Source organism: Excalfactoria chinensis, chromosome 14, assembly GCF_039878825.1.
Source record: "Excalfactoria chinensis isolate bCotChi1 chromosome 14, bCotChi1.hap2, whole genome shotgun sequence".
NCBI classification, from domain to species: Eukaryota; Metazoa; Chordata; class Aves; order Galliformes; family Phasianidae; genus Excalfactoria; species Excalfactoria chinensis.
Window position 1 is genome coordinate 6,930,484 of NC_092838.1, and position 131,079 is coordinate 7,061,562.

A 131,079-nucleotide genomic window follows, 5' to 3' on the forward strand; every position below is an offset into this window, starting at 1 on the left:
GGTGGAGTTGCTCTTTATGTGAGAGAGCAGCTAGAATGTATTGAACTCCACCTGGGGGAGAGTGATGTAGCAGTCGAGAGCTTGTGGGTGAGAATCAAGGGCCAGGCTGGTAAGGGGGACACTGTAGTGGGTGTGTACTACAGGCCTCCTGATCAGGAAGAGGAGGTTGATGAGGCCTTCCGTAGCCAACTGGAAGTAGCATCACGCTCCCGGGCGTTGGTACTTTTGGGGGATTTCAATTATCCAGATATTTGCTGGACGACCAATATGGCCAAGCATGCGCGGTCCAGACAATTCTTGCAGTGTATTGAAGATAACTTTCTAATGCAGATGGTCGAGGTACCGACGCGGGGCGGGGTGCTGCTGGACCTTATTCTCACCAACAAGGAAGGACTCGTTAAGGAAGTAAAAGTCGGGGGTAACTTGGGTTGTAGCGACCACGAGATGGTGGAGTTCGAGATCCTGAGCGGAGGAAGCAAAACAAAAAGTAGGATTGCTACCCTGGACTTCAGGAGAGCCAACTTTGATCTCCTCCGGGACTTACTTGGGGCCATCCCGTGGGCCAGGGTGCTAGAAGGCAAGGGGGCCTGTGAGAGCTGGCTAGCATTCAAACGGCTCCTCTTCCAGGTTCAGGATCGGTGCGTCCCTGTAACTAAGAAGTCAGGAAAAGGTGCCAGGAGACCTGCGTGGATGAGTAAGGAACTCATGTGCAAGCTCCGCAGAAAGAAGAAAGTACACGATATGTGGAAAAAGGGTCTGGCCACTTGGGAACAATATAAGAATGTAGTCAGGGACTGCCGAGATGCGACCAGGAAGGCTAAAGCCCACCTGGAGCTGAATCTAGCTAAGGAGATAAAGGATAATAAAAAAGGGTTTTTTAAGTACATTAACAGCAAAAGGAAGGCTAGGGAGAATGTGGGCCCCATACTAAGTGAGGGGGGTGTTCTGGTAACGGGGGATGCTGAGAAGGCGGAAATACTGAACGCCTTCTTTGCCTCTGTCTTTAGTGAAAGGGCTCTCCCCCAGGAATCCCAGTCCCCGGTGGTTGATGAGAGAATCTGGGGAATGGGAGATTTCCCTTTAGTCAGGGAAGAGGTGGTCCGTGAGTGCTTAGGAAACATTAATGTCCATAAATCCATGGGACCTGATGGGGTGCACCCGCGGGTGCTGAGAGAGCTGGCGGAGGTTATTGCTAAGCCGCTCTCTGTAATTTTTCAAAGGTCTTGGAGAACTGGGGAGGTGCCTGAAGACTGGAGGATGGCCAATGTCACCCCAGTCTTCAAAAAGGGCAAGAAGGATGACCCGGGTAATTATAGGCCAGTCAGCCTCACCTCTGTCCCAGGGAAGGTGATGGAACAGCTTGTGCTGGATGCCATCTCCAGACAACTGGGAGAAAAGGAGGTTATCAGGAGTACTCAGCATGGGTTCACCAAGGGGAGGTCGTGCTCGACCAACCTGGTGGCCTTTTATGAAGATGTCACTAGCTGGGTGGACGGGGGGAGAGCGGTAGATGTAGTCTACCTTGATTTCAGTAAGGCTTTTGATACAGTCCCCCATGACATCCTTATAACAAAGCTGAGGAAGTATGGGATAGATGAGTGGACGGTGAAGTGGATCGAGAATTGGCTGACTGGCAGAGTGCAGAGGGTTGTCATTGGCGGTGCGGTGTCTGGCTGGAGGCCTGTGACTAGTGGTGTCCCCCAGGGGTCTGTGCTGGGTCCAGTCTTGTTCAACATCTTCATCAACGACCTTGATGAGGGGATAGTGGCCACCCTCAGCAAGTTTGCTGATGACACGAAGCTGGGAGGATTGGCTGACACGCCTGAAGGCTGTGCAGCCATTCAGAGAGACCTGGACAGACTGGAGAGCTGGGCAGTAAGAAACCGGATGAGGTTTAACATAAGCAAGTGTAGAGTCTTGCATCTCGGTAGAAATAATTGCATACACCAGTACAGGTTGGGGGAAGACCTGCTGGAGAGGAGCTCTGCTGAGAGGGACCTGGGCGTCCTGGTGGACGACAGGTTGGCCATGAGCCAGCAGTGTGCCCTTGTAGCCAAAAAGGCCAATGGCATTCTGGGGTGCATTAAAAAGAGCGTAGCCAGCAGGTCAAGGGAGGTGATCCTCCCCCTCTTCTCTGCCCTGGTGAGGCCTCATCTGGAATACTGTGTCCAGTTCTGGGCTCCCCAGTACAAAAAAGACAGGGATCTCTTGGAAAGAGTCCAGCGGAGGGCCACAAAGATGGTGAAGGGCCTGGACCATCTCCCCTACGAGGAGAGACTTAGGGAACTGGGTCTGTTTAGCCTTGAGAAAAGAAGGCTGAGAGGGGACTTGATCCAGGTTTATAAATACCTGAGGTGTGGGAGCTATAGTGGCGAGGCTGGTCTCTTTTCAGTAGTGCGTGGGGACAGGACTAGGGGCAATGGGCTGAAACTCCAGCATAGGAAGTTCCGCACGAATGTGCGCAAGAACTTCTTTACAGTGAGGGTGACGGAGCACTGGAATAGGCTGCCCAGGGAGGTGGTGGAGTCTCCTTCTCTGGAGATATTCAAGACTCGCCTGGACGCCTACCTGTGCGACGTGGTGTAGGGAGCCTGCTTTGGCAGGGGGGTTGGACTCGATGATCTCTAGAGGTCCCTTCCAACCCCTATAATTCTGTGATTCTGTGATTCTGTGATTCTGCTTCCAACCTGGCGCCACAGTCAGGCCTGGACAAGGCAGACAGGATTTCTGGAAGTTGGTTGGGAACTGTGAGATTACCACTTCATGCCTGGGAGTAATGGGCCAGGGCAGGAAGAGCTGCAGCAGAGAAATCCTTCTGTAAGAATTAAGTTGCTTCTTCTGGTTATTATTACACCTTAATCGCTGCTAGACCCAGGACAACAAAGAAATAGACTCCTAAAATGGAAAAAACACAGAATAGAGAAATTTCCTGCAGAGAGGACAGAACTTACTTTGCTGACATGACTGCAGTGCTCACATTAGTGGTTACACAATTGGGATATGCTTGGCATGGCCGAGAGTTGTAAAATTCTCTGCTTGAGTTTATTGACTTTCTTTCTTTTCAGTAAGATGGATGGGAGTCTGCAGAATTTCTGTCTGTGTGATGCATGCAGTGAAGCTGCCTTGTGGACCATCATACTGTTCCAGAAGCAACAAGGCTGGACCATTTGCCCTTAGGGGCATTTTTGAAAGTTAGTTATAAGCATCCATAGCCAAGTGATCAATGTCAGCAGTAAGCAGTGAGGTGCTGGAAGGAGATGAATGATAGAGCTGTGTTGCAAGCCAGGGATGTTTCTGCTGTAAGAAAGAGTATGTGGTTGAATGACCGAATAACTGTCTAATTACAAACTTTGGCATGGTCAGAGGAGTGAATAACTAAGTTGTCCTTAGAACTCCTTGTTTTAAATATAAAAGTTTAAAAGGTGATTGAGCATGCTTTAAATAGGCCAAAAATACCTGTTCTTTTACAAAGACTGCTGAGTCAAGGCTGCAGACTAGTTGAGTGCAATGAAAGTATTTTACAGGTGGCTTCCTATGGCTCCAGTGAAGGATCCTGCCATACAAGGGAAAGTCGCTGCAAATGTATCAGGTACCACAAATTAAAAGAACATCAAAGGTACAAATATATAGAATCCCATTGCCTGCTGCCTCTCAGAAGAGGGCCTTTGTGTCCTCATATCAAGGAGGAGTCAGGTGGGTGCTGCCAGGACTCGTGCCCACATTGATGGGGGTTCTGCCAGGGGCTCTTGAGTCATCTAATTAGCTGGGTAGGTAATTAATGTTGGTCCCAGAGTGGAGTAAGGCACTTCCTGGGAACATACTTGCAGCTGGAGCATCTAATGGCCATAGCATAGATAGCTATTATGATAGAGATTTTGTGTTAAGAAAAATGGAAGCAGGCGGTTTCTTTCTGAGCAAGAGCAGAGAGTGGTGACAGTAAAGCCAGATTCTCCTGAACTGAGTAGGGAAAATATAAACTGAAGAGAACTGAAAAAATTACCCACCTATTTGTTATATTTGTCTCAGACAGCTGAAAGAGCTTCTCTTGTTTAGGAGATTTGACTGAGTGAGAAACACTGAAAGCATTTAGAATTATAGACCAGGATCATTAAAGTTGGAAAAGACCTCTAAGATCATCATGTCCATGTGTCAAATCATCCCTACCGTACCCAGTGATCTATGTCTCTCAGTGCCACAGCTCCACGTACAACTAAAAGAGAATATGACAGTAATATGTAAAAAGCAAAGCTGCAAAAGTTGAAAGCTAAAGTACAGATTAGTAATACATTAATTATTGAAATCAGTATTGTATCAAAATGGAAATTCAGACTGAAATTGTGCAGATATCAAAGCACTGTCAGTGTAGAAAGAGACTTCAGAACCCTAACGTTTCTATGGTGCCATCTGTGTGGGTTCAGCTCACCCTGCAGCTGGTTTACTGGGTGCTGCCACCTGCAGGCTGTGTTGGTCCAGAGCTCTCTGATTCGCTGAGTGACGGAACAAATGTACGCATTGTCGTGTCACTTTCAGAAGCCTCAGGTTTAAATATGTTCTTATGTGCTGTGCTGAAATACCACCTTAGTGATTTTACAGAATAATTCGTGAGGACTAAATTTAAAAATAAAAGAAAAAAGCCAGAGGTATCTACTTAGATCTTTTACCAACAATTCCATCATTAATATAAGGATAGAAAGTAGTGGTCAGTCACAAAGTCCTTAATCTAGTATCTCTTCTTATTGCATGCTACGTGATGACTGCCATTTGAAAGCTATGAATCCTTTCCATCACTGAATTCAAAACAGGCCATTCAAAGCTCTGTGTAGGGGTTTTGTTGTTTTGTTCTTCTTTAGCTCAAGTTGAGGCACCTTTAAAGTTATTTTTGGATTGGATCCCAGAGCCCTCTCACATTGGGGTGACCCTATTCTTCAGCCTTGTGGAGCAGCTTGGGGTATCAAGTCCTTACTAATTAAAATGATCCTGGCTACTTTACATGCAGTGCTTTCCTTGATGGAAACAAGAGACACGATAGCTCACCTTAGAGGAAATTACTCCTCTGCCTGAAACAGTTTCCCAAAGCCACTGTCCAGTAATGTCCAAGTATTCCTCAGGCTGCATCTAGAGCTGTGCCAAGAATGACTTGCAGGGAGTTAAAGGTCTGCAAAAGCAGTACAGGAGATCAGAGAGTGAATTATCCCGAAATGAGCTGTAAGTAGGATGGTTGTTAAGGTGCTTATTGTACTGTAGAACTTTCTTAATGTTCTCCTGTCAGGCTGGGAAAACACATCCTTATACTGGTGTGTGACTGAATTTAAAAGTCATTTGTGCTTGGTGGAGTAGTTTAAAGCAATTTCCTGCTATTTCTAGTTTCAGTCCTGCTTAACTGCTGAAATCCTCCCCTTTGTAATGCAGTCCTTATTCTGCAAGCACTGTGACATGAAAAAACAGGCACATACTCTGGAGAGGTTGCTAAATGTGATCACCGTGGTCAAGTGAAGTGATATGGAAAGAAATTCTACCTGTGCATAGCTTATAGCTGCCTGGGTGTTGTTCACTTAAATACAAGAAATTGTTCTGATTGACTGAGAAAGCTGTTCAACCTTCCTTTTGTTTGGTGACAATGAAGTAATTGAAAGCTACCACCCAAGGCCAAGAATTCAGGCATCCTTAAAAGTCAACCAGGCCAGGTAGTCCAATAAGCCCTGAGACTGGGGATGATGCTGGCTGGCTGTGTGTGTGAATGTGTGTGTATAAATGTGTAGAAACTGAAAGAGAAGGCAAGAAGTAAACTAAAGAAGAGTCATTGTGCTCTTAGCTGTGTTCTTCTGTAGAAGGTCCTCTAAGATGTTAGCCCCAGCAGATGGAGATATCGCCTGCATTGCAGAACCAAAACTAATTGGATTGTATGAGTGTTGGTAAGAGGCAGCATTAGAGAGAGAAAGGCATCTTTGTGCCACTGAGAGATGAACGGAGTATTTCAGTTCTGCAGTTAAGCCAAAGTTTTGCAGCCTCTGAAGTGCTAAAATGTCATTTTCTGTTATGTTTGGATGAAAAAAGAAGATACAGAGAACAGCTGTGACAGGAGTCAGCTGGAGTGAGTTGTGCTGTGCAGTTAGTTAGGATTTGTTTGAGATGAAACAGAGCCCTGAGATGGGCTCCTTGGCTTTGAGTCACTGCTGAGCAGCCCAGTCCCACTGCCACCACCTGTCTGCGGTCCTTTTGTGATTCAGGCAGGAAGGAAATGCCTGCGTCCTGGCCCCAGTGTGTATACAGACAGCTCCTATTTTACTTGGGAACTAGGTACTAAATCATCAATATATTTTTCCATAGATATATATCAATAATCTCTCTAATTTGCATCTGTGTGCAATTAAGGGTTGTTAGCAGAAGTGGCAAAATCTGTTCCTACCAGAAGAGGTCTGTTATTTGTCTGTATTCCATCAAAGGTGACATGCTGCTGACATGAGGAGTCTTTGCTGTGCATTCTTTGTACAAGGATTTCATTGCTGTCCATGATGTCCTGTTGTTGCTTTTCAGATATTTCTGACTAGCAGTAAGATAGGCCAGTGCATTGAGAACCTCAGAAATACTACTCTTTTTCATCTTTTTTCTCCTCCGTGTCAGCTGATTGATGCTTTCCCATCTGCCATTGCAGCCTGTCTCTGGATTGTTGCGGCACCATTCATCAGCAGAATTGACAAAGCCCAAATGGCATGAGTGACAACAGAGAAAGACCTAGATGTTACTTCATCAACACTTCTGCATGGGGTAATCAGCCACGCTCTGCTCAGTCTCATCAGCTCACTGTTTCGCTCTAAACAAATGGTGTTCCTGCACTGGGGCGCTGCATGGGGCTTTGTCTCAGGGTAAAGCAGTGTGTGGAGGGCAGGAAGAGAGAAACTGAGCAGTAGCTCTGTGCATTCAACCAACCTACTGCAAGATTTCCCTTTTTATTGTTTAGAAATGAATTTCTTGGTATTTCAGTAATTCTGTCATGTAGGTGATCACACAGGTGATCAGGAGATCTGTGGCTGGAGAGTTCAGATTTGGATTCCCTGAAGCCAGGGAATGTTGTCATTGGCCTTTCACATGTATTCCTGACAAAGTCACACACTGTGATTATAAAAAACAGTTCCAATACAGAAGAAAATAAGAAAACACAAAGATTGTTTTCTGCATTGTTGGGAACCTGTATGGCAACTGTTGAGTCCCAGCCTGAAGCACTGATTGAGCACCTTGGGAAAGGACCCAGCCAGCCCTGGGAGCACAGGTGAAGGCAACTCACCTGAGTGACCAGGAGGGGTGGAGCCTGGCTGCACCTCTCTTAGACATCATTTAAGGGCTGGGTGCTGCTGGGGAAGGACCTCTGGTTGGAGATCTCTCCCTTGAGGAGTTTCCCTGTGAGCCTCCATCTTCAGAGATGGGCGAGCCCTTTTCCATTTCTTTTGTAATGCCTTTCCATCCCACTAGTTCCTTTGTTGTTACACTTCCTGTATCACCATTCTACCTCAGTGATCTTTCTGATTGCTACAGAACCCCATACCACTATCCTGTGCTCCTTCTGAGCTAGCTAGCTGCAGCAGTAGTGGTACAGATCTTCTGGCTTAAGTTTGCAACAGAGTTTAAACATTTTTGGAGGTTTTTTTGAGTACTGATGTTTTACTGTCATTTTGAGCTTGTGGCACCTAATACTGTCTGCCACTTTAAAAGGATGGCTTGTGTCCAGAACGCAGTATACACAAAGAGAAAGCTAAAAGCAAAAGGCAATTTCTGATGATGGTTGTACAATAGATAATGTGTTTAGCCTTAATTGTTTTTACTGTAAATGGAGCCCTTGAGGGAAAGCTAACATGAGTGGTTTCTCAGTGAAGTGTGGAGCCACGGGATAGGTATGGGTTTTTTAAAAAATTCACGCTCTGCTAGTGAGGTTTTCAATCTTCCAGGAGGCAGGAACATGGTGTGCAGTAGTGGCAGGGTGAATGTTCAGCTGTTATGGGGATGTTGACTACAGAAAGAAGACATCCTTATCTCGCCTTTTCTTTGTCAGCTGCCATGATGTTACAAACACTCCTTTTTTAATCCTCCTGCTGCTTCTGCTCCTTCTCCCACCATGGGAGAAGCCAGGACAGAGGCTAGTGAAATCCTGAGGGCTCAAGCTGCCTTTGTAAGCAGAAGCTGAACTTTTAAAGAAGCGCTTTTCTTGAGCAGTTCTCTCCTGAAATAGATATAGGCAGGAAGTAGTGAAATGGATAGAAAAAGATTGGCGGCAAGGTAGCTGAGTATTTCCTGTTTGCTTTATCTGTTTGAAACAAAAGGGTTGGAAAGTATTTCCTTTTGTTGATGATGGAGTTTGTAGTCATTGTTGGGAAATGTAGTTATGTTTAATGTCATCACAAGCGCTTTTCTGTTTAATCAGAGCTGAGAATAACTAACCAGCCCACCCTGCTGCGAAATATTGCATTGGTATTGCACTGGTGCTACAGTAGCTTCTGCAGAAACAAGGTCACACAGAGAATAACAGAGTAAATTCTGGCCCTAGCTGGCACTAATTCAAGAAACAGATTAGTTTCCTGGAAAAGCTCTAGTACCTTCACTGTTCTAGATCCTTTCTCCAGTAACGACTGTGGGGCACTCTCAATACATATTCATCTAATAGATTTGGAACAGGCTGAAAATTTTGCATCTCAATTGCCCTTTTATTTAATGTAACATTTACTCATGTACCTTCCTTCCTTCCTCTCCCCCCCAGTACTTCTGAGCATTTGCTTTATATGGGATCTTCTGATGAAGATTTGAAATTAGATAATAAAAGCTTCTACAATGATTAGAAGGATTTCCTTCAAGGTGGATGCAGCACCAGTATAAGTGGAGCAGTATGCAGTTATAGAAGAACATGACTGCTAATGTCCCCATGTATTTTCAACACAAATAAACTAATGCCTCCCTTTTTATCAGGCATCAGATCTGTAAAAATACTGAGGACTGTGCAGTTCTATTTAAGTGCATTCACTTTTATCAGCTTGTTCCATTTATCTTTTTTGCAAGGAGACAGGTGTTGTGGTTTAACACAGTTGTTCACTCAATCTCCCCCTTCTCAGTGGGTTGAGTGAGAGAATGGAGGAAAGAGAAGTAGAACTTGCAGGCTGAGATAAAGCTTTACTAAGATACAGAAAAGGAACAGGATAATAGTTATGACTCTCTCTGTGTGTGTATAGTTGTTGCTGTCCTGGACTTAACCAAAAGGGCAGCACAATAATCTTTATTGTACAGCATTTTAAAATAAAATACAGCTACATTTTTTCCCAATCTCTGTTCTGTTCTGCAGTTGAAAAGTACAAAATACCATAAAAACAGCCTGCAGAGGTTGTGGAAAGTATAAACAATCTTCTTTTGTAAGAGCAAGCTGGACTTACAAAACCTGCAGCACCACTGTTTATTAAGTGGTGTGACAAGTCAGATCAATCCTGTTACTCTTGTTGTAAGAGAGAGATTTTTAATCCTTGTATAGAACATTCTCCAATTTCTGCAAACCAAAGTCCTTCCTTACTCTCAAACTGTATTTTTGATGCCTTTTGAGTCACCACATAATAAATCCCTTTTGTTGTTCAGATATGTGTATTTGCATCATGATCTAAGTGTCAAATGTAGAGTATAAAACTCTGAGCCCAAAGGAAAGCTGTGTTAACGTGCTATCAGAGTTAAACTTGTATCCATGGGTCCCACAAGAGAAATGCAAAGGAGGAGAGCACTGTTATCTGTTAACTTTGCCATCCTCACTTTTTTTTTTCCTCTAGCTGTTGAACGTATTATGAGCATTGCTGGGATCCCAGTGGGAGACTACAGAAATTTTATAGTTGTCTTCAGTGAGAGCAAAATAATTTCTGGGGGACTATTCTCTGCATTGAAAGATGTCGTAAAACTCGACACTTTGCCAGGGATATGGGAGAAGTGGGCTTTGTTCTGTTCTCCTATTTGAATGGATTTGAGCCTATGTCTTGCATGTACTTCTCTTCTAGATCTGCGTGGTCTTCCATCATAAAGCCCTCTGCTGTTGCAGTTCCCCTTGCCAAAAGTAAAGTAATTTTATTAACACCTTGTGAAAAGAATTAGAATATCATCTGTTGATGAAGGGAATTTTCCAGATGAATAGAATCCTGCACTCCAGACGCTCTTTGGGTAACTTGTGCAGCCTGTGTGAGCCAACAGAAGCCAGTGGAGAGGGAAGCGCTGAAAAATAAACAGCCTCATCTCCCCTGGGAATCCCCTCACTTGAAAGTTCTCACATTACACGTCAGTATCCTGTGCTTTCAGGGGAAAAGCACCACCCTCCTTGGGTTATTGTTTTGCAGAAAGAAATGAGATAGATATTTAGCTCTTGAAAGGAGGGAGGGCCAGGAATCCTAATCAGAGGAGGAACATTTGGCTAAAAGTACCTAAGTTAAAAAGGTGACCGATTCCAAAACTTGTGGCCAAACTCAAAACCTGTGTGTACTTTTATGTGTACCCACTGCATGGTTTGCACATGCCAGGTCTGTAAGAAGATGCCTTTTAGATAGATGTTCTTCTGCCTATGTAGAACTTAACACCAGTCCTCTGCTTTCCAAGGAAGAGTAAGATGCCACCACCATAGAAGGTGAAAAGAGAACTCCTTATGAAAGTCAGTTTATCTCAAAGCAATCTGCGCTTTCTGTGGCTTCAGCATTCTTTTAATGAAACAGTCTGGAGAGTTTTGCCCTTCATTTCCTACCAAGTATAGTTAATTGCTGTTTGGTGTGAGAAGTATCTGCAGGTTTACAGCACTGTCTGACTGCACTTTCTGAGGCTGTTCTGAGTTGAATCTAAAAAAAGAATTGATGTGGTGAATGAAGGCCATGTCTGATGATCAAATATTTAAACCTGGCAGGCTTTCAAGGGTGGCAGGTCTGCTAGCTCGTGAAAACACCCTTGTTTGGCCAGAGATGACTTGTTAGTTTTCAGAGGACTTGAGATAATGTGTGCATGAGATTCTATATCTAGTGTATTTTAAGAGAGAATTAAGATAAAGATGCAAGCAAGGAATGTTTTGTTGCTTATATCTTGTAGATTGGAACAAGTAATCATACATTAAGAAATGTAGTTGGAAGAATGCATTTGTCTTTCCCTGGTGTGGGAGAGAGAATGCTAATGGGATTGATGCCCAAAATAAACATAGATATCCTAAGCCATGTATCATAATGATCATAAATACAGAAAATCATTTCTTGTTGCTTGGATGATAAATGCAGTTTCTGCTACAAACTTCTGGGTCCATGAGTACAGAGAACTCTCTCTAGACACCAGGATATTGGAGTTCTGTGCTGATTTCTCCATCGCATGTTTTTCTGTCTGTTTTCTTTCACTTAACAGTTCTCATACTATGTGAATTTTACCCTGTTGCTTCCCCTTCCCCTCCACCCCCCAGGAAAATAATTCCAACTGTTGTACTTTTTTCTTGCTGGACAGATTGTTGAATTTGCTGCAATAGTGTTTTGGAAGAATCTTGCTGCTCAGTAAAGTCACACAGCTTGTAAGAGCTAGTTGCTTTCTGAAAGAAGTAGTAACCTCAGCCCTAGGGATGTAAAGTGATTTATACCAGTTTAATGTTAGCTATGACAAAGAATCTGATGATGCTGAACAGAGCTCTTTGTAGGATGTGAAGTTTAAACAGAGATGTGACCTTTCTGCAGTTTGGGATCTACACAGAACAGATGGGCTGGGAAAAGAGAACATTCTGAAGATGGCACTCAGGTTAGAGAGAAGATCTCAAGGTGATTTTGCAAAATGGATTTCAAAGGTCACCTTCTGGACAGTCACTTTACTGAGAGGGTAATCCTTATACAACAATCATCCTTTTGTTACTTAGTGACATATTTGAACTAGTGCTCAAGTCCCAGAAAAAGCTACCTTCCTATGGCCTAGGAGAGCAGTATTTGTAGGCTGTATGTGGTAGATCATAGGACCGAGAGCTGAAATGAGATTTTCTGAAAGGCCATCACCTGGCCAAGCATTACTTACACTCCTTCCCTATTTTATTATTAATTATGTACTATTGCATTTTAATATATGATAGTGTTCGTGACCAGTCTGTCAAGAGGGACAAAGTAAATGGGATTTACATCACTGACAAAATCACTTTTCATGTCAGTGTACAAGCCAAATGGTTTCTTTTGCCCTTCATTTACAACACAAAGATAGAAATACCTCTGCAATAGATGATGGAAAGATCAAGACATTTCATATACGAGATGACACTCAAAGTAATGACTGTCTCTCACTAATAACAGAACTATGTTATCATTTAAACTCTTTCATGTGGAACTTTTAATTGTCACATTTCTCTAAAATTTCACCTGTTACTGAAATTTGTAAACAAATCTCAAACACCTGCATGCTGCTGCAGACTTCTTTTTCCCTCTGCACCTAGTTGCCTGAACTCACCATTTAGCCACTTCATAGATAACACAACTGTCACTTGAGGTGATCTGCCTGGAACACGTTTTCTGATCTTCCAATGGAAAGTTTTTTTACTAGATTTTGCTATGTATTAATTTGAACAGAGCCCAGCTTCTATCTTTTTTTCCTCCTTTTTCTTCTGTAATTAGGTATCAGTATGGCATCATTTTGAATTGCATTTTCATTATCATCATTATTCATCACTATGAATGATGAATATTGTCATCAAATGTGTGGTAAAATAAATGTATTTAAATAGCTGCCGATAATGCGATATGATACATGTGCTATATTAGTCAAAGTTAAAGAGCAGTCATCTTTTGTTCATCGCATCTTTCAGCACTAGTAAAATATGAGTCTATTTGATCCCATTCCAGCTTAAAGTTGGAAATCTGTCGAACAACAGACACTTTTATGTTCTGTAGTCTAAAAAGTTTCCTAATTCAGTGCTATATACCAGAAGTGCATGGTATTTTAGCGTCTATAGTGACATGCTGTGAAGATAAGCGATCTGAAAGAACTGATATGAGAGCTGAATATTAGGTGACTGCCACTGGACCAACGAAGAGATGACCTGCCTGTCCCTAAAATACAAGGCAGCTGAGGAATTTCTGTCTCATTTCATTGATTATAGGATACTGCTGCATATGGCAAACATAATCTTTATTTAGAAGGAGTAGAACCTGAAAAGAAGCTAAGCAAGAGAAAAAAATCAATGTGCAAAGACTAGATGGACCTGTTCACTAATGATTCCTGCATTGGCGTGGAGTCTCTTCCTTTTTAGTAAGGATGGCAGAATTTCACCTACATGCAAATCATGAGTGGAAGAGATTGACAATATTTTAGTACAAGGAAAGGAATGATAACCATAAGATAAGTCTGCTAGTGACCAGCTAATGCCAGCTCTTCCTCTGGCCAATTAAGTGATACCTGACTACAGCCCAGAGCTAACTTACTTGCAAGCTAATTTACTCCTTGTCTGTGACACAGTGTCCTGCATGTGGCTGTGAGGGTATGGGACTCATTTCTCATCCTACTATTAAAAATGCTCTGGATATTATAATAACTAAGTCTGAGGACTAAATCCTCCTTCTGAAAGAAAACTAGAAAGATATTTGGCTAAGTTCTCATTGAGAAAGTCATGCTAATGTTTTTCTAACTGTAAAGTTATGGCAGTTGAGGCCTTTGTTTTCATTATTTCAAATATGTAAAGTATTTGCAGGGTTATTTGTGTTGTAATTAGTGTTACCTGAATTCTGAATCCTAAGGAGATTTATGTTTTGAGAACATTTTGTTTCTCTGTTCCTGGTGCAATGATTTATCTGAGAATAACAATGATGTCCTCATTTCCTTCTATCTGAATAGAAGTCATCTCAAGCATGATTCAAAGTTACAGATGATTAAGACAGTGAGAGCGCACAGTAACTTGTCAGAGACTGGCTATGAAAAAATTGATCTTATGAAATAGGATGACTCTATCCAGTTGTATAGTAAACAGCTTCCAGTGAAAGGTGAATCACATACTTTCAGTTTGGCACATTGGTGTTGCAGTTTCCAGTCAACATTGCAGCTGGATGTGAGAATGTAAAGCACAACAGAGCACGCTGCTCAGAGGCGTATTTTGTATGCCACATCTTCAAAGTGTTAAGGGTGTTTTTCCTCCTATTCTCTACAATTTGATTGCTCTTATCATTAAGGACCTGCTTCTTATGTCCAGGCACAGTTCATTCATGTCCAGCCTATACTGCTTGTGCTTGTGCCAACCCTATCTTGTAGATGAAATAGTTCCAAAAATTGGTCCAGAAGCAGGAACTGGAAATCCTCAGTGGTGCAGGAAGCTGTTGTGGATTAACTCATGCTTTTCTAATAGCAATGTCCAGTATTCACCCTATGTCAAGTACTTGCACCCATCTAATCGCTGAAGACCTGTTCAAGCCACTTCATCCTTGCTGCTGTACATGAATGTATTTCACCCACCTGTACTTAATGAATCACATTATCTGATACATTTCCCCCCTACACACTCATTTCCTTGTCTTAAATTTCATAAGTAATTGCAGTCTGAATATATCAAATGAATGAAAAGTGGTATAGTGTTGCTATTCTATCCAGAAATCCTTCTAGTTTTTTCTTCCCCTGTTAGGATTGCTGATGAGAGTGCTCTAGTCCATGCAGCAGCCCAGCGTCATGTCTCAGTAAGCAGAGGATCAGTTGGCAGGAAGGGAGAGAGGTAGAAGAGCCCTGCATCTCTGCCACCTCCTGTCCTCCTACCAGCTGTGCCTTGCAAAACCGCACTGACAGTGGTGCCTCAGAGAGAATTCCCAGCCCTGCCTGTGTCCTGGAGAAGAAGTCCACCACCCCACACCAAGGACAGAGTGAACAAGGTAGGCACATGTGCTGAAAATGATTAACTGGTTGTTATTAATTGTCCTGTGGGAAGGGAGACAGCTCAGAGCTTGGAGAGATGCTGGAAGCTCTCTTGTCTCCAGCATTTGGTGAAAAAAGCAGCAGGCAAAATCTCATTTCCTGACCACGATACATGCACACATACTCATACGGAGTATTGAAAACCAACCTTGTGACTGTGGACATGTATTACTGCATACTTTCCATACACTGTGCACATATGTTTGGGAAGACGAGAGAGTAAGGACGGAGGAAGAGAGGCAACTCATGACCTTTGAGGAAAGCACAGGTGTAATCCCAGCCTGTGTGACTGGAGGAATTGCTCTGAGCCATGCTCACTTATGTAATGTTTTCCCTTCATACTCTTCCACCTATAAAGAAGTCATTCTGGTGACACAAGGAAAACAGAAAAGACATCATTTTTTTTTACATTTTACAAGATTTATAATTAATATTTTAAGCAAGAAAAGTTATCAGTCCCTTGACTGTTTATCTTATAAAGGAGTAAGATCTTATGTAGAACAGAAGTAGACACAGAAGTAAGACACTTAGGAAGCAAACTGTGTGGTTGACATGGAAAGCTGATTACTCCATGTTGTACAACCTCCCCTCGATCCTCGAGATCACACACTTCTTACTGTATTAGTACTGCTTATTTTTCTGCATGGAAAAAGCCTAGTTGCTGTCTGTTTGTAGCAGTTTTAATCCAGGTTTCGCAATACTGCTTCTTATGTGATTGTGGATGGCTGACAGACAGTACACTTGTTTCCTGTAAGTGATATGAGGACATGCTTTGTCTGGTATCTCTGAGTGGAAAAAACCCTGCAATAATTTTTTGCCTAAGCTATCTTTTTGAAACCGTGCTCTCAAGTACTGTAGCTTAATATCAGCAGGGAAAACTGCACAAATGGAAGCACCACTAAAGCTGATTCCAGGATTCTGTCCCTTAAGAGAGCTGTGGAAGAAGACACATTGGTGGGTGCTTTGGGCTCAGTTGAGATGCTGAGGTGACTGAGAAATCACGTGAGTAACAGCTCTGAAAATTTGGAGAAAAAGAATCAAAGTTGATGTTGGGCATGAATTGATGCACCCCGTTTTGTTTTAAATGATCTTACAAGGGTTACGAGAAGTACCTGTAGCCAAGCTTCTTCCATTCAGTAACTGGTAGTGACCTCTGGTAACAATGCTGGATGAAGGCAGCTGCCCTGCCATCATTCACTCATTCTCAGGTTCCTTTTAATGTCTTTTACAATTAACTGAGAATCTCGTTGCTCCAGTACTGTGTCATCGGCTGTAGCTTCTACTTCAAGCCTAATTGTGGCAGATTACACAGCTGTGGTTCATGCAGATGTGAAACACGAACAAATGATTCTAATGTAGAGCATGTGCATGTTCTTTCTCGTTGGCTTGCACTGCAGCTAAGTTGTTCATCCTTCCTCACTGCAAAATTTAGGGAGATTTACCAGGATTCTTCTGAAATGTCATCATCAGGCTTTACCATCCACACGGTGAAAGATTTCTTCCTTATGTCCAATCTGAATCTCCTCTTTTTCAGTTTAGAACTGTTGCTTCTTGTCCGGTCACCACAAGCACTGGTAAAAAATCCATCTCCAACCTTGTTGCAAACCACCTTTACACCGAAAGATCCCAGGTCTCTCTAGAGCCTTCGCTTCTCTAGATTCAACAGAGCTCATTCAGCTTTTCTTCTTCTTTCAGCTTACCGCTGGCATTGTATAGTTTGACGAACAAGCAGGAGGCCAAGCACGTTCTCCTCCTTGGCTGTTCCCAGGAGGAAACTTCACCCGTGCCACCAGGTGCTTTGCGCGTACCCTCCGGGAGCGCGAGGCTTGGCTGGAGAGGGCAAAGAAAGCGATTAGAAAGGCACGAAGCTGCTAGCACCGGTCTGAACAGACCACTGCACGCCTCTCCCCGCAGCAGCCGCTTCATCGACAACCCGCTCGGGGCGGAGCGGGGCTCTGCAGCTGGGCCCTCCCACCGCCTTATAGCGCGCGGCCGCCGGGTCGAGGCAGCGCCGCCTGTCTGCTGGCCGAGCTGAGCGGAGTGTTCCGTGCGAGGTGAGCGGGCGGGGCGCCCCGAGGGGGCTTCGGCATCGGGTGGGCGCTCGGGGGCGGCGGGCGCTGCGGGCCGGGGGTTTGGTGCTTGTGTTGCTGCTGCTCGGGTTCCTGCGGGGCTCTGCGGGAGAGCTGGGGCCGGGCGTGTCGGACGGAGAGGGGCCCGGCTCAGCCTCGCCTTCCCCGTGCCGATGGGTTAGCTTTACTTAAAGCTCGTTCCTTACTTCTTTCTTTATATGCGTGCGATTCGTTGCGGTTTTGTTTGGTTTTGTTTTTCACACTTACGAACTGGGGATGTGCCGTTGTTACAGTCAGAGGTGTTATTTTATAGGTCGCAAGGAAGGCAAAGCGTGCAAAGGGAGGGCTTTCTTTCGCCGGGAGGAACGAGCTCCAGCAGCGCTGGGCGTTAGGAAGGCCCTCCCGAACTTCTCCCGGCCCGGCTGTGCTGCAGGCAGTGAGTTGAGCTGCAGCTCCTCCGCTCGCTGAGGCTGGATAAAGCCCGTATTTCGTGGTGCTTGCACGCGGGGTGTACGTGCGTGTTACTGTTTGCTCTTCGTAAGAAGTTTCCAGGCTTAAGTTTTGGATCTGTGCCTCTGAATTCGGCTTCTAAGGGAGGGGACTTGGAGTTTGTTTGTGATGCTGCTTTTGCTGGAGCTGCAGAGCTACTTCTGGGAAGTGTTTGCAGAACCCTCAGTGGTGCCGTGCGCGGTTTCCTTGAGAGCCTGAAGAAACCTTTGGGGCTGCTGTGACGTGATTCTCCTGATGAACTATTTTGGCGTATTTTATTTGCATTGGTGTGGTTGAAAGGTTTCCTTTTTCCTTTTTTTGACTGCTGTTGTAAGCATCACCTTCTGACTTTTGCATTGTTTGGCAAACGAGTAAAGGGAGACAGAACGTGGCTCTGGTGAGTGACCCTTTGCAGGAGCGGGGCCATGGCTGACACTTGTCCTGCAGCACTGTGTGCATCAGGGCAGCACAGTGTTGTGCCACCTCTGTCCTCGTGTGACCTGTGCACCTGCTTCTGGCCACACGTACCCTCTGCACTGCCCTGAGCATCTGCTGCTGTAGCTTTCCCATGGCTATAGTTATTTCCAATAGCAACATCCTCCTTTATTTGCATGCATGTATACACAGAAGTATCTGCATGCAAATAACTTGAAAGCAACCTGATAAAGCTGGGTTATACAGAATTCTGTCATCTTTTTTGGCTGTTGCTGCTTGGGTAGAGGTGTATGCTTAGCAAAGCCAATCTTTGCGTGCTAGAGGGATTGCCTGCATCATAAATACGAATGCATCTAATGCTAGTTAGGCAGCATTATAGCAAACCACTGGTGTCATGGTGTTACACAGCGTGACATGGGGCTGTCTGAATGAATGGTGGTGTTGGGTTATTTGTAGGCTGAGGTTGCTCTTGGTGCTAAATAGGGTCCTGGGGCACGTGTCACTGTGCTGTGAGCTCTGGAGTGGTGAAGGGAGCCGTGGGGGCAGAGGTGCTTGTTGTTGCAAGACCTGGCAGATGTAATCTTTGAGAGGGGATTAAAGGGACAAAACGACACTGGGCAAGTTAGCACTGAAGTGTAACAACTCGTGTGAGAGTGCTGCAGCATTTCTGCTTGGGAATGTAAATGATCAGTGATCAATGGCTGGGGAGCTCCAAGGGGGGGGAGGGGGAGACTGTCACTGGTTTTACTTCCTTCTGCTAAAGTTTCTACTGGATAATTGCCTATGGGATAGACTGAGCAGGGAGTGATGGTAAATTCTGAAAGCATGAAGGTGTGAACGCTGTTGATCATTAGCAAAATTGGATGAGGCTGTAACAGCTCAAATCTGCACTGATAAATATTCTGATGTTGGTGGAGGTCTCCTCCTCACCTTGGGGGTTTCTGAGAGACTCGAAGGAGGAGTACTTAGTTTGAAAAGAGCAGAACCCCACAACTTCCTCCTCAGGAGGGCAAGCTGTGAGCTCTGTGTGTGATCATTGTAGCCCTGGGCTGGGAGCAGATCTCTGTGCTGTGCAGGGGGTGGTAGCAATCTCTGGGGAGACAGAAGGAAGTAAATAGCTATATAGCTTTGCTGTGTATGAGTATGACGTTTTGGGGGAAAAAAACCACTTTCAAATCCTGCTTTTTGCAACAGGTTGTGGTGGAAACTAAACAAAACGGAACTGCTGAAACACTGGAGAGAAACAAGAGATGCAGAGTGGTGATTTAGGTCTGTGTGATGTGTTACTCCTTGGCGTAGCTCAGCTAAAATGAAAAATACGAAGCATTAATCTGCCGAACTGCCTTTTGTTTTCTCCCAGGGCAGGTAGAGACAGTTGTTTTGCTTCCGTCTGTCTTGGTCTAATATTGTCTCTTCATCATATCCAAGGCAGCCCCCTCCACATATCAGCTATCTTAATTTCCTCTGCTTTCCGAGCTGCTTGTTTCCGCTCTCGCTGTTTGGCTGTGCTGTCTCTGGGGGCTGTGGAGGGGGGTTCAGAGCCAAGCGAAGCAGCTGTAGCCTTGTGCTGCTTTCTGCTCTTCCAGTTCTATAATTTTGTTCCTTTGAGCCAACCTTTGCTAGGTAGGCACCGAGTTCAGGTCTTTGCTGTGCCTGTTTTCATTATCCACAACAGATGTGTGGATATAGCATGTGGTACAACCCAGGTTGTGAGGAAGAGCACTGACGAGGCAGCAAGCGATGCCTGTGCAGCTTACAGAGACAGTGCTGCACGCAGCAGTGTGCAACTCTCCGTGCTGCAGCACTGCATCTTGCAGTCACCCCTTCCTGAGAACACACATCTGCCTCTTAATGTGGGGCAGAGTTTTTTGTAAATAAGTGTGAGCGTGGTCGTTTGGAAAACTTGGCTTTTTCCCCCCAAGCAGTTGAGTAGCAAGAAGGGGGGGGGAAGTATAAGGAACAGAAGATGAAGAGGTGGAGCTTCTCTGTCATGTGGTGGCATCTCTAAGCACTGTCTGAGCTTGGGTGTCAGCTGCAAGGTGCATCTGGGGGAGGAACTGAGAGGATGTGTTCTTTCTCTGCGTGGTGCAGAAAGGCACTTACTTGTCTTCCATTCCTACTATTTGTGGGCCACGTGGAATGCATTAAAATTATGCTTGTTTGTTGTGCCCCAAGGAAGCTATAAAACACCATGCAAGTCAAGTCGCAGCTTCTTTGGTTTGATCATAGAGCTTATGGGTAAGTGGGGTGTGGGTTTGGCCCCGGAACCTGACCTCCCGCTGGTGGAGGGGGCTTTAACAGCCTGGAAAGCCTGGCTTCCGCTCTATCAGTTTTCATTTGAGCGGTTCCTCTGATGCTACATTTTTACTGTCTGGCTACAGTCCTGCTGTCTGATCTCAGAGGTTTGCTGGTTGGTTGGTTGCTGCTGGTTGGTTGGTTGCTGCTGGCTTGAGGCAATTGTGCAGCTGCTTTTCTCATTGGGTCAGTTTAAGATGAAGATAAACAGTAGGATAATCTGAGGTATCCTTTTTAACCAATGATTGAGTTTCTGTGGGCTAATGACCCTTACATTATGAGGTTGCCACATTCATTAATGCAATTTGGTAGATGAATAAGTTCATTTCCTTATGTCTATTGAAGTTTTTGACCCATTATCCACAGTGTGTTGGGCTCCTTGGTCCTATCACTTGTCTTGAGTTCTGTGTTTCTCCGGGGAGGAGCTTGAGGTGTGGTGATAGCCTTGAATGACGTTTAAATACTACTGTGTTTCAAGGACAGGAAATTTAAGCGTGGCCTTTAAATTCCTGTGGGGTTGCTGGGGTAGTAATTCTGCTTGGTGCCCTGTGATGGAGCGTTTCACCTAGCAGATGGCTCTGAGCTGTACCCTGCCTTGAAAGGTGATCGGATAATGGAGGGGTGAAGGCACTGAGAGAACAAAGTAACCAGCAGTTATACCCAGGAGTGGCTTTCCACTGAGAACAGTGTGATGGAGAAGGGCTCTATTACAGTACTCTGGAAAAAGCATGCAAGGCTGTGCGTGCTGCACGGCCATTGTCCTTCCCCCATGGCTCTGTGCCTGATCTGATCAGATCCCTGCATGTAAGATAGAGGAAAACAGAGAACCTTGACCCAGAAGTTTCACTTGAATATTAAACAGTGCTGATCTTTTGCTATGCCTCATGGGCAGCATATGACTTTGGAAGTGGCAGAGTATTAAGAGCTAAAGCTGATCCCAACAAGAAGAGCAAAGTCCACTGGTATAGCTCACAGTGGGGACGTGCAGGCTTACAAGCACTGGGGGCTGCCATAAAACAGGTAGGAAGCAAAACTGGGTTGAGTGTTTCACAGCTGTGAAACACAAGGATGGTGTGGTGGGTGCTTTCTTGCTGGGTGGTGGCAGCAGGGCTCACGGTGAGCCTTTGCTCTCAAAAGACAGTTCCCTCCCTTGACAACCAAGGTAAGGAGCAGGGAGGCTCACAGCAGACCCAGCATCTCTGATGCTCTCTTTGCCCTCACAGTGCTGCCTGGGGCAGGGAGCTGGGATGTCTGTGTTCCGAGTGGTGGTTTTGCCCTTGAAGCCTCTGGGTCTTAAAACCTTCCCAAGGAGCGTTGCTTTTCTCAGTGTTGTTTTTTTTTTGTTTGTTTTTTGCCCCTTGCCATTTTACGGGCTGTCTAGACATTGTCTGGGAAATAATCATTAAATCTTGCCTTCTGCTTTGGGAGGAATTTTGGTTTTATGTTAGTACTCGCATGTTTGGTTTGTTTATGTTGACCAAGGCACTCTAGTGTTAGGGAAGATGATGTTTTATGAGCTCCTGCTTTTTGGTGGTTGTTTTGATGGCTTTCTCTTCATGATACAATTGGAGAAAGCTGGTCAAAGGCATTTGCTTGTTTTCAGTCATGTCAGCTACTTGATTAAAATAAACCTCAGTCATGATTGCAACTTCATCACAATTACTTGAAAGAGGAAATGGAACTACTTAAAGGAAAAAAAAGGGGGGAGGGAGGGAGAGAAAAAGCATTTCCTGTTTACAGAATTTATACCTATTACTTTATTTTAATAAACATGTTTGGTTCTTTTTTTAAAGCAGTTTCATTATTTGTCTCACTTTGTTCTCTGTGTTGCTATGGAAAGTGTGTCTGAGGAGTGGTCTTATGCAAATCTCAGGTTCCGAATGGGCACGCGCTTTGTTTCTGTGCAGAGGGGCTGCTTCTGCCTGCTTCAGGGACTCCAGGGAGCTCCAAAAAGGTAGTCTCATGTACGGGAAGTGCAAAGGTTCTAGGTAGTTTTTATCTCCATGTGAATCCATGCAGCTCCCTTCTCTTCTGATTGTTTCTTTTTCCCCCTTAGTTTAATTTTTTTCTTAGCACAAGACAAAGGTTTCTCTAAGGTTCATGAGATAAGATGCATTGTCTTTCACCCACAGCAGCAGTTTCCTTCCGTTTCTAGGAAGGAAACTGGCTGCAGGACCCAGAGCTGCATCTGGCAGAGCCATGGCACAGATGCTGCCGGCCACACCCCAGGGCTGTGGGGCTGCTGTGGGGCTGCTGTATGGTGGTCTGTGCTTTCACATGTTGACCTCTCCCACCCTTCCGCCCCTTTGACTCTCCTGCAGCAGGACTTCTCCTGGAAGTCCTCCCAGAGGAGTAAAAGAAGAACCAAAGGGATTGCACAGCTGTCCTGGCTGTAACTGCTGTAGTACAGTGTCTAGTACAAATTCCTGTTAAATGTGTACTTTCTGTAAGTTTTATATATCAGTTTTATCAGAAAATAAAACTGATATAAATAATAAAATCATTAGTCTATGTCAGTTTCAAACCCGAAGGGAACCTATATGCCTCAAGATTTGTTTTTTTCCCCTCTATCAGTTGATTATTTTATTGATTATTATTATTACTTTTACCTTCCCTGGAAAGTATCTCTCGCTTGCTTCCTTGCTTTCTCTTGTTTAGCATTAACTCAGCAGATATAAATAACACTTGTATCTCTGGTTCTGGACAGCTCTGGCTTGTTCTGTATGTTTCCAGTGCATTGCTGGAGCTGGGGCTCTCGAAATCAGGGCATGGTAAATAGTTTTGTTGATGTGTAAGTAGACACGAAATCCAGCCTCACACACATGGCTCTGCTGGCTCTGCAGTTTCATGGGCAGTAAAACAATGCCATTCCTGTTGCCATTTAACTGGCTATGAGCACGGAGAGTAAATGTGCTGAGCAAGAAAAACTAGTTCTTGCATGTGTGGTAATTGGACTGAAAGCAATCAAACTTATGTAGGTCCATTTTCACATCATGCAGATAAGAATGATGCATTACCTGCAGTAGACCCACTGGACTGCTGGTACTGTAAGATGGGTTTGAGACGAAAGAGATTTCTCTATTTTTTTTTTTTTCTTTCCCCCTAGGAATCTGTTTCCCAAACTTCTGGTCAAAGGAATGTGACAGAATTTGTTTGATGTCTGGTTTCTGAAGGGTTGTTGAAGTGGCTGTTGTTCCTGCAGCAGTTTGTTGTGTGCGGTGGGTGTGTGCCTCAGCTGTATGACTGCTAACACTGATCTGTTTACACCATATGGAGACAACCTGTTTGTCAACACCACAGACCGCATATGGTTGGTGGCAAGTTGTGTGAGTCACCGTTGTTCCCTGGTAGTGGAAGGTACAGCTCTACCCTGGGGTGCCCCAGCACTGCAGCCAGGTGTGCAAAGGATCTTCCTCTGCTCTGCACTGGTGCAGCCTCACTTTGAGCGCTGTGTGCGGTTTGGGCACCACAATGAAAGAAGGACATAAAACTATGAGAGAGAGCATCCAGAGGAGGGCTGCAGAGATGGGAACTGTTCAGATTTCAGAAGCTTTTCCTGAGAAATACAAATCCCTGTCTTCCTTCTCGTGGCTTGGGAGGGTGTTTCTGTTAAACTCTGCAGGAAAGGAGCTGACAGCAGTTAAATCACGTGGCACCCAAATTCCCTGAGGCAGGGCTCTATGCTGAACACTTTTGAGACTATTTTATTTCTTGTGAAGATGCTGAAATAGAGCCCTGCACTTGGAATTAATTCTTTTTGGCATAAATTCCTGTTTTCTTGTTTCTGTCAGAGTTTGGCTGGGTACAAGGGCTGAGCATCCCCTGCTGCTGCAAACCTTGCTGGCCAGGGCTTTTGGATGAGCAGAAGCTTGCATCTGGTGTGGGGAGCTATACTGTAAGTTGGGTTGAGAAATGCAGTAGAGGGAAGAAAAACAGAAATACAACTGTGAAGTGGGCCAGTGATCTATAAGCTTATACATATATAGCAGAAGACTTGGAAATAGGACACAAGTAGGAATATGTGGGTCAGCATAGGGAAGGACTTTAATGGAAATTGAGAACATTTCATTTCTGGTCAGCAGAAACTAAGATTTTTTTCACCCTTGTGTCATATACATAGGACTTGCTTTTTTTTCCTAAGAAATTCCAATAAATCATGTATTTGTCAGTCATGTTGATTTTGCTGTAGGTTCCAAATGAGGTCTTAATCATAAGCCTTTTGGTTAATTTCTGAGAGGCGGTTGGAGTATGTCGGTGTTTTTGGGTGGGGTGTTTATAATGATGTGTTGCAGAGCAGTGAGACTCAAACTTCCACCACTGTAGACCTTTCTAATGTGATCTGTCTTGTACTAAAATGTTGATCGGGGGGAAAACACAGTGAACTAATTGTTCTGAGAAACACTTGAGCCACATAAATATTTCAGGGGATTTTAGTAGCCTGGAGATCTCACAAATGCACATGAACAAACATACCCATAACTGTGGTTGAGGCTCCGTACTTCCCCAAGTACCTTAGGGTTTACGTTCCTTGCAATTGCGTGACGTGTAAGTCTGTTTGCCTTGTAGATGAATGCTAAGTAACCTGGAGACTTTAAGAGAGGTTACACATATTTTAGCATAAATATTTTCTGCCAAAATGACGTAATTCCTGGAACAAACTCGCATCGGATGATCTGGCATGGAAGTAATGGCAGGAACAAAGCTTCAGGCTTGCAAATGCACTAGAGGAAGATTGTGGAGCTCGAGAGCAAGCACTGGAAGGGACAGTTTGTTCCCTGTTCATCCACATATTGTGCTTCATCTGGGAAATAATGTTAGTTCCGTACGGTCGAAGCCTGTTTAGCAAGAATAAGTTGATACATGTTGAGTGTTTCCTCTGTTATCCAGGAACGAAGTTCCCAGTCCTGGCTAATGGTGCGATGAGAGGAGCAGGGTTCTGGTGTGTGAGCAGTAGTGATTCCTTGCTGGAAATCATAAAATGCTGAATAGATGACATCTGGCTCTTGGTCGGCACAAAACCACCTAACTCATCAACAAGCTGAATTTTTAGAACTATTTGATTCTGTTAGATTTTATTGTCTAAGAAGTAATTGCAGCCATTCAAGTGTGAAGTCACAGGAGTAATTTAGAAATCCTAAGGTGTGTTTTAAAAAGCCACGAGCTTTTTCTTTTGTAGTTAGAAATGTAAAAGCAGGGAAGAGAACAGAAAGAAGCTTGTTGCCCTTCCTCCCCCAGCCCCCCCCTTCTGTCTCTCTCCCATTTGTGTCACCTCTAGTGGAAAATTTAAAGCTTGATTTATGAATAAGCCTGTACTCTTCTCTGTGTGCTCCTCTGAGCTAATGCTGCCCTTCCTTTGTCTGTTGTATATTATGCCCTTCCCTTTCCTTTTCTTATCTTATTTGCTGTTCTCTGTGTTCTGAACTCTGTCCTTTCTTAATGTCTTTATATTCGCTGTCAATTAAAATGGAGACTTTTTTTTTCATATGTCACTTAAGCTTTGGGACTTCTTGCCATAGGATACTATGGTGCTGAAGGGTTTGGGAAGGGTTTAGCAAAGGCCCCAGTATGTTATTAAATATCACTGTGCCACCTTTGGCATTTGTTTACACTTTCTGTTATGGGATGTTGGAAAGATGTGGAGGGTAAGTAACCCCATGTGCTCACCTTGTCTTTCACTCCGACCTAGGCAGATATTTGTGGCTACTGGTGTCAGACTGGATAAAGTCATCCTGATGCTCCCTTGTGTTAAGCAGTGCACAGAAGTGAGGCCGGCACTTCTGCTCCTCCAGGAGTGCTGACAAGTGAATCTGTGTGTGAGCAGCATCACCATAAAATAGCCAACCGCTTTGGTAAAGCTGCAGGCTTCCTGTGGCTGCTCAGGCCTCTGCCCTGCTCTGAGCTCTGCTCTCTATTGGGCAGATGGCCTCCGTGCATCTGCCCCTGCTGAGTTCCTGTCATTTCTGGGCTGGTGTGACAGAAACCAGGCTGTTTGCCTGTGGACAGTGAACAAAAAGGGCATTTGTGCAATTCAGCGGTACTGCGTGTTCCACGCCACGTTTAACTGTGTCTGAAGACACAAAAATAATCTAAATGGGAACAATAACCTAAATTTGCACTCTTCTAAATCCATTTAGCACTGTTTTGTTGTAAATGTTTCTGTGGCTTGTCTGTGTTTTAAAGAAAAAGAGAGAAAATTCCACCTCTCTGCCCTCATGTCAGGGTGGGGATGGGCAGTGCTTTGTGCTTGGCTCGACTGCTGCTGCAGATGAGTGCAGAGCTCTGCGCTTCGCTTGTCACCTGGTGGTTTATATTTAGAGGAGAGAAAGCGTGTGTTTCTGTGAAAGCTGCATTTTCAATTGTGCAAAAGCCCGAGTCGGATGCTGAGTTATCAGAATGAGGTTTTAATCATTTAAAATAGTTTAAATTTTAATCATGTAGCTTTTCTTTTTTTTTTTTTTCCCCTCTATGACCTATTAGAGTTGTAGTCCAGCCAGTTTAAAACATGCACTCCTTGAAAGCAGGTTGCCCAAAGCAGAGGCCTTCCCAAATCTGAGGCTACCTCATAGGGGTCACTACAGCAGGCCTCTTTGAAGAGGGTTTGGAAAATCACATCCCTTTGTTGTTATTTGTGCCTTAGCTGAGTGTCGTCTGTAATGCTGGGCAGAGCAATATCTGGTGGATTGCAACTGCCATCCATATTTGGACAATTTAAAGCCATGTTTTTGTTTCTATCTCTGTTAAGAGGAGGGTGAAAAGCTTAAGCTGGTACACGAATGTGACTATCCACTTTTACTTTCTCAGTACCCTGAACAATTAAACACAAATGCCTTTGTTCCCCAGTGACTTCATTCTTCAAAGACCTTTTTAATTTTAGTTTCAGGAAGGAATAATGAAAATTTGTCACTGACAGGAAGGCTGCATCTCAGATGTGTGAGGGATCTCCTCCATAATTCATGGGCTGGAGAGCTTGGCTGTAGAAGGGACAGTGCAAAATGAAGATGAGATGACAGATGAGTCTTGGACCTAAAGACAGCATTTCTACTTGTGATATTTTCTTGACCTATATCACTACACATTTTGCTAACTCATCCAGATATTTTTAGATTTTCTTATTTAAGAGCATACCGAATTATTGGTTATTTTTGTATTGCTTATTCTGTCCTTTGTGATAGAAGGGAGTTTGCGCACCAGAGCTGCACTGATTTATTTCTCTTCCATCCGTCCCTTTGTGTACCTGCAAGCTGTGCAGAAGTGCTGCTGTTTCTCATCATTCCCTCTTATAGATTCCTTGAGGATTTCTTTTGTTGTGTGATGAGCCGTGTGTCACTGTTGATGTGCTGAGAAGGGCTCCTCTGCTGTAGGATGTGAATGAGAGCAGATCTGCAATGATCTGCAACGACTCAGGCTGCAATGAGTCTGAATGCAAACACAGAATTGTTGCAGGAGTTTTGCAGCAGTCTTGGATCCACCGAAGCACACTGTGATGTCTGCAGGCCAGAGGGATTGGTGCAGTCAGCCACACGTTCCCTTCCTTGGCAGAGTAAACTGTATGAGTCTGCCTGAAGTGAATTAAGGAGCACTCGTGATTTTCATCTTCTATTTGAGTTGAAGATATTGTAAGTTCTAGCAGATGTGCTAATAGCTGAGCTGATTTGCTTTCGATGAAACTGCCTTGTGCAGTTCAAAGGCTGTCAACTTTGTACAGAAGAGATTGAACTCACTGAGTTTCTTAGAAGGGTAGAAAGGATGACTCAGGGGACTACTGACTATACTGGAGAGAATCATGGAACAGATTATCCTGGAAGCTCTGTAAAGGCGTATGGAAGAGAGGAAAGTGATATAGGATAACCAGCATGGCTTTATCAAAAGCAAGTCCTGCCAGACCAGCCTAGTGACCTTCTGTGATGGCATAACTGCATTAATGGACAAGGGAAGATCCACTGATGTCATCTGTCTGGACTTTAGTAAGGCCTTTGATATGGTATCCTACAATACTCTGCTCTCCAGATTGGGAAGATATAGATTTGACGGGTGAGCTGTTTGATGGACAAGGAGCTGGTTGCAAGTTCATACTCAGAGTAGTGGGACCAGTACTCTTCAATATCCTCATCAGTTACATCAGGAGGGACTGAATACACCCTCAGCAAGCGAGGGGACACCAGCCTGTGTTGTGTTTTTGACACACCTAAGGAATGGGATGCTATCCAGAGAGACCTAGACAGGCTCAAGCAGTGTGCCCAAGAGAGGTGCACCATGACGTGCAACAAAGCCAAATGCAAGGCCTTGCACCTAGGTTGTGGCAACCCTGCTGTCAATGCAAGCTGGAGGACAAAAGGATTGAGCACAGCATTGCAAAACAGGGCATGTGAGTGCTGGAGGATGGCAAGCTGGGCATGAGGCAGCAGTGTGCCCTCACAGCCCAGAAAGCCAACTGTATCTTGGGCTCTGTCAAAAGAAGGGTGGCCAGCAAGTTGAGGGAGGTGATCCTGTCCCTCTGCTCTGCACTGCTGAGACCTCACCTGGAGTACTGCATCCAGATGTGGAGTCAGTGCAGAAGAGACATGGAGCTATTGGAGCACATCCAGAAGTGGGCCACAAAAGTGATCCAAGTAATGGAACACCTCCCTGTGAGGACAGATAGAGAGCTGAGGCTGTTCAGCCTGGAGAAGAGAAGGCTCCAGAGAGACCTGAGAGTAGCCTTTCAGTAGCTGAAAAGGGGTCTGTATGAAGGAAGGGAAAAGGTTTTTTTTGTTTCTTTTTTTTTTTTTAGCAGGATCTGCTGTGATAGGGCAATGGGAAATGGTTTCAAACTAAAGGAGGGGAGATTTCAGTGGGGTGTAAGAAAAAAGTTCTTTGTGATCAGGTGGTGAAGCACTGGCACAGGCTGCCCAAAGGGGTGATGGGTGCCCCATCCCCAGAAACATTCAAGGTCAGGCTGGACCAGGCTGTGGGCAACCTAATTGAACTGTAGGTGTCCCTGTTCCTTGCAGGAGAGTTGGACTAAATGACCTTTAAAGGTCCCTTCCGACTCAAACAATTCTATGAAACAGCAGGAGATTTTGGTTAAACTGTGTCCATATGTACGTCGACAGGAAATGAGTCATATTCTTACAAAATCATAAGCTGAAGAATTTGTGACTTTTGTATGAAAATTTCCATTTGTGGCTAAGTCAGATCTCCTTCTCTCTCTAGGTTTTTCTCAGGCATCAGGAATGTCTTCTGAGCCTGCTGCATCTGCCTCAGAGCAGTCCCCCTCCTCTCTGCACTCATCCAGTTCTCTTCATCTGCCTGAAAACCGCAGGACAAGAGATCGCTCCCCATCTCCCATGAGGGGGTACCTCATCCCCAGCCCGCTGCCCACGCGGCGCACCAGGACGTATTCAGCGTGAGTACTGGGAAATCTGCACTTAGTAAGGACAGCCAAGTGACTGCATTTGGGCAGATTGATCAGACCCTCACCTAGGTGAAGGGAGGTTGAGTTTGTTGTATCTGGAAAGCGCTTTGGTCTTTTGCTGTTATCTTTTCCCCCTAAAATCTCATGGGATTAGAATTTTATTAGTCTAAATTGCTTGTAGTTTTCTGCACTCTGTTTGGATAAAGAAAGTTGAAAGTATTTCCCTCTCCTTAAGACAAGATTGGTACTATTAAGTAGTTGCTGCTGAGGAATATACTCGCTGTGTAGTGAATGGGTTATTTGAACCGTTGTGCCTGTTTGCATGGAGTGTTGCAGCTGAACCTTCTGCATCTGTGCTCAGCAGTGAACTGCTTTTTGTGCTTTATTTCCCAGAACCGTGAGAGCATCAGAGGGTCCCATCTACAAAGGCGTCTGTAAGTGTTTCTGCCGCTCTAAAGGCCACGGCTTCATTTCCCCTGCAGATGGAGGGCCTGACATCTTTGTACACATTTCTGAGTAAGTTGCTGCTGAGGAAGCTGGAGTCTCAGTTTTTCTTGGTGACTTAATGCTTTTGGTATATCACATTATAAGAACAGCTTATAGCCTGTCACCCTTATTACCAAGCAGTTATGTTACAGAAAAAGAAGACAATAATTTACCTCTGCCAGTGTTACTATAAATCTGTTGAGAACTAGTAGATCATTCTGTCAAGTCTATTAGAATAAGCTGTTTATCTTCAACCCAGGAGCTTGAATTTTATGTGAAACAAATCATCTAGGCAATATCAGGCTTTAATTTAAAAGTTTTCCGCTACTGAAAACTCATTCTTTTTTTCTTGCACTGCTTAAATCGTTATTTTAATAAAGGTTAATTACCTTCACTGTTTAGAAAAGTCATTTGTGTAGCTTCAGTCTCAATCAGTTCATGGTTAAAGTTTTCTCTGTTAGGGGGCTCATTAGTAACTGTGTTTTTCCCTTGAACTCATGAAGATCTGTCATATCTGAATATACCTTTTGATAAATCAAATGAATTGAGCTTTTCAAATCTGTATTTTTTTTTCTTTTCCTCCAGTCTAAAACTGTCTTTCCAGTTTCTTTTCTGAGTGTGCTGCAGCCTTTAAATATTACTTAAAAAAAAAAGGGAGGGGGGGTGGTAGGGTGGGGAGAAAATACAGCTGTGTGGATATTTTCGGTATGGAGAGATAAGAATCTCCTTCTATACTCCTGCTGCTTCTCTTCCTGTACGTCCCATAATCGCATTAGCCTTTCTTGTCCCTAGTCTCTTGCTGAGTTGCTTATCTGCTCTGACCTCTGCATCCTCTGCAGCATCAGAGTTTGGTGCAATCCCAGATGCAGTCTGTCATCTTCTGGCAGCAGGGCTTGCATTTCTGGCTCCCAGATACATGACTTCATATTCTGTTGCACTGCAGCACATTTGATTTGAATAGGCTCTGCTTGCCAAGGGACCCAGATCACTCTGGCTCTCTTCATTATTTATTGCTTGAGTGATCTCCAAGTTTTAATAGACAAATTTATATTTGTTTCTAAATGGGGTTGTTGACCAGCATGGGGTTGAAACTGGCCTATGTTAGGATTACTGTTCTCCATGTATTACTTATCTATTTACTTATCAGTGTTTAGTCTAGCTATTGCTTATGGTGTTGACCCTCATTTGTTTTCTTTGGAGTGGTTGCCCAGTGGTAAGTCAATAAAAGCCTTACCAAATTAACTCAGGTGCCCTCAGTTATCTTTTCTGCCCATGCAGTTAATGCATCTCCTTTGAGAATGAGCATGCTGGCATTCTTCCAGCTTTTCTGAAATGTTTTCTGCATGATGGGCTGTTCAGGGTACACAAACTGCTTCTGCCCTCAGTTGCCCTCTGAACAGCTGTAATTCAAACTCGAGTGATGTTTTACTGTTTGTCTGTTTAGCCAAAATATCTCCTATGCTCAAGTCCTGTATGACACTACAAAGGGCTTTTTTTGGCTGTTGTGATTTTAGTGGTTTGTGCAAGAGACCCCATTTCACAGGAGTCCCTTCTTGTAGGCTGTGCTACTTTCTGTATTGATCCTGTACACTTCCAAAGTGCTTTGACTCTGTGCTGGCTATATGCTATAGTTAAGTGAGTATGCCCTGGATGTGACATGCCACTTTTATCCTTTCTTTCAGCCAGTCGATCCATCCTAAAAACAGTACTGAACAAGTCATTGTGGTTGTAAAAGTTCACACGCAACCACAGTTCTTATTTTCTTATTTGGCTCTGAAAGGGAAAATGCTGCAATGCAGACAGGCCTATGAGGTGTCCTTCAGACAGGTTTCCTGACCCCATGCTTGATGATGGCCTTGTAGAGTTGATGCTACACTTCTCCCAGGGCTTTGACTCATAGCACCTTTGTGTCCCAGAAGAGATCTTGCACTTGTGCAGTTTCTGGGGCTGTTGGGAAGCCAAAATCTGCACTTTATGATTTCCTTCAAAATATTTGAGGCACTTTATCTTGCCTGCTTTGGGCTGTGCACTTCCTTCCTGATGTATTTCTCTCTTGGTGCCTTTTCTCAACTGTTAAGTATCTGAAATAAGCGGTTCGTGTGTGAGTGTGTCAGGGGGAGAGGCTGCAGAATACCACTTCTTCCTTGGGGAGGGGTTTGGATCTTAATCAGACAGGGATAGATTTTCCTAAGAGTTCTCCTTTACACTCAAGTTGCCTCAAAAAACTTGCATGTTGCACCAGTGCACATAGGAATTGCAACTTGTGTATATGGCAAAACCTTTACTGAATCTCCACACAACAATATAAGCCATGACAGGTGAAAGTCGGTGGGCAGTGCAGGGGACGGTAGCTGCCAAGGATGGGGGCTCCCTGGAGAGTGAGCACTGAACAAAACGGCCAGGGCTTTGGTTTCTGGACGTGAACAGTAGGTTTTGCTGTAGTGGGATCTCAGTTGGGTGCTTGCAGAAGCCTGAGCCAAGGTAGAGGTCTTTGGAAAGCTCTGCCTCTTGTGATCATCGATTTCTTCCTCTTAGTGAGCTGCATAGTGTTGAATTGACCGTTCAGAGCAGGTATGGAGGCATAATGGTTCTCAAGTGTGGATTTCAAAACTATGACAGGAGATCTCTGGATACCTGAGCAGGAGTGTGATGCATCTGGTGTACTGGAAGAGAAGAACAGCTTCCTTCCTACCTGTGGGAGGACCAGGCCACAGCCCTCAGAGACTAGGGCAGTTCATAGCAGAGATCTTGGCTGTTCACAGCTGGGATTTCTTATGTGCCTGGGCCTCATTCAGACCTGTCTTTCCCAGCTAGGAGTGTGACTGGTGGGCGACTCCTGCTACTGGTTTGCCTGCCAACCATCTCCATAAAGACATTGCTAACGTTGCTAATCTCAGCTGACACTGCATCGGAACGCATTCAAGATTAGAAACTCAGGATAGTTTGTTACTGTGCTGAGTCCTGTTGCTTAGTGAAGGTGCGAGTTTACAGGGAGGTATGCTCAAGAGTTAAATGAGCTTTAAGAAGCCCATTGGTCCGTAGGAACTGTCAGGCTTGTTGACCAACAAAGCTCAGAATTAACTGAAAACTCCCGTTCGGGAATATTTCCATTTGGCTTAGTCTTTGTCCCCAGAGGTTTAACTAGAGCCCTGGAATATGAATAGCAGCTGTGAGGAGGAAGAGCTAGAACAGCCCTTATTTAGGTAATTTCCTAATAACCTCCCAGCTCCCTAAAAATAGTGCAAATAAAATGTTCCACCGTACCAAGCTGAGACTGGGCTGGGAAATGGGAGTTGCTGGATAAGCTAGAACTCACTCTATTGTCTCATTCTGACACTGACACCAAGAAAACATTTCCTATTTTTAGCTCAGTATATCAAAGAGTGTTAAAGTTTCTGGATGGAGATTTTATATATTTATATATATGTATATCCATTCGCTTGAATAGGAGTGTGCATACAGATCTCTTTAAAAAACAATGAAGGTCTCCACCTCTACTTTAGATCAACATTTAATGTATAGCTAGAGTAAAAATAGTTTTTAAAAGTCTATGTTTAACTTCCTGTACCAAATTATCCAGGTAAATTTTGTATAGAGTGGCTGCTGCAGACAGACTGTCTTCCAAGATCTGTTTACTTTCTCTGATCTCCTCCAGCTCATTTACCTTGCAGCACTTAAGGCAATTGCTTCCTGATGGGGGATCAGCCTGCAGCTCAGCCATCTCATCACCTTTCAGGTGCCATTATACTGTTCTTTCTTGACACCACCAAAAAGTACTGCACAAGCTGGATGCTGTTTGTTTATAAGCCTTGCTTAGTGATGCTGATAATGGAGCAAATATGCATATATCCAGTACCACTGTTTCCAGAAGCAGCATTTGGTAGGCAAAAAGCTGCTATGCCATTCTCAAGTGGATGTGATTGGGCTGCAAAGTAAGATCTTTGTCCCCAGTGCTTATGAAAATCCAGAGGACAGTGAGTTAATCTCATATTAGGTAGGCACCAAGAATGACTGACAGTCAGAAAGCTGCAGGGATGAAAAGAATATCTGATCTGTGGGAGACAGGTTTAGTGGCTGAAAGCAGAGTGTGAAATTTGAGTGGTTTGTGTGGTCACAGCCTTCTCACATAACTTTGGGAAGGATGATATTAGTCTTTGTCAGGTCCAGCCAAAAAAGAATATGACAAACCAGAAGATGAGGGAAAGTACTGTTGGGATTGAGTGAGGCTTTATCACAGCTTCAGTTTCACATAGTGTCAGTTTAAATAAGGTCAGAAACCAAGAAAGGAACTGATGCTGTCATGGTGATGTTTGGTCCTGTAAGAAGTGCTTCCTAGTTGAGAAAAGTTCCTATGGGTTCTTTTTCTCAGGGAGAAAAAGTCAACACCACTTGGGTTGCAGGTGCACTGGTTACTGCCTTATTACCAGAACCCATCCTGATATGTATATATTCATATTTCAATTCTGAGCCAAACTCATCCCAACAAATTCCACATCATTTTTAGCATTTGAGCTTTACTCATTCCTCACTTCAGATTCAAATAATACATAATTGCTTTTAAGTTCCTGAAACAGCATCTGCCTTTGTGTGTGAGCTTGTCTTTGCTTCAGGAGGCAGCAGAAGCCTGCTGTCCTTTTACTTCAACCACACGTCCTAAATGCTCTTCATAGATTCAAGTGTTTTTGTTGCTGAGTCTCTTCCTGTTTTACAGGAGCTCTCCAAGAGCATGTAAAGTTCCTGTTCATAAAAAAATCCTTTCAGCCCAACTTAAGATCCTTTCCTGGGCAGGGCATCCCTATTGTTTGCTTCCCGTAAAGTGGTGACTTCTGAGCTCGCTGCTTGCTGTGCATGTTCATCCTCTGTGTGGCAATCAAAGGTGATGCTTGGTGTTGTGGAGTGAGCGGCCACAATGCTAAGAGGAGGTGCCTCTTTATTTCCAGCTTCAAGTAGCTGTGGTGCCTCAGCTTGCTAAAACCCTGTCTGCAGCTGCTCCTGGTGCTTGAGGCCAGATGAAGAAACACTTTTCATTACAATTTGTTCCAGTGGCTCAGCTGTACTTGAGTAAATGTAGACTTTCTGCTTTGGTTTGTATTGTCAGTGCTCATTACATCTGAGTTGGGAAGCATTTCCACTCGCCATGTTTTTTATGGGCAGGTATTTCTTCGTATGGGTGGCTGTGTGGTGATGTATTCCATTGAAAGCTAATACCTTGCTCAGCTCGGACAGGTTGTGTTGTGTTGTAGCTATGTATTTCTTAGCTCAGATAACAAATCCTTGAGCTTTTGAGTCTGATGGCTTGCTCATCTGTTTGCATGCACGCTGCAGCAGGGGAGGCTGGGGAGGCTTGTCTGCTTTGTGTTGGCTCCCCCATTGTGTTCCCGTAGTTCTTTCAGGTCTGTCTTCAGGTTGCTGACCTCAACACTAGGTTTTCAGGTACCAATTAGTACAATATGGCATAAGCTTGCTTCCCATCAAGCTTGTCTTCTAACACTTAATGTGTACTTCAGCTGCGCTAATGAGCAACAGGGGTGTGGATAGTCCTTGACTTCATGTATGGCTGAAACTCTGTCAGAAGGCCCTGCTAGGACTTCAAGCCAGCTGCAATGGGAATGAAGATATACTTTGCTCTAGTGTGTGAACTGTGCTTTACTGGTCCTTTCCTCATTTGTGGTGGTCAGTACTTGAGAAAGCATACACAAGGGCCATGTGGCAACAAGGGTGTTGCTTTATCAGGATCAGGTGAATGAATCTCTGCTCCCAGGAGGATTGTAAATACTGGATGTGCAAATTTTTCACACCCAATGAAACCTCAAACCCATTGAGGGCTATAAATAAGAGCAATAACTGAAGAAGACAGCCGTAGCAAGAGTCTAGAGGTGGGAGCTCCAGAGCAGTACTTTCAGTATGATACAGGGCTGGGCTGATGACAGGTCATCTGGGGACTTCTGAAGTAAGTAAAGGTCAGTAGGATCAGCGTGTATGTGGAGGAAAGGCTGTCAGGACTGATCAAGAGGGATTTAGCTTGGCTTTTCTGTAAATATATTTTTTTTCTGCTTGCAGTTTACTGCCACTTTCCCAAGCACCACCCTGAAGAGTTCATCTTAGGACATTCCCTCTTGGTTCTGGTGTATGGGCAATAGGGTCTAAAGAATATGTTTCAAGCGTCAGGAGTGCCTTTAACTCCTTGTAACAGACTGTAGATGTGTATTTAGATATGGAAACATTTTCAATATTGCATTGATAGGATCAGTCAGTGAACAATAGCTTGTTGGTTTTTTTTTCTGAACTTCCCATGGGAGAAGATATGATTTCTGGGTCAGTTTTAGCTTCTACTGTACATGCCTGCCTGTCCTGCATCACAGACTGCTTCTGCTCAGCTGCTGCCTGCCAACACCAGCTCTCCAGCAGTGGTTCTGATGCATGAGTCAAGGGAGCAGAAGCTGAGGTACAAAAATATTAACAATAAAGAGAGAAGACACGATAGGCACTGCTGAAGTCTTGGGTTCCTGCAGTGCATTTGTAAGGTAAAATTCCAGGCTGGTGTGAGTGTGCTGTCAGGGAAGGCAAAACAAGCACAACTATCCAGAAAGGATTTTTTTTTTTCCACTCCCTCTGAACCCTCCAAAAAAGTACGTGAGCAAATGATGCAAATCAGGCCTCTGGTAGGTTTTATAATTAGTGTGTGTCTGTTCTCCTGTCCTGCTCTCACTATGAATTGTATCCGCTGATAAACATCTGAACAAAATTAAAGCCTGAATTGTCAAAAAAAAGGAAGGGAGACCTCAGTGTGGGCTTGTGAAGTAACGTCCTGTCAAAGAATTATGAAAACGTGGCTCAGAAGGCATCTCTGCACGTCTCCACTGGCACATGCTGGGATTTTGTATTAAAAAGCTCTGACCTTGGACACGGAGTGAGGAAGGCTGTTACTCTTTGCAGTTCTGTCTCATCAGCACCTTGCTCTGGACAAAGGGTGCCAGCCCTTATTGCTTTCCCACTGTTCCCAGATAAGACTCACCGTCACATCACAGTAACAGCTGCAGGGTGGGAATCCTCCAGCATCGCTCAGTGTCGCTGGTAGTGGGCAGGTGGTAGTGAGTGTGTGACCTGTGGGAGTCAGGTGCTGGAGGAGATCTGCATTGTTGTAACAAGTCAGAACCACTGACTTTTTTTCTCCTCCACCTTTTTTTCTCCCATAGCAAGTGATTTTAAAACTTCTGGTTCCATATATTACTTGAAGGGTTTTTAAAAACATACTTTAAATACTACAGGCAAACTGAGTGTTATGGTGGAGTCACAGTGAATCCAGTGAATACAGTTGTACAATCCAAATAGAGTTCCAAAGCAAAGTAGCAAGCAGTGTCAGCTCTGCCCTCTAGTGCACCAGCGGGGAAGAGGCTTTAGGAATGTGGGGAAAGGTGCAGGGATTACAGCAGTGCTGTCCTATGTGGGGCTCAGCTGACTTTAAGTCGTTTTAGAGGTTGTAGGTAATGGCTTTTCTGTTCTTTAGGCTGGTATTGTTTGTAGTGATCTCACTGGATTTTGCCGTGAGACACCTGAAATCAGCCTCAGCTTTGGCTGCTGTTGTGGTGGTGGTTTTGTTTGTTTATTTGAAACAAAAGACCACCCAACATTTCCTTACACGTATTAAGATACTCGTTATGACAGAAAATTAATCTAAAGGCAGAATGTGATTTATGATGATCTGAATCTTCCATTCCACAGCATTGAAGGCGAGTACGTTCCTGTGTCAGGGGACGAGGTCACCTACAAGGTGTGCACCATCCCACCAAAGAACGAGAAGCTGCAGGCCGTGGAGGTGGTCATTACCCACCTGGCCCCAGGAACCAAGCATGAAACCTGGTCGGGGCACGTCATCAGCTCCTGAAGTTGCCTGGGGGACGCTGTCTGCGTGGGTCACTGCTCAGCGCCTGCCATCAGGGAACCTGACCTAAGAATAGTCTGCGAATGGTGCGGGAGGAAACACTGCATTGTCAATAAAAGCAGAAGTAGGCCAAAATTTCCATATTTACAGTAGGCCTGATTTAACAAAGGAGGAAAAAAAAAAAAAAAAAAAAAAAAGGCAATCCAGATGCTAATGAAATGAAAAATGTCTTTAGTAACGTGTTTACAGGAATGTATTTTAAAGAGATGATGTAGTTTGTGTGCTTTGAGAGGTTGGATTTATTTTCTTTTTTTTTTTTTTTTTTTTTTTCCTTTATTTTGAACCAATTCCAGTCCCTCAGGGGACTCGGGGAGCCTTGAAGGAGAGCCCTTGCAGCACAGCCAGCTATGGCAGATGCACAGGTGCAAGGCCCCATGGGTGCTTGATCACTGTGGTCCCTTGAGCTGTGTTTCTGCAGGTGTCAGAGTACACTTAGTGCTGGTAGCTGTGCCTCACTGCCTTGATGTGAGAGTGAACAAGCTGCTTCATGCTGTAGTTTGTTTTCCTTGTGGAAGAAAGCTTGCAAGCAGAGCAGCTTCTGCACGGTGGAAAATCTCCATCTGGTGGTTATGCTCTGATGGTCTTTAGGTGCAGCATTTGCAACCGTGTCTGCATATGTGTGGAATATTGTATGTTTTCTAAAAAAAAAAAAAACCAAAAAAAAACAAACACAAAAAAGCCTGGATTGTTCATGAATTTACTTTGGTGCCTTGATGGTTGATTAGCAACAGATTTTATAGGCCAGTATTATGTAAAAAAAAATAAAAATTAAAAATTACTTCAAGGTAAGTGGTAGAAAGGCTGTAGAGTAGCTTCAGAGCCTCTGGCTGTGTCTGAATTGAGACTGCCTTCTTGACTGCATATAGCTGATAAATGTCTGCTGTGGTGTTTCACTGGCAGGCTGGCAGAATAACTTCTGAAAAGCAAGTTAGGTGCTGTTGAGCTCACTGTATACTGAAGTACTGTGAGAGTTACTAGACTCACCTCTGGGTGGAGTGGATTTTGCAGCTGTGTTTTTTAGAAGACTTTATTGATAGCATGTGCTCTGGCCGCCCTTGCCCTTGCTCTGCCTTCAAGATTGCATATAGTTGAAGTAATGTGACTATGATGTTCCCATTTGCCTTCCATACCTTTTTTCAAATGGAGCATTTTCTCTCTTTTCTTTCCTAACAGTAGATTTTTATTGACTTTGCACATAAAAAAAAAGAATAAAAATAGAAAAAGATTGCATGATACTCTTCTGTTAGCTACGTGACGTGGCGTAACTTCAGTTGCCTGTCTGCAGTTTTTCCGAGAGGCACTCGTTGTCACGAAATGTCTCAGGACTCTTTCACAGCAGAGATCTGTTCCAAGGTCTGACCTGGGGAGAGCTCAGCTGTATGAAGGTCAGTAACTGCTGTGATGGCTTGTTTTACTTTTAAGCTGTATTACACTGTAGTGTGCTGTAATGACCTGCCTGCAGCGGCTTTTTGTTTTTAATCACGACTAAGTAATGGTGGGTTTAACACTATCTGGCTTGTGGAGTATCGCATATTGCTTTCTTTACAATAAATACAGCTGCTATAACGCTGTAATATGTCTTCAGTCTGATCTGTACATAATCTGTGCTGAAGTTCTTTCTTGTTAAGCAGAGGAGAGTGCAGGTGTCTGCATATGCATGCTGTTGAGATTATATACGTTACCAGAAGAAACAGAAAGTAATTGAACATGTTTTCGAGCGGTGTAATCAATTAGTGTACAAGATTTCATGTTTCTATAGAGACATTATTTTCACTGTATGGTATTCAGTATTAGCTGTTCATGTTAACCTGTGCTGGGGGAAACAAGGAGGATAGCCTGGCTGTACCAGTTGAAGCCCAGGAGACCAAGGCACTGTAGAAGGGGCTCCCAGGTTGGAGCAGTCAGCATTCAAAACTCCTGCAGGAAAGCTTCAGCCTGGCTTCAGGGGCTCTTTCTCTCACTTTGCTTCTCCTCTGGTGGCATGAGAGGCAGGTGATGAACTATCAGCAACAGCTGCCAGTAGATGGAACAAACCCGGTTTTGGTCCTTCAAGGGGTGTTGTGCGTAGGTTTTTGCAAACAGTAAACAACTGTGATGTAATGCAATGACTAGCTGCATTGCATTTTGTACGTACAAAGCAGCAGCTATTAGGCTGTGGTTCTCTTTAGAGATGTTTGTCATAATACTAATGGCTCTTGTCCAGCATCTGCTTTCATTAAAATGGTTAAGGCTGAATGACATTATGGAAATGTGCATGTGTAAAGTGGGTTAGGCTAGAACTTTTGGATGAGAGCATCAGAGCATCCACCACCTCTTTTGAGCTAAATGCTTCTTTTTCCCCCTTTTTAACCTGTTAAAAAAAATCATGCAAACCTGAAATGGGAAAGCATTAAATTAAGGAACTTCGTACACACAGGAAGCACACAGCAGGTCTGCTTGAAATAATTTATTTGCCAAAATGACTGACTGGAATTTTTTCATGATGAGATTTTTATTCTTTTTCCAAACTAAACCATTCCCAGAAGAGATTAATTTCCAAATGCCAGATAGGAGAAGTAGGATTAGCAGTTACTCTGATTGGCATGCTTCAATTATATATTCATTATGTAATATATATCATTGAATCTAGCTCTAAAAAAATCTCACCCATATTCTTATTTTTACCAGGAATAGTGTAATAAGTGACAAAATTGGACTTTGTTGCTGCACTCAAGTTATTTTAATATTGTTTTTTTTTTTCCACTGTAGATTTAAAATAGTCTGCAGAAAGTATTGGGCCCATTCACTGTACCGTGTATTGGCAGTGCAGGCTGTGGCCAGGAGGTAATCAGCATCAGGTGGCCCAGCCCTCCCAATAGTGGCAGGCTCCACACCTGCTGATTGTGCACTGGAACATGAGCAAAGTCATTACAAAAAATAAATAGTAAAACATATCTTTTACTCTGGAGTCTGAAAATCCACGTCTTCACAGCAAATAACAAATAAAATGTATGTTTTTAAAAAGCCTTCAAAATTTCCATTTTAAATAGCAGCTTCAAAACCCGAAACAAGGCATAAATGCCTTGCAGGCCAACATTAAGGCCATAAATCAACAACGGGCAGATTAATGGGGAGGGATGAGGAGGGAGTGCAATGGAATTAATTAGCGAAGAAATTTTACTGGTTAGTTTAAAGAGAGGGAAAGAAGGAAAAAACAAGAGGAAAAACTAAGTTCATTTTTTCCCTGCACAGATTTACAAAACATACTGTCAGGTGTATCTGAAAGAGTGAATCAGTGTAACAGTATCACCCTTTATTTTCCAGTAGCTCCTGTGACCTCAAGCACATGAGGAATCAAGTTCCGCAGGTTAACCTGGCCAGAAATGTCTGCTTTTCTAAGTGAAATTCATTACTGTTCCCAAAGTAATGCTCCACAGGGAAACACATGAGACACAATAAAGTTGTTTGGGCTGATGACTTTAAACAAATAAAAAAGAACAAAACTGCAACTAACCAAAAAGTACTTCTGCTAAATAGAAACCGTGAAAGGATGGTCCTAAATGAGCTCTGCTCTATTAACCAGTCACCAGGGTTCTCTCTTCACTTAAAACCCTTCACTTTTCACCCTCAAAGCACTTAGTATTTATCACCAGTTACAAAAACAATACAGAATGAGGATGGTTTGAACTATTAAGCTGTTTTAACCATTTTGTAAATGAGAAGTCTAAAAGAAAGTCTTTCAATTAAAAAAACAGCTCTTCACAGATTCTTCTTGTATCCTGTGGGGACGTAACGCTGTGGCCTTCAGTTCTGGAGTCTGTGAAAATTTCATAATCATTCCCACCCTGAAAAGGTAAAAAGCAGAGAATTTCTTTAACATTATTTAACTTAATGTATGTTCGTAGTCCTGGAGTGGAGAAAGAGTTTATATTCTGAAAAGAATACCTGTTTTGCTCCATCTTACAATGTTACTAATGAATGACCACGAGGACACTATTAAAACTGTCTATTGTCAAGCTGAAATGCAGGCTTGATGTAACCAGTGCTTGTTACTAAGGTAGGTGGGTTATTGCTGCAATACTGTGATCCTGTTCATGCCGCCTACATTTGGTTACTGGTCAGAGGATGCTGATAAAAGGATTGTAATTCCTTTAAGTAGCCAGCACTCAGCAGGTTTTTTTTGTAAATGTAAAAGCAAACAGCATAAATGAGCAGAATCTGCAGGCAAGATCTATTTGAAGTTTCAGACACCCTATTTTTGTTTCTCTTAATGTTAATTTCTAAGAGATAGTAACTTGTATATATATATACGTACCTATTCTAAATTCAGTCCTTGTCAGGCATAATGTCTCTGACAGGAACTGACAGTACTTGCAGTTCAAAATAGCAGCCCTGAAACACGTTCCCAAAACAATATACTCACTGGCATAGTCTTATCTCCAAAGAAATAAACAGTCTTGTATCCATCTTCTGCAATGATTCCTAAACAGTACCTCTTGTCCCAGCCATCTGGGAATACGTCAAAGCTGATCTGGCCTCCTACAAGAGACATGAACCAAGAAAGCTTTGTCATAAGAACACATTTGTCAGAAGTGAGGAAGAACAAAATGGAGTATGGCTTTTAGTAGAGCAAATGCTGAGTTGTGGCCTGAAGCGTTGATTGAACACCTGGTAAGAAGGCAGGGCTGACCCAGGGGCACTCAGGTGCAGGCAATGTACTGAGTGATGGAAGGGCTGGAGCCAGGATCCACCCCTTCTCAGACCTCATTTAAGGGTCAGCAGTGGAGGTGAGAGTATCTCGCTGGAGATCCCTGTGCACCTGAGGCCTTCTGAAGGTAAGCAGCTGCGTTCCTTTGTTTCTGTGCCTATTGCTGTTGTGTCTGAGCAAGTACTCACTGCAGTCTAAGACCCTGATACTGTGCTATCACTACTGTATTTTTGTGTTACAGTGTTTTTTCTGACTGTTTACCCATTGAACAAATGTGAAAGCCTTGTAAGTTTGTAAATGTGACTGACTCTTAGTTTGAGTCTTTGACTTAAACTCATCCTCAGTGTGGATGCGGTTGCTTCATAAGGACGTTCTTGTCTCTTGTTAGAAATAAGTCTTTCAGAACAGAACGAGGGCTAAATCAGCCCTTGTAACACACCCTGAAGGGACGACTGTTTTTACCAACGCTGTTGATTTAAATGAAATGGTGTTTCAAAGAAATTATTTCAAATGTGATACCTATAGAAAACGTGAGGCCTTTTCCTGCAAATTCTCTTCGTAAATCAGCTACAAATTTTTCTCTTATATGCTCCTTCTGTTTAAGAAAAACAAGCAAACAAAAGGGATCAGCTGCATACTGCGTTAATTCAGCAATAGAAATATAATAACTCAAAACAGCCCATCACCTTATCAAGTTCATAGAACTCAATTCGTTCTTCCTGGCTACAGCTCCTTCCAATGGGGGACACATTTAACATCCCATTGCGGAATTCAATAAAAGTGCCCCTGGAAGAGAATTAACAAGGCAAAAAACAGATGAAACAAATACCGAACACAACAATGAGGCTTTGTTTAAAGATGGTGGGACTCAGGTATGTCCTTCAGCATCCCCTTCTATCTAACAAACAGGAAGGGATAGTGCTGACACCAAGGTGTCTGCTGGACTTCTTTTCAGCCTTTTAAATCACTGTCACCTGCTCCAGCTGGGAGCTTACCAAGCTTATCTTTGCAAGCATGGATGGATCTGCTTCCTGCATGCAATGCTGCTAAGACCCCTTTTCCTGAGGTGTCTGCTTTGCACATTTAAGCTCACAGCGCTCTTATTTGGTGACTTGAGGTGCACGTACCTTTTTTTCGGCAGTTTAATCTTTGCAATGTAACTCAGGCAGTAGTTGATGAGGTCTTGGAGCACCTCCTCACCCAGGTGACCCTGAATGTTCTAAACGAAATTAATACCGTTAATTAACCAAGGCTCCACAACTGGAGATCCTTGAAACAGTTTAACTGGAGAACACAGCTGTAGGATAATCAGAGCAATGGCCTTTCAATAAGGAACTCTCCATTGATGTAACTAAAGGCTCCTGCTATTTCTCTGCCCCTACCTGCTTGCTGAAGAACTTCCCATCTTTGTACGCCACGAGCCCGTTCTCTGGAAACACGTAGTCAAACTTCTCAACCACTGCAAACCAACAGGAAGCCGTCGGTAACAGGAACTGCCCGCGTGTTCAAACGGGCGGTTCTCTTAAGCGTTACATAGATTAGAACGCGTGAGATCCCAACGGGAAGGACCCGGTGACCCCCGGCACAGCCCCAGCCCGGTCATCCCTGCGGCGGCAGCAGCCCCGTCCTTACCGTCCTCGCCGAGCTGCTCCTTGATCTTCTCGAAGTCGGAACCCCCGACAACGCCCACCTTCACCTTCTGACGCAACCTCTGCAGGAACTCCGCCATCTCCGCCGTGATTTTCTACGGTCGAAAATCGGACGGTGCAACAGGACTCAGCCTCACCCGGAGCCGCAGGCGCGCGCCGTGACGGCCCCGTGCCCAGCCGTGGGCGCAGCCCTTACAGCCCTTGCAGCCCCGTGCACGGGCGCCGCCCCATTGGCCGCTGCAGGCGAGGAGCGCGAGCCCCTCCGCCCGCCCCGCCTCGTGAGCGCCGCGCAGCCCTGAGCTCCCCCCGCCCGCCGCCACTCGCCTGCCGCGGTGCGGTGAGGGTCCCGTCCACGTCGAAGAGGCACAGCACGGCGCGCTCGGCCGGCGCCATAGCGGCTGTGAGCAGCGGGGCCCGCCGGGAAGGGGGCGGCGCTCTCCCGGCGGCGGCGTGGCGGCGCTCCCGGACGGCGGCCTCATGGCGATGGTGAGTGGGGCGGCGTGGCGCGGGGGGAGGCCGGCCTGCTCAGGGCCCGGCCCGGTCCGGCCCGAGGCTTTGGGCCTCGGCGGTCACCTCAGCGGGGCGGTGCGGTCGTTGTGGCGGTGCGGTCGTTGTGGCGCTGCCGTGAGGCGCCCCGAGGGCTCCATCCGCGCCCTGCTCCCCTCGGGGCCGGGCGGCTGCGCTCCGTTTTCCCGTGATTTCCGTGATTTCGTCGTTTAACGCGTTGCTGGTTGGCTGCCCCGCGTTCCGTGCAGCGGTGCTTTTTTTCCCCAACGAACGATGGATTCCGCGGTGCGGGGCAGCGCTGACTGCTGCGGCCCTTGTGCCCGCAGGTCCGGCTGTGCTGCGTGAGGAGCGGCGCGGCGTGGGCCCTGCGGAGATGGCCGCGCGGGGCGCCCTGCGGGAGGGCGTGGAAGAGGGAAGCCGCCGGCCCGCCCTGCTGGCGCGGTACGGCCGAGTGTTGGCGGTCACACAACGGGAGGATTGACGGCGCTGTCGCTGCCGATGAGCCGCACCGCGTGCCGTCTCGGCTCCTGCGCCGCTGGGCTCCTGTCGCTGCGGTCCCGCAGAAGGTCGGAGGAGGTAAAAGCGAAGAGTTCCGCGTGGTGTACAGGTTCCCGGGCATTAAGTACTGCCGGGTGCTGTCGAGGCTGAAGCTGCTGCAGACCGCGACGACGCTGCTGGTGCTGCCGCCCGTCTGCTACCTGCACCTGCAGCAGCAGCTGCCCCAGGCCGTGCTGCTGTACGCGGCCGGCATCGCGGTCTTTGCCGGTGTGATGCTGTACGGGATGAGCTACTTTTTCAGACGAATTATCGGATTGATCTACTTGAGCGAAAGTGGAAGGACCGTCAAAGTGTCCCATTTGACCTTCTGGGGGAGGCGCAACGACATCTGCTGTCCCCTGGAGACGGTGATGACTTTGGATGAGGTTGGGGATGCCAGGGGAGAGCTGCTGCTCCGGTTCAGGCGGTACAACAGCACAGAGATCTTATATTTCACTATTAAATACGGCCAGATTGTGGACAGACAGAAGTTCATGCAAATATTTGGAGAGCTGCAGTGATTGAGCTGCAGCTGCTGACCAGCGATGCCTCTTGTTGCATTGTTCCTTGTGTGGATTCTTGCACAACATGCAATTAGTTTATCAAACTGATACACTTCTGTGATTCTCCCATGTGTTGTTTTCCCACATCTGCTGGGATGTGTGTTCAGTGTAGAAACAGTAACCAACAGTCTGCTGGGTAAGTAAGTAAGTGTTGCAAGTTATGGGGTGAGCAGTGAGCAGGAGTGCTCCTTTTGGATGCAGTCAGTGTGTGCAGTGCTGCAGGCACTGCTGGTGCCACACAGGACACAGCCATACAGGCAGCGAGGTGCTGCTGCTGCCCTGCACTGTTTCAGCTTGCCTTGGAGGCTCTGGGTACAAAAGCTCCAAGCTTTCAAAGTGAGTGCAGTGAGTGTCAGAGCATCCTCATTTCAAATTCACCTTCAGCAAGGTTTAGGTTAGCTGGGATACTTCTTGAATTTCAAGTGCTTCCATACAGTCATATGATAAATGATGCTCGATGTCAGAGTGATACTGGCCCATGTATTTATGAGCTGTAATTAGTATTTATAATGCTGAAAAGGCTTCCTGACAATCATAAAATCAGTGTTAAGAAACAATATTTGGACCAGCTGAGTGCACAGGGCTGGTGGCTGTGTGGGTGCAAACAGACCAGGGCTGAGTGCTGCTGCACAACTGATGTTCGGGTGGTTAAAGGCCCTCCAGGAGTCATCAGTGTTAATTCATTTCCCATTGAAATAAAGGAAGAACGCAGCATTCCTCGTTTGTGGTGCTATGAATGACAGGGAGCCCTTTCTCAGTTCGGATTTTAACAACCATTATGTTGACATTTGGAACTACTTGTTCTTCTCTGCCTATGTTCATGCTGGGGGGGTTATTTGTATGTATGTGTGAATGACATTTAATTGCTGCTGTAACACTTGGAGTTGCAAAAACAGTAAATATTGCTAAAAAATTATCTGAGACTGTGAAATCGCCAACCTTCTGTTTACCCACCAGAGATCACCGTGTAGCTGTGGTCCAGCTGCTCTGTACTGCTGGATCATTGTGTTGATTTGGGTTCTCTTTAACATCTACAGCACCCTTGGCAAACAACCACCCACTGCCCTGACCTAAAACAAAGGGAGAAAAGGTAAAACAGCTGAAAGCGGTGTTGAATTACAGCTGAGAAGTGTAACAGGTGTAGCTTGTGTTCTGTTGAACCTCAGCAGAAATCAGGAGCAGGATTTAAATCTAGGAGAGAATGCAACTTGATCAGTTCTGTGTGTCCAGAGAGGGGCAGCAGGGCTGTGAGGGGCAGTATGAGCCTTAAAGGAGCAGATGAGAGAACAGGCGTTGAGCGTGGAGGAAAGGAGGCCTGCGGACTTCATTGCACTCTACAGTTACCTCAAAGGAGGCTTTAGCAAGGCAGGGCTCAGTCTCTTCTCCCAGGTAATAGTGGTTGATAGAATGAGGAAACAGCCTCAAGTTTAAGCTGTTGAAGGGTAATTTGAAGGGTATTACAAAAAGTCTCTTTGTAGCACTGGAGCAGGCTGCCCAGGGCATAGGGTACTGAAAAGACACACAGCACATGCAGTGCTTAGGGACGTGGTTTAGTGGCAGTTCCAGGTTAATAATTGGATTTGATGACTTTCGAGATTGTTTCCAGCCTGAATGACAGCACAGCAGCTGACCTTCACCATCAGTGACATCTGGAGTGTGCTTTTCGGTCTGTTCCTCAGGCCTACTGAAATCCATCTCAGTGGATCAGCAGATCAGGTAGGTAATATTGCCATTGCAATGCAAATGCTAACCCACATGGACTGTTCGCTCATGTTGAATGTCTCCTGATTGGGGTCTTCATCTCAGTTTTGGCTGACAGCGAGTTGTGCAGCAATATATCAAAATAAAAATGTTCCTTGGCTTAAATGCTGCGGCAGCAGAATCCCAGCTGACTGATGTGGTCTGTATGCATACAGTGTGGTTTGTGGAGGCATCTCTTCATGGGAATGTATTTAATATATGCACTAAAGATTCAGCCTAGGCACGTGCTAGAGGTAAAATAAAGAGCCTTGAGGAAGTTGAATTATAAATATTTTATTTAAGAATACTGATTACACGAGATGTCATTGTTTGTTTTATGAATTTGTGTACAGTTACTGGTTACACCATGAAGTGTAGTTAAGTATTGGCTTAAACATTTATTTGGCACTGTCCACAGTATGCTGTAAACAATATTAACTTCATACGCTTCAGCTGCAGTGCTTTCTATGTATTGTCTAACATGATCTCATCAGCATGTTGTACACAATTATACAGTTACTGAGTGTCAGTAAAAATTATAAAAACATCTAGAGTATTCATCATAAAAGTGAAGGTGTGGTAAGACTTCAAAGTACTGGACCTTTGCCTCTGTAAAAGTACAAGACTCGACTTGCTAGGACACTAAAACTACTGCAATGATATGTTGAACTACCTGCTTCCCAGAATGCAGTCAAATGCAGTTCTCAGTTTGACTTTCCTCTTGGTGATAATAGGACAGTGATGACAACGAGGCTTTGTTGAACACCAGACCTTTCAACAACCTCAGTTCAAAAACCTGCTCAGGTTCTGACCAGCTGGTACCAGAATTCTGGGTTCTGCAGAGAGGTTTATAGAAATCCTGTTGTTTTTAAGCTAACAGAGATGAGTTTTCTTGAGTTGTCCAATAAACTCAATAAATAAAATGGGAAAACCACGATTAAAACTTACCAAGAAGGTAAGAAACCTTTCACAGTTTGGTAGCTCTTTTAAGCTTGTCTAAGTCCTTAAACTGCTGTGTCTATACTGTGTAATTAAAAACTTGCTAATAGGGCGACTGTAGTGTCATATGTGGTCCCTCCTTTTTGGTGCTTAACATAAACAACTTCAGCTCAGTAAGGAAAAGCCAGGTGCCTGCTGGCCATGAAAACAAATGGAAAGAGGCACCAGAATGAATTCAAGTCAGCCTGAAGCAAATAGCAAAGAGTTCACAGTAAAGAGATGTCCAGAACGACTACAACACAACCAAGTGTGGACATTTGTTTTGATTCTGTGGCTTTCCAGGAGACCTCTGTAAACACAACAGAAATATGTTGCATTGTAGTGTGCAGCTGGGACCATGCACTGCTACTGTGAGTGCACACAGCAGTGTCTCTCATGTCACGCAGTGGCCGAGATCAAGCAATTCTGCTGTAGTTTCACAAGATAGTCAAGCTGTGATACAGAACTTGTAATAGCTGAAATTAATGGCTGTTACAGTGAGTTTGGGGCAAAATAATCCTAAATATAAGATCACGGACAGAGGTGGAAATAATGTGCTTTGCACGATTCTCTAAGCTTTGTCAATTCAGAAACATTTCAGTATGGCTTTCTCTGTACGGATCTGATCATAAGAGAAGGCAAAAGTTTAAACCTCGAGGGCAAGGACAGTTGTTCTTCAGTTCTGCTCAGCTGTGCATTGTGCCTCTGAAGCAGGACATGCAGGCTAACGGCTGAGCAGAGCAGCGCTGTGAGCCACGTGCTGTGGCAGACCAGTGTTTAGGGGAATAAAGCTGGCAATTATTCTGTAAAATACTGGACTTGGCAGTGGTGGAAAGCAAAACTTTCCTTGGAATGCCTTTTATTCTGTCTGCCATCAGAGAATGGCTCTTTCTGCATGGCAGGCATTTGTGTGTGCATTTAAGTGTTAGGCCATACTTGTTGCTGCTTCTGGACACAAGTAAAACTGCTGGGATTACCAGTGAAGATGTACCAGGGCCTATTTAGACAAGTCAGGCAGTCAGGGCCATAGGTGTAGGGAGGGCTCTGCAGTTCACATGGCCCAGAAATGAGGGCCACAGCCTCTACAGGCGCAGCGTAGGAGCGCTGCGTGTACCTGCTGGTGAGCAGTACCAGTGCTCTGCCTGTGCCGTTTTGCATGGAGCTGCTTGCCTTGGGCAGGATTACAGACAGAACACAAACCTCAGTTTATGACTTTACACTTATCTTGTAAGTGGAGAAGACATGAATTAATGCAAACTACTTTCATAATCAGTTAGTTGTTCCATGTGAGAGAACTGCTTTTTACTTGAAGTTTGCCAAGATATCACTGAAAATGTTCAGAAAAAGGTGTGCGTGGTGGTCCTTGAAGATCAGCGTTGGACGAAAACGGATCGATCTGTCACCACAGCCTCCCAGCACAACACCTGCGAGGAGAACAGCCCCTTCAGTCATCACTGCCCAACACCCAGTAAATGCAGGTCAGTAAGAGCTTCCCCCTGATCACTGCTAGTCCTGCAGCCACACAGCATGTCATCAGTGGTGCAGAGACCCATTCTGTAAAACATCTGAGATGTTGGAAAAGCTCCCTCCAGCACAGAGCTCAAAACCACTACTGGAAAGCTGCAGTACTCTGGGTTAAGTGACTCCATCACAGAACCAACAGGCTTCTGTACACTGTTTTTAAACAACTTCATTTTTAATAAGAAAAATGTTAACTATCTCAGTGCTGGCAGTGCTGCACCACTCCAAATGCACAATGTTTTGTTAACCTTTAAATCCATCGCTTTTTGAAAAGGTTGTGGACCATGAAAATCTGTACCATTGAGCTGAGCGTACCTTGCCTCTAAGCACAGCCTTGGTGCACCATGAAGCAAATGCCTTTCCTTTTCCCCATGCTGGCTAACTTTTCAAGAACAAAACATTTCATCAATGTCTTAACAGTGGTTACTGTATGTGCTTCTTTCAAGAGATGTGAGCAACAGCAAAAGCAGCTGCAAACCCAGGGCTGATAGCTAAATGCAAAGGCAGTATGAGGCTCCAAATCATGAGGTTCCCCTCCTAAAACCTGGGCTTGCCTACAGCTGGGTGAAGTTCTGTCCTAACAGAGTCATGCAGTTGCACATCCACGCCTGTTTTAGGCAACTCAATATATATTTTGTTCTGAGCTATTCCATACAATTCCCAGTCCTCTCTGAGTTTTCCTGTGTGACCGTTACGTTAACATTAATTTCCCTGGTGTTTCTAGAAGTCAGCCATGCCTGGATCCACCTTTGTTCACAGCTGAGGAATATTAAAGTGAGGCTACAAAAACAGTGCCCTGCATAGGTCTAAGTGCCATCAGATCTAAAGAGGCAGTAATTGTGCACGTATGTGCAGCTGGCTGATTGAGATGATACATTTAAGGAGACAAGTCTATTGCCAGAGAAGCTTTCATACGGCTTGTCTGCAATTCACTTTTGTCTTTGTTTGGATATTTTAGTTTGCAAGCACCAGGTAAAGAAAAAAATCAGAGCATTCCACATATCCTGTTGTTTGTCATTTGAAACTTAATCCACGCATAAACTTTCTTACCTTTGTTTCTTGCTATTGTGATTAACTTGTTCCTAGTTGCATCATTTGGAGTGTCAAACGAACAGAATGTTCCTCTTCCTCTCACTCTGCTGATAAGATGGGGGTAGCGAGCCTGCAAAGAGCAGGAAGGATGTATGCACGGCAGCTGCTGTCACTGGGGGCACCAGGAGGCAGGTTCTGCCAAGCACTGCAGCATGGAAAACCTGCTGCCTCCTGTTCTGGTGGACTGGAGCTTGCAAACAGGCCGGGTATCTCACATAACCACCCCCCAACCGATGCCCCACAAGCAGTGGAAGACAGAGATGAACTCTCACTCCCTTCAAAACTCCTCCACACGATGTCTTGTGGTATGGAATATCCCCCCTCATTCTGTTCCCTCCCAGCTCCTCCAGCTCTGCACCACACTGCTTAGCAGCAACTGTAAATGTCAGTGTCTTACCAACATTGTATTTCTCTGAGAACCAAAAACACAGCATCACAGCTTCATATAATTTGGAGGTCACCATTTTGGATTAAGCTATATAAAAACTACATTCTTAAGTCATTAAAGGAAAGTTTACTTGAGTTCAAAACAGGACATGTTTATTCAGACTTACACTGAAGTCACTGAACCACTAAACTACCATCATAGTCTGCTGCCCAGCTGGAGTTCCTCAGTCCAAGTATTAGAAACTGATCAGCAAATTTCTCCTTATCTGTAATAAACCTTAAAAATGTTTACCTGCAAATCCAGTAGTCCAGTCAGTAGTGCTTTTCCTGCATGGGCTGCGTTGTTGATAAGATCTTCTCTTTTAATAACCCTAATGACTTCAGCAAGCAGAAGGTTCTTGGATGGATCTCCAAGCCAGGTGTTAAAAATCCGATAGGGCTTGGGAAAGAGTTGAAAGAGAGTTGTGCAATAAGTTAACAGGCTAGTCACTATAATAAAGAAAGCCAGCACATTGATCACATGTGGTACATGAAAAAGCATGCACTAATCTCATCTGTCTGCACTAAGCTGCCCTGCTTGGCATAAACAAGGAGCTACTACTTTATGCCATGAATTTAGCACATTTTCTTTTGCTGCTCTGTCATATCAAAAATACAAGGCTGCAGATTATGTTGAAATCTGCCTTGTCTGTATGGGTTTGGTGTTCAAGATTTACCTGCTGTTAATTTAGTTTTTTCATTTATTAAAAGTGGCATTACTATGAAGAGTAAGTCTTGATAAGAGCACACAAGCTCTGAAAATGCCAAGCCCTGCAAAAAAGGTGTGGGTTTGTGGCACCTTTTGTACAGAAGGGCAGGTCATTGGGCTGAACCCAGTTCTCCACTCCCTCCCACCAGCAGTGTGAGTGACCGACAGCAATCAGAGTAATAGAGTGAAAGTAAAGATGTCTCCTATAAGCACAAACAAGTGTCTCTGGGACAGCAGCTCCATCTGGAACCTGCAGCAGCAAGGAAAGCTCGCCTCTTCCACAGACATCACAGGTGCTCGTAAAGGCTCTTGTCAATTAGCACTAAGTTTCATTGGAAGTCTTACAGCATTTGGCCTGAACTCCTCTTTGTGGAAAAATCCTCCTGTCATCATCTTCTTACTAAATGTCACCACATCAGCTGGGTCATCCAGGCCCCAGTGCTCGTGTGCCCAGAATTTTCCTGTGCAGCCACCTCCCGTCTGCACCTCATCCACCAAGAACGCACAGCCGTGCTGCAGAGAGGTGAGAAAAGCACAGAACAGGAGTCAGCATTTCCAAAACAAACATACCTCTCTTGATGAAAACAAATTGGACTGAGGAGTCCACCAACTGTGTGTGCAGTGTTAGAGACAACACTGTGCCGACCACGGGAGTTGTTTGTATTGATACATTTATGTAAGTAGCCCAGCTGCTAATAAAGAGGCTTGTGACATTGCAGGAAGAGGAAGGCCCCTGGAGATGGGAACAAATGATGCACGTTTAGCTACCGCTGTGTGAGCAGTGAGACACTTGATTACCTTTCTGGCAATATCTCGCAGCTTTCTAAAGAAGTCATCTGAGGCGTGGTTGTCCCCACCCTCCGACTGGATTGGTTCTATAATGATTCCAGCCACAATCTTCTTCTTTTTCCTGTACTTGACAATCAGATCTTCCACCTGCAAATCAATTCATGTTACATTTTCTTCTCGTGGCCACCTCATGTTTCTTCCCAGAAAGATTAAAGCTCAGCAACAGCACTTCAACTTCTCATAGTCATTCCTGGCTATAAAGGTGGCAGGCAGGAACTACATGAAATCTGTAAGTACCTGGGATTTAACACTGCCTCCTTGTTTGTCAGTGTTGGTGAAGTTCAAACCACAACCTGAACCAAACTGTACCCAAGTTGTGTTAATTCTGCACAGTGTAACAAGTACAGCAAATTTCAGCTGAAAGTATCATTGAAACCACTGCAGTTGGCTATGCCGTTGCTGTCATTCCACCTCAGATTTAAAAGAAATAGCACAGAACAAATCTCACCTGATGTACAAATGAAAGCAATCTTCTACATTTGCATTTTCTATTCACTTCACATGCTTTTAAGTTAATCTGATGAAGCACTGCAGAAATCCTGTTGCTGATAAGGGGCTTACAGAGGAGTTTTAATTAACCTTGCAGTGCCAGTCGTTGGGATTACTAGTGTCAGTTGTACTTGAAATATCCCTGCAGAGCTTTCAGGGCCCACAACCTATGTAGGCTGTACAAAGCAGTTCTTTCCCAAGACTGCCAGTAAGCAACTTCAAAGACTTTCAAGAGAGCATTCAGCTTTTTTTTCTTTTAGATAATGGCTGAAGTTTGTGGACTGATTTTTCACATCCCACTTCCCCCCTGAATGAGCTATTGTTGCAGGGCAGCAATTTGCTATGCTTTCAGTTTCCCCTGAAGTTCTACAGGTTTAAATGAGCAGCCCCTTCAGCCCAGCTCTGCACAGCCATCCACGCCACGCTGCTGTGCTCCATGCAGCACTCAGCCCAGTCCTTGGCAGTTACTTCTAATCCATGTCCCAGTCCGTTCCTGTTCCACATGGAACAGCAGTCTCTTAAAAAGAGTGCCTTGCAAACAGATCCCGCATCCCAGGAAGCCCAACAAGGAACCCCATCATTTGGGTACCTGCAGGCAGTTTGCAGACTGGCTGCTCTTCTGCAAAGCAGGGCCAAACTTCTAACTGTAAACAACAGTGAATGCTGCTTTAATCACATGCTGTTCCAATCCCCGAAAACATTCCTTTAATGAAAAGCAACTAAACCTGCTGCCACCATTCATCATTTCCAAACAAAATTAACAGAAAGTTGCCAGTGAATTTGTTACCTCCTCTAAACAACGGGCTTCTTCCTGTTGATTCTCTTTCACAAAGTCTTCCAGAGGGTACTTGAGTCTTGGAAATGGAGCAATAGGCCAGTCCAGTGAGGGGATGTCCAGTTTGTGAATTGCTTTAGAGTGAGTTGTAGCTAAGCAACCTAAGCCCAAAAAACCAAGAATTAGTGATATCTGACAAGGAACCGTACAGGAAAAAAGCTACAAGAGGTGAAAAATTGCCTGACGTCAGGACTTTCTGAATTGCTCCATGTTTTCCTTTCCTGAAATACTGAGTAATAGGATTTACCCAAGGCAGAGTGCCTCTAAGCACTTGTTTCCATATGCACTGTTCCAGAAAGACAGGAGGACCTCTGTCACTGAACAGCAGTGCAGAGCAGATGGGTTCCACCCAGTGAAAGAAAACCAGCCAGGGAGCTCTGAATTACAGCCCTGGTTGTTAATGAGTTTGTGGCTGGGACTGAGCCAATGTAAAATGCTAACCATGAGTGTCATCACATTTTGTGTTGTGGCAATTTCACCCCAAGAGCTAGATTGCTGGTACATGTAGGAAACCCTGGGTTCTAAAATAAGGGATCTTCATATTCAAAAGATTTGAGATTAAATCCTCCTGTCACTTGAGGATAGTTTCAGTACTGGTGGGGCTTGTAAGGCACACAGAGGCCTGCTTCTGCTCTGCTGGCACTGCCTGTCTCAGAGCAGCCTCTCTGCAGTCTCTCAGCTCGCTGCAGGGCCAGGCAGGAGGCACAGGACAGGGCAAGGCAGTTCTTACCAAAGGTCCTTCCATGGAAGCCACCCATGAAGGAGAGCATGGCGTAGTCGGGGCAGCCGGGGGGCTGGAAGCAAAGCACAGAGGTCAGAGTGGTGCCAGAGCTGAGCTGCTGCCCCATGGCCTGCCCACAGCCTTCCACCCCAGGAAGCAGCTACCAGAGATGGTTACATTGGCACATTGAAGAAGTATGCATCATCCCATAGGAGCTGCTTGAGCTCCTAATATCACAGCATTCATGAATATTTGGCAGTTTATACTGCTAATACTACTGCTTTACAACAGCAGAACATTCAATGCAATCAGCCCTTTCTGGTACAAATGACAACTACTTGTGTGCTGTGTGCCCGTGTGTGGGGTGTTAAATCTGTATGGTAAAAAACCCCACAACGTTACCTGGTTAATCATGCATGATTCCAGTTCCTCTTTTGTGACATTATTACGACCCCTCTCCTTGTTCTGCAAATAAACAAAGCAAAAACAACCACCAGCAGTTTTCCTTTAGTTGTAATCAATGAATTTGTAGCCCAGTTAGAAGTTCCCAATTCTGTTATTTCAAACTAGAGGCAGGGAAAACTTTGGTTCCTATGACTGCAATATGCTCTTTGTAAGACCAACTATTTTAGGTGAATGTCAGTTTAAGATGTTGGCCCTAATAATGTACAGATGATAGGCAAAGCCAGTCTGTCCGCCCACTGAAATTGTATCAATAGAAATTGAAAGCTCAGATGAAGGTTTTTCAATAAAGAAAGAAGCTACATTAAGGAGAGTATAAATAACATCACACCTGGAGAGCCTCTGACCCTTACTTTGCTTTGTAACAGCAGTTATGTTGATGAATAAATAGATTTCTACATCCAAAACCGCATAACAGAAACAGTATCAATATGTTACTCACTCTGTACCACATAAATATTAACTTAAATGCATTCTCATTCGAGCAGGATCCACAAGCCATGGTCATCACCTGTGGCAGACCCTTGGGAGCCACCTGTCAATATAAAAGGAGAATCACTTCAAAATACTGAGCACAGCTATAGTGGAAATTGAACATAATGCCATTAGTTTCAGTGTAAGGGAAAACCAGCCCTGCCTGGGATGAGGAAAGCTGGCTCTTAGTGCAGCTGAAGAGGCTCAACACACTCCACTTATGCTACCTCTTATGAGAGCACAGTGAAGAGAAGCAAACGAATGCATTCTGTCATCAGTTCTTGAATCCACACTGAAAGAGGCTGTACCTGTGCTGAGAGCAGCACATCGCCCTTTCACACTGAAGCCTGGGGAAAAAGGTTCCATTTTGTCACTTGCTGGTTCTGGTCCCTTGAAAGAGCTTCCCTCCAGCAGGCAGACAAACCGCTCACCCATAGAGCTCCCCAGGAAAGGCCCACAGCTCCCCTTGGCGTACCCTAAACACAGACTGCAGGAACTCATCACAGCCATCTCAGACTTACTGATAACAAAGATTCCTTCAGTCTTTCTGAAAAGTTCTCTGGAGGTAAAATCCCGAGGGCAGGTCTGTTGATAAAAGTGCTCTACAAAAACAAAGAGAAATTGTTAGTTTTTGCTATTACGTGAAAAGCATCATGTTGATATGGAGGCAGTTACATTTCATCCTTATCACAAATAACAGCCAGAAATTTGTGCTTTTATTCTTACTGGACAGCAGTGGGCAATGCAACAAGGAGATTGGTGAGGAGCTGCTTTGCATCCATCATCAGAGGCATGCATTAAATTGAGCTCAAGAACATCGACTGTGATATATCCAGACAAGCTGCTGAAGGTGCTTTTCAACCACGTTATGCTCTATGAAACTTGCTGATTTGCACTGGAAACATTCCAGTTAAATATTTCTTGTTCCAGTGCCTTTTGTTTGCACAGTCACCTTTCCCACTGCCTCACCCTGAATTTTAGGTACCTTCTTCATTGTGCACTGAAATAGAAGTTTGCTAGCTTGGCAGCATCAGAGCTTTCTCACATTTTTTCTCCTTTTTGTTTCCTGATTATGTTCTAACCTAAATCTGGTGCCACTACTGCTGAAATAGTCCCAGTGGTTGCAGTGTGATCTCTCCTAACAGAGCGCTCGCACAGCTGAGCTTGGGTGACTGAAGTCTTTATAGGTCTCCAAAAGGGAACAGGCTACATCCCAAGCTTGTACAGTTTTCTGCCTTCTGCCTTTTCTCACTACAGGTACTCATTTATTCAAACTTGTGGACCACAGTAAGAGGTGTGAATGGTCATACTGTAAAATCACAGCAAGGCTGAAGGCACCTCAGGTTCTCTCTGCCCCAGCGCTGCCCCAGCAGAGCCACCCAGAGCAGGGCCCAGCCCCACAGGCTCTGGGCAGCCTGTGCCAGGGCTCCAGCACTGCACAGCACAGCAGTGCTGCCTGATGGGCAGAGGGAACTGCTGAGCTCTGGGCTGTGCCGCTGCGTCTGCTCCTGGCACTGGGCACCACTGAATGGATCCTGGCTGGGCCCTGTTTGCACCTCCCTTCGGGTGTTTATAGACATGGATGTGATCCCCCTGAGCTGAACAGCCCCAGTACACATAGAACATTTCAACAGAACTCTGAGATAACAGTCTCAAGCTTAAAAAATCCAAGTAATGCCTTTAGTGGCAGACAACCACCAAGTTTTTGTTTGGTACATATGAGAACTCTCACTTGACTTTTTACCTCAACTTAGAAGGCAATTCTTATATAAAATTAAGAGATATGAGACCATAAATCTGTCATGAATTTGATTACGGGTTGTCACAGTCAATTGACAACATTTGCCATTAAGCAGAAAAGTCTATTTCTCTTTTGTTATTAATGAGATGCTCAGTACCAAGAGAAACATAACACTGATATCAAGCTGCTGTGGTCTCAAATGAATGGATGCATATTTAGTTCTTTATAGCCGGCTATAAAGAGGGTAGATGGAGCATTACAGATAAACAAAAACAACATCTCTCCACAAAAACACCAACTCTGTTGTTAAGTAAAGAGGCAAAATTAAACCAAACAAACCCAGACAAATTATCGTATCAGCCTAAGAGAAACTGGAAAGACTGCCACAAGGAGGGACAGGATGCCCTCAAGTAGACTGGAATTCACTTACCAGGTTCTGTGGCTGCTGGAGAAGCTTTATCAGAGACGGATGGCTGTAACCTAATGAAAAAAGAGAAAGAAAAGTTGTATCTGGTTGATGTAAATTAATGTGGAGAGACCCAGAGAATAATCTTATTCAGACTTAACTCAAATTCTTTTTATTGTGTGTATGCTTCAACTATCAATGATCTGACTTCTTTTAAGTAGGACAGTTCTCCTCTTTTATAAACTTGGTGTCAAGCAACAGCACAGCGTATTTTAGCACATGCAGTTATAAACCCAACACAAGAAGAGACGAAGAGGCAGTTGAACATCACAGTTGCCACCACATGGCCTTTCTATACAAGATGCTGTCAGTCTTGCTGAGAAGCGCACGTCCTGCACTGCGTGCTCTCTCCTGACCAGCTTTCTTATCTCCCTGTTTCCTTTAACACACTTTTTGTTGGACAAAGATGCAACAGCTTGTCTTTTTTACCTAAAAAAGTTAAAATATTAAGGAGGCTTCAGAGTTAACAAGATAAAAGTGCTTAATTTATACCTATGATGCTACATGGGATCACTTGCTTGCTTACAGGTAAACCAACAGACCAGATGTAGAAGAAATATTCAGCACAGAAAATTGTGGTTTAAACCCAGTTTTTATGTCTGAAATGTCAACACCAGAGACTTAACATCATCTTTTCTATTCTCCTGCAGAAACAGCTGGAAACCTCATCTTCCCTACTGCTCAAGAAGTCACCCTGCTCTAATGTCATTACAAAAGCAAATCATGCCCCCGATTTCCCCATTCTAATTGAATGACAACAGCCCTTATTATCCCGCCAGAGCAGTGGAGCCTTCGGCTACTGCATTAACAAATCAATTATAAATTCCATCTTGAATATTTTAGTTCAACACAAGGAATATCCAGACTGTTTTTTAGCTGCACATCATTCTGCGAGGTATCTGTTAAAATGATCATGAAGATGATACAAGTGGCTATTTGCACACAGGCAACTAAACCTGCATTGCATCAGCTGCTGTGGGAAGAACTGAGGATCCACCGGAGAGATGGACACGGCTGAGCTGAAGCTGTGGCTGCAGCCCTGGGCACCTTGGAGAGCAGCTTAGGAAATCTCAAATGACCCCTGTTATAAAACAACCACCAGTGCCTTGGAAGCTTAACCATTAACTCTGATACCGCTTGTAAAAACATGTGGTTCTGCTGCTGGTGCTAAGTTAGCAGGAAGAATGCAAAGACCTTTGTATCTTTTGTTATGTAACACAAATCCAAGGCTCCTTTTACCTGTAACCCATCTTCTTCCATCCACACAAGATGACGCCTTCCTTTCCCCTCACTTTGTGCCCTGCAGCTCTGTCTGCCTCCTCCAGCATTCCCTGTGCCAAGGCACAGCAAGAAAGAATCCTTAAACCCTGCCTTTCTGAAGGAGCAGGAATGCATAGGAAGGTGCTGAACTGCTGTGTGGGTTTATATTAATAAATCTAACACTGGAAAGATCAGAATGGTTAAGTAATTATTATGTAACTATTGTAGACAAAGTCAGATCGCTCCTGGGCTAAGACGGCAGACAGGAGCTTGTTTCACTGCCAAGAGCAGCACAATGGTTTATAGCTTTATGAATCCACTATCCAGCTCTTTCCTATCAGCAGTGACAGAGCTGGCTCTAAGAGAAGGGCACCTGCTCCATCACTCTGCCTGTCACCATCAGCACAGCAGAAAAGAACACGTCCTCCAGGCTCACAAATGTGCCTGTTTGCAACGGGATAAAAACTGCTGAAAGAAAGAGATGGAGAAAGCGCTAAGCAATGAACCCCAGGCTGCTGCCAGCAACACCAAACTGCACCTCTGAGAATGTCCAAGAACAAGAACAGGCCTCACCATCAATAAAAAACGGATTACTTCATTTAGTATTGCAGAGGGCGTGCGAGTAAACATGTCAATAGAATCCCTCCAGGCATTTGGCTTCAGGGTGTTTCTAACTCTGTTACACACACGTAACACACAGGTTTAAAAGCAATATGTGTCTCAATCTCCTCAAAACTGTGTGGTTTAAAAAAACCAGAAGTGTTTTAAAACACAAACAGTCCAGAACATCTCTGCCTGCAGATTTTTTATACTCCTTATCTCTCTGCACAGGCGCTTATTACCTCTCACCTTCTGCTGGTAATTACATCCTGCTGCGGCAGATCGTTATTAAATCTTGGGGAGCTCTGAGTGATTCATGAAAGATCCTACTGAGTGTATGTGCAGAGATAAGCGCTGGTGACTGCAAGCACCTTGATCTGAGAACATCAGCTCACCCACAATCCTCAGCAAGATTTTCTTCTGGGGTCCGAGTCAGGACATGTCTCTCTCACCAAGCAGGACACTGTTAGCGACCTCTGCAGCTTCACTTTGCCCTGTTCAGTGTAGAAATATCTAATACTGTGTGCTCAGTCAGATTTAAGTCAGCCTCCATTACACTCCCATTTGCTTGTGGCTGCACATCACAGATCCACTGTGTGAGATGCCGTACGAAGCGCAGCCCTGTAGCTCTTACATGGCACACTGAATTTCGCTTTCTACCTGTCAGCATCCTGAATGCACTTGACAAGCAGTTTTCCCACTGTACATTCCACTTTATTTCTTGAATATTTGCTTTGATAAAAGTTCAGTAATCATTAGGAGGAAATGAACTATAAGAGACCAGTAAGATCCTGCTGTAAATCAATGGGATTTCATCAAGTCCTTTGGCATGAGTCAGTGGAAGCTGAAGAAGAAATGAGAAAGGCCATATGCACACAAAACATCAGCCATCAGCTGCCTCACCTTACCATTATGTTGGCAGTGTCAGGGAAGCCCTATGTGGCATTTAGAATGCTTAAACACTGAAGTTGTTCAGCTATTAATAAATACACAAATAATATGCTGAATAATTAACTACTGATTGATAAACAGTAGAATCTGCTTTCTAAGAAGTTCTGCCACTTAGGAGAACATTCCTTCCCTGGAATGTTGCCCTGGACTGGGTGACTGAAAGACTTAAAGCTACTGGCTCTGGATACCGCCTGTAACAAGTCAGCTTCTTTAGCAGACCTGCCTGTTGCACTCAGTGATATTTGCAAGCCATTATATGGACGTACAACACAAAGTTTCTACAAAATAGCACTTCTTGTTTGAATGATGGAAGGTCTGGAACAATAAATGCAGTTCCTTTCCTAGCCACCTAATTCCAGCTCCATTTAAGTTAGATGAGGACAGCCATACAAACACAGTGCCTCTTCATCTCATCCCTGTTTCCACATCAGTGCTGACAAAACGATCTCAGTGCAGCCTCTAATGGGTAAAAATACGTAGGAACTGCGTTGATGAAAATAAGCTTTGAGCATTTAAATGTGAGATCATTCCAGAACTCTTCTTAGGGTGCTACATGGAAGCAGAGAAGACTGGAATAACTGAAAACATGCTGCAGTTTCAAGGTCTAATGTAAAAAATGTGGTAATGACCTGAACATCACTAAGTACTGTTTCCCAACAGGGAGGCCTGCAAGTTTGGTTTTGAGTCATTGCTGTTTCTGCACTCAGCACAGCATCTACTTTGTAAATGACCACAGCAGTTCTGCTCTTTTTGCTTCTGCAGAAATAGATTTTTAAGCAACCCAGAGGAAGCACAGACCATCAACAAGCCGACCATACAACCGCTGATGCTGCACTCCTTCAGCTGGGGCTGCAAACTACCTGCTTGGCTTTAACTCAGCACCCCGGGTTCAGTGACTGGTTTTGTTCCACCCCACTGGAGTCCACGCGGCCCACTGCTCTTTTCAGATCTCTCATGAAAGAAACGTCAGCTCAAGTGCAGAACATGCATTAATTTGTTATATTAGTGTTTAAAAACGTAACATACTATTACAGAATCACAAGGTATCCAAACCCAAGCAGACAAAGCCTAAACCATGGAATGGCACATACAAATCAGTATTAGAGCTTCTTCCAGATACCGACCTGTGCTCCAAGTGAGCCACAAGGACTGCGTGTTTAACCCCGCTTCCCCAGCTGTTCAAAAAGCACTGCACAATGCACAGCAGTGTGGTGCCCCGAGTACAACGAGGCATACATTACCTCAGCCTGCTCATTAACCAGCTTGTTTGGTAACAGCTGAGAGAACAAAAGCATAAGGACAAAGCAGAACTTTTGGCAGAGCTGTTTCCTACCTATCGGGATGGATGAAATCTGAGAGTAGAGATCCAGCATGCGATTGCCATCCACATCCACGAGGTAGTTCCCTCGGCTCTCTTCGTAATTGCAGAAGAAGTGCACAGCTTCCGCATTCTTAAAAGGAAAAAAGCAACAAACAATGAAAGCCTGAAGCAGCAGCAGCGTGGAGGAAGCAAGAGCAAAATCTGATAACGATAAAAAATAAAAAGACAGATTATACCCTTTCCATGGGGATTAATGGCAAAGCTATTTTTATAAAGAGGAATTGTTAGGAATTGCCTGTTCTAAGGAAAAAATAGAGGCAGAAAAACACCTATTGCAATGCAAGCCAGCCAGCTCATGGGCAATGACTGAACGACTCCGAGTCAACAGAGTGACTCTGCCAGTCCTCAGTGAGAAGGGAATTCCAGATCTGAGAATGTAACTTGGGCTTCTCTACTCAGTGAAGCCCCAGATGATATCTGCAGTGGCACAGAACACAAAGCTGGTATGGACTGGCAGCTGTTTATGAAGGAGCTTAAGGGCAAGAAGGTACTTTCTTCCACACAGATCAAGCACACATGGTGAGGAATTGCACAGCCTGGGAAGGCAATTAGCATGCAGGTTGGCACACTTTTAAGGCCAAATACTCCTCAATGGCCATGTGGTAACTCAAAGCAGACAAACAGCATTTCAACAATTACACGCAAATCACTGATATTAGCAAAACAATTCTATAGTACTCAAAGCAGACTAGAACTGATCCTATGCACTCATACACAAGCACCACACATAACACACTTGGCAGTCCAAGCCAACATGGCTTTTGGTTTGGGGTGTTTTTTTTATTGCACAGAACTCAACATACGAAACTGACTTGAACCAAGTTCTGAAATCACAGCATTGACAGCTGTACTGAACTCAGAGAATGGGACCAATTACCTGAATTCCATTCAGCTGCTTCATTAATTCCTGTAGAAAACAAAACAAAATAGATCAGCCTCAGGAATGTCATTACTGAAAATGTAAGTGTGCAGGGTCACCTACCACCAGACCAGGCTGCCCAGAGCCACATCCAGCCTGGAAGAACATATTTATATGACCACATAAACTATGAGCAAAGCTTGCAATCTCATCTGCTTACCAGGCAAGTGCACTTGCCACATGAACCTCTGCAGTGCACTGGGCACAGTTAGAACTATGGCACACTGAGCTACGTGGGCTGCATGCACAGCTTAACTGTGTGTCTCCAAAAAGGAAAAGCCGTCTCTGTACTGCTCAGCTGAATGGAGAAGAAACAACTCACACGTGTAGAAGGGAAGCTGGCACACTGGTTCTAGAAACACAGCTTCAAAAAAACAGGAATCAGTCTCTTAACATGCAGAATAACTGCCCATTGCATCTGTGCTCCATGCAAATTCCTGTGCTGGCAGGGAGCTTGCAGAGGAGGCATCTCTAAGTGCCCTTAACTCTCATGCTTGTTCGCTTTTCTTCTGCTGATTTAACAGCTCCTGTTCAAATACTGACTCTGACAGGGAAGAACTGTCCTGCAAACTGAAACTCTGTATTCTTTTCAACACCAAAGCATTATTTTACATCACAAGTCAGCTGGGTCACCCTTGCAGGGAACCAAAGTGCACACCAAGCAGAGACCCTTCAGCAAATGGTGCTCCTTGGCTCCCAGTTACTTCAGATGAGAAGCTGGCAGCTGAGTTCCAGAGAAATACAGCTCTCTCTCAGAGAGGGGCAATGTGAGACACGGTTTCCCCCTTCCTGGCTTTTCACTGGCAGCACTTTGATAAAAGGCGCAGACTGTCATAATGTGATTTATATCAGAATTAAGGTTTGGAATACAATTTGTTTCTCAGTAAGTTAAACACAGCTAAAGAAAAGAAATATGTAAGGCACCACGCTTTGAGAACTCACCCGAGATCGTGGTCCGGGAACTTCTGTCTTCATTAGAGGTCCATCATAATCAAAATCCACATCAATTTTAGCTGCAGCTTGACTGATATATCTGTGTCCTGTAGGAGATAATGAAAACCTGAGTGCAGACCATAATTTCTGTGTTCTCCTTCAGAATAAATATCCAGACCTTACCTGAGTGCAAACACTTGACGGATGAGACCAATTACGTCCTGCTGTCTGAAGGGAACCAAATATCTCATCTCCTTGACAAGCGTGAAATAAAACTAATGCCAGTGAGGTAGCTTTAAAAACCCCACAACAATGAAGTGAGACGACAGGGCAGAGAAGCAGAGGCAAATCCTACTGCAAGGGACAGAGCCCACGTGCCTTCATTACAACGCCAAGCAAACAGAGCTGGGGATACCCGTGGCACCAAGCAGAGGCAGTTAGTAAGTGCCAAGGAGCATCGCTTTGGTTCTGGTGGATCCCTCCTGAATACAGAGACATTGCTTTAAGGGGTTGGAGGATCACTGTGCATCTGCAACTGAGGAGGTATAGACTCAGGAGCTTCAGCCAGGTGCCCAGCAAGAGACCACAAGCACGGTGCGTGCACTGTCATTAAGGGCTGAGCTGAAGTGATGCCCTCAACAGCCACATCTGTGTCACAGAGCACCTGCAAGCCTTTAGCCAGCGCAGTGTCAAAGACAAATTAATCTTAATAAGCTTCACTTAGGGGGATCACCTGCACCCCAGATCAGCACCTGAAGGATGAGGCACAGCCTTCAGTCCATGACAGACAGGTTAACCCGGAGCAATCCGTGAAGGCCATATGAGGCCCTCAGCTCCGTTCCACCAGCACAGAGGTGCGCTACGCAAGCCTGCCTTGGAGAAAGCTTATCTGAAAAGTCACAGCCCTTGGAAAGCTGCTCATCTGGGGAAAACTTGGTCTGCAAAGATAAATCTCCTCAGCTTTAATTCCATGTGCTGTATCCAAGATGCGTCACTGCCTCTCTGCAAGCTATTAATAGGTTTCATTACAGCAACACCACTTCATTTTTGTGTCACTCTGTTTAGCTTTCATGTAAATTGGAGACTGCATGGCAACTGTTCCGCCAGAAAAGAGCTACTGCAGATCCACAGCCAATGAAGATGCAGAAAGAGCAAGCAGCCTGCAGAGACTCCAAGGGGAAAAGAGACCCAAGTGACCCACGTGCTCCTGGCTCCATCCACTATGGGAGACAGCAGCGCACCAACACTGAATGCTTCTACTTCTGTATTAACCAGCATTTATTTTATTAATTATGGTGCTGAACCAATGGACCAACTCAACCCAACTCGACCTCCTGCTGAGCTCTGTGATGAAAGTGCAATGGAAGAAAGGCTCCTCCTGTTCTATCAACCTAGTGTAAGAATGGGACCAAATGATGTGCCGCAGCTCTCGTCTTAAAACTGTGAAGAGGTAAAGGGCTGCAGCAGGGTGTCAGTCTCTGAAGAAGCACTAGTAATGGCTTTTAATTCCATGTAGCTAATATGAGGCAGCACAGCAAACAGCACCTCTTGACACCAAATCAAGCGTCAGAAAATAAATGATGCGCTATTGATGAACCTAATTATCAGAGCTGAATGACTTGCAGAGGATTTTCGACCCACCTCATTTACAGATGGTGGGTACAATAAATTCAGCTCTGCTCTTCTTGCTTCTTGGAGGCTATTCCAAAGTGTGTCACACATCATCCCTGTAAACACCAGAGCCAGCAAATCATCGCATCCTTCCTTTGCACACAGCAGGATGCCATCACCTGCTGGCAGGCAGAAAAGCTCCTTCTTCAACTCCTGTTTTCTGAGCCATCCTCATCACTCACCAGGTGTCGTGCAGCAGTTTCTAATAAAGAAGCACGCTGCTATAGTGACGTAATGGATGTAAATACACCCTCGCATCACTTTTTGATGTCAGTCACAAAGAGCACTGCTGTGGGCAGCTCCCTGTGTTAAGCAGCAGCCCCTGCTAAGGAGAGGGAGGTTCACCACAGGTCTGGTGTCTGTGAAAAAATACTCTGATAAATATTGTTCCTGAGGGCACAACAACTGGGTATTACCGGAGAGAAACACCAGAGGAGGCAGCCAAATTACCTACGTGACATTAAGGGGAGGAGCTGCTCCCAGGGCAACAAAAGAGAAGACAGACAAGAAATGTTGTCACACCTCTCACATAGAAATGTTCCGCTGTGCTAAAGCACAGAGCAAACGTCCCCCAGCCCCAATGGCGGGCACTGCATGTGCCACAGCACACAGCCCTCTGTGAGCACAGACATATCCCATGTGTGTCTTTAACTTCTACCCCGTGGTGTCTATCAAACCATCTTCCAGACAGAAATTTGAAGCACGGAGGCCCTGACAGCCAAAAGTAGGAGGAGTGTGATTTCCTCCAAATCCTATTTTAGGTGCTGCAAGTAGAATCTGTTACTACCAGGTCTTGAAATGGAATGGCAGAAGCCCAGACTAGCTGGAGGTGTTTGGAAAGTGAACAGAACTGTTGCATAATATTGTGAAAACTGAGACTGCTATTTACAGAATGCTTACGCTGTAAGATCAGAAGTTGCTCCGCTGCCTTTCAGTACTGCCACATGCACACTGGAAATTTTTAAGGGGAAAAGGGTTCTCCAAAGACCAAGACCAAAAACTGATGTCTAACAGGCTGTGCAGAAGTGGAAGCTCCCATAAGAAAGAGTAAGAACAGCTGCCTCCCCTCAACACAGCTGAATCCCAAACTGACTTTTCAGCAGAGCAATGTGAGCATCAAGCTGCTCATTTTCTTGTAGGTCTTCCAGATGACTGTGACAAACCAGTAAGGAACACCAGAATCTCCCAGTCTTCACCGCAGCACGCCTGTGAGATAGTGACGTTATCCTCTGTAGGGAGAAAGGAACCAGGCTGAGATATGAGAGGCACAGCATCAGACAGTTAATTCACATGGGGCACTGCAGTAGAAGTGCAGAGAATCTGAAGAACACCTGGTCTTATGAGGACGCACTGAAATGTAGATAGATAAGACAGACAGATAACCTGAGATGAAAACACAGAGTCTTAAGGAAGGTTTCAAATATGTAAAAGGCTTGCAAGTTAAAAATAAGCATTTCAGCCTCCAGGTCCACCGAGGATAGGACAAAGAATAAGGTGATTTTTTCCTGTTTTGAAACCTAGGTTAAACATTAGAAAACAGCTTTAAATGTCTATTCAGCGATAGAACAGACTGAGTGGGGAAGCTGCAGAAGCTGTGCTGCTGGGTGCCTTTAAGAACAGGTCAGCGTCCGTGGGGAACATGGGCATGCACTAATGCAAACTGATGCACCTTAGGGCAGATGACTGACCTTTTGGTGTGCTGTGCAGTTCACTATTCAAAGATGAATTCAATCCTTTAGGCTAATCAGGCTAAACTGAACCTGGATCTTTAGAGGCCCAGCCTGTCCTCCTAATTTTGGTACTATCCTCTCAGCTAACAACAGAACGCTGTTACATTGCTGGCAGGAACTCATCAGGAAAATGACCTGAAGCTCAGATTTTTCTACAAGTGTGAGAGCCTCCTGCCTATTCTATCATCCAGGAGCATTGCAGGATTAAAGACTGCCAGGACAGCACCTTCTAGTGAGGCCTTCTATTGCTGCTTGATGTTTTCTAATCCCTGAAGACGGGCACACACAGCAGCCTGCCCCAAGTGTGGTGGAGCTGCCATGCCACCTAGCAACAAAGCCCTCCATTCTTTGCCAGAATCCTGCTTTTAACAGGCTTCCCCACTTACAAGTTTCCTGTAAGCAAAGATGGACTAACGGAGCACAGAGCTGCATTCCTTTTGGACTCAAGACCTACATCCCTTTAGTGAAACAGTGAGAAGAGCCAGCCCTGTGCACCCATCTGCACCCTAATGACTCAAGTGTCTTGCACAAATGTCGCAGCCTGTGATCCTGGTTGGGAAGCACCATGGCAGCATGCAAGACACTGGGAGGAACACAGGAATGTGCAGCACTCACACTGAGGTGACAGATTAGCTCAAAGGTGGCTCGCAGAGGCCTGCTTGCTGCAAGCACTTTCCGTTCGCACTATTGACCAAACGATCACTGCTCTTGCACAGCTCAGTGCGTCACTCCCAGAAATAGAAGGGCATCCAGTCCTCAAACACCGACCTGGGACCTTTCCAATAGTTGAAAGACCAAACTTGGTGCTCCCAACCAAAGGTCAGCTGCTCCTCCAAGTGCTTATTTAGAAGAAAACCAACTAAATCTAGGTTTCTGAGCAAGTGAGGGGTTTTGTGTTTGGCAGTGGCAAAAGGAGCTCGCAGGCACAGCAGGAGGGTGGGATGAGAGAAGAAACTCGGTCACACAAAAAGCCATTCAGCCATACTGCACTCACATACTGCACTCAGCACAGCAGAGCATAAACCGGATGCCAGAATTAAAGCTCTATGCTTTCTCCAAAAGGACCAACAGAAACCTGCACATTTATAGCATGAGCCAGAACTCTGAACACCTGTTTCACAGAGATGGCAGGGGCCTGATATACACACACACGCTGAACTACAAGCATGGGCCAGGCAAGAAGTCGTCATCACACACCTAGGAGAAAAGTGCCTGATGCTGCGGGCTCAGTGCTCATTTCACAATGCAGCTGAGTGCAGGCAGAAGCACACACCTCAGTGAGGGCCCCCTCTTTGTGCCCACCATGCAGAACCTCCCCATGAGAGAAATCAGCACGGCTGCACTATGTAATGTGAACTGGAATACGGGTGATTTTGATATTTGCATCCCTGTACCACACAGGGTACCACAAAGTAGCCCTGTGGGGGCTGGAGAGCTTTGTTTCAGTTAATAACTTGCATTGTAAACATGCTGAGTCAATGAGTTCTTCAGTTTGCAAACTTAAAAACCACAAAAAACAACCCAGCATCCCTGCAGGCCGCTGCTGTACAACAGCATCGTTATCCAAGATGCAGAACAGCTTTCAAGTTTTGAAAGATGCACCACTGGACAAACCTCAGCGACGTTCAATGGGATTTTCTCCACTAGCATTACCAAGTACGAACCAACAACCACAGGGATCACTTACCAAACAGGAGCAGCCTGGAGTTCTGCTGCAGACAACAGCTCAGCTGTCGACTGAGCAGCATTGCCGCCATTTTGGATGTTCTTTACTCAAAAAGGCTCAATCTTGATGCTGATGTTCTGGAAAATAATAAAAGAACAAAAGAATGAAAACCTTTATTCACGTCCCTAAAGATGCAGCCACAGTGCTGTTCATCTCAGCTTCTCCTTCCAGTGTCAGGATGCTGAGCTGAGCCCAATGTCCTGTTCAAGCAAAGGACTCCTAGAGCAAATCTGTACCTCCCAACTTCAAGTGAGCCAAGAAGTAAAAACATCATTAATTGCCCCCTCTTCCCTTGCTCATCTGCTTTCAGTGTATATCTTAGACTGTGTTAAACTGTCTTAAAAATTGTTCCCAGTCACTGCTCCCTCAAGCTAAAAGCATAACTTCAATTCAACCTGAAGTTTATGAGAATAACTTCATCTCAGTCAAGAAGACAGCAGGAGAAACATGAGGAAATAAAAAAGAAAACACCCTCTGAAGAAACCCAGCTTCTACCAGCCAATGACATTTGTGAGAGCTGGGCTTGTTCAGAGCAGAGCAGGCTCAGGTTGCACCCACCCATGTATGCAGAGACCTGAGCAGGACTTACAGAACGGGCAGAGTAAAACAAAGAGCTCCTCGCTGAGATCTATTAAATCACAGATAAATTCAAACTCAGGTACAAAGAAAACTGCCTGCACCTTTTCAGACTACTGACACAGCACCTGGATCCCTGCAGCTTGCTCCGAGTTCAATTTCCATTTCAATAGATTTTGAAATCCACCAAGGTGAGCAAACACTTGCACAACATTGGTGCACAGCATAGAAAAAGCTGTGTCAGCTCTGTAAGGTGTTTGGTCAGAGATGTAGAAGGAATGGGATGTTTGGGCAGAAACAGGAACTTCTCCATAAAGCCGGATGTGTTTAATGGCTTCCTTAGTGTTTTGGTGCCTAGCTTCTCTCTTCAGTTGTGCTAACCTGTGCATTATCAAGGAGCAAAGAATGAGTCCCAGACCTCATGTTTATTATCTCCTTGTCATTCTCCAATGAAAACCAAAGGTAAGTCTGAGTCTGTGAAACCACCACAGCAGAAAAAGCCACAGAAGGGCCCATCGGCCCCACGCCTCTCACAATGATTAACCACCCCAACGTCCTCTGCTCAGTGCTATCTGCCTGCTCTATACTCTGGAAAGCGACTATTCCCTCTATAACTTTGCTCTGTGAGATGTAAGTGTCCTCAGGACGCTGATAAAAGCTAACCTGAGCCAGCACCCAGAGCAGTGTGATGTACCCAGGCAGAAGGCTCAACCACAGAAAGCACCACATCGTTCCAGCCCCCTTCATGGCCATCTCCCATGGGTGACTGCCACAAACTGACTCCCTGCTTTCTCCATAACGATGTGATGTCTCTTCCCATTGAAATCAAATGCAGAGCCCTACCCATTGCTGAGCCGGTTCCTTCCAGCAGCACCTGCTCGTCCTCTCCCAGCTGAATCATCTCCCTCATGCCTGCTCCACAAACACTGCTTTTTAGTTACCTTTTATCTAAGGACCTTTAGTGCTTGAGCTGCAATGCCAATACAGGCTCAAAACAGCATCCTGGTCTTGTCCTTCTGAAGCACTCATAAGAAAAGGTTATTGCAAGAGGTTGAAAAAAAAGCAGCTCAGCCCTAATTTTCAGTGGCAGCTGTTACATAAAAAGTTTCACCATTTCCCAGTCCGGAGTCAGAACGAATCATGTAACACCACATCTGAGCATAACCAAATTCTACTTCTTTTCCATCTCCATTAAACACACACATTCTCACAGAAGCTGGGCTGATACGACTGGTACATTTGTCTGAGTGCACCTTATTTGGTGATCAAAACAAGCAATTGATTTTTGCCTTCATAATCCATCTCTTGATCAATTCCCTCTTTGCTCGCTCCAGCACCGCCAGCAGTGGAGGCAGAGTTTGGAAGCCAAAAGAAATCAGTGTGTGTGCACAGGGCCAAGCTGCAGCACAGAGCTGCTCCATCGGCACCACACACAGTGGCAGCTGCTTTCAAATCCAAGCAAAACAGGCCCAGCAATTTCAGACAGCAGACTGCAGATAGGGATGCAAAGGACAACTTTCAGATCAGCTTTGTGACGAAATGCTGGGCAGCTCAAGACTTCCAATAAGTGACACTTTTCCAGAGAAAAAAGGTAAACTCAGGGAGCTCGAGCCAGGCACCAAAATATAGAGAGCAGGACGCTGTACAACACTCCCACTTGCAAGCAGGGAAGCTAATGCAGCACGACATCTGTGCTTCAGACTGCAGCTTGCAAAACCTGCCCCTGAAACATTCTCAGCATAAATGCAAAAGCAAGAGGGGAAACGGACATTTCGAGGCAGGGATTAGAAGTCAACACTGCAGGTTTGTTTCTCTGTCTTCCAGTTCATGCCACAGACACAGAAGCCTGCTTTAAATTCATAGGGGCACCTTCAGCTGTCTCTCAGCTGCTCCAAACCCATTTAACCAGGAACAATTAGGTGGTTTAGAAACAGCAGCACAAGCTGCACACTGCAATTACCCCACAAAGTCTTCTCAATATGTATCTGAGGAGGGACAGGAAGGCAAAGACAAATTGATTCCTTCTTTGCTGCTTTCCTTCACTTGACTTTTCTAATACACGCAGCGCTGAAGGAATCATTGGGTTATGTATTAATTGTTGGGAAATTGAGCCATCTCAAACTACTTGCTTGTCCTGTTTGCTTGGACTCACCATTTCTGTGAAAAATCAAGCTTGCTTTCTTTTGAATTAGAAGGGAATTCCCTTGGCTTTGCAGGACAGCAAGTCCAGCCACTGCTACAAAGACCCATGACAGGACGGAGCATTAGCATCCAGTCTTCTGTGCTATTGATCTCCTGTGAACTCATTTCTCCTTTCCTAACATCCGTAACACTCCCCCATCTGCATATCAGGGCTCTTCAGGCAGCTTTTCTGGAAAAGAATCAGACTCCAATGTAATAGAGGCAAGCTGGAAAGCTTAGATAACAGGGTCAGGACAAGGGAGCTAATAAAAAGGAATCATGGGCCCCATCACACAAGCTGGAACTGCTGTATGCTAAGTCAGAGATGGGATAAGCGGGGATAAGGAGAAAGGTGGGAAGGTTGAGAGAAAGGAGCTGGATGGGACGGCAGCTTCTGAGCTGCGAAGGGACGAGCTCTCCAGCCTCATTCATGTCATTGCGCATCTCATTCTGTGACAGCATGACAACTTAGAAGGAAAATCTGCCTGTTCCTCTGCAGTCTGCACCTCACAGACTCCAAAAAACCCATTGCTGCTCAGTTTTCACACAGTCACTGGCTTCTGGCAATACCATTCTATGTCTGGGTCCCATGAAAACAGAGTGCTGAAGGGAGCTCTCTTACAAAAGCAACGAACCCAAGGCTGGTTATTACAGGGGGACAGCACTCCTGGTTTCCAGCATTCATGTGCAGGCACCTTGCATGACTTCAGTGCTGCATCTCAAGTACCTGACTCGTATACTCAGCCTAAGGGCATCCCAAAGGATCTGAAGGTACAAATCTGCAGTTTCACAAAGTGTACGGCTGAGGGGGAAGACAGCACAGTTTGGTTTGTCACCCTTTAAATGTAATGAAGTCTTTCCTTAGGTCTGCATTTGAGGAAGAAAGGGCCAACTGACTGGCAGTGCAGATCTACGTACAAAGATTTCATGTGTGCAGCATTTGCTGCTTGAAAACTGCACTGCAATCACTGCCATCCTTCAAGGGAAGGTCTGCTTCTTCTCATGGATTAAAGCAGGAACAAGCTGAAGGATTTCATGTTATCTGTATTACTGACAGTGTGGGGTGATGTGACAAATCCTGACATACTGCTTTAGTCATTTTAATGCAGGAAACAGTAAGGTAAAAAATACAACAAATGAAGAAGCCTGACAGCATGTTGTTCTATTGAACTGTGATTCATTTGGTCCCAGAAGAGCTGAGTTCAACGCCTTCAGAGTGATGGAAGCCAAAGTGCATGCAGTGAAGTACAACAGGTCCTTTCACTTCAAGAGGTTTTTCTCAGGACACATTTCATTGAATTTTTTTGCACTAGCTTGCAACAGCATTTACAAGAGAGGTTTGTTAGACTATCACCAGGCATTCCCAGAGATAACTAGAGCTAAGGCTATCCGAAATCCTCATGGAAACAGGACAAGTCCTCTTAAGAAGTAATTACATGAAAACTCACATCTAGTGCCCATACAAGGCCAGCATTAACCTGTGCAGTGCTTATGTAGGCTAAGCATAGAACCGAGCTGAAACCCCCAACTTCTGGATGCACAGCACACAGCACTGTGCTCATCCCACTGCCTCCTTGTGCAGCTTTGCCACCAATGGGCCCACAGCCCTGTCCTCCAAAGCCTGGCCCACACTGACACACAGCAGCCCCAAGATGCCATCACCAAGATGACTTCTGCCAATGGCTGACAAGTGTGGCCTTGCAGAGCGCAGCCTGCCAAGGCATCTTCCACTGAGCAGCACCATCAACCAAACCAGGTGGTGGATGTGTGCATCGACCACCAAAATGGGTGAACGTCAGCCCACAAGCTGACACAGCTGCCTTTGCCATTTATTCCTTTAATAACATCGGTGCCTTTGTGTAGAACAGGATGTAATTGGAAACCCCGTGATTGTACTTAAGTCGTCAAGGACACAGTTGTCATAGTTACAAGTAAAACTCAAGTGTCTGTTATTCATGGTTGCTTATTTATTTATTGACACCAACAGGATCAAACACTCCCATTGCTGCTCGGATCTGAAACGTGAAGGCTGGTTTTGTCTTTCACCTTTTGACAAAGCAGTAAATATTGCACAGGGCAGAACAAGGCTTCCCTAACAAAGAGGCTTATTACAGGCTTATAAATAACACAGCTACTTTTTCTCATCACACTCGGCCAGCACTGACAGCAGTCTGTTTTGAAAACAGCAGCGAAAGCCCAGAGCAAGATGCAACACAAGAGGCAATAATGCTGTGTCTACAGACTGAAGGTACCGTGCCTTACAGTTGTGACACAGCAATACTGATGCAATCAGACCAGCACTTGGTCACAGCTGACTCAGCACAGAAGCTACAATGGGATCTTCCAGCAAACTCACCCACAGTAAGAAGTTCTGTCCTTATGTGCTCGGGTTCTCCTCCTCAGATGGCTTCTAAGTGTGGGGGCTGGATACTGACACACTTCTTAAAACCTTTCTGCCCTTGTCTCGCCTTGTTTTCCTCCAACAAACACTGGACCAACAGAAGAACCCTGAGTCCGTACTCCAGAGAGCGAAACTAGGTGAAAAAGCTGCCACTGTGACACATGAGGACCCAGGTGACCACCAAAGCTTCCAGCAGCTCATCTTTGCTGTGCTGCACCTACATCCCTCCAAACACTGACTCAGGAAAAGCACAAACTGGATCTTGAATGCACCCGGCAGAGCCTCAAATAGACACACACACAGAACTGCCACAAACTCATGTTGGTGTGCAAGTGTAAAACTGAGCATGAATAAGTTAACATCAGCCCAATTGTTAATGTTATCTTCACTTCCAGTTTTTCATCCTTTATCACTTCCCACAGCAAAACACACGCTTTATTTCAGGCTATCTTCACCTGTGAGCTGCCCATAGGAGCTCTCTTCAAGCTCAGAACTCTGAATGTATCATTTTAAATGAAGGTGGCAACAAGACAAACAAACCCACATTAACCTCCTGACATCTCCTCATCAAAACACAGTCTGGTTCTCCAAGGGTTAACCAAGTGACATTATGATACAGCTGAGCTTTGCAGGTAAGTTGTTCCACAAGCATTCTGCAGCTGTGGAAAAATCCAAGTGTTCCAAATTACCCTGAGGTGCAGCTTCCTCCAAGGAAACGCAGCAATATCCCTTCTGAGGTTTTACTCTTCAGCATCCCACCTCAGCCTCCTCAAGGTCACAAAACCAGCATCCAATGGACAGCACTGCAAAAGCACCATTTATTCTGCTCGCTGAGGCTGTACAATCACTGACTGGGAGGAAGCCTGCAGACAGCGAGCAGGATGCCTGAACCGGGAGCCAGCACTCCGGCTCCTCAAGGTGACCGCAGCTTCAGATGAGCACAGAGCAGCAGACAGATACAGGAAGGTTCTTTCACAAGGGACCCAGCAAAACAAGCACAACATGCACATCCGTGGGGCACACTTGGAACAGAACACACACACCTGCATGCAGACAAACCAGCGCTGTGTGCGGGGCACCAACCGCAGCCCGCATTCAGACCCACCGCACAGCACGCACCAAAGGCACTTACACGTTCACGTACCAACTCGCAGCAGCCAGATTGCCAGCTCAGGAAGCCGCTCTTCCCTTTGCTTTCAAGTGGGCAGCAGGGACAGGCATCACCCCAGGGGCCCTGAGTGCACCAGGGGATGCCGTGAGTTCCAGGGAGCGCACCGGCCCACCTGGCTGCCGCTGCACCCCCACGGCTCTGCCGCGCAGCTGCGCCCGCCTGACTTGGTCTGAATGCTTCTCCACGGGATTCTGCAAGCAGCTTACCGAGATGTGAGCCAGACTGCATCACAGCTTGAAACGGCCCCTCAGTTTTCCAGAACCGTGGAAGCTGAAGAACAGATTTTCTCTTTAAAACCCTTCGTTTCGCTCCAGTTTGCAAACATCCCCAGGATAACGCCAGGCAACACAACTACCACTAAATAACCTCCGCTCGTTTCCCTCAGACGCAGGGAGCACAAAAGCCAGCGGGCACTGCCACACCACCTCCTCAGATGGAAAGTACAAGCCACGCTGACATTAACAGGGAACAAAAGCAGCCCCAGTGCCACAGCATCCCTGCAGGCTGGGGCCCCGCTGAGTGGCTGTGGTGCGAGGGTGGGGGTGGGGGGAGAAAAAGGGGAGATACGGGGCACCCTGCCGGGTTGCCATGGCACTGGGGGGCACAGAGATGTGCCAGCGCACAAGGAAAGGCTGAGCCGCTTCGGTTTTAAATCTATGTGACAGCTGAGCTGCTGCACTGTTGCTGTGGCAACCGATGGGTGAAAATCACAGCAGAAATCTGTAATTGTTACGAGCGAGATGGTGACTTACCCACTTCAGCAATCACGGTACTAAAACAGCTCAGCCGTGTCCCTGGCCCATGCCAGGCTGCACTGCTGATCCTGGGGGCTCCGGACCCCACAGCTGTCAGGCGATGCCATGTCTCAGCACAGGGCTCTGCTGGGCTGGATCTGCCCACAGCTGACAGTGATGCATGGAATGAAACAAGGCCACAGTCCAGGCCTTGGCTCAGCAGATGCACAGCACACTGCAGGGATGGGGCCTGGGCACATGAGGGGACACTGGGATGTGCACGGGGAGCAGCCGTGATCCCAGCCATTCACAGAGCCTACCAGCAATGCAGGTCTGCACTGCACTCACAGCAGCACACCTGGCTGCAGCATCTCCTCAGCAAACAGCAGCAGCGCTCACTTGGTTGGAATGGTGCTGTGATCATTTGTGAATAGGGACAGAGCCGTCCAGGGACAGCAGCTGCCATTCAGTCCCTCCCTGTCACAACATTACCCAGACACAGACAACTCACACACTAACAGACACAGTGCCTGCCCCACCACAGGCTACACAGCATGCAGCCACCCTGCCAATGTAACTTCAGGCACACAGGCACACTGCTGCTGATGGGGACACTGACTCGTGGGGACAGACAGACAGGCCAGCTGTGCTGCTGCTCCCCTCCTCAGCTACATGGAGCCTTTTATAAGACAGATACCACAAGTAAAAAGCCGTGGATGTGAACTAAAAAACCAAAGCTGAGCCCTCCCCTACTTCATAACTTAAAACCTGCTGCCACTTACCTATACAGGCTGCTTTTTTAAGCTTACCGGTTACCCCATGCTCTGTCACCATGCCTAAAACTGACATACTGAAACTGGCCCTTGCTGGTTGCCAAACAGTGAAACAAACTGCTTCTAAAGTGAACCTGCTAACCAGCTCATCTGTCACAGCCAGCACAGCAAGCCCACTCAGACAGATGGGAGCACAGGGACACGCTGCAAAGCCGAGGGGAGGGGGCTGGGGAAAGTGGCAGGCACTACAGCCCACATATAATAGGTAGTATTCAAAGGAAATGCACCACATCTGCAGTTTATTAGCACTTATGTGGTGAATAATCAGCATCACAGCTCCTGAGGGTGCACTCTGGGAAGACAGGGACATCCCCGAGCCTCTGCTGGGCTGTGCTCAACAGACAGACAGAGCTCACAGCCAACTGCTCCACGGCTGCTTTCAGCCCCTCATTCCCAGCACAGCCCCTGCCTGCCCTCCCTGAGAGGCTGGGTGCGCAGATGGGGTGGCAGCCACTCATGCTGGTCCTGCTGCACAGTGAAGGCTGGAGTCCCAAGCACTCCTAGGTCAGTGATTTCCAGCAATCGCAACCACTAACCACTACTTGAGATGTCTCAAACATGCAGAGTGCACAGAATTATGGATTGCAACAAGAAAGCCACTGACTTCCATCTGATTTAATCAGGAGAACACTGGTTACAAGATCTATTCAAACTGTTCGTCATTGGAAAGGATACTGCCAACCACCCACCGTAACTGTGCAATGTGCACCAATACGCACTTTTCCAAGGAAGACTCATTACAGTCTTCTATTGTTAGAAAAGAATCGTCTGCTTTAGCAGAAATGTTGCTCAAAACTCTGCTTTTCCACTGTGATACAGATTGTTCTGCATGAATACCACGCACATCTTCTGAGAAGTAAAATGATGATGCGAGGCAAAGTGGGAATCAGACTCAGGCTGAACTGGTCCAGACAAAGTAAAAGCACAGAGTTAGCACGCAGGATGTGCTGCTCAATTTCTTTGCAAAGGATGGCAAATTCCCCCCAGAGCAACTCCACAACCTTCCTCTGTCACTGCCTCGCACTTGAGAAAGGTCTGCAACAACTGTTAAGGAAAAACAAAGCACCAAAAGCAGCACACACAGCTCCAGCACCTGAGAAAAACTCAGTATCCAGCAATAGCAGTTATCAGCCTCACGATGCAGAGGGCACAGCACAACAGGACAGACAGCACCAGGTCTGAGTCCTCCTGCACCACAACGGGTTGCTGTTTGGATTCCTGCAATGTAACACATCCGACCTGACTAAGTGGAGCATACTGCAATTGCAGGCAGGCTAAAAGTGGGAAAAGAAGGCAACTTCTATGGATTTGGGAGACAACCTTTTCTGAGATAGCAACTTGCTTATCCTCTGCTTTCTTACCTCCAGCAGCACACCCTGCTTGTGTAATCCTATCTCCCTTCCCAAGAAGCTGCATTGCAGCAACAGCCACGGAGTAAAACCAAGGTTTGCTTTACACCAGTGCTGGGATGAACACACACAGAGGTGGAAAGCAACACTAAGCATAGAGGTAAATGCATCCCTGTGCCTGCTGCCTGGGAGCACTGCCCTCAGGGCACCAGCAGCACGCTTTGCCTGCAGCCAGGAAATCAGCAGCCACTCAGAAGTCACAGCCTCCAGTCTGTCCATAGCACTGAGCAGTCATGCAAGAGCAGCTGGATTTCAAACCAGCTTTCTAACCTGCAGTATTCTCTAATTCCCATTGAGGCACCGTTCTTATCATTACATCTATACAGCGAGATGTTGGAGATGCTTCAGTACAAATTAATTCCCTCTAATTTTATATTTTTGGTGCACATCACAAGACTGGTGCCAGCTGAGCACCTGGGGAACACGTGCCATCCAGACGAGCAGCAGAAAGAGATGACAAAGAGCAGGATGGCTGGTTCCCATTACTGACATCCGACATGAATAGAGGCTGGCAGACCAAGTTCAGAAGATGCATTGTTAAGACAAAAAATATTGCCGCTAATGAACTACACCAAACTTGTTTAAAATAGTTAACTGCTGTTATTTGCATCACTTATTCACATTCTTGTATTATTTTCAGACCAATTCAAAACACAGGAGCTGATTGCAGTTGTGTTTGCCATCAGGGGGTGCTGCCAAGAATTTCCACATCCACTCTCCTTTGCTAAAACAGAACTCGAAATTGGCACTCAGCTGTGATGTTCCAAGTGATTAATCAACACTGAACTTGATGCTATGCAAATGAGGGGTGTTTTTGTTCCCTTTCCCCACAAACTTGTTTTTTCTTACTCCCTCTGCTCCCATTAGGGTTTCTGCAGGCCTCTGTGCTCACACTGCTTCATTCAGAAAGAGCAGAGCTGGAAGGGCAGGAGGTGCAGCCTGTTTGAGAACACCTGCAGGGCTGTTCAGTGGTTGGGTAGCAAGGGGAGGGAAAAAGAGATTAATTCATACCAAAATGACAGGCATGAGCCAGCGTGAGCCTCCAGCACTGGGGGACAGACCTCCTAGAGAGACTTGCTGCCTTGAGCTTTGCCTGCTAGGAGGCTCACAGATGGAAGCTGGATATTGAAAACTGAGCCAAGCATAAGAAATGAAAAGTTATGAAAACATCATGACTAATTTATTTCTTCTCCTGACACCCGCTGTTTTGTTCTGTGAGACACGACTGGTGAATCCAAGGTCACGGGGGGAAGGAAGAATAAAAAGAGAAACTCTCCAAATAAACAAAAATATGCAACCAGAAAAGAAAACCTGGTAAGAATCTGTGCTGTCAACACCAGCATCCCCACAAAGTTCATCACCTGCATACTCTGGGCTGAGATACCACAGCACTCCATGGCCCCTTCCATCCCCTTTCCACAAGAGCAGAAATTCTACCCAACAGCTGCAGAGATGAAATGAAATGAAAGAGATGCTCACTGTGACCCCAGCACCCACACTCACACAGCAGATGCAGCTCTAAATCTGCACTGGCAGCAGAGAGTGGAGAATGGGTTTGGAGCCAGGAACCTGAATCCAACCCCCTCTGCTGACTCAGAGAAAAACCTCATTAGGGAGTCGGGGAAGAGCAGGAATGCTCTATGAACCAGGAAGCTCGAGCAGCCTTTTTCTGCAGCAGTAACTAATGGCAGCTAAGGAACCCCCTGCTCAGAGGGCCGTGTCCCAGTGATGCTCTCCTGACTACATCCCATTCTGTTGATGTATCTGAGCAGGTGCCAGGTAAGAACTGCTTCAGGAATGCCTACTCAGTCTTTGTTACCCCAGATCTCATTAGGGATGTAACCTCCCCAAAAATGTGCCAGACTCTGGAGTTGAGGCACACTGAGGACATGACTCAGAACTTGATTTGCACTCAGAATTACAGCTGGATAGCTATGACAGCAGCACACCCACTGGACAGCAAGAGGCAACCTCCTCTGCCACCTGCCAAAGGTGCGCCAGGAGGGGTAGATCCTTGGTAGGTTCTCACCTGACCCTTCTGCTGAATTTCCAGTGCCCACTTAAGACAATATTCTGTTTTACACACTTTAAATGCTTTGGAAATCCTCCCATAACCCTGTTATTTCTGCACAAATACCATCTGGCAAAGAAAAGATCATCCCTGTTTTCCTGGCCCACAGCCGTCACTTCAGGAAACAGGACTGTGGTTACATACAACAGATCATGAAATACAGAAACGGGACATACATAATTCGGTTGGTTTGCTTCAACTTACACCTGAGCACTGACTCAGCAGCACAGTAAGGAGTTAAATCCAAATTGATGCGTACATATGTACAATGACCCCCCCCCCCCCCCCCCCCCCAAAGGATGCTTTGCAGCAGATTTAAAAAATAAAACTAAAAATCTATTTGCTCCTCTCTTCAGATAGTTTGCTGCAAATAATCCTTAACTTCTTCTACCCTCCCCGGATAAGTAACCACAGTTTGCTGCAGTTCTGGCTCATGCTATCTTCAGTAAACACCAGAGCTTACTAAACCCCTGTTGCTGAGAGGCATTTCCCAGACACAGAGATTGACTGGACTTCTTCGTGCTTCATGGAGCACAGCAATGGGTTCCTTTGCTTGTGTCTGAGAAAAGCCTCCCACTGCCTCTGGGCAGTCTGCTGGCTGCAGGGATGGGAAAGCCACTGTGAGAGCATCTTACATTACCTGATGTGATGGAGGTGGGGATTCCTGTGCAGTCACAGGGGCAGGTGAGGGGCAGGATGTCCTCTGCTGTGTCTCAGTGCCCACTTCTGCCCAGTGCCTGGGGTGGAGCTGGGACCTGGCTGTTGTGTCACCAGCCTCAAGGCAGCCTCCCAGAGGCTCTTGTCAGCCCCAGGTGATCCCAGTAAGCACGCTGCTTCCTTGGAACTTGTCTCCAGGGGCAGACACCATGGTCTGGTATGGTTTAATTCAGGGCATCTGGTTTAAATTTACTTTGGTTTCATTTAAAATATATATATATTTTAAAGCTTTTGATCTATATAATACTGAGATCATGATCTGAGAAGATCTCAGGCACTTTCAGCCTCTTGAGAAATCAATCAGTTCCATCATTGTCCCAGCATATTCATCCTTCCACAGGTGAGAGGCCACAGTAGCAATTATCCATGCCATGTGCCAGTGGCCTTGAAGCTGCGGAGAGCCCAATGCGGCATTTTGGCACTGCTTACCTGTAATTCCACACCTTCCTGCATGCCTAGCTGCCCTCCTGCCAGGAGGTATAAAATCCAGCCCTGTTCTATTATTTGCTCTTTCGGAAGCAGTAAGATGCTTCCGCTCTCCTTGCAATTTCAACATTCTGACTGAAAAACTCTGCAGCACTTGCAGGAACCCATCCCAAAGCACAGGTAAAGCTTGATGGAGCAAAAAGGTGCACAGATTGACAACGTGCAGCGTGTAAGAACAAATCCAGCGGAACTGGAAAACACTGAGCAAACAGATCTGATGAGAGGAGACTCACTCAGGTGCAAAGCCATCATTTCAGTTTTCTGGCACACAGCAAATAGTCAAATTTTAAGATGCAATGGTTTTGATTTCTTTAGATAAACAACGGGCAATGAAGTATCCATGCATTCAACAGTTGCTTTTTTTTCCCCACAAGCTGTTTCCATTTGGTCCAGAAAGGAAGGCAATCTCAATCTGTACCTGAAATCCCACGTGTTGCTGTGAGGCCCAGCTCTCCCCCACCTGCCCGGCCAGCTCTCCCCATCCTCCCCTTGGGGCTGCCCGGCAGTTACGATGAGCTGAGCTCGGGGCCCAGGTCGGAGCACAACGTGGAGCTGCTGGAGCACCTCAGGCACAGCTGGTAGGAGCCGGCGCCTCCAGCACAGCGCGCAGCTCAGCTCCGACGAGCAGCTGACTTGCAGAGATGAGATGCAGCTGAGGCCGCAAAAAGCGCCCTCGATGTTATTTACAAGACGATAACCCGACCGTAACAGATTCAGAGGACAATTTCCTCATCGCAGGGCTTCCAGGCGCTCACCGTCTCCCACCTCCATCCCGCACCGCCCGAACCCAGCTGGGCTCTCTCGGCCGTGCCTTTGGACCACAGGGCACAGGGCAGCCGCGGTGAGCCCGAACCGCTCATTACTTGTTACAGAATTACTCGGAACCATCCGCACCGCCCCCCCACCCACACCGCAGCCCGCTGCCTTTGCGCATCATTCGCAACGCTACGCACAGAGGACGATCGCTGCCGCAAAGGCCGACGTACAGCACAGCCCCGGCCGAGCTGCGGCGGCGCTCGGAGCGCACCTCCGGGGCACGTGCTGCAGAGCGCGCACAACCGCGGTGCTGCGGCTCGGCCCGGCACCCGCATCTCCGCGCACACAACGCACCGGCACACACACAACGCACCGCGCAGCCCGCGATACGCTCCCGCTTTCCTCCCTCCGCCGCCGCCGCGCTCATGCGCGCAGTGCCCGCCCGGCCCCGCCGCTCACCGCCACCCGCGGGGCTGCCCTTCCTCCGCCGCGCTCCGGCCCCGCGCTCGCTTCCCTCCGCCGCCGCTGCCCGGGCGGCCGCGCGCACCGCAGCCAATCGGCGCCGCCAACGGAGGCGCGCGGCTCGGACTCGGCCCCGCGGCACGGGGAGGCGCGGCCTCGTGGCTGCGGGCGGAGCCGCGGATGGCGCTCAGTGACGGGCTGGGCACGGCGCCGGGACCGACCGCGTCACCGCAGCATCCCTGCGGGCTGCACCCCAAGCGGGGCCGCGCCTCTACGTTTGCACTCATAACCCGGGGGCGGAACTCCGCTACCGAGCGTGGTTTGTTACAATAACAGAGGCGCAACGGCCCCAACGTCGCAAGAAAGACGGCGGCCCTGCTAACAAAGCACTTAATCCCTAGAGGTAATAAAGCGCTAGAACGATTTACCGCCAAAAATGCACGATGTCTGCTGAGAGATGCTTCGATAAATCTCAAATTCATTTCTTGCTATTGAACCTTCAAAAGAAATAAATAAGCAAAAATCACTACTTAAGTTGCAGATGCATTCAAAAGAAGTTGGCTTCAATTAACCTCCTGGAAGCTCCACCCCACAGAGCAGCTGCCTGTTCCCCTTAAGTGGGATGGGGGAGAGAAGTGGAACAGTTCAGGTGAAAGAAAACATGATTTAAGATAAAGACAACAGGTAAAGTGAAGCTGTTCAAGCAAGCAAAGCACAAGGAATCCAATCACTGCAGGCTGTCAGCCAGGGCAGCAAGGGTCCGTTATGAGTAGCAGCTACTTGGGAAGACAAACCACAACTCCAAGAGCCCCCCATCCCATCCGTCCCCCAGCTTTTATTCTCCATCAGCACATCGGGTGCTACAGAATCTGCTGCTGGGCAGCTGGGCTCTGCCCCCTTCCCCATCCTACTGACTGCAAGGGCACCACCAGAAACAGAGACCTTGATGCTGTGTAACCAGTGCTCAGCAACAACTCAAACACCGGTGTGTTACAACATTGTTTTCATCACAAACTCAAAACGCAGCACAGTCCAAACCGCTATGCAGGAAACCAGCTCCATCTCAGCCAAAAACAGCATGATACCCACCCCTTATTCCACACCACTTCAGTAGTACTCAGGTCCCACCCTAACCAACACACTGATCAGCACCCTTCAACATACACACAGGTATCACTCAGTCTGTAGGCCACACCTGTGAAAGGTCCATAAAAACAGACACAGAACGTCCACAGAGCACACTTAGTGTGTGTTAGGCTCCACGAACCAGAAATAACAACTCTAGTTGGGAATCTCTATACTTTAAGATTTAAATTAAGATATAGGGATGTTGTTTGTTTTACCTTTGAAGTTTAAATGAGAGTTCTGAGAGAAACGTCCTACGTTAATCTCGGCAGATATATGCCAACATAATGTGACTTTTACTTTGGCTATACTCACAGGAAAAAGCCATCATCTTTCTCTACTGGCCTTTCATCTCATTAAGCAACGTAAAAAACAGAGAAAAATATATCTTCGTGCAAAACATACCTTAATGCTCATGCATTATGAAATAAGTGACCCAAAAGGACCAAACTAAAGCAAATGTAAAACAGACTTTCACAAAGACAACCAGATGCTTCTAATGTGACGTACACACTCCCACGAGTCACAGGCTGGAACATTTGATCATGACATTCTCCCAATGCTAAGGAATCCAGCAGGCACAAGAATGTAAGTGGCAGCGCACATATGGTAAGTGAGACAAACATCAACACTAGAGTACACACAGAATTCGTAATGAGTATAAACACCGTGAGTTTTGGTTTCATTAATAGCACAGAAGAGAATTGATAAATACATTATACTTCAGTGTAAAAGCTAAGGCACTGAAAGCCCCATTTGCAGGGGCAAGACATTCTGGGTCAACTTCTTCCCAGCCTCACATGTACACACTGAGAACTTCAATATTTTAAGTAGGTCACTTCCCATCCTCAACCTGGCAAGCACTGAACAGCTTAGAATTAGTTGCCCTAAGCTAGAATGATTCAGGTAAGACAAACCCAAAGTGGAGAGCTAGGTTTCATAAACAGATTGCTTAAATGGAAGTCCATGAATGACAAACAGGTCTTGTCCCATAGATTGTTTCACAGTTGTCCATAAATACAAATAATGTGCAACTCTTATAAGACGGAAAACTCTATTCCAAGTTCAGAAAACTAAAATGCAACGTGTGACATCTGCAAATCGGCCGTATGGATCAAGGTGAAATACCTTTGTTAGAAACTAAAGCTTAAGTCATCAGTCCCAGAGAGTGTGCAGCACTGCGTCACTGCCACAGCTGCTCAGCCAGCACATCCTCTCAAGATCAACATTAACCAGTTTTGTAACAGAAGCAAAGAAACCACATTCTAAGAGCCAAAAAAAAGAGACTTGCAGAGGTGAGGCAAACCCACAGGGAATCACCTTCTGAGAACTCAGTTCCAACAGGAAAGTTTTCAATAAAGCATCCCCACAAAAGCATTATTCTTAGATTAAGATCTTCTATTGTCCTATGTCCCTGTCACGTTAGCTGACCAGCAACGATCTTCCACAATTCCTATAGGAGGGGAAAAATTCATATAGTTATTATCTCAAGTCAATGGGTTTTTATTACAATGAAGCTCAACTTGCACACACACTTATTCTGAAAGGTGTCAGCATTAAGAAGAGCAAATTAATCTCATGAAACTGCTGCAGACTCCATAACCATACCATGTGCACATACTGCACTACACAAGGCAGTATGTTGGCTACATGACTACAGATTCGGAAGCTAGTACAAGACTTGCAAGTTCTCCCCAAAGGTCTTTTATCTGTATTGCTACAGAAGCTAACAAGCTATCAGCTGCCCTGCATAATACTCATTAAAGCAGACAGCTGGAAAAAAAAAACAGAGGAAACCATGAGTGCCTGGAATGTAACTAAAACAATGTATCTGATACATCTCTCAATACCAGAAATTTACTACTTGCTGACTTCTCCATAGATACTAGAATATTAATTCCCACATCAGGGTTAAGGTAACATGAAAACAATAAAATGAAAGCTTTTTGACATTCAAAGAAAAGAAGACATTGGTCCATTTTCCAGTCAATCAAAAATTGTTATTTTACAAAGTACCAGAGATTGCACTAATTTCCTCAGAGGTTAAGAAACAATTTAAGCCATTGAATTGCTCTGTGATAGAAAAGGGCATGTTATGCCTATTGTGGGTTATACGAGCACTGTCAGGAATCATTTTAATACAAGGAAAAGCTGAATGGAAATAAATAAGAGCGTAACATTTGTTCTTCTGTTCCTACTTCATGTTAAGTGCACAGCTGAAAACTAATTTCAGACCGCTAGCCCAACATATGCCATTTATTTTAATGAATGCCACTTACCAACTGCTCGATTCGTTCATAAATGAGAAACTGGCAGAAATCAGGCTTAATGGGTTCCACGCTGTATTTCATTTTTCCATCATGAAGGTTCTCCAAATCATTTAGAGTACTTCTAAAATGACTGTAGGCTTCACACGTAACATCCATCTGTCTTAAAGTGAAATTCAGTCTGGCAAGACAATATTTAAGTTAAAACCTTTCTTTCAACACCTGCATTAATCAGCTATGTAACTCTCCTCAGCTAATGGGAAACTTAGGTCTTCTCAGAGTAATTCATTTCCATAGTTGAAAAAAAATAACCCCTGGTGCCCCCAGAAAGCTTGTCCTACCCAAGGTCTCGTCCTATCAAAAAGCCAGTAAGACTTGGATGAACCTTTCCATTGATCTTAGTACATTTTGCCTCAACAAAATCACCGGCTTTGTTTCTGGGACAAACACTTTGCACCAAATGACATGAATAGCTACTGCTTACATGCTGTAAAGCATAATCTATTCATATACTACTTCATGAACAGACTTCAACAGACTTCAAAAGCACATAATTCCTTGAAAGAAAACACAAGAGCAATTACAATGGGGGATGCAAGCTAGGAAATGCGTTTTCTCATTCTAAGCTCTTTCACTCTGCTCCATAAGCACCGGACCTCAAAAACACAGCAAATTTGGTCAGAGATTACAGAATACATTACAATGGCCACCCATTAATCTTTATTTGCACAAAGGTTACGTAATGTATGATAAAAATAAGATTACAAAAGTCACACTTTTCTGGAGGTCTAATTCTGAACTAATAAAAATGAAACAAGTTCAATGAATGCTTGTACTGGGCATTCACAGCAGCCTTTCATCAACCAATGATAATCAGAACTGGGCCTTCAGGCACATCAGGGATTTCTTTCAAGGAAAGGAAAGATTCTAGTCCTTCTTATGTTAGGATGTTGGTAATACTTGCCTCTTTTCTATGGCTAGGAAAATTGTGCAAGAATGTTTCAAGTTCTGTGTGATTCTATACAGCGTTCTGAACAACGCATCTGTCAGATCATCATCATAGAACACTGTGGGAAGAACATCAAGAGCATACGGTATATTTACAGGTAAGCGTAGCATTTACTTAAATCCCAGGCTTTAAACAACAAGTAGCCTTAATTCAATAATTATAATCAAACAAATCATTATTTTACCTAAACCCCCATGGTATTACATATATAATGGCTAAAATAGACCCAGTGACAGTATCCACTGCTGCTCTTTACAAAAAGAAACCTTAAAGATTTGCTTGCTGGTTATATTTTCCTACCATCAGCTGCCATTATCACAGTACAGTGGTCATGCAAATCTGCAATCTCTTCTTCAGACCAGCTATAGAGAGTTTCTGGATCTGTAACAAAAGAAGACGGCTTTGGAGCCCACCTTTAACCAACTCAAGTGTTTGATTAAAAGAAATGTTTTAATTCCCACAGCAATCAGTTACTCAGTAAGCAGAGCAACCCACTGAAGGGCAATTCCCCCTACATGCTCTCTGAAGTTCACTTCAGTCCTTTGCTTTTGCTTTCTCTCGCAGTTTGTTCAGAGCTGATGGCACAAGAAAGTTTTCCTTGACACAAAAATTTACTACCAATTACTAACCTGCAGTAAGAGTACAGATTCAGTTAGAAAACAAAAGCATTTTCATGCAAATTGTGATTAAGTTATGCTTTCTAAAATCTAGAAGCTTTCTCTGATATCTGGAAGCCATCATGCCTGTTCATCTGGCAGTATCAAGTATTCTCAATAAACCTCTAAATCCCAAGAAAGGCTTTGAAAGTGTAAGGATAATTTTACTTCGTCAAATAGTTGTTCTACTTTCTGAACAATTACATCACACTACTACCATTCAACTGCTAAGAAAACCTAAAAAGCAAAGCAGGATTTATAAACACAACTACTATAACAACTACGTACCAGTGCAGAATTCATCTTTCAGCCAGTCCAGTTCTTTTACTTTAATTTCTCCTCCTGTGGGTGAAGAAAGATCCCAACAGTCACAAATGATCTTTCAGCCAGTACTGGAACATGAAGAGATATACTAAGAGGATACATGAAACAAATAAGACTAGACATCATTTACAAAACCAGTCATCCACCGCCAAAAGGAGAATAAGACAAACTTCATCATCAGAAATATCTTAATTTCTCTTCTACATTTCACCTGCAAGTCACAAAGTTCAGCCTCTATTATTTACGCTGTAAATGATTGACCTTTGGCACCTAAGTGTCCACAATCCTCACAATTACCTCAGTGCAATGAACACAACAAGGTAGAAGCCACAGCTGGGCTTAACTTCCTTCCAGAGAAAGATCGAATATTTTGCTCCTTTCCAGAAGAAGCTATCCTATTTTGAAATAAGTACACACTTTTAGCATCTTTCTAAATGAGTCACTTTTAACCAAAACAGAAGTTTAACTTACCAGTAAACACGCCAGCCAGTTTGCCGATGACTTATACTATTTAATTCTACAGAAATTCATAGACAAGCAATTGCACAAGCACAGCCTGTACAGCACTTACCTCCTGGTTCCATCAGGTGTTTGTTTAATGCAACATTTTGTTCACACATGGCCAAAAGATCTTCACCAACGTCTGGAAGAAAATAAATAATAATGACAATATTCAAAATGAGAATATTTCACACGTGCTGTACGTTCCTCTGACCTCTCAGACTATTGATCTCAACTTCTCTCAAACTGAAGTAAAATTCAGAGCAATTCCCTTCCCTCATGACTGCTTCCATAGCACCCATCTTGCTTTTTTCTTTCATTCCTAAGCTCCATCTCATCCTTGATAAAAGGAGTTAGATCTCCATCCTACCTGTTTTCATCTAGAAAATATTTGTTTTTTAAAATTCTTGCACCTGGAATTATTACTGCTTTTTCAATCCATCATGAAAGTGCTTGCCATTTTTCAATGAACAACAAGATTCCATATGCACTGATAAAGTAACAACTAAAAATAAAGAGCAGGTGATGATGAAAATCCCAGGATTAAAGTACTGCTTTGTGAAGCTTCATGAAGATTTTTCATTAAAAATAACTGCTTTACCTGTGCAATAAACTCTTTTGGCAACTATTCCCATGATGATGCTTGCAATTCCAGTACCGCCTCCAAGCTCAAGTACTGTGCAATTCCTGAACACGTCCCGTTTAAACAGAATATAATCAGCAAGAAGAAAGGCTGCACGCCAGACCTTTGGAGAAGAGTAGCAGTTAAACCAGACAAATTCCAAAACACAACCCACAAACAGCAAGACAATAGAAGGCACAATACATACTTGTTTGCCAGCATCTTCTAAGGGGGTTGCCATAGTATGCTCTGTGAAAATGGAGAGTACTGTTTCAAACACAGTTCAAATCAAGTTCCATAATAGTAAACTTGAAAAGTCAACTAATGCTTCCCTTTTAAATCTAGAACTAAGCACTATTAATTCTACACAGTAATGCTGGATAATGGTGAAAAGCCCACTCTAATTAAGGAAAACCATTTCTCCATGATATCCAAATGTCCAAATCACTTTTGAAGAAAAAATGCTTTTAAAACACTTAACAATATCACAGTATTATTATGGTTTATTATCTACTTTGACTTACCATGTTCTCTTTCAATTAAAAGACCAACTCAGTTTTCTTTTGTGTTATTTGAGCACCTATTTATTCAATTTATCCTTGAACATAAGCCTGCTATTTACCTATTTTAACAACACTGCTGCAAGTGCATTCTTGTTCTTCATCTTCAAAAGCATTTCCTTTTCCTTTCATCAGAATTACAGGATATACTCTGTCCCTCATAAGATCCTCTGCCTCTGAGTCACTGGCATTTTGAGGCCTTCTGACCACTTCTAAGTCTCCATCCTCATCTAGCAGAGCTTCTATTCCTTCAGTATTCAATTCTTTTTCATATTTCAGATTATTCCCATCCTTGTTAGGTAGTTCATCTCCACGTCCGTACTGGTGTTCTCTTTCAGTTGTAGTTTCTCTTGCGTATTTCTCAGAGGCCTGATCATCTGTGTTCCAAAGGAGTTTGAAACAGGACAGGAACACTGCAAGAGCAAGGAGTGGGAGGAGGGTAAAGCTAAAGATCAATGCTAGGAAAGAACAGAATCCATATGCAAACATCACTTGCATGACATTTGATGTGCATTTCACATACCGAAGTGTATGGTAGCAGACCATTGCTGGATTTTTTAGAGTAAAAGCTGTCATACTACAATCCAGCCCTGGTATGGGAAATTTGTTTATTTTTTAAGACTATGGACATTCAGAGTATATCAAACAGATTGTTATATTATTGTGTTGAAAGGTTCTTTGTGTCGAGTCACAGCAAATGAATGCTAAGCAGTATGACAACGCACCACAGCATTAATTACCTGATTTTGGCCTAATTAAGGTCATAATTAGATCCATGCCCTCCCAGACCTCATTTGAGGGATGGCAGTAAAGGCAAGGGCATCTCACTGGAAATCCCTGCCTACCTGAGCCATTCTAAGGGTAAACAGATTTTTTTTCCTTTATTTCTGTACCCACAGTTGATGCATTTGGGCATATCCTCACTTGCTGCAGCCTGTAACTTTGCTACCCTGCTATCACTGCTGTGCTTTCTGCTGCATTACAGCATTACAAGCATGTTTTACTAACAGATTCAAGGTCATTTCCCTTGACAACTTTCTAGAAACCTACAAGCTGATAGAAGCACAAATACTGATGTTATTTCTTCTCAGAAAGTAACTTTTTGTTTGTTTGTTTGTTCTAAGATGGGCTATCTACAAATCCATGTTAGTGGTTTTATGTAGCTATTAGGAGAATCCAGTCAGCCCCTTCCTTAAGAGCAGGAGCAGATCTGCTTCTGCCTGGAGTGACATACATAATGATTCCTATCAACCAATCAAAGGAGGGTTAAGATGTTACAAATACATTAGAGTGTAATTAAAACACAGCTCCATCAGTCTAAACATGCATTACCTGGCTGTCCAACTGCATTCAATCGTACCATGAGATGACTTTTGTTGGGACAGTGCAAGTGCACATCAGAAAGGACGGCGTCGCTTTTGAACGTGCCATTATCCACTTCCTTCTCCGTGATGTCTCCCATGGTACGTCAGTGAGAGGGACACCTATGGGGACAGCTGCCCTTGCCAGGCAGCCTGCTGTGAAGCACAACCACCATGGAACCTGCTCAGCACGACCTCAGGGCGCAGTCAGAAGCCTTGGGCAAGCTGCAGTCACATGAGTTCCACCGTGCCCTGATGAGACACCAGGTTGTGTATAGGGGTCTCCGACCTATAAGCAAACACAGACAGCTTTCAGCTCGGTAACACTGCCCTGTGGCGAGGAACCAGGTTACACCAACTAAGCTACAGTGCTTCAGTGCTCCCTTTTACAGTGCTCCAACAGTTACAGTTCAGTCCAGACACCTCGTGCTCCAGGAAGGCACACTGCTCATTAACTCGTGTTAGAAGCAACAAACCGTGCCCTGACAAAGCAAAGAAGAACCAGACACAGCCCTACAGCGCGGGTGAGGGCAGAGCGCAGGCCGGGCACAGCCGTGCAGCTGAAGGCTCCCTCAGAAACCAAGGCAATGAACGCAGCTTAGTTCCATACATTTTGTACAAATACTGGCTCCTTCCGGAGAAAACCTGGCTCCTCTAACACGCCCCCACCAGGGGTTCTCTATTTTTCTCCACAAAAAACAAACAACAACCGTCCTCGCTGCCCCGTGCCCACGGCTCCGCCTGTTCTTTCCCTAAGGGGCAGACAAAACATTTCCCCTACAGACAGACACACACAGAAAAGCGACATTTATTTCCCCGAACATTCTAAGAAAGGCGTCTGAAACACGAAGGCACCGCAGCCGTGAGGATAACGCTACGCCGGCTCACACCTCACACGCACTGACCGGCGAGGCACAGCTCGGAGCGGCACCTCACACACGCCCAGCCGCCATCTTGGAACCCACAGCCCCTTCCGGCGCGCGGCTGACGCGCCCGTCCCGCCCATCCGCCCCTCAGAGCAGCGCCGGCCTCAACTGTCTGCGGTGAGCAAATAACGCCGTCCGTAAATTGTACCGTGTGCCAATGAGAGCTACGGAAAACACACGGATACAACAGAAATACACACACACACACAAAAAAACCCCGTTCAAATTAGAGCAAATACTCAAGTGAATTCAGTCTTGTTTGGCATGGAGCTGAAGAAGCTGGAGAAATTTGCTTGTCTACTGGGTGTCATAAAGACGTCTCAGCTGACAGGACGGAGGACACAGAAATAATGGTAATGAACTCGCAGGTTGTGTATAATTGCAGTCCAACAGACGTGCAGCTTTTCCACAGCACACAGCACACTGCAGGAGCGATGTGATTGATTTCCCCATTCATAGTCCTCGCAATCAGCACAGACACTGAGAATAACTGGATTGTGTTCAAAGAGACTCTGGTTGCTGATTATGTTCAATTCAAGGTACGTTCTGATCTGATGCTTTGGAACAGGTATCTTGAAAGCTGAAAAGCCTGCGGCAGCTGGTCTAATGTGTTTACTGACCCATTCCCTATCCCCAAAATCTCACTACAGCAATATATTTTGTAACAGTAATAAAAACAGTAGTTTAAAACAATAGCTTTGGGTCACATTATAATGATATAGACAAAGGAAAAAAGATCTTTCTAGGTTTCAGATTAAAAGAGCATCTATCAGAAAGGCCACAGGAGATCATCAAGGAACAAAGCGTAGCAATAAAAAGCAGCTTAATATCTTGTTTTTCACATTGACGTTTCATGTGTGTGCATCCAGACTGTTGCTCTTGTTGAGCGCAGAGCAGGTGCTGCTATGGACACACATATATGCATTCTTTTAATAATTTAATACCTAGCGCCATACATTACCATACTGAATTAATGTAACACCGACAAACATTTATCCTCCCAATCCATCTGTGATCTGGCTGATAGTGATTACTCTTCCACTCAAAAGCGTTAAGGCCTTTAGCAGCACCAAATGCCTCTGTTTAAATTGCTTTACCAAAGCGACTTAGTATTCTTTGCATACAGCAGGGAACTAAATTAGAACTAATTGTTTCGTGCCTAATGCCCTAAGCACAGTGCCCTTGGATGCTCAGGTTGTTCTGCCCTTTTTATTACAGACACATTAAATCAGAATGAAAAGTGAGAGCATGTACCAATAAGCTGAGGTGAAATCTGACTGCAATGCTATGAATGCACCGTGTGTTTCTGCAATAATGAGAACTATGATTATTAGCATCCGCTGGCATGCAAAGTGCTTTGAACTTGGGATGAATAAAAAGACTGTTGATATAGATGAACAATCAGTGGAGAACTCTATTTTGCTATCCAAGCACACGACACCTGGCCAGCAGGTTGACAATTCCTAAATCACTGAGGTTGAAAAGTTCACTTTAAAGGAGTAAGTGAACAATAACTTAAAAGGGCAAGTGCAGCTGTCGGCTTCTGTGCTTCTATATTCCCTGAATATCCACTTCTTCCCAGGGGAAGCATGCCTCAGCAGCAAGAAAACCGGATTACAAGGTACCGACAGCAGTGCAGAGCTAAACCCACAGCGACTGCTTTTTCATTAACTATTTTGTGGTTGTTTATGGGAAACATTCACACTCTGATGATAGCATTTTTTTTCTCCAGAAGAGAACAATGACTGTGTAACGACTGGGCGTTACTCAGCGTTCCCCTGGGGAGACTGGGATGAGTTCTGAGCAAGCAAACAGAACGAGGCTCCCTATGGAGCGCCCGTGCGGACCGCCCGGGAGCAGCTCTGCTGCCTGCGTGCCGCCGCCAGCGGGACCCGCCGTGCCGGCACCGAGCGGGTACGGGCATCGCCTCATCCCGCACCGCCCTTCCCGTCAGCGTGCATCTCCTCCCGCGGTCCAGCATGAGGGTGAGCCTGAGCGTCCTGTCGCTGCTCGTGGCTCTGGTGGGAGCCTCCAGCTTCGTCTTCCTCGTGGTGGCCATCGCGACGGACTTCTGGTACATCATCGATGCCTCCCGCCTGGAGACGGCTGCCAACGGCACGGCCGCGCTCAGCTCGCACTCGGGGCTCTGGCGGACCTGCCGGCGTGAGTGGGGCGGCGGGGGGCGGTGGGAGCGGGTCCCTTACCGTGCCGTGTCGACGCCGTCCTCTCTGCTGTCCGTAGCCGGGGGCAGCCTGCCCCACCCGGCTCTCCGTCCATCCACGGAGGATGCCCAACGCCTGACTCCTGCTACTGGGCAAATGGGTACGAGCAGAGCGAGTTTTCTGCTCTCGCAAAGTACTTCGGCATTAACTTTTAATTAAAACACTTAGTAGGGTTCAGATTTCATCTGGCACTGGGGAAATTAAGGGGCGGAAGTCCAGTGGGGTTAGAACCGTTCAAGTGATAGCTGATGATGGAAAGAGTATGCACACCACACAGTGCTCACTTTGTATCCCTAAGTCACGGTAACGGATATTATTACGTGATTATTACATTATTGTTTATGTATAACAATAATCATCTTTAGCTTAACGTTTTTCCTATTTTTTTCCCCCTTCTGTATCAGTTAGGAGCAAATGCTACCCTTTGATCAACCCCTTCCAGCATGAGAACGCAAACATCACCGACTCACACCGACAGCTCTTATGTGAGTAATTGCTGTGTTATTCCCCTTCTTGCCCCTACCCTGCCCACCTCTCTGGCCCACACACATGCTCCCAGCACTGCTTCAGAGGGGCTCTGAAATCTGCACTGTACAGTCACTGCACATGGTCTTTAAGCAGGATTGCTGTTGGTATAACCCTCTGCTTGATGTCAGGGTCAGCCAGTTTCTGCCACAGAAGCACCTTCCTGCCTGGGAGGGCTCAGGTCTGTTATAAGCAAAAGGCAGGAATGTTGAAGATTCCCACATAAGAGTTTAATTCCCAGAAACATTTAAGCATACTGTTAAATTAACATTTAAGTCAGCCACTTCTCTACCTTGTCATTGGCATCCCTCCCTCTGAAAAAAAATATCATGGTACAGGAATTTAAGGAAACAACTAAAAGAAACATTACAGCTCTGTGAAGAACATCATGCTCAAAAAGTTACTTGAAGTTTCTATCTGCACACCCTGATGTTCTTTGTCTTTAGGTTCATTTGTCAGTACCAGAATGTACTGATGCAGCAACAATGGCAAAGCAAGCCCAGGGGTACTGATGTAATGCAGTTGTGTTGCTGGGAAGTTCAAGTAGGAAAAAGCAGCATCACCACCAACACACTGACAGGTTGGAGCCTAGTAGCACAGACCAGCTCTATACTTGAAAATAGAAAGCTGCCATTTCTTTCACCTTCCTTCCTTAAAACAGAGGGACTTAGCTGCACGATGATGATAAAAACCATGAAGATAACTGACAATGATGATTGTCTCCTGCACTGCTGAATCCTTTCAGGAGTTCAAAGCAAACACTGAATTGATTAAACCTAACCACACCAATCACATTTACATATGGGCACCTCAACCAGTGAGGTCAGAAGTTGCCTAAAACGTTAAGACAACATTATGTTCAGTTTGCAAATGCTACATCTGTATTCCTCTCACATAAAGAGGTTTTAGATTACAGCTCTTCAGTAAAAACTGAATTCTGCTAAAACAGAATCAAAACTATTCCAGAGCTTTTTATTATAAAAATAACATCGGCTTGGAAACAAAGGACACCTCTTTGGTAGTCAGGCAGGGTAAGAAAATAGGGGATATGTGAAAAAATTGGATCCATAAGTACACATACAGACTCTTCAGAGCCTCAGAGAGATTTTGTCTCTCACATCAAACACTGTTTATAGGTTCTTACACAGAGCCTGCAAGCCTGCAAAGATACTTGCATGCTTTATTATAAACAGGCATAGTCCATCTAAAAATGAGTAAATAAGGCCACCTTAACTAAACAAACCTATTAGGTTTGATTAGAATACCCAACAAAGTGAACTCTGATATTTTAGGTGCACAGCTTCAATGCAGCTCCAGCTTGACGAGACTACAGCTGCACAGCAACAGCAGCTGTACTTCTAGGAAACACACACATTTCTGAAGGTGCCATCTGGTTTGGTATTTATGTTCTACGTCAGCCTTGTATTTCTTTCTTGAAGTGTTTTCTGACTGTGGTCCCTGAATCGTATTTAGGCAGATCTGGGCAAACCACAGTTGACAACAAATTTTAATTAGACTTTCATAGGACAATTCCAGCACCCAGTGTAATAAGGGTAATTCAGGCAATTTCTTCATGCGTTGCTATGTAAGACAATCCAGCTAACTGCGCTGCCTTCATCAGTTAGTTTAAAAACTTGTATTATTTTCTATGCTCATTTGTGGATATCAATGTGAATAATGCTCACATTTCAATTAATCTCATTCTGCCTAGATGTACACTAGCTTTTCTCACTGCTTGATTGGCAGACTGAACTTCAGCAGCTCTGCTAACCTGGCCTGTTATTCCCAAAAAGCTTTAAAGCACTGTCTCCTAGCGCAGGCACTTAAGTCTCTCATCAGTAATCTTGCTCTGCTTTTTGCAGTGTTCCTGTACTCTTTCTGGCATGACTTTAATAGACACGAGTGCCAAAAAGATGGGAGTGCGTGCAGAGAGCTGGGTCTAAGTGAAATAGAAGTGCTGGTCGCTGACAGAGGACAAACCCCTCGTTTGAGAATGAAAAGCCTTCGTGTTCTCTCCCTCCACATTTCCAATCTCTCCTATTCATCTCCAGCAGTTTTCTAGTAGGCTTATTGCGTGCTTCAAATAGAACTCCAGACAAAATAGAAAAATTGGGCATTCAAATTAAAGTTCTGTGCTACCAGCAGCATTACTCAGGCAATCAGCCCAGGTCTTGTTAACCCTGAGGGTGCAACGTACTTTCACATCACTGGAGCACCTCTGAGCTGTTTCTTTCATGGCCCAAACACAAGCATGCCTTCTTCTATACATTAAGCTTCCAGTTCTTTCCTCACCACTCCCTTCAGCTGAACACGACATACACCCTCTCACCCCACAGTGTATACAAATGCATACGAACTACTGTTTACTTTATAGGATGATTATGTATTTGTTTGAAACACCAGCCACTGTTTAAAGAAGATGTGCCAGACTACCTACCACTCACTTTTCTGCATTTATAAAATGCTTTTCTACTACAGGTGTGTATTTTCATACAGCTCCGTACAGTCTCATGAAGCACTGTGAAAAGGTATATTTCTGAGGGAAATGCTACTAAGCTTTCATAATGTAACTATCATTTCATTTTTCTGCTCTGCTAATTCAATGTAATGGAAGCCTGTCCATTTTGGGCAGAAAGCAAAAAGCCTATTGTGCTTCTGGGCACCTCTTCACAAACATGGGTTGAAGTTTCCACTTACACTCCACTGAAAGGAAATGCTCTTCTTGTAAAAAACAATTCTGGAGCATACAGCTGCCCATCCACAGCTGCTGAAATATTGTCCCCAGTGTATTTCTTATAGTCATGAACTTACTCAGACCCACGAGGCTGCAGACAAGTTAGTGCTTCCGGCAGGGAAGCTGGCAGGAAAGCAATCCCTGCTGTAGAGGCAGTCACTGAGTACCCCGGTGTTGTCATGTAACAGCTGCATCGGTCTCTTCCTCAACAAAATTAATTTAAGAACATAGTAAAACAAGACTGGATTTCCTCACAGCGCATGGACCTGCAGTCACGAACCAGCTGCATCCACTCTTCTCCCTATTCATAGCTCTAATTCATCTTCACCGAGTTCAATAGCTACACAGGATGCCCAATTCTTCACTTGCCACCTGTAGCATTTGGACAGATCAGTACAATGGGAAAGGCACTACAACAGAGGTGTGATGACAGAAGGACCAGCACAACAGAAGGGTGCTATAAAGAAAAGGAAGAACATTGCTCATCCGTATCAGAAGACTCCGGGTTTGCAGGGGAAAGCTTCACCAAGGAGGACCTCCGGAAAGAGATTTTTCCCCAGTGGCAGTCAGCCCTTAAACGGGGGTCTAAGAGAGGTGCAGCCAGGCTCCACCCCTTCTGGTCACAGCTCAATTGCCTTCACCTGTGCCACCAGGGCTGACCCAGTCCTTTCCCCAGGAGCTCAATCAGTGCTTCAGGCTGTGATCCAGCAGTTCCCATACACCACTGCATATACCTGGGGAGTTCACAGCTCTTGACAATTTTTCCTTTTGGCTTCAAGTTACCAGAAGGAACCAGCTAGGGTTGGAGCAGCTGGCAAGAGCCAGTGCAGATGTCATGTGTAATAAGGATGTACACATTTCTTTAATTGCTATGGTAGATATATACCAAAATATACTTGTTTTGTTTCTGAGTAACAGTACTGAGATTGTTCAGAGGGGCTCCAATGAAGTTTTTTTTTTTTTTAGTGCTTGCAGTTGATATGATAAATATATATAGAAATCTGAAAGTCTGAAACAACTGTAGCATCAGTTCAGCTGAGACTGAATGAGTGACAACTTCTGATTAATGTTATTTTCAAATGTTATTGCTATCATAGCAATAGAACGTGAACCCTGCCATACTGCTTGAGTTTAACATTCTGTCCCACCCTAGGATGGAAGGGCTCCATCAGTTCCCACCTGTACCAACTCCAGTATCACTGTATTTCTATTATCTGCAATGTATCTCTTGGTTTAGCTCAGGCTTGTCATTAGGGAACAGCACAAAGCTGACACCCAACATCCAGAGCTCAGCTCATTCTCCTGGGACACCCTCACCTTGTGAGCTCTTCTCCTTCATCATCTGTTCACTACTGAATGGGACTTTGTGCCCTGCAGTACTAGCCACGAAGCCTCACATTCAGCCACAGAGATAACTGTTAAGCCTTCTAAGCATGCTGTTCAATCTGAGCCCTGCCAAACCTTTCCAGAGCAGCCCTGCTGGCTGTGCTACTGCCAGCACTCTGTTGAACTGTAGCTTTCCATGCAGTGCTTTTTGACTGGCTATTTAGTTACTGCTGAGGCAGATAAACAAGTCTTTAATTAAGGTCTTCTGAGCTGCTGTCATTTGGGATATTTTTGATGTAATGACTATTGCTTTCTATCACAAGCTGCGCAAACAAATCCAAAGTTAGTTTGAAGCAGTGGAACTCCAGCATATTAACAGGAGATGGTAACAACACTGCTAGACCTGCAACTGGTCAGCTTTGATACCAGTCAGTTCTTGTAGTTCATCCCAGAGATCCATTATTGACTACTCATCAACAGCTGTGCTGGATTGTAATTTAGAAGCATCTGCCCAACTCACAGATATGGATACACTCTGCAGATGTCACTCTTGCAGACATTTGGCCACAGCTTCAGCTAGCGAGAGTAAAACTACAAGAAGGATTGAGCAATTAAAGTATTTTCAAGTCCATCGAAGTGGAATGGTTTTTAAATGTTTGCCTGTTTTATAGCATTGGGCTCTACCAACAGGGAACTCAGGTGCTACTGAGAAATGGAACTGGGAAAAATGAATGCTGCTCTACAGAGCATGCATGCTTTTTCTTGTGCAAAGTGCTTGTTTCCCCCCCCCCCCCCCCCAAATTTTGAAATGAAGCTTTACACATAATACACAACCAACCTGCATATTCCAAGGCAACCTAAAAACACAACAAAATGTTTGACCTCAAAATTTATGTTTGAGCTTCTTCTACAGATGATTACTGAAGGCAGAAATACAGTAAAGATGTTTTAAGTCATGTCCTTCTATAAACTAATTCCCTCCCTCTAATCAAGGAATATAATAGTATAATATCATATGCCAGACAGCATGAATTCAAATTCCTGAGTGGTTTCCATGGCAGCATTTTAGAATAAGTTTCACAGGCAGTTGCAGATTGCATAGAAGCAGCACAAATGAGTATTAGGTACTGAACTGGAACACTGGAGGTGATACAAGTCCTGCTTAACCAAATGCAGCTCGTTAAATATTTGGTTTTTAATGAGCTGCAGGTGACTCATGGGGTTTGTGGGCTTCAACTGAGATACCCCTAAAAGATACTTTTGCTTCAGATGGCAAAATAAAAAATAAATAAATAAATAAATCAGTTACTCTGCCACTGTATGCAGCATCACAGATCATTAATGTACTTTATGACTCTCCCCAGGATAATACTCTGGTATGGATTCGTTCTCCTTTTGGCTCAAATGTAAGTGCTCTGAATAGTCTTCTTCACTGCACTTGTCCTATCTAAGGCTACAGTTCTAGCTGCAGTAGTCAAAAATCACACTGCAGACAGGAAGGTGAAGGAACACCATTAGTGCTACTGCCCTCAGGTTTGATAGCAGCAGCACTTGTTTTCATTATTATTCCAGAAAACGCTGGGTTGAATACTGTAGATAGATTGTGCAAGAAAGAATGGTGAGACAAAGATAGACTATGGTGGAGAAAACAGCATGATATGAAAGAATACACAACAACCCTCTGTTTACACAGCTATTAAGATATTACAGGGATCAATAAGGACTAATGCAAAAAAATTAACGAGAGGAAGCAATCAGCATAGGTTAATGTACTTAGTGAAGCTGCTGGAGAAAACAATGACAGACATAGAATCGGAGCTGGATGGGAAAACATACCTGTACTTATTGTTCAGCTACAACAATGGAAAAGGTCAACAATTTGGTAGATCAGTTTGGCAGAGGGTATATGATAGACAGAAGGCATTTAACCAAAGCATTGGTTAGGCTCCATCACCCACACAGAACAATACCACTCACTGTGATACTTACAATTCAGATAGCCAGGATGACTTCTTAAGGTCGCAAGTGACTACCAGATACCCAGCACACCACCTGCTTTCCAGCTGGGCTTAATGTCTGAGTTTTATTGCTTAAACACATCTGCATTGACATACCCTCAGAATCACATACCGTGGAGGGTCCACCCTATGATACCTTCTTCTCCATACCATGCCCTGCATGTTTAAACTGAAAGCCACAGAGATGGTTCAGCTTCTTGTTTTGAATGCACAGAATAAGGCTTGGATGCTGATTAGGGGGATCTGCACTCAGTAATTATTAATGCATCAAGAGACATGATAGTAAAACATTACAGTACTAACACTCTTCATTTTTTCTTCAGACATGCATGGGACATTTGTCATCCTGATGCCTCTCAGCCTGATACTGATGATTTTTGGAGCTATGACTGGATTTATCAGTATTCTTGCCAGGGCATATCTACTGCTTCTAATGACGGGTCTGCTTTTCCTTTTTGGAGGTAGTATATCAAACTCCTGGCTTAATGGATTTAAATAATAAGAGATATCTGGAAAACATCTCTTTACCTTCTGGAGAAAAACATTGAGCAAGCCTTTGCTTTCAGAATAACACTGCTGTTCATCCATTTTGTGTTTAGTCTGTCAGGACCTGACAGTTCATATTCCTCTCACCCCTCCCCAAAAAACAATTTTGACTTGATTCGAGAGGCTGGGGAAGCTTTAATGGTAATCTGCCCTGGGTAGGTAAGAAGGTATGGCAAGGATGCCCAGAGAGTTATATAAGGATTTTTACTTTCTGTAGTGAATTGTGATTGTCTGAACATGTTTTTCTTACCCAGCTCTGGTTACACTTACCGGGATTGGTGTCTACATTGCATATTCAGCTGCTGCCTTTGAAGAAGCTGTCTGCCTCCTGAGGAGTAAGGATGTCCTGGTAGAAATCGACATCAGGTTTGGCTGGTCTTTGGCACTGGTCTGGATCTCTTTTGTCACAGAAGTGATCACTGGGGCTGTGTTTCTCCTGGCAGCAAGAGTCGTTGGCCTGAAACGGCAGCATGAACAGGAGTTATAAACAGCAGGTATCACTGCAACAACAGGAAACTCTGAAGTGTGGATTCCTTGGTCAGTCTGGTCACTAGGGGGAATACAAGTGGAAGACTGATTGACTAACTTGCCAGCTGCCATAAACTCTTCTCAGTATTGTCTACAAAATACAAAGATTCAGATAAATCAGTTACACATTTCCAGTATCATCAATAAGGAAACCTTTGTGACTTTAGAAGTACATACGTTGCACCATCAGTGTTTCTGAAACAATTTCAGCTGGCAGCTCATGCAGCATCAATATACATTATTTAGAAAGACAATTTTTTTTGCTTTCTCTTCTTTCTGCTATCTCTAAACACAATGTAGGACAGCCTGCATGGTCCACTTTGCTCTTGGTTTTCCTTCAGAGACTCCTGATATGTATGCTAGGATTCCAGTCACATTGGAAGACCTGAATGTGTTCACAGCTTCACTACACATCCAGATCATTGTCAACTTCAGCACCAGGATCAAGACTGTGACTCAAGAATTGCATCAACAAGGCACACTTTCTGTGGGCAAGTTCCTTGTACTACTTCCTTCTGTTCAACACCAGGACAACTTTATCATTATCTTTTGCTAAAGATTATGCATTTACTGAGCTCAGCTCTGATCCTATTTTCACAGTGCCAAGTTTCGTATGGAAAATGATGGCAGAGAGCTTCCAGCTTGCAGTCTTAGAACATAAAAAGAAATGTTACTACAATGCTCTGAATGGAGAGCTGAGACAGAAAAAAACTGCCAAGGTCCAATGAAACCAGAGCATCTGATTCCTAATTTAAAACCTTGGTTGGCAGATCTTTCTTATTATCTTAATGAAACAAGGTTAGATATCCCAAACAGGCTGAGCAGCAGTAGTTCTGTTAATAGCCAATGCCATTTCTACTTCTCCATTGCTCTCACATATCTTCCATGATGCCTTGCACTGGGACTGTGTAATGGAGTCATTTTTACAAGTCAAAGTTGACTAAATCAGCTAAGAAGACTAAGGAAAAATCCTTTAAAGTAAAAATTCCACATGCTTAAGTGAGTTCCGTAGAATGTAATACTTCAGTGTTTTGGTGCTGGTGAAGTTACTTAATGTAATATGACTCAATGTTAGTCAGACGTTACTGTAAGTTGTAATAGTAACCTATCCGAGTTCTTAGTGAACGTTTTTACAGATGTTGTTTTACAGTGCTTTTGAACTGTGTAAGACTAAATAAAATGACATCTCTGAGCCGGGAAATATTTGAAAAGACACAGAAGAATTAAGAAATAATTTTTAATTCCTGCAGATCTATTTGATAGTTGACAAGATGTTTTTGATGTACCTGTGTTGCATGTGGTAGATTTATAAGATACTTACGGAGCTACAATATACAGTTCAACCTAATTAGAAAGCCAATGAACCCATTATTGAATTAAAGCAATTCTCATTTCCATGGCTTTCCTAAATTTCTCATTCTGACTTCCTGCAATATCTGGCACAATGGCAATAAAGCGTATTTTCTGCTCCTGAATATTTGTTCAGTTTCTGAACTTCTCTGAAATTCCATCTGAATAGAAATAAAAGTATTGTTTTGAACAGTCAAATAAGCCTTAAACAAAATTAATGATGCTTGAAGATAAAGCATTTTGGAAAGGACTGCATGTATTTCAATACAAGAGATCGCATCAAGCTTCTACTTACAATGAAATTGATGCTTGATACAGTGCTTTGCTTATTTTCCCCAGATTCATTAGTGAGATGAGGAGACTGACTGCTCCAGTACTGCAGACTCACAGGTAATTGGACACATTGACAATGAAGAAAAATAAACATACTGAGCCAAGCAGATCACTAGTTTGAAGCAGTAGAGTGTATACAGCTACTGGCCAATGCTAGCTTCTAACTTGAAGGGTACCACAAGGGATAGTAGAGAAGAACAGAGGAAGTATGTTCCGGAGCTAGATGTTTCAGGGCATCTTGGATGTCTCTGTACCTGCTCCTATGACTTCCAAAGGGAAACTACTGGCTTCAGTTCAAATAGCTCCATTTGTTGATCACTGATCCAAAGCCTACAGTTCCAACTGACTATGTATTATTATAGCAACTGGACAGGTAATACAATGCGAAAGGCATAACAACAAAGGTGCAATGACAGAAAGACCAGCATGACAGAAAGGGGCTATAAAGGAAGGGAAGAATATTGCTCACCCACATCAGAAGACTCCAGGCTTACAGGGAAAAGCTCCACCAAGGAGGGATCTCCAAAAAAGAGATCCTTCCCCAGTGGCAGTCAGCCCTTAAATAGGGTCTAAGAGAGGTGCAGCCAGGTTCCACCCCTTCTGGTTACATAGCTGAATTGCCTTCACCTGTGCTCCCAGGGCTGACCCCATCCTTCCCCCAGAAGCTCAATTAGTGCTTCAGGCTGGGACTCAGCAGTTCCCATACAATTACATTACACAATTCATAATCTTCTTCTAAATCACAAACTGTGGCAGGTTGGAGACTGAACAGGACATGCTCTGCCTATGGCTTCCTGATCAGCAAAGCCAGAATCTGCCCAGAAGCCATCCCTGAGGTGACCACAGCAAGGCACGCAGTGCCTGCCTACCTCCTTAGACCTGGGACTCAGGTTGCTTTCTGGTGGCCATGAAGTACATTTATTCCTACTTTCTGTCAAGGTTGACTGAAGCTGTTAAGGAAAACTGGAGCTGGCCCATGAGACCAAAAAGGTCAGAGTGAATGCTCTGGCTTTGTGCTGGAGAGTCAAATCCTCCCTAGAATTAGTACAGCCATGCTCAGGAGAGTCTCCCCTTTGCCTCAGCACTCCCGGTTTGCTCAGTGGGCGCAGCTTTACAGCTCAGCTATTGCAAACCCCACAGAGCTCAGAATGCTCTGACTGGAGGCTTTCTGTACTTCACCAGGATTCGCACAGAACGTGGTCTCTGCTGACATCTTGTGACAACACTGAGCAGCTGACTGAATTCGGAAATAAAGGCTTGATTTCCACACACACTGCTCCTCGTATAGTTATGAAGAAAAAACATGTCTGCGGTCTTTGAGGAACCCTTCAGGTTACATTGCCACTGAGGACACAGCATTGAAATCACTATGTGTAAAACTCATAAAAGAATTATCATCAGTTAATGAGATCCCGTTCATCTGCCAAGCTGTCACAACTGCGTGTATTTATACTCTCAAATCATCTCCTAACACTCTTGAGAATCAAAATACATGCCCTCAGCAGACCACCTCTGCAGCCTGGTCCTGTACCCACAGTGGTTTTTATTAATGGATTTAATCCAGAGCAGGTAATAGTAATAATAAGCAGCAAAGTGTTAAGAAACAGTCATAGTTCTTTTGACAGTCTGCCTATACTGCTCACTGCAAAGCAAACTGGAAGACTCTGTGTGTGGGTTGGAGGGATAAGAGGCAGTTCTCTGAAGAGCTTTTTGGCTCATTTTACTGCTTTCATTTTTGCCAAGGATAAGGCAAACACTTGTCACGGAAGGCTGGGACACTCCTGCTGTATTGCTCCCTAGGTGTTGAAGTGTATTTGTCTACCAATAGCTGAACAGCACTCACTGTTGGCTTACGCTTCTGGACAACACATCTGGCTGCTGGAGCAGCTAGTGCATTTCTCCATCCAACCTGGCCTTCTCAAATATTCATAAGTTAACGTTGTCTGTAATGCCTGCAGCATACAGAGAGACTGAACTGAATTGCACTGAGGAGGAGTCTCTTCCACAGCCTTTTGGAGCTGGCTGCATCAGCAGCGTGAAAACCCTTTGGCATCATAAACCTTTTATTGCCACAGCTCCCCCTTGACTGGCATTATACAGTGAAGCATTTAATTATGCAAGAAACACATAAAAAATAATTTTACAACTGTCAGGCAAAAATCCACAGAAGCAACAAATTTTGGAGGACTGGCAGTAACAACTACCTGCCTTCCTATTTAGGAATCACAGCACATTACAGGCATGAAAACAGTGGTAGCCAACTGACTTCAATGCTCTAACTCCTTCCTGCCCATGGCAAACACCCCATACAACAGCACCTTGATTTGGGCCAGTGTACTTCTGAGGAAGTGGTACATTGCTGCATAAGAGAGGTCCAGGCCTATCTCAGCCAGCAAAGAAACAAAAATTAGTTTAATACAATGTGCAACATAAAGACTTTTCTCAGGAACAGTGCAATATCTCACCAAAACAAAAGAGGAAAGAAATAGTTGTCTCTCAGTCAACAGAAATCAAAAATATTCACAAGCCTTTCTTTTAGATACAGACTTCACCCACAGGATCACCTCATGCTCAGGTAGTCACTGCTTAGGCTGCTGCTGGAATTTATGCAAAAATCCAAATGACAGGACTTATAACTGGGAGCTAATAGCAATTTCGATAAGAGAAGCTCTACTTGCATCATTCAGTCCCTGATCATGTATGCATGTCAGTCTGGAGACACCCAGAAACAAGAGGGAGCCGGGCTGCCTGCCACTGACCTGCAGGTATTGATAGCATAACCAGTGGAAGGACCACCACCACCAGCAGCAACCTCACATACGTGGCACTGTTCTGTGTGACTTCTGTGGCTTGCTACAAATGAACCCAACAGTGGCAATTAGTTTTAATAACCCAGCTGAATAGTAACAGCCTTTTTGACTGCACAATGTCTTTGCTGTCCTACTATAGGGAACACTTGTTTGTCACATGAGTGTGCAAAGATGCAACTGCTTTCTAAGAAGTGGGATTCGTATGGCCCTCAGCAGTGTTTAGCCAGGAGGCTGCTAAATCAACAGTGTGAGAAAGGACACACAACCATCAGAAAAATGAAGCAACTGCTCCCAAGCCCCTCCAGGGCACCAATCTGCCCTTCAGAGTCTGCCTTGGGCTCACCTGCCTGCTCTTCTCTGTGCCAGAAGTCCTTTTCTCCTTCCTGGCAGCAACAGCCATACAGCAGATCCCAGGCAAAGCTCTGTCACCATAACAACTGGGTAGCTGTCCTATAATTCAAACTGTCCTCTCCAACTTCAAGGGCCTCTTCCTACACAGCCTAGAGCTCATCAATCCTTCCCTGTGCAATATTTCATTGGTGCAGTAACTCCCAGAGCCGCTCTTACTAAAGCTGCCTCTCTGCCATTTCATTGCCAAAAAGCCTGAAGAACCACACACTCACCCATTGGGAAGAGAGCTGAATTAGCCACAGGTGAGCCTCAGGTTTCCAGAGACCATCTAACTCTGGAGGCTCTTAAAAAGCAGAATATACCTCCAAAATGACATCTGCATCCTCCAAAATCTTGCTCAGCCACTAATTAATGCCATGACCTCTGGCTGCCCTGTCCCTAGATATATTGCAGTATATCTAATGGCAGCGCTCCTACCCAACTGCAGCAAGCTGAACAAATGACTTCACTAAACCTCCCCAAGAACTCATTTGGAGATCAAATAATTTTCATCACATTTGCTTTCATTATATGCGGAGATTTCAGCCTGCATTGTCAGCTGCAACCTGTACAAGTAGTGCAAGTCAATACAAATATTTCCTGCTAACCTGGAAATCAGGTTAAGATGCGATTACCTTCTAATAGCATTGTTACACGAGAAATGAAGATACAGTATAAATTCATGTCTGAAGAGAGTTTTGCGATGTGCATAATCATAACTTGGAATCTCACCAGACTCATTTAAGGACCGTTGTCACCTTATGGCCACCCATCTAACTGGTTGTAGAAATGTCACTTTACTGGGATAGCTCCTAGATTGCTGTGCTTTGCCTGAGCAGCCACTGCACGTCACTGTTGTTCCATACAGAAGGCTGAAAAGGCTCCGCTGACTCAGAGTCTTTGCATTTTCAGTCAAGGGAAGAAAATGTCCTATAAACCAAGGGATGAAGCTGAGTGAAGACAGGGCAGTTTTCTTTCTTTCCCCAGGTCTGAAAGGAGGCCATAGCTGTTGCTGCTTTGTGTTTTCATCTCCTTAGAGGCATAAGAAGAGAACAGCCATTAGCCAGGGACACAAGGATCCTGCTTTCCACAAGCCCCATGAATTGTGACAAATCACAGAACCTCCTGGGACTTAGGAGATACTCAGATATCACTATAAGAGCAATATGGTGTGTACCCACTTAGATTTGGAGTGTTTCTTTCATTTAAGCCAAGGAGAAGCTTTGGAGAGTCACGTAGCAGTTGTAGAAAGAAAGAGCTTGAAAAGTTGGTATGATTTTTAAGTCTAAAAAGGCAGCTGCAAGCAGAGGTATCTGAATGGTGTCCTAGAAGTCTGATGTTCCCGAGGCAGCTTTGTGAACACCTCTGCCAAGTCACAAACACAGACCAGCACTAAGCTCCCATTCCTAGCCACTAAAATAAAGAAATATTCCCAGTTCCTCACACAACTTTTTCTCGATCTCTGCAATTGCTGTGTTGTCTGGTTGCGATGGGAGATCTCAACTCCCTTTTCAGTAAAGCTTCATACAAAACCATTTGGAAGAGAAATGAAGCTGCCAGCAAGGATAATTCCTGTAGAATGCAGAAAGGAAAAGGAAAAAAACCTGAAAATAAAACAAAACATGAGAGACTTTGAGGGGAATTAACATTAGAAAAGACAAATAAGCTTAACAGAAAATGATTTGGCAAGTAGGGCCCTTGGAGGGATCCTCTGTAGCACAGAACACAGTAAAATCAACACTTCCCTCTCTGTGGGCTTTCACACCATGCCATGCTTGCAGCCCACCAGGGACGGCTGTATTTGCCAGAATCTACCGCTGTAGCCCAACTTGGTTGCCACTGTCACACAAACTCATGTAAAAAACAGTGGCAATGGCCGTGTCTGGGATCATGAGGAAGCTACTCTCCATCTGTAGGTGACATCACTGCACACTGGACCTGAATGCTGCTGGAAGTCCTCTGTCACAAAAAGGAAGAAACTTCCAAAAACAAATTATCCTGCGGCCTCCAGCCATGATCTTAATCCTTTGAGAGACCTAAAATCAGGCCAGAATTCTTCATGCAGCACAAGAACAAGGAGGTTTTGTTTCTGAGGTTGCTAAGCCAATGTTTATTTCATAAGCCCAGATCCACAAACATAAGAGGAGAAGAGATCATACTGCCAGAGGGAAGGAAACCCTTTCCTGAAGCAAATGACTGGGCTGTAACACTGCATCCTACTGAGACAGGGATGATTTATAAAAGAGAAAACATACACAGCTTCGTGATCAAAACAGTTGCCTCAAGATTGCTGAGCTGAGTGAAGAAGTGAAGGGACACAAAAGTGAATGAAAGTCCAGAACTGAAGGTAGAGAACTGAAAGTATCTGTCCTTCTTCAGACTTTGTGAGAAAACAACATTACCTTCACCTGCAACTTTTGTTCTCCAGTTTGTGTGTTACTGCAGTGCTGCTCAGGGATGTGTCATTTCAGATGTCTGCGTCTCTTCCTCACGGTAGCACACACTGGTCAATACGATCCCTGCTGCTGGACTGCCCAAAGTACACCAACCCACAGCTGTTTCCTCTCTTGCAAATAACGGATGAAAAACACCTATCTGAAATGCCAGGCAAGATTCTCCTCCCACAGGCAGAAGCCTTGGCGGACACAGTATGGTGCTGGGCTGTCACAGATGCTGCAGAATGATGTCCTGGTGCTGTTGGACCCCAGGCCTGCCTGCCTGCCGGAGGGTTCCCTCCTGAGTCCTAGGCAGAGCGGTGCCTGCTTTGCCCAGCTCACTGAGTTATCATCCAAACAGAAATATCTGACTTTTACCAGACAAAAAGTTTAGTGCGTACTTTGCTTTTATTTTTAGCCAGGAAACTCTGAACAGATTCAAGTTCCTTGTGTGACTTTCCTGCTGAAGAATGGCCAGAGCCAGGGAAGCCCAGCCTGGACACCATAAATTGTCTGATTAATTGCGAGATTTGCTTTTGTGTTGTTTACTAAATGAGCCCAAATGGAAACCTGAGGATCTGTTTGCAGATCCAGCTATCTAAAGCCCTTCAGCATACATGCTTGTAGGTCCAGCTCCGTATTATTTAGAGCTTTTGCTTGTTGTTTTAGGTTTAATGTGTTTGCTCTCTTGATGGCTCTGTCAATATATATTCTGCACTGAAAAAGTTAAATGTCAATATATAAAAAAATGATAGGGCCAAAAATACCCATCCAGGGTTTGGAGATGGAAGGCAAATTGCAGGTTTGTCAATAGTGTGTTTGGGAGCATTTTAAGTAGTGAATCACTTGATGTTAGCCATTGTAAATATTGGTTTAAAGGCGCTATAAAATAGATGGCGTGTAGTTAAACCTTCCTCCAGATCCTGGTCTGTTTATGCTACCTCTCTTAGTGTCGGGGCTCTGAATCCTGAGCAGACCTGGCCCAAATATGATTGTGAGTAGCAGTCGGGTGAGGTTTGCTGCTTCTGCAGTCCTTCACTGAATACTGGATTCAATCAGAGTTAAACAGCTGAGCTACGATGCCAAAACAGCAGACCTGAAAACTGATGAATGTAACTTCTGCCCAGTTTAGCTCTGCTCTGAGCTCTGAAGCAGTTCTTTATCACACTGGCCATAGTATCCTCAAAATCTTTTCTTATTTTGTCTTCCCAGTGGCACATATGTGTTCCAATGTCTGTATATTATATTAAATCCTAATTTATCTCTAGCGGGAGCTGGAGATAAAAAAAGGCTTAACATAACCAGCACAGCCAGATTTGTAATGTATTGGATAAATACGAATAGGTCTGTCCAGCACTGTTTTAGCACTGATCAATGCTTTTTATTTTTTCTTGATGCAGATATCCAGATAGAAGAAAAGGTTTTAGGTATGGCCAGGGCCTTAACGCCTGGCTAGAAGTGTTCTTAAAGCATAAATGGGAATGTTAGTTTTACAAGGGTAAATTAAAGAGTTTTGCTGTTGTTGACCTGAGTGTAACTGGACAGTTAGGTTGAAAAATTGAATGAAAATCCAAGCCTCAGTCATACAACTAGCTCCTCATTCAGTCCAAGCCTTATGACACTGGAATCCTTGCCTGCAGTATTAGTATACTTCCTCCATATTGAGAAAGGAATCAATGAGGAAGAAAATCCAACAGAAGAGTTAGCCACGCTCATTTGCTTTTGGTGTAGCTGTCTATTGTAGTACATCTATTGCAGTTACCCCCGTCTCCCTGTTTTTCCCCCATCTTTTTTCCCAAAGAACCAAGTGAAAACAATTCTGCTGTGGGCAAGTCTGGAACCTGTCTGGTTCTTCACCTGTGGTTCCCATCATGAAGAAAACTGTGATTAAGGGTGACAAAGCCCTTAGGAGACTAGGAGGTGAGATGGCAGCTGGAGAAGAAAATGACAGGCCTCTAGAATTATCTGCTCCCATAAAACAGGTGTCAGCAATCACAGATAAGGCAATGCCTGAAAGTTTCAGTGCTCCAGGCGGCACGGAGAGGGGAAGATGTGTTTGCAAAAGGGCATGTTCACTCAGTTATAGAGTGCATGTGTTGTGCTAAATGTCCTTAAATCCCTCTGGTAATGCAGCCGTCTGTAACAATAAATAGCAAATAACTATTGTCTCCTCTGGGACTACAGCTATCATGCTTCCAAACAAGAGTCATCTTGCTCCCTGTTGAGGTGTCAGAGAGCACATATTTGCTGTAAGTTCTAGGGAAAAATACTTAAACGTCCCTCATTTTGCCTGGAATCTCAGGTTGTTTCTGTTTACACAGTTTTGTTTATAATCAGTAATAACTCTCATAATCCCAAACACCAGATTCCTGCCAATTATTCTGAGTTTAAAAACATCCGATAGGTAAGAAACATTTATGCGATGGTACTGAAAGGTGTTGCCACCCATTTGCCTTTCCGTTCCCCTTTCTGCCTTCCTGTTTCCATGGTCTTTAGGAATCTCCCCCCAGGTAGGGATACAATTTAAAATCCCTTAGTACCCAATTTTTGTGATGGTAGGAATACAAGAACTTGGGCAGACCAGCTGAGAAGTGAAGAATCAGGCACTTCATGTACATACATAATCTTTTAAGGGTGAACAGCGGCTCACCTACTTTGTTTTGAAGTACTCGCGTCTATCTCTGGAAATGAGAACATCTAATAATAGTAAAGGGTTTTATAAGCCAACCCGAAACACTCAGCGCCTTGAAAGTATTCCACAAACAGGAGCACAACTGTTCCTTATGACTCGCCTGTAAGGCAGATATCATTAGGTCTCATGTGAGTCACATCTTTATGGACAATTCAGAGCACTGTAATCATTTTGGGAAGTGTCTGGCATTCATTAGTTGAACAGTTCATTCAGTTATGTCCTCTCCGTGTGTTTTATTGCTGTGTATGCACATATGTACCTGATGGACCTCTGAATCTTCTGTGATTCGTCTCCTTGCAGACTGTAGGACTGTATGGGAAATTGGTAATCACAGCCTGAACCTCTGATTAATCAGCTGAGGCAAGTGTTGGGTCAGCACAGGTCAGAGTGATGTAGCTGTGCTCCCGGAAGGGGTGGAACTCAACTCCACCTCCTCTAGACCTCATTTAAGGGCTGACCACCACTAAGGCAGCATCTCTTGGAGATTGCTTCTCAGTGAAGACTGCCCCAGCTTCCTCAGCCAAGGCATCAACACTGGTGAATTTTCCTTTGCATTTAACCTTTGTATATTTACCATCATCTTTGCTAACATCTTTATATTAGCCACCCTTACAAGGACCAAAGTACTTCAAGATAAAGCTGATCTCTTTGACACCATAGTCAAGCAATATACATTCAAGCATTACAATATTCAGTTTTTACCTGAGTTTAATCATAATGGGGATGTAATTTAATCATCATACTAATATGTAGTTCAAAACCTGATAAGCAATAATAGAAGTGAAGAAAAGTAAAAGCAAAGCATAGAAAGCATTGAAGTGGTTAAAGGAAAAAAAATAAGAAGAGTTAGATAAACGCTGAGATGTAACAGTGAAGGGGAGCAGAGGAAGATGCCACAGAAAGCGTGAAGAAAAGAGACTGGTGTGGGAACAGGGAAGGAGGTGGAAGGTATGTGCTAAAATACTGGGAAAAAAAGCTGAAAATAGACAGTGATTTTGTGGAGCTTCGGAGTGATCAGCGGGAAGGCAAGGAGGACATGGGAGGGAAAGACAGATGTCATGTTCTGTAATGGCACTGACTGTGCTAATACCCCTGCTAAGCCTCTCAGTCCGCCCCTTGTAAATGAGATGTTTTCAGAAGCCTGAGAAGAATCAGACTGATTTGACAGCCTATGTGGTCACAAAAAAAATGAGTCTGGATGTAGTCTGTGTTCCCTCTCTGCCTCCTGCTGCTCCCTGAGTCCTACAAGAGAGCACAGGCCTGCTCAGAAGCCTTTTCAGTGGGCATTACATGTAGGGACCTGTGAAGAAACTTGAGAAAGGAGGACAAAATGCAGAAGGAAAGAGCCTGAAATAAGCAGAAGTGGGTCTGTGTGCACATGGTGACCTTGGAGCAAACAGTTCTTAATAGCAATACAACTTGTTCTGGGAAACATGCGGTCCTCTTACTACGTGGCATGCAGTACCTGAAAATAAAGCTGACAGGAGCCATCTAATACCAGCCACAGTAGGGCTGTGGTGAGAGAAAGCACAAGTCTGGAGAGAGAACAAGGGGACAGCAGATTCGGGGGCAGCAGACATAAGAAACAGTGAATTGCTTAACACACACACACAAAAAACAAACCAGTGCAAGCAGTTGAAGGGAGTATTGATTCTGTGTGCAGCTGAACATGACATATAAAGATGAAAAAGTAAATATATATTTACAGAGACAAGACGGAAGATGCCAGTGTCAGAAGTTCTCCCTGAAATGCTGCAAAAGCTCTGCAAAAGTAGCTGTTAGCTGCAAGCCTGCAAAGGGCCCATCATAAGGCAGTGTTTAATATCTGCTGGTTAACTTGCACTGGGACTTCTGAAGGGGAAAGTAAGTTGGGCACCATGCATCGTACAGACTAGCTGTTTCCTAGCAGTAGAATGCAATTTTTGTGAACAAAAGTGAGAAAATAGAGCTTTGTCCTTACTGCAAAATTCAGCTTTTAGCTCTGTGTGTAACAAGCTTCTCGAGGACCCCTGATGGTGTGTGCCATTGCTCATGATCAGTAATAACATTCCTTACTGGCAACAAATCTAACAGGTTTTGCTTTAATAAAAGCCTGTTTCCAAACCACGGCAATCACTACGCTACCGCTCTGCTTTTAGATCACTGCAGCCTTTGAAGGGTTTAAACATCTGTTTGGGAAACACAGCACCTGTGTTTCTGAGTTCTGCTCCCAGGTCTGGGATAGAAGCACAGTTTACACGTGGAAGAAGCTGTCAGATAACAGGGAATGGGTTGCATGGGATTCATTACATGGGGTGGTGTGAGCTTCTGGACTGTTCCTGATTCTTCCATTTTATTTTGATAATAATATTGGTGACCAGCTCAGAAAATCTCTGCATTCTTTACAGCATGGACCTTTGTAAGCAAGAGCTCCATTTGTGCAGGAGGAGAGACAAAGCATGGTGATTTTGTTCTAGTTCTGCTTTGCTTTTTACCATTATTCCATTTTTAAACAGGCAAATTTGAAACACTTGTAGTGTCACAATCCAGTTTCTTTCCTTAAAAACCCAGGGACAGCCACCCATTTTCCTTTGCACTGCAGTTATGTTATTCTAGTCTGCAGGGAGGTTACTTCTCCTGTCATATGTTTGCAGTATGTGTGTATTTAAGTGTCCAAGTAAGGTGCTTAGTTTAACAGCAGCTGAGTTCCTTGCTCATTTGTTTCTCACATAGTTTGCAAAATCCCTATTTATTTTTCCCAGATCCATCACATTTTGAGGCCAAAATAAAAAAAAACACCAAACAGTCTAATTTTGTAAGGCTCCAACAGCACTGGGAACCAATACCATCGGGATGAGATCTGGCCAGAGAGCAATTCATTACATATCAATGTAAAGAAAAGTAAAACCCCGCTGCTTCTTGTTTCCTTTGGCCAGAGACTGGCACCTCAAACCAGTGGCAGGGACACGACAGGTGCACATTCTCCTATGTTTACCTCTTAGAGCTTTTCCAAATATTCCACGTTGATTCTCCCTTGTGCATAAGCAGTTATACAGTTGACTTGCCTAATGTCTATATTAATTTTGGTACATTTTTAATTAGCAGATAGCTAATTAACGTAGTATAAGGTTATCTTGTTAAATGTTAATTGGATATGTAAGCATTCTTTACAAGTTAATATTCAGAGGAAAAATATGTAATATGCATTTGTTGCCTGTGTCATTCTGAATTAATTACATGACAGCCAGTTTTATCCCTTCCCAACTTGAGAACCCTCAATAAGTACTCTTTTAAGAATCAATTGATACTTAATTAATATGTACTGGCTGTCCTATTTAATTTAAATGAGTTCTTTCAACAAGTTACAGTGCTGCAGAGGCGCAGTGCTCCCCCAGTGACACGGAGCACTTTCTGCTGAGGGCACACGAGGGTGCTGTGAGAAAAGGCTGGGTGTTGCCAGCCCACATTTCACGGCTGGGCTCACAGCCTCCTCCTTTCTTCTTATCAAAAACAAAAACTACCCACACAGAAATCTTTATGAAAGTTGCATGTACTGCGCTGTATCTCATTCCACGGGGCTTCGCATTGCTCAGGGCTCTGTGATAGCTCCCTACCTGGATGGTGTTTATTACATTAGATGATGAGGTCGGTAACCTTCTCCCCCGATCAGGTAGGGAGAGAGGTCCACATTCCTTCACTCCCCTTTTATGTTATATCTTCACAACGTCTACTGATGAGATACGTGCAGATTTAGCTCATTGTTTTGGCGCATTGATATTCCTAGCTACAGGAGAACAGCATGATTGAGTCCCCGAGGGGCTGAATTCTGGGATGGATGCATGGCAACGATGTTCACATATAATTTATTATGTGTATGAAATCTTTAACATCAGCAAAATGGTCGCAGAGTTTGCCTTCCCTTTCATCAGGCAATAAGGCTGTTAATGAGTAAGAAACATCTTTGCGTGCTGCAGTTTAACGCATTCCATGCCCAGGCATGGCAATGGGGATCTGAACAGCCTCTCTGCCTGCACAGCCACCGATCCACTCCTCAGCCTGTTTGCTGCACGTTACTGTGGGTTTCTGGAGGATTGAATCTGCAGCAACCCCCAAGCGCTTTATAAATAACAATTAGGTGATATAAGTACTGCAGGCAGGTTTCCTAAAAGACAGAGGCGAAGTTTCTCGCCCAAAGCCACAGCACGATGTAACAGCAGCTCCTGAGAGCTCTGCCTCTCAGCTTCTCCCTCTGCACACAGCTGACACTTGCTTTCCCAGGTAGCTGCACTAACTGACCTCTTTCAGGACAGGTGATCTGTCATGACAGGAAAAATAAAAACCTTTGAATTCAGACTGGACCCCATAAGTGAGGGCCTGGTCTGACTCTTTGAGGTCAGTGCAAAAGATCCCTTTACCCTTGTGTGGCATTAGAATGACAAATGATGAAGATTAAAGGCTGGATTTCCCTAAGTGCACAGACCCTGCGCCTGCAGGAGCTCCAGGGGGAGCTGGGAGAGCCCGGTCCTTCTAACCCACATCTGAAGGCTTGCCCAAGGTCACACAGGCACTCGCAGTGCTATGGCAGTAGTAAATTTGTCCAATTGTCTTGTCTCCCAGCTTGCTGGCATTACTAAATTTTCCTCTAAGGAGGTTTGCCCCATTTGTTGTAGCTTAGAAAGCTGTTCTTCCAGCTTGAAGCAGCTGAGAAAATCTGAATACGTTGTATTGCAATCACTAAATACCAGCGTTCTCCTGGATAAACAGAACACCTATTTTTAGTTAAAAAGCTGCCGTTAGGTTACGCAATATCTTTTATGGGTAAAGTAATGCAGCAAGCTGGCACAAACCAAATGGTACCTGACTGTTTGCAAACTGAACACCAATGCAAACAGCAGGTGGTCACTCATCTCCAGTCTGTCGCACCGATTGTCATAATAATAGCTGTAATAACAATACTAAATAAATAACATTTGGCAATCTATGTGGTTTTTCCATGGAGGATTTCAATACCAAAGACTCACTTTTACCATTCATGCTCAGGCAATTATTACCCGCAGTTTTATTTCTATCATCACTTTCTCCATTTTCCTATTGTTGGAAGTTAGGAGTATCAACCCTGTAGTTGAGACCTGCAGATCAGATACACACCAGGAGCTCCACAGTGCCTCTCTATTGTACATGACAGGAAGACAGGAACACCTCCCTCCAGAACCAGGTTGCTCACAGCCCCATCCAGCCTGGCCTTGAGTGCTTCCAGGCAGGGGGCATCCACAGCCTCGCTGGGCAACCTGTTCCAGTTATAATATTCTGTTATTGCATAATTACATTACATACAGTTAGGCTGTTATTTCTTTGTCCTCCCTAGAGAGCACCAGTGACCACAAGGACTGCTTGTCAGCACAGAGATGGCCCAGCTGAAACAGGCTGAAAGCTGTTTTCATCGTCCTTACCATGAGATGTTTAAAATGTTTGCTGTTAGATTTACTGGAGGGAGAGTTTGCCTCTACCGTCATTTATTCTAACAGGACACTGGGAGCGTATCAGTTACAGACCAGCAGACATCAGTCCCTATGTGACAGTTCCCATGTGCTTGTCAGCCTCCCATCCTTGCTGATGCTGATGTGCATTAACAGCCCAGTACAGGAGGATCCAGCACTGTAATAGCATTAGCTGCTTGGTTAAGTCCACCCGTGTGGTGAGGATGACACTTGTGCAGAATGAAAGGTCTGAGATAAATGGCAGCTCAGATGTAAAAAGAATGAAAGAAAGCCGGTAAAGGTGGAAGGCAGAATTTTTTAGTTCTGTAAGCACTGAAAGTAGGAACACACGGCCCACATCTAGGAATCAGAACTAATAAAATGGGCATGTATGACAGCAGTGCTCCTACGGCGTTCCTCCCAGCTTCACCAACTATTAACTTATCTGTTATCTTCCTTATGTCCATCACTCTGGGCACGGGGATGAACTGAACATTCATTTACTTTGGGGCATCTTATGGCAGTGTCTCTGTGAAGATATCTGTGAAGAATTCAGGCTGTTATGCAGCAACCAGGAATGTTAAACTGGAAACCAGAAGTTTCCAGAGAGAATCCCTTAGATTAACATTGGAAAAGACCTCTAAGATGATCATGTCCAACTATCAGAGAGAAACACAAACTTCTGCTGAATAAACCTTCTTGCTGTACATGCCTGAGGCTACGTGCCACGGCCACAGTGACCTGATGAGGTCCATGGGAAGATGTGGCCAAGACCCTGGTGACTGGTTTGAAACACTGATGCCAAGCACACAAGATGTGGGGAATGGAGTGAGAAGTGGCACTGGGTAAAGCCCAGAAACTTGTGCTGGGGCTGGGGCACGTGCTGCAGGTGAGGACGGATCACTGTGATGACCCAGCAATGGAATGTAGCATCACTGTGATATTGGCAGCGAGGTCCCCAAGTGAAGGTCACATAGAAGTGACACCCAGCAGTTTGGCCAAGTGATGACTTGAGACGTCTCATTTGTTCTTTATCCCAACCCAGAAGTACCTTCTGGGTCTGAAGGAAAAGGGTGAAAGCAAATACTAAGGAAATGAAACCAGCAGAGGCTTCATCTCAACTAAATTTAGTTTTATGTATACAGCAGTATTTATATTGTGCATAAAAGTCTTCCCAGGGGTGCTACAAGGCTTACCCTAGAGTAATGCAACACCTAATTATCGCTATTAGAAAACAATGAAAGACGATGTTAATGTTGAACATATAAAGCGGTTACAAAGTTTAATTTTTAATCATTTTCAGTGCATTCCCATGAAATTTCAGATCCCCAGAAGCAAACAGCATACAAATGCATCCTTACAAGTGTAACACAGCAGTGTACTTCTGTTCGAAGCAGCCTAGCCCTTCATCTGAATATTCTTGTTGCTCCTAACTATGAATTCATGCCAAACACTTTTGGCTGAACAAAAGAGAAATCACTACATTGAAAAATATTCCAGTGTTGTTTGAACTGTTTGAAAATACATCTCCCCAACCCAGTGAACATTAAAAGCAATACAAGAGAGGTTACTATGAGATTTCTAGTCTGAAGCCCTGAAGAGATGGAGCTCCAAAGAACATGGAGGGGAGACAGCCAGGTGTGACACAAGAGTTGCTTTTGCACACACTGGGTTGGCATAATGAACACTTGCATCAATGGAAAGTTGACATTATGAAGCATGGAAAGCATGAAAAAGATTCTGACCACTCCAGAAAGTAGATGCCACGCGATGTCAGATTACCAGCAGGACAGCCTGAAAAAGCAGCAGATATTGTGCTTTTCCCCGTGTAACATACAGGGAGATTGCCAAAACCTCTCTCAAACTGTAATTCCCAGAACTGACAACCCTGAAGATCATACAAATACTTAAAGTGAAGCCTTAAACAGGGCCTTGTCGGCTGAGTGGCATGTCTGTTAAACCTTCTAAAGCAACACAATCAACTACTGTCAGGAAATTCAGATTCATATTTGTGTCAACATTTGTGCTCTCCAGTGTCAGCTGAGATATCCTCTTCTGTGCTCGTCTCCTGAAATGATTAGGAGACCTGGGGAGAGTGAAAGCTATTTTTGTTAGCAGCAGGTTCTGATACTGTAAAATGAATCCACTCTGCATCCCTCTGAAATCTGGTGACAGGTGGGATTTTAATCAAACATGGCTGGCGTTTCGTGGAGGAGGGAAAAAAGCAGGGACTCCTCCACTGAAGGCTGCATCTTTCAAAAGTACTTCAATCTCTGAGGCAGAGATGGATCCAAAGCGCCCACATAAACCCCTCACTTGAGCCGAGCACTTTGCTCCAGGCAATAGGTAGGAGTTGTGTGGATAGCCCAGCCTTGCTGTGCACCATCACTCCTGTGCCTGCCTCCAGCAGAGGATAACGTGGAGCCGGGCTGCGGCATGCAAAGCTGAGGGAGCGCACTGGGAGGCCAACCTGCAGCACTACCTGTGCCCATGACCACAGTCTGCACAGCACTTGGCCTGGGGATGCTCCCAGGACAAGGAGGGCAGGGCTGTGCATGGCACACAGCTCCCAGCCAAGCGATGGGAACACAGCCCTGATCCTCACAGCTGGGACGACACAGGCGCTGTGAAAGGGGAACTAAAAGCCCTTCCTGCCCTTAACCGACATGAGAACAAAGTGAGTTTCTTAAGCAACATACTCTCATCTTGTGAAACTTCAAGGAAAGCTCGAACTCTCTGTTTCTTCATGAATAACCCAGTTTGAGTATTACAGTATTAATAAATGCATTAGAACTATTTTTAAGTAAGCAAAGACCGAATGATAGTCATCCAAATTAATGAAGGGTATGAACTTAAAATTGATTATGTAAACCACACTAAATCCCCACACAGATCTAATGATTTAAATTCAAATTTAATTTAGATTTAACTCAAACACTAACCTGAATTAAAGCCACTCTAACACTGTATGAGAGTGCCCAGAATGGGCTTCTGTACAGGTTAACCAGTGTGCTCTGTGCAAAGGCTTTTCTGAATGGTGCTGTTTTTCCTTAATGCCATTAAGCCAGCAGGACTTGATGGAGCACTCTGGGTGCTGAGGGGCAGCCTGTGATGGGGGCAGAGGATGACTCACCCAGCCACATAAGCAGCTCCTAGCTGTAAGCACAGCAGAAGATTTACTGATGCTTTCAGTCTAATTAAATCCCTCCTAGAGAGCTTAGAGTCACACCTCTCAGATGAAGAGGAATCCCTCACTCTGTTCCAGACTCCAGGCAGCAGTGGGTAGGCACACCCTGAGGGATGCTGTGCCCCTGCAGGGCCCATGTTGGAGCAAGGAAGTGTGGGGTGCCCCTGCCCCAAAACAGGAATGGGGAAATGGAAGGGAGCCATGCCAGTCACAAGCTGACTCCTCTGGGGAGCTGTGGGTGTGACAGCTGCCACTCGGACATGGAGAGGATGAGGACTGAAGGTCCTGGGGCAGAGCGCAGGTTGGCAAGGTGCCTTTGTGAGCTGCCTACCAGCAGGCCGGGTTTCTCTTTAAGAAAGCACACACTGTACTCTGGGTTAATGGTACGTGTTAAACAAGAACATCTGCTTATGAAGAGATAGATATGCTGAAACATTTACTGATGTTTTGCTTCCTCCCCTTGTGTCACCTGAAATCTATCATCTCACTATGGTATCCCAGAGCAGTCCTGCTTGCACATCTAGGGAAGCAGGGCAGTGGTGCACAGCTTTTAGAAAATGATTAGTGATCTGTCAGGGTAATGTCTAAACATGGGCACTGACTCAGATGTGTTACCTATAAATCTGTTCATCAGCAGCTGAGGAACATATGTGCCTCTTCTTCCTTAAACATAAAAACATTAATTACATTATATTGTACCACAGTAATGGGCAATGTGGTGACAGAAGCTTGCCAAAACTTTAATTTTAACCATAAATCTGGAGGGTCTGAAATGGTGATTCAAGCTGCTTTAGAAGATGAAGATACAGCTTAAGTTGGTGTGTGGGAGGTTATGGGGGTGGGGAGGAAGGCACGGAGGATTAGCACAGACTGAGTGAAGCACTGGAGGCTAGGATGGTAAAACTGCAAACCTCCTTGGGCAAAAGATAGGAAAGAATAAATTATGGTTCAGTAACAGCTCCTCTTCTGGCCTTCTCCACTTGTCCTGGGGTAAAAAGGTTCTTCTCTCCTGATATTTGGTCTTGTTTTCCTGCTGTTCAGTTTTGCCATCCCTCTTTTTCTCCTCCCCAGTGCAATCACCTGGTCACAGAGGAAATATTGTGGACCAGCAGCTCTCGGTGTCCTTCCCCTGGACAAATCTTTATTATGAGCAGAGCTAATAAGGAATAAAAAGCTGAGACACAGCATGGAGCTTGCTCTCTCCTTTGTACCTGGGCAAGGGCAATGAGGAGCACCCAGGATATTTTTCAACAGAAACAGAGGGAATATGGAAATATGTGTGCATCATTGAATACAAAAAGCACCACAAATAGATCCTTTTGCTTCAGAAAGTGCTGTACCACTGACTATTACAAGGGTTCATTGCATGAAGTGGTCCAAACTGATTTGGGATAGATAAAGCAGAAAGCAGCAGCTGCCAGTGCCCCGTGACACTGCCTTTCCCTTCTGTGCTCCTTCCAGAACCGACCCAGTCCTGCCTGCTGCTGAGAATGAGCTGCTGTCCCTGAAAGATACTTGGATGGGATGGGACCCTACTGAAGGGATGCCTACAGCTTTCTCATTTATTTATTCCTTAACTCTTGTCTCACACACCAAATTCAACTCCACAAAAGAGTGATAGAGATGATGCCACTTGTCTGCATAAGAAAGTAAGCACAATTAAGCAGAAACTGTTCAGAGTAATAACTGTTGTGGGCACATTTCCAGAAGGACATTCTCCCTTTGGAATGGCAAACATTGTTCAGAAGCTCATACCTTTGCTGGTCACTTTGTTTGGGTAAAAAAGCCCTATCTTTTCAGCACTTGGTGAAAGGGAATGAGATATTTAAAACAGAGCATCACATGCTTTTAAAACAGAAACCCACAGTCAGCTTATATTCTACTCACAGGCTGTTTCCCTACTCTTTGCTCCAGGATACGTCTCTTACAAGCAAGTATGTTTTTCCATCTTCTGTAAGCAGTAACTCAACCCTTTCCATGCTGCTGCTTCTGACAGAAAAGCACTTCCAGAAGCTCAGCATTTACACTACAGATGCACTGGCCCTGACCAGCAGCGCTTTAATCTGTCTGCATCCAGCTTCAACTGGTAATGTTTCCAGAGGTATTAAAAGGGCAAAAAGCAGGAGCACCACATACAAACAACCCAAGCCCAGGCTGCACAGATCCCAGATAAAAATATGTAGTTGTTAAGAAATTCCATAAGGTTGATGGCTTTTTTTCCCCCCGAAGCAAGAACCATGACATGGAAAATGCTTCCTATTTGCCTCTTGGCTAAAGCAACGCAACTGGCTGCCAGCTCTATTAGCCCAGACAGGAGCGTGCAGCCGCAGCAGACATCAACCTGTTTGACACAAAGTGCCGAGTGGGGTGGGGGCAGTTTGCAGCTGGTGTGTGGGGCGTTTCTCCCCTGTCAGCTCACACGGGATGTATCTATCATAAAGCAGAATACTGACTATTCGCTGTGCACTGGACAGCAATATTTCATTTCATGCATCATTAAGAACCTGCATTGATTCCAACTAGTCATATAACCTTATCTTGCACTCACTTTAAAGAAAAAAAGCAAAAAATAAGTTCTCCTTCCTGAGTCACTGGGTAACTTTAAAAGTACCCAAGGTACTTCAAGAAATAGGCTTTCTTAGCATCTGTCTTGGGGACCATGATGCTGAGTTCAGTACATCATGGCTTGGAAAACAGCAAGGGTCTAGGTTTGTTTTGCACATTCACTTTACTGTCGAATGTTTGCAGGAGGTCTTATCTCCCCATCCATTTGATTTGGAATAAAGCTCAATTCAAGTGTAATAAAAAGAGGGAGAATATCACAAGGGAATAAAATGCCAGCTTCACTAGTGCTGATGCTGAGCTGGCTGTGAAATGTGCTGCTGGGCAGCCTTCTTTGCTATTCTGCTCCAGTGCCGCCATGTAACAGCACAGAAGACAGCAGCAGGAGAACTGTATCAGCTTAAAAAGTGACATCTTTGTGTATACTTCAGTTTGAAGGTGTATTTAGCTCCATCTACTACATGCACATGCTTAGAGCTATATGTGAATCTGGAGTCTGCCTAGATTAGGAATTGGAGTTGTCTCTAACACAGCCATACTTGGGAAGATTTCCCCTTTTGCAGAAGTGCACAGAGGTCACAGATACCACGATACTACCTCTCTGCATTCTCCAGGGGGACAACTGGACCATGCATGGTGGCCTTCCCCAAAGTCTTGTACAGATGGAGGTGGGGCTGGTTGAGCCTGCTATGTGCTCAGCTCGGGGTGAGAAGGTGCCAAGCAGTGGGATCTGGGAAGACAGCTGGCCCCAAACAGCTCTCGCTGTGTCTTTCCAATGGCCATTACTCATTTCTAACCACGGTCTGTGGCATGATACTCACGTTTCTAATTTAATTTTCCCAGAGTCCCACGCATCTGTCACTCTGAAAGTGAACCTGCAGATGTTTATTAGTTAAAAGAACTCTGAAGACTCAAAGTGTTATACATGTTTGCCAGACTCATGTTATCTAAGAGGAATGTTATTACTTGTTTACACTAACAGCTCCTCATCCTCAACTTGAGAAGAAAAATGGGGCAAAAAGATGAAAGTTTTGCCTGCATCATTACATCAGCTGCTCTCAGTGGCATCCATCTTCCCAGCAAGAAACAATCTCTGAAGGCTTATTAGCTATCTTCAAAAGGAGAGACTGCCTCTTTGCCTCTTATCTGTGCATCAGCCTGTCCCAGCATGTGGGGCAGCGCTCTACGATAAACAGTTTCGCGTTAATATATGCTTTACTGTTTGAATGAGGCACAGTATTCTTTGTAAAGGATGTGGCAAAGACTGGCAGGGGTGCTTTCTCTCTGTGAATGAACAAGCTGGGTTTATTGTACATAATAACATAGTTCAGGGTAGAATAAGAGCCTTGCATTCATTTCTGACCATAATTTCACAACAAAACGTGCATTTTCCCTGTATTTTATTCTCATTGTCACTGTTTGACTTTTCTATTTTTTCTATCTCTTCAGGTCCCACAGCATCTGGTGGCAAATCAAACATGGTAAAATGTTGTTTTTGAGCTTAATAATATTTTCCAAGTCATTTATTTACCAAATGCTCTTGGAGGAAGTGTTTTGTTCTGTATGTTAACAGGTGGTGTATACTCAATCTGAATGTATGGGTAATCAAATCACAGCAATAGGGGAGTCTCTCAGGGTGTTGCAGTTGGACAAGTCCTCATAATTCAGAGGCGGCACATTGTGAGTACCTGAGCCTCTTGGCCACTCCTGCTCCCAAACACTATCACATTGCTTTAGCTGCTATGACTTTGCTTTGAGATACCTGCTTTATTTGCACTGTAGAAGCAGACTTCTACGCTAAAGCTGCAGTTACAGAAACAGCGGAAATATGAAGTGATGGCTTCTATCAAAGCAAACCAGCTAACAGTCTGACTCAATACAAAACCAGCTAAAAATTCAGCTAGGAAGATGGAAGTTCATCTTTCTTTAGCATACCCAAGTATCTTCACTCTGCTCTGCCTCCTTGGAATACTGGGCTTATTTTTAGAGCTCGTGTCTCACTGTTCAGAGGGGTTCCTCCATATTCCCCCATTTTAGCAACTACAGATCTCAAAAAGAACAGAAGTAACAAAAATAAATGATTGCTATTTGATTCACTGTCTTTAGGAGAGTTCACAGCCCAGTGTAAGATTCAGCTAAAATTAAAGGACAACATTACAAGCAAAGTAGCTTTTTTTTCCTCCCCCACAGGAAAACCACATCTTTCTTTCAAAGAATATTTTTAACCTGATTTCTCCTTCTTACAGCACCTGCAGAAATTTGCATTTGCCCGTCTATAACACTAAAATATCAGGAGGTCTTTGCTATATTCCACTGCTTATAAAAAACACTGGACGAGTTGTATGTCTCCATCAGCCAGTAAAAGAGAAATTCATAATGATAATATCAGAGGTGCCTGTTATGACCCTTCTAACTTCAGAGTGCTGGATAAATTCAAACTCTAAGCTTAGACATGGAGGTTTTGTTTTTTTCAATCCACCAAACAACAGGAGCAGATGCAGATTATTTTTTGGATACAACATCCCTCTTTTGGAATGATTTCACATGCTAACTTTGCTTGGGAACCGCTCCTGTTGGTGACCATGTGTTCAACACATCTGCTTTGGCTTGTTGTTTTCTCAGAGACTGACAATATTGTGGCAAGACGTCAGAGTGAACTGAGGTGAAGAAAAAGGAAAAAGAAAATTAACATGAAAGAGCTGCATTGCAAATCCAAATGAACCCTGAGAGACGTTCCATCCCTTGATCATCTCTGTGTATATTAGGGTACGTGCAGAGGGATTTGAAGAGGGGGGAGGGATTGATGGGCTTGAAGTAATATCTGGGCTTGTCTTGCCTCAGTCAAAAACTCAGCTTGAGCAGACATGCTGGGAGAACATTTCTGACTTCCAACCCCTGGGAGAAGATGCCTTCAAAAAGTTGGGAAAATCCTGCCAATGACTCATCAAGGCTAGTTTCACTGTTCACTGCGTAATGCACTCATTCATCAAACTGAAAGGATTTCAATCAATACTGTCAAACTAAAAAGTTATGTATTAAATACACATGCACACACAAGAGCACTCGGTTTTGCATAACATATGTGATGGCCTTCATCAAGTAAATTAAAGGACCAAGTGCCAAAGTGAATTTACCAAAAATTGCTCTTTCTGTCTGTCCCTTATTCGCACTGAAATTCCTACTCAGAACTCAATATACAACACAAGTGACTCACAGTGCAATTGCTCACCACTCACTGATGGATGCTCAGCCAGCAGCAGCCCTCCCAGCAGACTCCTCCTGTTTCACTGCTGAACATGACACCATATGGTACGGGACATCCCTTTGGTCAGGGGTCAGCTGTCCTGGCTGTGTGCCCCCCAGCTCCTTGTGAGCCCCCAGCTCCTTGCTGCTGGGGTTGCTCAACATTATGTAACAAACTTGAAAGTGAATAGAGTGCATCCAGCTACCTTGCAATCCGATAAGTTTCCACCTCTCATGCAGCTTCCTGCATGGTTAAGGACAACTATGGAACTAACAGCAGTGAAGTAACCGTTCTGTTACCTGCACACAGAGGGGAAAGAGGAATACACCCATTTTCCCCAGGTGTTGCCACAGGAAGCTCAGCCCTACTGCGACCACAAAAGAAGAGCAGAAACAGCGCTGACGTTCTGTCTCTTACATTAAACAGTTAAGAAAAACATAACCACATTTACAAACTAAATGCCTGATTCTCTCCCTGCATGTCAAGGTGGTGAAGTATTAAGAACTCTGCTGGCTCAGTCAGGTCACTCCTTGAGCATCAGGAAATTAGGCAGTGGACTGTGCTGCCCATCTGTTGAGAAAGTTACCAAACAGCTTTCAATTAATTATTTTTAGGAGGTATGCAAAGGACAAATTGCCTCCGCTGAGGACAGCTACACTGCAGGCCAGAGTCTGCTCTCCATAAAGCCATGTCGTTCCAGTGAAGTCAGTACAGCTTTGTGCACTTGTGACAGCTGAGGATATGGCCTGTGCTATTTTTCTCTTAAAGCTCATACATCAAAACATTTTAGCAAGCGATGAACATTAGATATATTGGTAGTTCAAATGAAGTACCGATCTTCTGATTGCTTAGGTTAACTCTGTAGTGTTTGAGTCATCAGGAAACTTGTAGCACTCCCACTAAACAAGTTGTGTATTTAATGCCTTTTCCTGTGAGCTGGAGAGAATAGTTTGCAATAGTTACAGAAATACAAAAGATCTACACAATGGGGTTATTATATAAAGTCAAAACCTGTATCTATAAATATGTGAGAAGCCATTAAGCTGAGAGCAAATAGAGGTACAGAGCACTGCACATGCACAGCAAACTCAGGTAACACGACTCTATTTATGATGGAAGCTTCCCAGGACATGATTTTTTCAAGGTTCTCTTCCCTTTCACTGTCATTCTGAAGCTCTCCCTTCCTCACAGGCAGGCCAATTACTGGGATAGCTCAGAAGTTTCTGTCACAACTTGAGCAGTTTCTGAAAACAAGAATCAGCTTAAAAAAGAATAGATGTAGGAAACAAAAAAAGCTACAGGGATATTGCTGGAGGGGGAAAAGAGAGGGAGTCAGTCCTCTACTTCCAAAGCAATTGTGGATATGGATTGCATGGAAGGCTCTCATCAGCAGGGAGTCTGACAGGTCTATCAGGGGAGAGTTCATCTACTTCTATAATAGTAGTTATTTGAACAACTCCAGATCGATACAGCTTCTAGGGGGGATGCTACTATTTATTGGGAAATAAGAGAGAAACAGTGGTAAAAGTTCCCTTTCTGTTTCTACAGTAACCACCACAAGGACTGTACCTGCCCATCAGAGCTGGGGCTCACACTCAGTGGCTCACACCTGCACGGCTCTGGAGCAAAAGCAGTGTGTGTGTCACACATGGAGCGCCGCTTGCTGTGCTTTGTATGATTCAGAGCTCAGACCAGTCAAACTCAGGGCACTGAAGTGCTGACAGAACCTGAAGGAGCTCACTTGTGAAACAAAAATGGTTCTCAATTTGCCTTGGCCTCTGCTGTTAGGACAGGGGACTATGCACACATGCCTGTAAGCAATTCTTGCAGCTTCTGCTCACTCCGAGGTTTCTGTGCATTGCACTGTGTGCAGAAGGCAGTATGGTACAAGCCCAGGACACCCACAGTGCTCAAGGTCAGCAGCTCATTTCTATGTAGAAAGCAGAAATATCCTGCTAGGTGGCAGCCCACAAGGTGCACTTAGCTCTGAGCTTCCTTGAGAAAGGAGCACTGTAATCTCCTTCAGTGCATGACATGGGTCTGCTGCCCTAAATGAAGGGCTGCAAGGGGCTGGTACCCACCAGCACCTCAGATTCTCTACAGAAACCTCATTTCTGTGAGCACCCATTGCAAAAAGGCAGCACACGTAGGACTGGGATCTGGCTAAGTTATGACTGCGGAGATAATAAATGTTATTGCATTGTGCATCATCACAGCCAAGCAGGAACGCTTCTACTCCGTTAGCAAACACACCTGCAATATCTTTACCTTAAATGAGCTATAAAGTTGTCTACCTCTCCTTCACTGTTTACTTTGTGTTACCATTTTTCTGCACATGCTGCAGTATTTTGCTCCTTAAGAGGTGTGTGTGATAAGCTCATGAATAACAAATGAGGATTTATGTTTGTGGATTGTGAAATAATATTAACGCGACTATTACTTTTAATCTTTGCTTTTGAATGATGTATTGAGCTGCAGGTAATCCCAGAGGGATATTATTAGGGTCTGGGTATTGGAAATGTCTCCTTCTTTTGTCTTCCCTGCTATTAAGTGTGGAATTGAATGTAGAAAAGTGAAGAAAGTAGGACAAACACAGGCTCTCCACTTTTATGTCTTATTTTATAGCCTAAGCCCCACCAGCTGTATAATCTAATGGGATGGGGGTTGGGGGGGGGAAGAGGAAGAAGGGGGGTTAGGGAAAGGGATAAGAAAGATGAGAAATTCTAGAACTGTGAACACCAGTTACCTTTCCTGAGAGAAACGATGAATGTCTCCCCACACTACGACTTCATCTCCAGTAACAAAGACTGAAATTAGCTGTTCTCAAGACATTTTCATCTATCTTAAAACCCAAATCTTCCTCACTGTTTAGAAGTGAAAGAATACATTTTCTTTTCTTCACGGCTCCCAAATGCCAGCACTGGAAGCTGGACTGAATGCTGCAGCCCAACATTTGAAATAAGAGTAGAAAAAATGAAATGCTTGCAATTCTATTGGAACGAAATTAAATAAACTGCCTCTTCCAATTTACCCTTCTTTATCTAACTGTGATAGGATGCTATTTCTTTAAGAGGATGAATGTTTGAAAAAGTGTTTTCCGGTACTGTAAATATAAGAGGAAAAGTATGATGGTTTAATGCAAATACAACTCCCTTTCCCCTCAGTATTTGTAAGCAAACAGAAAATCTTGCTAGCTCCATGAATCTACTGTTCATTTCAAGTCATCAAACAGATACTGTTCATTATCTTTGCATACCAGCACTGCCACTAATGTTCATTAGCACAACAATGTATCACAGCTGCACTTAGGTTCTCCGAAGGGCCAACCCTGCATCCAGGGGTGGCTGCTGTCCTGTTTGTATCAGGGCAGCAACCTGCAAGCAGGAGGAAGATGCTGGGCCCTTAGGACAAGCTCCTCCAAGTGCCTGGTGGCTGCCCCTCAGGAGAACTGCTGGTGCACTATGGGGAAGCATTCTGCAGGCTTGACTGGATCTGGGCCACTGAACCACACCGCAGTGATTTTGGCTTCCTAACAGATCTTGCTTCTCTTAATCCCTCTAATGCAGAGCTCCCAGGATACAGCTATGCACAAGACCAACTACCAGCTAACTGTGCTGCACTGTGCCCTAATGCAACGTCCACTGAATACAGCTGAAAAGGAACACAGTCTCACCCCTCCTGAAGGGTCTCCCAGCACAATCACGGGCTCAGCTGAAGGAAATGTGGGTTTGCAAAAAAGCCCCAAACAAATGAGAACCCTACAGTGCTTGATAAGCTCAAAGTGGAGAAAATAAAATGCAGGCCCTGCTGCAGGCTGAGGCTGCATCAGAACTGAAGAAAGCTGTGGTGTGAGGTCGGCTGGGAAAGAGCAGGGTCCATCGTTCAGGAACAAGTGACGGGTGGTAAGAGGTGAAGATCAGGTCCCTTTGTCCTTTCCAGCTTTACTCTGAG

At 44.7% G+C, this 131,079-nt stretch overlaps 6 protein-coding genes across 20 annotated transcripts; 3 read left to right on the forward strand and 3 right to left on the reverse strand.

Moving 5' to 3' along the window:
- The first annotated feature begins 14,609 nt into the window (after positions 1-14,609).
- CARHSP1 (calcium regulated heat stable protein 1) lies at positions 14,610-40,284 on the forward strand. Of its 5 annotated transcripts, none has more exons than XM_072349111.1 (5): positions 14,610-14,852; positions 16,591-16,949; positions 29,376-29,568; positions 29,971-30,093; positions 37,786-40,284. In XM_072349111.1, exons 3-5 carry the CDS (start codon positions 29,396-29,398, stop codon positions 37,946-37,948), a joined length of 459 nt encoding a protein of 152 aa, XP_072205212.1. In that variant the 5' UTR covers positions 14,610-14,852; positions 16,591-16,949; positions 29,376-29,395; the 3' UTR covers positions 37,949-40,284. The 5 variants fall into 5 exon arrangements, with proteins under 5 accessions (XP_072205212.1, XP_072205210.1, XP_072205213.1 ...); XM_072349112.1 differs by lacking the exon at positions 14,610-14,852 and adding an exon at positions 17,278-17,850 and having other exon boundaries at positions 16,908-16,949; XM_072349108.1 differs by lacking the exon at positions 14,610-14,852 and adding an exon at positions 17,278-17,400 and having other exon boundaries at positions 16,908-16,949; positions 37,786-40,283.
- Positions 40,285-40,436: 152 nt separating this feature from the next.
- On the reverse strand, positions 40,437-44,805 carry PMM2 (phosphomannomutase 2). The gene is made up of 8 exons (XM_072349511.1): positions 44,666-44,805; positions 44,325-44,436; positions 44,075-44,151; positions 43,820-43,911; positions 43,379-43,478; positions 43,212-43,287; positions 42,408-42,523; positions 40,437-41,829 (listed from the first exon to the last, which is right to left on the reverse strand). Exons 1-8 carry the CDS (start codon positions 44,732-44,734, stop codon positions 41,728-41,730), a joined length of 744 nt encoding a protein of 247 aa, XP_072205612.1. The 5' UTR covers positions 44,735-44,805; the 3' UTR covers positions 40,437-41,727.
- TMEM186 (transmembrane protein 186) lies at positions 44,719-46,849 on the forward strand. The gene is made up of 2 exons (XM_072349512.1): positions 44,719-44,827; positions 45,175-46,849. The coding sequence occupies exons 1-2, from the start codon at positions 44,819-44,821 to the stop codon at positions 45,904-45,906; spliced, it is 741 nt and encodes a 246-aa protein (XP_072205613.1). The 5' UTR covers positions 44,719-44,818; the 3' UTR covers positions 45,907-46,849.
- Positions 46,850-47,966: 1,117 nt separating this feature from the next.
- ABAT (4-aminobutyrate aminotransferase) lies at positions 47,967-83,556 on the reverse strand. 5 transcript variants are annotated; one of them, XM_072349506.1, is made up of 16 exons: positions 83,417-83,556; positions 69,584-69,699; positions 64,505-64,602; positions 63,521-63,550; positions 62,596-62,713; positions 58,416-58,465; positions 56,766-56,846; positions 56,213-56,305; positions 55,711-55,773; positions 55,318-55,381; positions 54,540-54,688; positions 53,213-53,350; positions 52,760-52,927; positions 51,959-52,105; positions 51,238-51,349; positions 47,967-50,090 (listed from the first exon to the last, which is right to left on the reverse strand). In XM_072349506.1, exons 2-16 carry the CDS (start codon positions 69,651-69,653, stop codon positions 49,969-49,971), a joined length of 1,503 nt encoding a protein of 500 aa, XP_072205607.1. In that variant the 5' UTR covers positions 69,654-69,699; positions 83,417-83,556; the 3' UTR covers positions 47,967-49,968. The 5 variants fall into 5 exon arrangements, with proteins under 5 accessions (XP_072205607.1, XP_072205611.1, XP_072205608.1 ...); XM_072349510.1 differs by lacking the exon at positions 83,417-83,556 and adding an exon at positions 83,331-83,349; XM_072349507.1 differs by lacking the exon at positions 83,417-83,556 and adding an exon at positions 76,158-76,575.
- Positions 83,557-83,848: 292 nt separating this feature from the next.
- On the reverse strand, positions 83,849-102,434 carry METTL22 (methyltransferase 22, Kin17 lysine). Of its 6 annotated transcripts, none has more exons than XM_072349127.1 (11): positions 102,412-102,434; positions 91,816-92,133; positions 90,546-90,896; positions 90,132-90,172; positions 89,903-90,047; positions 89,372-89,443; positions 88,765-88,818; positions 88,121-88,201; positions 87,776-87,878; positions 86,824-86,992; positions 83,849-85,997 (listed from the first exon to the last, which is right to left on the reverse strand). In XM_072349127.1, exons 2-11 carry the CDS (start codon positions 91,943-91,945, stop codon positions 85,962-85,964), a joined length of 1,182 nt encoding a protein of 393 aa, XP_072205228.1. In that variant the 5' UTR covers positions 91,946-92,133; positions 102,412-102,434; the 3' UTR covers positions 83,849-85,961. The 6 variants fall into 6 exon arrangements, with proteins under 6 accessions (XP_072205228.1, XP_072205226.1, XP_072205230.1 ...); XM_072349125.1 differs by lacking the exon at positions 102,412-102,434 and adding an exon at positions 92,750-92,863; XM_072349129.1 differs by lacking the exon at positions 102,412-102,434 and adding an exon at positions 92,735-92,830.
- Positions 94,540-104,214, forward strand: TMEM114 (transmembrane protein 114). Of its 2 annotated transcripts, XM_072349132.1 has the most exons (4): positions 94,540-94,933; positions 95,397-95,477; positions 101,919-102,056; positions 102,396-104,214. In XM_072349132.1, exons 1-4 carry the CDS (start codon positions 94,750-94,752, stop codon positions 102,626-102,628), a joined length of 636 nt encoding a protein of 211 aa, XP_072205233.1. In that variant the 5' UTR covers positions 94,540-94,749; the 3' UTR covers positions 102,629-104,214. The 2 variants fall into 2 exon arrangements, with proteins under 2 accessions (XP_072205233.1, XP_072205234.1); XM_072349133.1 differs by lacking the exon at positions 101,919-102,056 and having other exon boundaries at positions 94,750-94,933; positions 102,396-102,725.
- Positions 104,215-131,079: the final 26,865 nt, after the last annotated feature.

Bases quoted from the DNA above. Each gene is read 5' to 3' on its own strand.
- CARHSP1 (XM_072349107.1), top strand. The intron at 29,569-29,970 runs GTGAGTACTGGG...TTTATTTCCCAG, and splicing joins CGCACCAGGACGTATTCAGC to AACCGTGAGAGCATCAGAGG. The intron at 30,094-37,785 runs GTAAGTTGCTGC...TCCATTCCACAG, and splicing joins ATCTTTGTACACATTTCTGA to CATTGAAGGCGAGTACGTTC.
- PMM2 (XM_072349511.1), bottom strand. From the start codon at position 44,734: ATGGCGCCGGCCGAGCGCGCCGTGCTGTGCCTCTTCGACGTGGACGGG. The intron at 44,152-44,324 runs GTAAGGACGGGG...GTTGGTTTGCAG, and splicing joins GGAGCAGCTCGGCGAGGACG to TGGTTGAGAAGTTTGACTAC. The intron at 42,524-43,211 runs GTATCACATTTG...TGTCTCTTGTAG, and splicing joins AGGCCTCACGTTTTCTATAG to GAGGCCAGATCAGCTTTGAC.
- ABAT (XM_072349506.1), bottom strand. From the start codon at position 69,653: ATGGCGGCAATGCTGCTCAGTCGACAGCTGAGCTGTTGTCTGCAGCAG. The intron at 63,551-64,504 runs GTGAGTTCTCAA...TGTTTTCTACAG, and splicing joins TTCCCGGACCACGATCTCGG to GAATTAATGAAGCAGCTGAA. The intron at 56,306-56,765 runs GTAAGTCTGAGA...TTATATTGACAG, and splicing joins TGAAGGAATCTTTGTTATCA to GTGGCTCCCAAGGGTCTGCC.
- METTL22 (XM_072349127.1), bottom strand. From the start codon at position 91,945: ATGGGAGACATCACGGAGAAGGAAGTGGATAATGGCACGTTCAAAAGC. The intron at 90,173-90,545 runs GTAAATAGCAGG...CCATTTTCACAG, and splicing joins CAGCAGTGTTGTTAAAATAG to AGCATACTATGGCAACCCCC. The intron at 88,202-88,764 runs GTACGTAGTTGT...CTTTTGTTACAG, and splicing joins GAAAGATGAATTCTGCACTG to ATCCAGAAACTCTCTATAGC.
- TMEM114 (XM_072349132.1), top strand. From the start codon at position 94,750: ATGAGGGTGAGCCTGAGCGTCCTGTCGCTGCTCGTGGCTCTGGTGGGA. The intron at 94,934-95,396 runs GTGAGTGGGGCG...CTTCTGTATCAG, and splicing joins GCTCTGGCGGACCTGCCGGC to TTAGGAGCAAATGCTACCCT. The intron at 95,478-101,918 runs GTGAGTAATTGC...TTTTTTCTTCAG, and splicing joins CTCACACCGACAGCTCTTAT to ACATGCATGGGACATTTGTC.